This window comes from Pinus tabuliformis, chromosome 9 (genome assembly GCF_031772625.1).
Source record: "Pinus tabuliformis cultivar Carrire ecotype Pingquan chromosome 9, CPIR1, whole genome shotgun sequence".
Taxonomy (NCBI): Eukaryota; Viridiplantae; Streptophyta; class Pinopsida; order Pinales; family Pinaceae; genus Pinus; species Pinus tabuliformis.
In genome coordinates this window covers 1,505,726,738-1,505,870,916 of record NC_142307.1, presented here as the reverse complement: position 1 = coordinate 1,505,870,916, position 144,179 = coordinate 1,505,726,738, and the positions used below count along the sequence as shown (strand labels likewise).

Sequence of the window (144,179 nt, the reverse complement as noted above, 5' to 3'; positions counted from 1 at the left end):
GACATTTTTTAGTGTAACAGAAGGGCTTGATGTTGTATGGAAGGTGACATTGCTAGCTCACGCAAAGATCCCATCCTTGGTGAAGCCACCCGATGGTGTACAGGTGTGGATGTGCTGTGGTCAGTAAGCCCAGCTACTTCACGACCACTACTGAGATGAGGTTCTTTTGGCTCCTACCGTTGACAATGAACTGTAGCAGGGATCCCTTTATCCACATCTAGGAGTGGAAGATACACTCCTCCTCCTTTGGATATTTGGGTTCCTCCTTCTGGATCTTCGTGGTGGCAACGATGGCATTGGGCTCCGCATTGAAAATCTGCTTCCCTTTGTCATTCGCCTTGTCAGGTTCTGACTCAGAGTCAGAACATGCATCTGATTCTAAAACCTTTACCTCAGCCACCAGTGACTGCTTATCCCAACACTCACATGTGATGTGAGTGGAGCTCTTATGGAACTCACACCATTTTCCCGTCTCCTTTTTTGGCTTCGCAGCACTGTTCTTTTCTTGAAGCTTTAGCAGGTTGCCTTGGGCCACCCCACCTTAGCTTTGTCCTTTGTTTTGTGGTTTGGGGGCACCTTTCTCTTGCTTCAGATTCACAGATCCAAAGTCTCGCTTCTTCTATTTAAACTTTTGCTCGACCTTGACGGCATATTGGTATGCCCTGCCTAGCGAGGAGATGTTCAGGAATTCTATTTCTTCCTGGATGTACTTGTGCAGGCAGCCACGGTATTTGAGTATCAAATGTTGCTCTTAATCCTTGATACCCAACTTTGTGCAAAGGGTATGGAAAATATTGCTAAACTCTAGCACGTCTTGGTCCCTTCCTTGCCGCAGCGTGGTCCACTTTATGTATTGATCCTCATAGCTTCCTACAAGGTAGTACTGCTCCTTGATGGAATTCTGAAATGAATTCCAAGTGGGTGCAACTAAAAGTAGTGAGCCGATACTTTCATCCTTCTGCTCATAGTAGGTTTCCCAGCAGTCCTTGACATGGGGGGCTGCTTTGAGAAGAGCGAAAACAATCTTTTCCTGACTCGAAAATTCATGAATAGAAAGATAACCCTCTAGCAGATTTAACCATTTATCTACGACATCTGCGTCTATATAACCTTCGAATATGGGGATTTCAAAATTAACTTGTACCTGAAAGGGTGTCGCGTTTCGAGAGTAGCTGTGGAGGCCGATGCGTCACCTCTGGGTAGCCACTGAAGGATCTAGTCAAAGCTGTCCATCATCGCGTTCCTTTGTCGCTCGAGGGCTTCTTCGAGCAAGATTTTGATAGGATCCCCTGCCCCCTCGTCTTTCTTCTCATCCACCATGGGAGGCCATCAGGATTTGCGAGGCTAGTATTGCAAAGGTTCGACTAGTTTAAGCCCTACCTCCTTATATCCCAACCTCATTGGGGACATGCAGAGAAAAATAGAGAAAAAGCAGACCGCTCTGATACCACTGCTCCGAATTTAAACAGGAATGCAACAAATTACAGAGATAACCATAAACGCATAGATGTAGCAGAAATAATACCTCAATTCATTAATATAAAATACTGAAATATGCTTACAAACAAGAATAGAAATAAACTAGCTAAGGTGATGGTAGCTTATCTCTGAGAAGAGATGTGGCGCCTACCTGCCTCTGAACTATGTTACAATGAGGCTCAAACACCTATTTATTCCTGAGAAAAAATGGAAAACCCAAAACATCCAAAAACCTAACCCTAGAAGATGAAACGCCAAACTGTGGGCCTCGTTTGGATAAATTGGTACATCAACTTCCCAGGGTCGTAACTTTGGTATACGATCCTCATTTAATGCTTACAGTATCTCGTTAGAAAGATATATCCGAGAAATACAACCTTGGGAAGAGAAACATCGATCCATGGACCCATGTTGCTCACAAGTTTCCAAAAAAACGTTGTTTAGGGCCTCAAAATGGCTCCGAAAGTTCAGGACCCGAAAAACTGCTAAAAATAGTAAATTGTGCTACAATTAAGGAAACTGAAAAGCTAAAAGAAACAATGGTGGGGGTCCAAGTGGACTTGGTTGGTGGCCACCGATATCCACCTCGATCACAAAACCCCTTCACTTGGGCTCTTTTCCCACAAAGGCTTTTGTGACCGAACTCACACAAACCGAACTCACTAGGCTTGTGGAGTACCACCCTAGATTCACAATTCAACAACATAGTCTAGTTGTAGTGATCGTAATTTGTTCAAGCTCTTGTAGTCAAGCGAAGACTTGGTTGGGTTCCCAAGTTGAAAATTAAGTAAGGGTAGTTGTGAGCGCATGATAGCTAGGGAGGGTCAGGGCATGACAAGGAATGAAAAGGTGCGCTAACACATGTCGGACAATATCAATACATGTTGAGGAGTGTGAAGAAGTGTCAAGGCGTCACAAGGGAGAACTAAGTGAAAATGTAGGGAAATGAAAAAATAAATATGTGTGCTAGGGAGTGTCAGTGAATTCAAGTGTGCCAAGGATGATATGTGTTAGGAGAAGTTCATAATAGGATTTTCAAGAGGTAAGCCTACGGTTGTGATAAGGGGTTCTACGGATCAGTTTTAGACAAAGGGAGACTTTGTTCTAGGTACAACACTGTTTTTCCTTTAGCTATTATTTTTATATGATATGTGGCACATTTTGGCCAAATGCTCATGTTTTAAACTATTTTAGACAATTTCATATTGTACATTGTTTTTTATAATTTTTGGGGCACTCCACATGTGTCAGATTATATCATGTGTGTCTTGTGCATCTTATGGTTATTGCAAACTCTTATTTAATGCTCTATTATTTATATGAACTAGATATACATGTGAAATATTGTCTATGCAAGCTATGTTGGTTAGTTGCTTTAGGGCCATGGCTAGATGTGATCCTTGTCTTGGTAAGTTCTTAAGTGGGACACGTTGAGCCTGGACATGAGTGGCCTAAGACAAGTTATAGAAAGTTCTTGTGTGAATAAGGCACAATCTACTTGTAATAGGTGAAATTGGTCAAGTTATTGTGGTTGAAGCAGGTCAATGTCACATGAACTATAGTAGTTAAGGACTTGATTGGGTTCCCAAGTCGTGAAAAAATGTAAGGCTAGTTCTATGGGTGTGATTACTAAGGCATGCTAAGGAATGCTAACATGTTCCAGATAGTGCGAAGGCATGTCAAATATGCTAAGATGTGCCAAGTGCTAAGGCACGCCAAGATGTTCAAGGGTGTCAAAATACATGCCAAGGATTGTCAAGGCAACAAAGAGGAGAAACAAGTTAAACTACAAGGAAATGAACACATAAGAGCGTTAATAAGTCATAAATTTACCTTTTCCAAGAGGGGCATGCTAGGTACACCAACACTAGGTACCAATATGTGCCAAGTGCCAAGTGTTAGTGCATTATAAGTGCTAAATACTCCTCTTTTACTTCTCATCTACTTTCCAATAGTTGATATCAAATAAATTTAATATTAAACCATGCCAAAGCATACGAAGGCATCTCAATGAGAAATAAACATGATAAGACTTGTCAAGTGCCAATGTGTGTTAGAGAGTGATACACATGTTATGAAGTGGCAGGGAATGTCGAAGAGTGCTAAGGTGTGCCAGAGAGTGCTAATGCATGCTAAGGAGTGTTAGGGAGTACAAGGGAAACACAAGGGAGCACTAGGTCAAAATACATGGAAGTGAATGAATATGAGGGTGTTGTGGGGAGTGTCAATGAGTGTTACCTGGCATGCCAAGGAGGGAGTGACAAGGTATGCTAAGTGATGGTAAGCCATCCTACGGAATATCAGGGCATGTTAAGAAGTTCCAAAGTGTGCTAGGGAGTTCTAGTGTGTGTTAACATGTGCCAAAGTGTGCCAATGCATGCCAAGAAATGACAAATGCTCCATAAACCCACTTCCACAAGTCCTATTGGTGGATGCACCATAAAAAAATAAAGTATGACCATAGCTCCATGAGTCGAAAATGTCTTCTACGTTATTCCTCCTTCATTAGCCATACCTCCAACCAATTTGCAAAGATCTTTAAATAGGCATCTCTAGTATTTGGTTCTGTTTGTTCAAAGATCTTCTCATTCTTGCTTCACCATATGCCCCACAAAATATAGAAAGGAAAGGAACGATATGTCTTAAAACATTCAAACCATTGAGTGAGACATCTCTAAATGGTAACCATATTCTAGATTACATGTATTTTAAGTGTTTGAAGAACCCCACTCCATACCGAGATCGCAAAAGGACATGTTAGAAATAGATGTTCCACATCTTCTAAAACTTCTTTGCATAAAGAGCATCTTCCAAGACCCTGAAAGCCCCTTTTATGGATATTATCCCAAGTTAAAATATTATCGTGGATCGCCAACCATTTAAAACATTTTAATTTTAGAGATATATCCGATCTCCACGTGTTATGAAAAAAAAATCATTATCATTCAAGCCACCTCCATGAGAAATATGTTTATAAATCTCCTTAACCGAGATCTGTTCATTATAAATAACACCTTCCCATTTTAGCTTTTCTTTCTTCTAAGTGAGTTTTAAACCTGTTAGACTTAATTGTGTTGTAAAACGTGCCCATTACACAAATAGATGTTGTGGAAATCCAAGTTCAAATGCATTATCCAATAACTTGTAATAGAAGAAGATCCTCAGTCACAAGAGATTTAGTTCATAAAGTAAAGCCTTGTCTTATGTAAATGCTCAAGGATGCGAATAGAAAGAGTATGTATTACCTCCACTCATTTGATATCATCTAGTCCTATTTCTATCCTATTCCCCTTTCCAACCTCCCATCTCAGATTCGATAGTAGCCAATATTTGTTTCTCATCATGCCTCTCCATATATAAGATGCCACTTTCTTCTTTGGAGCCGCCTCTTTAATCCATTCCTTAAGCTGTCTATTTTAGATATTTCTCTTTAATAACCTATTACTAAATACCTTTTCCCTAGAAAGTTTTCCATAATTTATTGAGTACAATTAAAGCCTTACTAAAACATTATGTTTCATTTATACCCCGCCCTCAATCCTTCTCATGTCTCACAAGAACCTATAAATAGACCAAAAGTATCTTATTTGTGGATGTAGGCCTAGCCCAAAGGCACATAGCTATAATAGCATCAATTCTTCTGGTCTAAAGATATTGAGGGGGGGAGATACTGAGATGTGAGCCCTCTAATTGAAATGAAATAACCTCCTCCCATTTGTCATGAAATTCTTTGAAGATGTCAATTGATTAGGGTTTTGTCAAAGAGTCCAGGAAGTAGGTTACCATGAGAATCTCATAGGTATATTTTCCCTCACCTTGAAGGAAGACAAGATGACCATTGCAGGGACTGATTTCATGTTTTCAGTGGATGCCATCTCTGAAGCTATAGGAATACCAAGCCATGGTGAAAATGTGTTCAAAGGAATGAACCTAGACCTAGAAGATTACAAACCCTACTTGAAATCACAATACAAAGGAGCTCACTCACATGTTTTCCCATTCAGATACTTGTTGGAGATATATGCACCATTGATGAAGGTTGTCATGAAGTTCTTCACATGTGAGGACAGTTTTTCTAGGCTATATCAATACTACATAATACTACTCATGCACTTTACAACTTCCAATTCTCTAAATTTGTTCAACTACTTGTATAGGAGCCTAACCAAAATGTCTGAAAGGGTGTAATTGAAAGGAAAAGTGCATTATCCCAACCTCTTTCACCATATCCTAATAAAGGTTACAGTACTCCATTAGTTGAAAGAGCATAACATGACATGGGACACCTTCATTGAGGCAGCCTTGAAAATGAATATAACTAGTTCACCAAGCCAACACCAAACCATATTAGCACAACCCATGGAGGTGGGGTCATCAAGCAAACATGATGAGAATAAATTTTCCAAAACCCACATGAGCCTAGATATCTAGCCTAAAATCCTTTACATTCCAGTCATCTCTTGGTTGTGATTTCATAGAGAGAGCCCTCTTTAGTTTGGTAGGGCTAGCTACCAAACTAAAATCTTGGTCTGTGGTTACCTCCGTCGATCTCCTCATCAGCCTGGGACATTGTGGAGGATAACAAAGGACATGACAACTAGGGAGTGCTAAGGTGTTCTAGTGAATGTAAGGTTCCCAAGTCATGGAAAAATGTAATGCTAGTTGTGAGGTCATGAATGCCAAGGTGTGTTAGGGGATGCTAGGGCATGCTAACATGTACCACATAGTACGAATATGTGTCAAACAAGCTAATATGTGCTAAGTGCTAAGGCATGCCAAGATGTACAATGGTGTGACAGTGCATTCTACGGGTTGTCAAGGCAACAAAATGGAGGAACAAGTTAAGCTACAAGGAAATGAGCACATAATAGGGTTAATAAGTTATCAATTTACCTTTTACATGAGGGGCATGCTAGGCACACCAACACTAGGTGCCAATAGGTGCCAAGTGCCAAGTGTCAATGCATTCTAAGTGCTAAATCTTCCTCCGTTTCTTCTCATCTAGTTTCCAGTAATTGATCTCAAATAACTTTTATATTAAACCATGCCTAAGCATACCAAGTCATCTCGACGCATGCCAAACATGTTAAGACTTGCCAAGTGCCAACACGTGCCAAGTGCCAATGTGCATCAGGGAGTGTGATGCATGCTATGAAGTGGCACAACATATCGAAGATTGCTAAGGTGTGCTAGAGAGTGACAATGCATCCTTATCAGTGTTAAGGAGTACTAGGACAACACAAGGGAGCACTAGGTCAAAATGCATGGAAGTGAATGAATATGAGGGTCTATCAGGGAGTGTCAATGAGTGCTAGTTGTCATGCCAAGGAGGGAGTGACAAGGTATGCTAAGAACGGGTAAGGTATGACAGGGAATGTCATTGAATGTCAAGAAGTGCTAGAGTGTGCTAGGTAGTTCTGGGGTGTGCTAACATGTGCCAAGGCATGCCAAGTGCTAAGACATGATGGGATGTGCAGACTGCCAGAGTATATCAATATGCGTCAAGGATTTTCAAGGCAACAAAAGGAATAACAAAGCTAAAATGAAAGGAAATGAACACATAAGAGGTTTGATAAGTCGAGAGTTTATCTTTATCAAAAGGGGCATGCTAGGCACACTAATAATATGTTCGAATACATGCCAAATGCCAATGTGTGCCAAGTGCTAATGTTTGTCAATGCAATATAATTCCAAGGTGGTCCAGGGCATGCTAGGGACTACATGGCATGCCAACACATGATAGGGGAGTGCTATGCTATGCTAGGGCATGCCAACATGTGCTTGGCCATCCTACTCATGGCAAGATGTTGTAGGTACAAATATGTTCCAGGTACAAAGATGTTCTAGGTACAAAGATGTTCCAAGACATGCGAGGTGCCAAGGAATGTTAGTGTATTGTTCCAAAGCATGTTAACATGTGTTATGAGTGTTGAGGGGAGCTAGGTATCTCTCATTAATAATTGACAGGGCTTGATTATGTATTAGATAATATAGTTCCTACACACACTAGTGGAACTTTATTTAAAGGAAATTTTCTAGATAATAAACCTAATAGAGATGAACCATGTGTTGACTCATAGGAAAACTATATTCTTATGACTTGAGGGAAATGATACACACTAATTACTTCTTAAAAAATTGACTGAGTATTATAACTACTATGACCTTGGACACATAATGAAAAAGACTCCACAAAAATGGTCTTAAATCGTTATCTTTTGAAAAAAAATATAGTAACAGGTACATAGCATCATCAAAAACTCATTGGAATGATCAATGATGATGAAAAAATTTTGACCTCACCAAAAATAACCAAAAAGAGCATTGGTGAAGGTCCATAAAAGATCATCACTAGAAGTGTTACCAAAGAGAGAATTAATGATGGGCCTTTAATGACCCTCACCAAAAGTGTCACCAAAGAGAGAATTAGTGACGGGCCTTTAACGACCATCACCAAAAGTGTCATTGAAAATGGCTTTGGTGACAAACCTTAAAGGACCATCAGTATATACACTAACAACAATGATTTTTTAAACACCGTCACCATATGTGATATTGGTGACAGACCTTAAAGGTTCGTCACAGACATGAAGCGTCATCAAAAACTCATTGGAATGATCAATGATGACGAACATTTATTGAGCATCACAAAAAGTAATCAAAAGGATCATTGGTGATGGTCAATAAAAGATCGTCATTGGAAGTGTCACCAAAGGGAGAATTAGTGATGGGCCTTTAATGAGTGTCACCAAAGACAAAATTAGTGATGGGCCTTTAACGACCCTCACCAAAAGTGTCATTGAAAATGGCTTTGGTGACAAACCCTAAAGGACCATCACTATATACACTTACAACAACACTTTTTTAAAGACTGTCTCCATATGTGACATTGGTGACGGACCTTAAAGGTCTGTCACAGACCCTCACCAATGAGATTTTTTCTTGTAGTGATAGAATCATTATAGTATTTACAATCCATTTTCTCTATTTTAGTGTCTTCTTCAATAGTGATGTGCAATTGAATTATTTTTGAAAATATCTTCTAATTCAATCTCGATGAAATTTACATTGGAAATAGATAACGATATTTTTTGTATCTTGCAAAAAAATTAAGATCCCGTTAGATGGAAAGAGTGAGGAGCAATCAAAACATGTGAAAGACTTAATTCTAAAAGATATGAAATACTTAGTTTTTTTGGGTTTTGTAGAGTGTTGCTATTTGTGACTTTAGTAAAATTATTTAAAACAATTATGATGAATAAATTAATTGAAAATTGTATACAATATAGGGAAGGATTTCCTAAAAGTGTCAAATCTTGATTCCAAGGAAAGAGTGAGAATCAATAAGAATACTAGAGAACTCTCTTTTTTCTATTTTTCTTAAAATTCTTTTGTTGTGCTTTATAATAAAATTTTTAGAACCAGTTTAACTATATAATTTTTCATTAAAGTTTTATGGAGGATAGATAAATATGTTATATAACTTTGTAAAAAATTCAAATTCTTATTCAAAATATTCAATGAGTACTGATCAAAAGATGAGACTATTGTCATTAAAGAAAAAATTCAAAGAATGTAAACAATTGGAGCATTGAATTTTTCTTCTATATTAAGAAAAACTTTAACCAAATATTCTTGATGTGAAAAATTCATTAACACAAAGGTCTTTATGTAGCTTTATTATCAATCACCAGGTCGATTAAACATGTTGGTGGATTGGAAACTTGAACCTAGATTTAAGGGTTGATGACTATGGAATATGACATGCAAATATGATCTATACATATCTGACTTAAATTACGATTATTGCGACATTCTTTTCTTTTCTTGCAATTTTCATTTGTTTTTTTGCATGCTACGAATTGTTCATGCATGTTAGCTATAGCCCATGTTTCCATAGTTTTACATTTCTAGTGATTTTTTTTCTTGTGGGAGACCCTTGTTGATGCTTCATGTGGAGCTCTTTGAGCCACACTAGCTTTTGTTATGACATTCCATCCTCTGCTATTGAAGTTTTCAAGTTGATTCTTTTGTTTTATATGCAAGTACATATTGCTTGCTAGTATTCATTTTAAATGTCCTAAACCCACCTTGAGACTTGGAAACTTTGTCGATTTCATGTGTGGCGAGAGAGGAACCATTTTTTTTGTATCATTGACGTCTCATCCTACTGTTTTATTTTTATACTTACAATCAAGGCTCATGTATAAATATACAACACTCTATAGAAACCCTAGAAAAAATATTTTATTTTTGTTGTATGTGAATGGTAAATAATGATACCTTATTCAAAATTGACAGGTCTAGAAATGGATATATCTATGACATGTAGTATTTCAGTTTTCCTACAAGTTCTTATAAAAATACATGAATCCTACACAGAACCCTATAGGTGGATACTTCGATCCATGTTAAAATGGTTATGGATACCTCACATAATATTTTTATTGATTTGTTCAAAATATGAAGATAAATTACGGATATCATGTTAATGGGCTCTTAAGTTGTCCCATGGTCCATACTCATAACATGCAAACCAATGGGGGCCAACATATTATGTACTAATATCATTCAAACCTGCTTTAGCTGATTAGCAAGATATGAGTAACTGAAGTATTGAAATATCTTCACATGTTTCTCAACAAATTACCAAGCAAGATAAGTATTTGAAAAAATGGATAGGATTGATACCAACATTTAGAAAAACTAACAACATACATGCATCGATGGGATAATATTTAAAAGGTGAAGAGAGGCACCCTAGTACACTCTTTCTATTTAAAGATAGTAATCACACAACCTTTCAAGATCACAATTCATGGCATTAGTTTCTAAAATTTAATGTGAACCAATTTTATAGTTCTTCTAAATTTTTATAGTTTTGATGAAATGGAATCCTATTTCTCTCTCCATTTATTATCAATGAACCATTGAAGCTCAAATTAGGGATATTATATTTGGATTTAAAATATTAGAAATGGTGGAAACCTCACAAGAAATTTTATGGAGGTTACGTTTATTCCACTGAGTATGTCAAGTCAACTTATGTCATTTTAAATGTTACACCCATTGTCTAGGACGACTAAATTTTTTATGTCAAGTGATGTGGTTTCATAAATGGAGCACAAAGTTTGATGAATATTAGATGAGAGCTTGCCAATGTGATGGGATGGTAGCATGTTGATGTTGGGAGAGATTTTAAATGTTTTGTAGATATTTGCATTAGGATGTGATTTTTGTTTTTATAATAAGTTGGAGGAAATATTTCCTAATGTAAATGTAATTTCATTTTCCCCTATTTTGTGAGAAGTGGAAATGAACCATAACTTCTGCCTCTTGGTTACCCATGTCCGTTTGCTTTATATAGAAATGATTTTTTGAGAAGAAGATCAGAGTGTGTAGGGGAGGAGAAGCGCAGTGGAAGGAGAGAGGAAGAGTTCCAGTGTTAGGAGAAGAGGCAAAGCATGAGAGCTATGGTTTGCACAGGCCCACTTTGTATATTTTATATAGTTTAATGTATGCCTGAATTTGATTAATGAGTAGTTTGGTTATGTGCCTTTCTACATGATTATTTCTCTCTCTGTATAATGTTAACTTGATTTGTGAGGGCTGCACTTGTTGAGTCAATTTGTAGTAATAATTTGAAAGTGTCAAGAGTGTGGTGATTGTATGCTTTTGGAACAATTTGATTTCTTATTCAAGTAAAAGTTGGGGCTAAATATATTTACCTGTTTGTATGGGTCAGAGATTGTATGATGAAGAATTGTTTCCATCATTGTATTCTTATGGGTTGTGTGTAATTTTGGGTTGAATCTTGTGTATTTCTTACCTTTGAAAGTGTATTCTTATTCCATAGAGTTATATTAAGAATTTTCACTTTGAAGCCTCCACCATTGTGTTGAGTCCCTTTGTGCCTTGACTCTTGTTGTGTCAGCTAAATGTTGAGAAAGAAAGTGTTTATGCATTCTGGATATTAGTCAGTGTCTTGGTTGTGTGTTGTGAAACCCATCAGCAAAACAAAGCACCATTGTTTAGATTCAATCACTCCCTATTGATTAGAATACAATGTGTTTGTTTTGTTATGTATTCCCTTGAGGTTAGAAATAATGGGCTTCAGAATGGAGAAAACCTACAAGTAGATTATAGTTGTGCCATAATTTTTTGTTGAGTCATTGTAGTTGTATAATTTCTGCATACGGAGAAAACCTGAGCACCCTTTAGTGTGAACGATGCCAAACCCCTTTTTTGTGACTAATTTTGACGGGAAAATATGTTCGCTTTGCAATCCCAGTGAAAAAGGGCATAATAATTTGATGGTTGAGATAAGAAATAAGTTAAGGTCATGCAGATTTGATTGGGAAGCCGACTAGAATGAGGGTAACTCATTTTGGATTCTTGGAATACCAAAATATAGAGTTTTGAGGTGATATGAAAATATTTGCAGCACCTACAACAAATAGTTTTGTGGTTTACCTGTGCATTGTCGAAAGCCTGTTTTGGCTAGCATGTTATGCCATATGATGGTTTCAAGCCTATGGAGTTTCATGGTGTTTGAATAAGGATTTCAAGATGGGAGAAATCCCACTCATGGGATTAGGAAATGGAAATATCCATTCTTATTTAGACTGCATATTTTAATTAATTTGTTGAAATTATATAATGTGTTTTTAAATACATAGTTGTCGGTGCTTGTGTTGGAGTATCGTAGGTTATGGGTAGCCAGGGAAAATCAGTCTATCCCCATCAAGTGGTATCAGAGCTCAACTATGTTTTAGAGAATGTAAAATATTTCATATTTAAAACTCTAGGATAAAGATACATGAAACTCTTTGAGGAAGCATAGTTTACAACATATTGAGGTAAATCTTGGTTGAATTGAGGTTTACTGATTGGGAGGTGTTGTAAAGACATAGTGGATAGTGTTTACCTTGAGGTAGAATGGATTTCTCTTTGGCCATGTGTTCAACATGGCTGAACATGGTCCAAGTTTTGGGTAAAAGACCTCATCAAAGAAGGAGTGGACCGCGCAAAGCTGGCAGAGATATATTCATTGTACACATTTTTAGGGATTTGGTGATGGGAGAAGGCCCTTATTTTGTAACAGGTATCGGGTAGTATTCCTTGTTTTATGGATGCATGGTATGTGGACCATGGGTTTTGTATAGATGAATTGTATAAAAGGCTATGTAATACTTTGTAAAGGATAATCTAATCTCAGTAATAGAAGCATAAGTGAATCTATGTTTTCCCATTTGTAGTCTGTAGTTTTGGAGAAGGCTCTGTAGCTAAGTGCGTAGAGCCTTGAAGAGTCTGCTACTAAGGGCATAGATCACCTATGACTGGCTATGTACGTTAGAGAAGTGAATGTAATTAAATATCTGTGTAATAAGGAAGAAGTTTTGGCGAAGTTTTGTATCTTTGTACAGGTTATTTGTCTACTATTATGTATCTGATTATGTATGCTTTTCACTGAATTATTGCGAAGAACTGTAAGATATACTATTATTTGTAGAGTTTATGTGTTTCCATTAAATTAATCATATGCATGAAGTTCTTATGCATGCTAGGTTATAGTCTTGATATACAGTAGAAATAAATACACGACGCCACATCACAAATATCCCTTCTGTTACAGAATCCTGGTTTTGCAACCTCCCATAACTGCTCCAAGTGTGACTATAACCTGCTTGTTGTTCGTTGTTGAAAGGGCCAGTAGTTGAGGGTTTTACTAGTGAGTAGCAAACTCTGAACCTCGGTCAAGCCTCATCAAACTAACAAATGGTTCTGTATGGTAGCATGGGGTGAAATTTCATCAGACGAAGCGGTGCATGGGTTCATCCATACCCTAGAAACAATCTCGCAGAACTAGTATTTGGAAACTAAACTTTGACATGGCACTGCTAGCGGGCAGACATGGTGGATGGATTTGTCATAAAATTCAGATTTGAAGGCGATTGTCCACATATAGATGCAGCTCGGAAAATAGTTAAGAAAAAGACTTTTGAAAACAAAGTTCCAATTATTTGGCAACTTGATCGGGCTGCGAAGATTTGAAATGTGATAGAATGTTATAATCTCACCACAGAAGAAGACGAATATCCTCGCAACATTGGTAAGAAAGAGTCAAAAGATCACCGCAAAGTAAATGGACCTGCGATAGAGATGCCTGATATAATGAATCCATTGAATACTTTGAAGGTGAATATTGTTTCAGAAGATGAATCAAAGTATGTGACCATAGGGTATTATTGGGATGAAGACGCTATTAGCAACATAATAGATTTGTTGCATGAATACCAAGATATTTTCCCCACTTAATTTTCAGACATGAAACACATCATAGGGGATTTGGGAGTTATTAGTATTCCTCTGAAGCCTAATGTGAATGCTATTAAGTAGAGGCCTTATAGAATGAACCCAAATTATAAGGAAAAGCTAAAAGAAGAATTGGACAAGATGTTAACGACCGTGATAATTAAACCTATTGAAGAGTGTGAATGGGCAAGTCCCATGGTAGTTCAAGAGAAGAATGTGAAAGGGGAAATTACAATCTGTGTGGAATTGAGGAAGTTGAATGATGCATGCATGCATGACCCTTTCCCTACACCATTTATAGATGAAGTGTTGGATAATGTAGGAGGACAAGAGGCTTACTCTTTTATACATGGCTTCTCAAGGTATCATCAAATAAGAATTGCACCAGAAGACAAACATAAGACAAAGTTTGCCATAAAATGGGGCTCCTACAAGTATACAGTGATGCCTTTTGGGTTCAAGCTTGCACCTGCTATTTTTTCTAGAGTTGTAATTGCAGCTTTCAAGGAATATATACACAAATTTCGGCAAGTTTACTTCAATGATTGGACATTATTTGGTCTATTAAAGAAGCATGTGGTGAAATTAAGATTGATGCTAGATACATGTTGGTAGTATCTGATATCGTTAAACCTAAAGAAGTGCATTTTTTTGCACCATTTCGAATAATTTTGGGACATGTGGTTTCTAAACAAGGATTGATGGTAGATTTGGTGAAGATCACAGTCATTGTGAACCTACCAATACCAAAAATAGTAAGACAACTACATACTACACTAGGACACATTGTTTACTGCAAGAATTTTATAAAAGGATATGTGTAGACAACTACGCCAATGGATAAGTTGTTGAAGAAGGATGTGACCTTCCAGTGGGATGAGGAATGTCAGAAGAGCTTGGACGTGTTGAAAGAAAAGATGGTAACTCCGCCGATTCTAGCTTTCCCCGACTGGAGTAAAGAATTTCATGTGCATGTTGATGCATCCTTCATAGAATTGGGAGTAGTAGTACTGTAGCCGGGAGTAGGGATATTGATCATCCCATAGCATTTGCAAGTAGAAATTTGTCTAAGGAAAAAAAGAATTACATCATGACAAAAAGGGAGGGGTCATCCATAGTGTATGCGTTGCAGAAGTTCACATAGTACTTGTTGGGAACACATTTTAAAATGTTCAAAGATCATTCCATGCTGAAGTACTTGGTGAATAAGCTTATTTTAGGAGGGAATATTTGTCGATGGTTGTTCTTATTCCAAGAATTTGACTTCAAAGTTATATTGAATATTGGTAGATTGAATGGTGGACCTGATCACCTATCCAGGATAGAGACATGAGAAGAACCTATAAACATTGAATATAATTTACCCGATGCACAAATCTTTGCAATTAAAGTCATAGATGATCACTTCAGGGATATTATTTATTTTTTTTCCATAAGAATGGAGCCCATGGAGTACACTACAAAGAAAAATAAGGAATTGGTGGTTCAAGCAATTGCTTTTTTGCTGATTGTGGGACACTTGTATAAAATGGGACCAGATGAAGTATTCTGCAGATACGTCCTTGAACATGAAAGGAAAAACATTGTGATGATTGGTCTTGGAGGAGTTGTAAATTGGAATTATGTAACAAATGCCACTACGCATGATATTTTGAGAGCCGAGTTATGGTGGCCTATAGTGCATATGGAAGCAAAATAATTTTTTCAAGCATGTGATGTATCTCAATGCATAGGAAAGCCATCTAGAAGAGATGAAATGGCACTGGTACCACAGGTGACTTTGCAGGCTTTTGATAAATGGGAAATTGGCTTAGTTGGACCTATCAGTCACCTCGGGAAAGGAATGGTTAAAGATACATCATCGCCACGACTGATTATTTGACAAGGTGGACCAAGGCAAAATCGGTAAATGATTGCAACGTAAAAACTGTTACGAAGTTAATTTTCGAGTATATATTGTCTCGATTTGGTTGTCTGAAAATCTTGATGAGCGACCAAGGGACACATTTTTTGAATAAGACGATTGAAGCACTTACTGGCGAATCGCAAGTTTACCATTAGAAGAGCACTCCCTACCATCCTCAAGCAAATGGGATAGTGGAAGATTTCAATAAGATTATGGAGAATGCATTGACCAAGGTGTGAAAAATCAACAAAGATGACTGGGACTTGAGGATTCTAGTGGTGTTGTGGGCATAAAAAATGGCATGCACAAAATTCACTAGGGAACACCTTTCAGGTTGGTATATTGGAAAGAAGCAGTTATTCCAATGGAATAGATTATGCCAAGTTTAATAATTGCAGTTGTTACATATATCGAAGACCTAAATATGATGAATGAAATAATGTCCTAGATACCATCATTAGAAAAAGATAGATTTGTAGAAGGATTCCATCAACAATTGCAAAAAGAAAGGGAGAAGGCTTGGTATGACAGGCACATCAAGGAGAAGATATTTTGCAAAGGGGACCTTAAATTATTATATGACAGTAAGTTGGGGAAGTTCCCGGCAAAATTCAAAATGAATTGGTTGGGGCCATATATTTTCAAGAACATTTCAGATGGTGGTGATGTTCATCTTGCGAAGTTGAATGGTTAGATGATTTCAAGATGAGTGAATGGTAGTAGATTGAATGATAGTAGATTGTATGATTCATGATTTCACGATTGTTAATTTTTTCTATAGTTGGTAGAGTAGATTAAACTCTATTGTTTTAGTGAATTAAAATTAGTAGTTTGAATCTACAAGGAATTTCTACATGGTATTAGAGTTCAAATCACACTAGAAGAAAATAATATGAGTTTATCTTTTCCAGTGAAATCAAATTTGCAAAATCATTCTTCAGAGCGAGTAGGATACCATTCAATGGATTAGGACGCGAGTATGCCCTTGAGGGTAGCTCAAATTATATTGCTTGGAAGGACATGATGGAGGTTTTGTTAGAAGAAAACTGGTTGAAGGAATTCATAGACAATGATAGTCCTAAGCCTCCAACAACTGATGCCCAAGATCTGGTGAAGTGGAAGAAATGCATGTCAAAGGTGAGGAGGATCTTACTAGAAGGATTTCAAGATCATATTGTCTTGAATATACATGGGAATGATGCACCATATGCAATGTGGAAAGCCTTGATAGACTCGTTTCAAAACAATAGTGACCACAGCAAGTTGCGAATGAAGGACAAGATTTGAAAGATCAAGATGGAGAAGGGTGACACAATACCAAAGTACTTGAGCAGGTTCACCCAATGTCAAGATGAGCTTGGGAGAATTGGTATTATAGCTAATAAAGATGATTTGGTCAGCCTAACACTTCTAGACCTTTCCAGTAGCTGGCACAACTAACAAGGTTCAGTAAATGGAAGGGAGAATCTACCAAAGTGGGAGCATTTGTGGTCCAGTATGGTGTAAGAAGAGATAAGACGGAACACAAAATATGGAACCTCATCCAAGGGTGATGGTGATGATAAATTTTCCTTGGTTGGAAAAGAAAAGAAAGGGAAAGCGAAAAAATCTCAATCCAAAGGAGATTATAGTTCGGTAGGAAAGAACAAGGACTTGCCGAATATTAAATGTTTTCACTATCATGAATTGGGACACTATGCCATGAAGTTTCCACTCAATAAGGATGATAGATAGCCCTCATGAGGAGTAATAGGTGAATCTCTACCTTTACAATTTGATTTGGATTTATCCCTCATTGCAGGTATAGTGACATCAGTGATGGGTAGTGTGTGGTATCTGGACTGTGGAGCCTCATTCCATATGATCGACAACAAATAATTTTTCAATGACTTGGAGGAGAAAGACCTCCAGATATCAATATTGTTACGTTTCAGAGGGAGTCTTATGGAAGGTATAGCACAACCAATATCGATATTGTTACTTTTCAGAGGGATTCTGGTTCTCCTCTCACATTAAAAGATGTCATGTATGTTCTGGGTCTTAAGAAGAATTTAGTTTCAATTGCTATGTTGGAACAACATGGCTACAATGTGATATTTAGAAAAGGATAGGCTTTCATTCGTCACATAGCCACAAGAAAAGTGGAGTAGATCAGGGTTCAGGTGAAGAAATTTTACAAATTGGATGTAGAAGATTGCGTTGCTTTGAGCATGAAAGTAGAGAAGGTGCAGAGCCAAGATATTAGTGAATTATGGCATAGAATATTGTGCCATTTGCACCATGGATATTTGAAGATCATGCAACATATTTCTATATTGCTTCCCAAGGGTGCACTAGAGGAGCGAGATACATGAAAATGGTATACACTGGGGAAGTACACCAAAGCCACCTTTCATGGTAAGGATAGTCGAGCACAAGTGATCCTTGAAAGAGTTCACTCAGATTTGTGTGCACCATTCTTGATAGCCTCCATTACCAAGCACGTGTATTATGTGATATTTTTAGACTATTTATCACATAAGTGCTGAATATTATTCATGTAAAAGAAATACTAGATATTCTCAAAATGTTGTGAATTTAAAGCGCTTTTTGAGAAAGACAGAGGCAAGAAAGTGAAGGCTCTCAGGAGTGATAATGATGGTCAATATGTGTTGAATGAGTTCAATAAATTTTATTCATTAGAAGGAATTCGACAAGAGTTAATAGCACCCCATCAGCCACATCAGAATGGGGTTGCTGAAATAAAGAACAAAAGTATTGTGGGATATGTGGTGATGTTGCATGATCAGGGCCTACCATTGCACTTGCAGGAAAAAGCATGTAAAACAATTGTATATGTGCAGAACAATAGTCCTCATCAGATTCTGAAGATGAGTACACCAGAAGAAGACTTTTCAGGGAAGAAACCAGATGTGTTACACTTTAGGATCTTCGGTTCATCAGTTTAGTTTCATGTTACCAAGGATGCAAGGAAAAATCTAGAGTGGATAGGTGAGTTGGGAATATTTTTGGGGTAAACTGATACACCCCACAACTATCGAATGTAGCTTCCATATCACAGGATGATAGTTTTTCATAGAGATGTGAAGTTCGATGAAGAGAAGGCCATGAGATGTTCCCTTGAGAGGGAGCTTCAATTACATGCAGATAAGGAGCTTTTAGCTCCAAAGGAAGAACCTCAGGATGATGTGGAGAACCCACAAGTAGAGTGTTTCCAAGAAAACTAGTGTCTTTTCGATCTGCTAGTCCCACTAGGATTGGCAACTATCCTAGAAACAAACAATCAAAGAAATTTGTGATTTCCTTTATGTATGCTAGATAAGAGAGGAACAAAGAGACCAACCTAGATCTTCCACTTGACTCCTTGCTTGATTCTTCTCTCCCTTGATAGAGCTTTCACCTCTTCTCCTACTTATCCCACTCAATGAATACCTGTAGAGAGAAAGTAACAAAACACCATCAAAGCATCTCAATCTATTATATCATAAACAATGCAGAATCAGAAGTACATTGATCATACAATGGAATTCATAAACAACAACATTCACAAATACACAATTGTATGGAGGAAAACTCAAAGAACTTTATTAATAGTAGAAGGGAGAATTACAACCCAGCTGTTTGATCTAACATCTTCCTCCCAACATCAAAGCCCTCTTCACCTCATGAAAAGATAGATCACCCAACAATACAATGCTCTTTCTCAAAGATAAACTATCAGCACTACCTTACAAATTACAAAATTCCAGCCTCTAAATCTCTCACATGAGGGATCCATTTATAGATGTCTGCAAGGGTGTGAGTCATCTCTAGGTTTTTGATTACTGTCATTCCACTTGTTGTTCTTCGTTTCACTTGGATATTTCTTGGATCTCTTAATCATCCCTGGGCAAATTCAGAGAGGCAAGCGTCATAGGAGAAGTTTCTGGAAGATTCCATGAGCATCCACTTAGCAAATTGTCTCGGGCATTTGTCCATCCTCACCGATCACACCCTACAGAAGGCCTCTTTAGTATGCATCATACATGGATAGTGTAGAAGTCAGTATGCATCACACCTTGACAATGGGGTAGTTAGTATGGTCCAGGTTTGGCCAGGTTTGAGTGGTTTTTTAGGTGGAACTTTTGTGGGGAATGATGTAATAAGTTGACCATGATCCTTTAGGGTATGAAACAAAACTTTTAGGGGTTAAAGATCCCTTGGTTTATTGACATATAATATTGGCGTTGTAGTGCCAAAATATGTCTATAACAGTTCCCCCCTAAAGCATGAAGTCGTAAATATTTTGATGATGGGTGAAATGCTTTATCATGAGGATCTGAGGTATTCGAACTGGAAGGTGACCTATATAAGATACAATACAATACATCATCATCATATTATTTTCATAATCCAGTTGAGGAGGGCATTCCCATGCTCAACTTTATAAATTCATTTTCATGTACATAGGACAGACAATCGTCTGTTGTTGCTGACTGGTGATTCTTCACATGAAGAGTCATCTTCCCTGGCTTAGATGACTATCTGTGCAGCTTCTATGTACATTTGATGTCTTTATGTTCCTGAATATATCCCAACCTAGATGGATGAAACTAGATCTGGGGTCTTCAAAACTCGTCCAATCTCAGCCTGATGTACAAGTCGATCCATGTGAAAATATGTTCTGAAGTCGAACATGGAAAGACATCGCCTGTTTACCATCCAATAATGTAAGCTGTTAACAGGCGCAAGAGGAATCACCAATAATGATAATGACCCTCAAGGTACTACAGTACAATTCACGTGGTGTGAATATATGATCTGATGTCGAACAACATGCAAAATATTCTGGTCGAAGGTCGTTGATGTAAACCTATCACCGGAGGTGAGAAACTTGCCATTGAGGCATGCAAGCTTCACAGTACTGAAAGGGTTGTTTCTAAGTCAACTTCTTGGATAATGAGCTGATGTCGACAAGAAGTGACCCATCGTAGGAGGGCCTTAATGTATCCCACATCTAACATGAAACGGAGTAAATGATTTTCTGGAGGTGAAAACGATCTAATGATACAAGGTTCAGGAATGACGGTCATGAAAAATAGGGGGTGAAGGTATTGCAGTGGATGAGGCATTGGCTGGATGGTGAATTCTCTGAGTGACTTCTCTTGAACATATCGGCAACACTAAGATGGATTGGTAGCATTAACCCCAAAAGATGGATGGTATGGAGGACCAATGGTGATATGAGCGGTGAACGGAATAACACAACCCGACTCAATCATGGTGATGAAGTGAAAATGTCATGTTCAAGAGCGACCTGCTACCATAAAACTCTTCAAGTTTTCTTCCCTTTTTCCCCAGTCATTGCTGACTAGTACCTATTTGTTTTTGTCAAGCTTGAGGAGGATAACATATGTGTGTTCTATAATTTTCCCTTCGGGCAAACCTGTCGCTATGTTTTAGCAAGCCTAGCGATAGTGGAACTCGTTCTTGTCTGAGTGGGCAAGTTTGTCGCTATTGTTTTAACGAGTTTAACGACAAAGACAACTCAACCCTTTTCATATTTAGAAAGTTTGAAAAGGGACGAAAAGAGAACTCCAGTAGTTCTTTTTTGTAACATAATCCCTTAAGTCCGAAAAATATTAAAATAATACAAAAGGGATGACTTTTCGATCACTTTAGCGAGCCGAAAAAGACAAGCACTCGAACACTTTCATGAGATAATCCCTCAGGTCTAAAAATTTTAAAACACACAGGAGGGATGGCACTTCCAATCAATTTAGTGAGCTGGAGAGGCCAACTGCTCGACAATCTTTTTATATTTAACAATTCTGAAAAGGGTTTAAAGTGGACTCATGTTTTTAGGAACAAGTGGTATTCGAGTAGCAACTGGTTCCAGGTAGTCTCGGAACTTCTCAAAACATGGTGATGTGAAGAGGGTGGATAACAAGACCACTCATCGCAGTTGTTCCTCAAAAAGGTAAACAATCAAGTGGAAGCGTAATGATCGGCCAAAAGAATGGAGGTGATGGCAGGAACACAACCAAGGCTCAAAAGGCTGATGTAGTGGCAATCACAAAGGTTATTTATCGAAGGTGGTGTTAGCTACCTATACCAATAGGTTTCATATTTCATGATTGGCTATGAAAGGTCCAAATATGCTCTGCTTTGATGATTCAAAGACCACATATTTCCAAGAGAATCCAATCTGTGCTTATAGCTTGGTATGGACTTAAAATTTTGGTGGATGTCCCAACAGTCTAATCTGGATGATTCCATGATTTAAATTTTCAGTTGTAGAATAGAGAAAGGAGTCTATCCAAACTGTTTAATCTTGGCAGACAAATAGTTCAGGTAGAGAAGGAAAGGCTCCCAACAGCTTAATCTGGGACCTTGGAAGAAATAAGGGTAGAAGTAGATAGAAAAACAAAAGAAAAAGCCAAAGAAAAGAAAAGGCAGGTAAGGGTCTGCAAGTCCAAGTGCACCCTTCAAGAAGAAATAAAAAATGCTAGGCAAGTAGCTGGGTAAGTAGTTGGGGTTGCAGAAAGGTTATCTTTACCATTGCAGGTGTGTTAACTTTTTTTACGAAAGCAAAGTTAATCAATTGAGAAGGTGTTCTTCCTCATCAGGTTGCAGCAAACAGAAAGCATGACTAACCTCCCTTCTTCCCCTTTCCATTTCATTACTAATACTCCCTCATCAGCTGAGATTCATGGAAAAAGATTATGGTTTCATGGTGGTTCTTGTTCCTTCAAAAGCCACATTTCTTGTGTAAAATATTTTCATTTTGATCTACACTTTAAGCTAAGTGTTTCACAAATAAGCTTAGTTTTTTCTCCCTTCATTCATCCCCCCCATCCATATTAACTCTAACTTTACTATATAAATCCCCTATATCACCTTTCCCCTACTAATATTAACACCATGGTGTATAAACCCCAAATTTTGTATAAATACCCCTCCCCTTGGCATTATAGCCATATGTTCTCTAAAAGAGGAATCAAAATGACATCTGGTCACTTGGATGAGCCTATACCTCATCTCTCCCCCTTGCTTCAAGTCATTCCACTCATTAAACCATCATTTGCAAAGAAAAACCCTATACAAGCCCCTTTCTACCCATAACCCCTTTGAAATCATGAAAAAATCCAAAAAACCCACTTCTGCCGCTTAACCAAAGTTTCAGCGCGTACATTTGATTTTTCGACATACATTAAAAAACCTTACTAAACACCATACCCCGATGATCCTCCGCCTAAGCGCGCATCCCGAAAATAAATATCAAATAATGCCGTGCCTTTGCCATATCCACCGAGCATGTCATCGACCCGACCGTCGTCCGATCAAGCATCATGGATCCAACAGTCCTTATCGATATCGGAAGGGCCCCGACGTCCGACAGATACCTTCTGATATCTGTCAGAAGGGTTACGTCATGCGGTCGCCACGCGTCTCCACCACAGCTCATCGGAGGTACGCCTGACAGATACCTTCGCCGTACCATAAGCGGTGCGATATGAAACCGCTGGCTGTTTCCGGTTTCAGTTATCCCGCCTGTACTACGTCACCACCACGTCATCCCACGTCAGTACCACCATGCCATCATGTCAACCGTTGCGCCCGGCCTTCTGCCGATCTGTCCTACCACTTCACCATCCCCGTGGACCAATCAGAGCCCGCCACCTCACCTATGACGTCAGCCGGCCCTGACCCCACCTATGACGTCATGCTGACGTCAGCAGAAAAACGCGCCAAAAGTCCAAAAAACCAATATAATAGCCAAATGTCGCGTTTTTCTCACTTTTCTACAAAAACACCTGTTGCTCCTGCATGCGATTTTTACGACCAAAAGTCTACCAACCTGCAGAACCTAACCAGGAGACTGGCAGGCGCACCATTTGCACAGTCACCCGCGACCATTTCTTACTCTTTACCAGGTATTCTCCACTGTAAATCCTTCACGTACCTGCTTTGTCTGAAAATTCCCTCAAAAGAACTTATAACGGAAAAACTCTTGAATTCACCGGCAGAAATCCTTTCACTTGGCCCTTTTACAGTTGTGAACTCGAAGAATACTAGCCGAGCCTTGTTTGCCCATACTTTCACTAAAAATCAAGCTTTGTTCGCGCAATCGCGACAGACTCATTTAAATTCGTTAATAGACTCATTTAAACTGAGTTTAACCACTGAGAAAGACAGAGTGAGGCCATGCATTGGTCTTATTTTAGCTTTAAACAGTATTTCAAGTGCTGTTTATTAGAACTACTCTCTGTTCCTTATAACTTCACCTTCCCTGGTAAAGAGACACTCCTCTATACTGTCCTGCTCAATTGAAACCACTTTACACCTAATTCAGAATCCTCTTTGGCAATGGAGACACCTGTAGTACTAAATGTTCAGCCTCTAAATGCCCCTCAAAGGAACTTGGAATGGCAAGCCTTGGCAGATATGGATTATCAGATTGTAGAAGAGATGTTGATGAGGACCAAGTTCCATATCCACCTGCTCAATGAACTTAAGGCCAAGCATGAAACTGGAGTAGATGTGTTGGGTATATGGGATTCTTTTCTTCCTATTTTTAAGTTGCCTCAAGTCAATCAATTCCCTGATTTGATCCATCTTTGTGCTAAATACTATGACCCTACCCAGAGGTCTGTGTTGGATCCTTCTGGTTCTGCTCTCTTCTACATCACTCCTGAAGCCATTAGGAACATGCTTTGCTTCAAAACTCAGAAAAAATTGGTCCCCTTGTCACTAGTAGACTTGATAAAACAAGGGAATAGATTGACAGATGCCCAAATCACTAAGTTAAATCAGTTATACATTGACTCTGATTCTGTGCAATATCCTCCTCTGAACCAAGTATACCTTAACCAGTTGGGCAGGGACTTGGTAGATATGATTAGTCCGATTTTGGGCTATAGCTCAATAGAATTGGTAGACCAAACTGTGCTGGTGATTATGCTGATGTTCGCTCCGGGCAGACTTCCAGTTTGCTATGATTATGCCACCTACATCTCTGACAAAATGCATGAGCAGCTAATGAATTTATCCAGAGAAAAGATGTTCAGATACACCTCCTACATTTACCGTTTGATCTTGTACCATCAATATGAGAGATTTCATTTTCCAATCAAAAGAATGGATGCCCAAGGCAATCCCAGATCAATGGTCTATTGGTCCTCTGTCTTCCACACTACACCTGAGTCTCCATACACTTACTGTGAATTCATAGATCTATTCATCCAACCAGCTATGGCAATCCTGATGAGCTCACCTCCTTCGAGACTCACTGATGACATGCAGAGAATTATTCGGCTATCCAAAGCTTACAGCATTGGGGATTGGTACTTCTACCAAAACCACACTGTCATCAGGATATATGGGTGTGATTTGCCTCCATTCAGATTACCTAAGTATGTGCCTATGAGGCTATTTGCCCTAGAGTACTTTAGGCAATTTGGCCGGGTTGATGTGCTTCACTTTTCAGGAAAAGGCAAAAAAGCACAGTTAAAGGTAAAAAACCAACTTGGCCATTTTATCTATAACGAGAGGGAGCAAGGATGGAAGGAAGCAGATAGAATGCTTGAGTCCCTTGGCCTGCAAACCAGTTTCCTATGGACACCCTATGACCCTAATCATTTTATAACTATGAGGAGGCTCAAATATAAGTTATCTGCCTATGATCACCATAGTATCCCTCACATTGAAAAATATGCAAACCAAGACAAATGGAGGAGAGGGACCTTAGAGGAGCCCATGTCACAAGAAGAGCTAAACCATAGGGAACTAAGGAATCTAAGGAAGATGGCTGACCTTGAACTTTGTTCACAGGTATTCACACTTCCGAGCACACAAGTGGGAGCAGCTGCATCCTCCTCAACTACCAAACAGCAAACTACCAAGGCCATTGAAAATATATCCAGCAAAGGCAAAGAAAAGGAAATGGAGACAGAACAATCACTCCATGGCAAGCAGCAGCCACCTCCAGTGACTCAGCAGCAGGTGGATAAAGAAGAGCAGTAGCAGGCAGAACAACAACAGCAACAGGGTACACAGCAAAGAGAAGGACAACAAGAAAAGGAGCAGCCTACACAGCAAGAAGGGGCAGTTGAGGCCCAAAACCTCACTGACCAATAACCTCAAAACATAGTGCCTCCTAGGCAAGAAGCTGCCAATGAAACATCAGTCCTCCAAACTCCACAAAGGGAGGATGTTAGTAGAAAAAGGGATAGAGAAACTCCCTTAACCACATCAGCAAGCCAAGGGGAGAAAAGACAGAGGATAAATCCATTCTCTGAGGAAGAGATGCCTACAGGGACAAGAGAGAACAATGGGAGGAGAAGTCAGCTCCTCGGGCCAGCAGAAAGAAGGTGGACTCAGTATCAAACAGCAGTTCATCGACATTAAGAGGAGAAATGAGCCCATCAAGAGACAGTTGTACAATCATCTGTTAAACATGGCTCCCACCAATCAACAAAGACTCATGTCTGCCTTTGATGTAAATGAAGGCAAAATGATCATGAGTCATTTTATGCCAACAGCAGTGCAGCCCCAATCTTCCTCTGACTACTTAAGGACTAACCTGGAAGTCCTTGCCAAGGATATCCACCCATTGGACAAGATAGAACTGCATAAGCAAACGGGTGAGATGGTCTATGCTTCCCTAGCAGACCAAACATTGGATAACTACAAGCTACATAATAGCCTTAACAATACAGTCTCTCAGCTAGAGTTGGAGAGAGCATCATCCCAGGCAAAGGACAACAGGATCAGGGCCCTAGAAGACATAATCATAGAGATTGGGCATAATCCCAAAGACATCAAGGGCATACAGGAGATATTGAAACTAAGGGATGCAGATATGGCAGCTCTAAAAAGAAAAATCAAGCTCCCAGCCACTATTCACCCTCAGACAGATGAAGTGGCCCAACAAAGAACTGAAAACGATGCCACTGATCTATTGATATCTCTATATAAGCAGCTCCTCCAGACACAAGAGCAACTGGGAGAATCAGAGGCTGCAAAGGCTGCATTACAGGCATCTCTGAAACAGAGAGAAGAAGGGCAGACTTCCCAGCCTCCTCCTCAAATCATAAATCTTGAGGAAGCTACCACAACTACTGTTCCTCCTCCTCAACAGACTGATCAAGCAGCACCTCCACCAACAGAGCAGGCCCCTAGCTTGGACATGCAAAAGCTAAAGAATGAAATTCAAATCCTGGAAGCTCAAATGTGTGATTTAAATGAGACCGGGGATAAATTGGCCAAGGTAAATGATAGGTATGATAAATCCAAACAAGCTGTGGTAGAGAAGGACAGGGAGGTGAAAGCCCTAAGAAACAGGATAAAAGAGCTAGAAAATGAGCTCAAATTAGACAAAGTCATAGCTAGGCTTAAGGCAATGCTATGGACCAACATTGGCCAGTCTATTACTGACCAATGGCATTATATAGAGACAATCCATGAGCAAGTAGAGCTCATCCCAAAAGCACAAGCTGAAATTCACAAGTCAAGGGCTGCTCTAGGCAACATGCCTGAAATTGCCACCAGAATGATCAATGTGCTAAATAATAGAACAAGTACTCAGCTGGAAAACATGGGAATTCCCAATAGGACTGAGGCCATTCAGTTAATCAAAAGGGTTCTCACATTAAGAAATTTGGTGCAGACACTGGAGAGAAGAACCCAAGACATGCAGACCAAGGTAAAAAGATTCATGGATAAATTCCTGGTGCCGCAAAACAGAGGACTCCCTAGCTTACTGAACAGCGCAGGAAGACTGCTCATTCATGAGCAGTATGCCAAAAGAGTAAATGCATTTGCCACGAATGAAATCAATGAGAAGCCCAACAGCTCAGAAGAAACAGGGCCAGCTACAGGACAGACTATCTACAACAAGGTAGAAAATCTGTTTTTTATAATGAATGAGATCAATCACCTGTTTGATGTGGCACCCAAATGTTTCAAGTATACAGAGGCAGAGGAGACTATGGATGCAATTCTCAGGCATCAACTCCCTACGCAAGACTGGTGGGCAAATACAATACAGAAAATTTTATAGACAGGGAAGCCACTCACCAAATTTTGTTTTTTAAAATATCAGTTGTCATGCAAAGCACAGTTTAAACAAAATCAGCATGCATCAAAGATTAAAGCTGAGCCAACTCAGCAAAGATTTGGCCAACACAGCAAGAATAGGAAGACACAGCTGGCAGAGCCGAGAAAATACAGCGCATCCAAAAGTAAAGACACATTATTTAGCGTTAAAGCAAAGCGGTTCAACCGACTCAATGACCTCCAAAGGTCAAATTATCCTCTGACAGACTTAAAAATCATTTGTGCGGCATTCAAAGTTGTAATAACTTCTTTTCTACTTTCTGAACGAATTTATGAAGATATTTTCTCTCTCAGATGACTCAATGCCTGAGATATTTTGTATAAACATTCCTATAAAGTCCCCTTCGCATGAGTTTGCAAGGGTTGTTGTTGATTTCTCCTGAAGAAGTTCTTATGCTGTAATCCTTTCAGAGGTTAATAAAGAAAGTGATGGAATTTCTCGGATTTCTGAAGTGTTGAATGCGTTCTGGTGTCTGTTGAAAACTGCTGGATTCCTGTGTATTTCACCATACAATAAGTCTCTGTAACTCTCTCTGTTATGTATCTTTTTTGTTAAAATCCATATGTTATCTAACTTTAAATATTTAGCAACAAGGAAAAAGAATAACTTTCAGGATTTATTCAATGAATACCCTGAGTTCAATCTGTGTTGTTAATGAATGTTTTCTTCAGATGTAATCTTGATAAGTGTAATTCTTAATTGCTGCACTTTCAGAATACATCTTTCACAGTGGCCTTTGTCACAGGAATTCAAGTTTGCTCCTGTGCAGCGTGTTTCACTTTCACCTCACCAGCTTAATAGAAAATTCTTAATTGCTTTCTGTTGGTTGACATACATCACCATTTAAGCTAAATTTGTTTGTCTGAAATACCAAATTGGCCCTGCAGTTTGAGCACCACCAATCCTTCATTTCAAAGCATTTCACAACTCCAAACTCCATTGCCCAATGATATTTTACTCTAAAAACACTACATCTTAAGAGCTGAAAGAAATCCTTCAACCAAAACATAAACCAAAACCTGAGCATAATAGCTAGCCTAAAGCACCATCATAACAGAGACAAATCATAAAGAGAGAGCCCTCTCTGATTGCAGTTTGGCTAGAAACTGTGATCCAAAGATTGGTTAGTGGTTACCCCGGCCGTATTCCATTGGGAGTCATAGGGAACAACCTGGGTGTTAACATAAATGGTGACTCCACTGGGGAACGCTTGAGGTTTTTCAATTACTATATTTCTTCCATAGCTACTATCAAGCCTGAAATAAGTCAAGAGGCCTTTAATCTGTTTCTGTATCACATTAACAGCTTTAGGGAGGAGCTTGTTTAGGTAATCTTCATCTTAGCTCTAAGAATATATAGCCATTCCAAAATCTTCATCCAGTCCTTTCAGATATAAAAATTTCCTACAAAATCCTAAAAAAATAGTTAGAAGCTGGCTCCTAAGAAAAATCCACGGCATACTAGGGAAAATCCTGACCTTAATCCACCTATCATTGTTAATAATCCAAATACCATTCCAAGAAACATTAGGAGGCAGCAAAAGCAGGAGCAGCCTACTGATTTAACCTCAGATTCAGATCATCCTAGCCTTATATCTACCCCATGCAAGGTCCTTTTCCGGTCTACCCCTAGTTCCCCTAGTTCTCCTTCCACATCTCAAAGTCCTCCTCTCACATCTTCATCCACTGCACATATCCCCTTGACCAACCTTCTAGGTTCACCCCTACTTGTTACCCCTGTGATACCCACTGTTCCTATTATCCCAGCTGCCCCTGTTAATCCCCTAAATCCTGTAAATATGGCCAATAGATATGCACCCTTGCAGATACCAGCTAATGCTGCAGCTCTACCCCAAGATTACCAAACCAAAATTTCGTATTTTGACTCCAATGGCCCTCTGACAGCTGCCCGGCATGCCAAGAGGATGCAAGACCATTTTGAGACCTATGAAATAGATGATGACAGTGTCAGAATGAGGATGTTTGTTCAAAACCTAATTGGGGATGTAAGAACTTGGTTTAGATCCCTGAATGCAAACTCCATTACAACTCCTGCTAAACTGTATCAAGCTTTTACTAGTAGATGGGAGAAGAAGAAAGATCCTCTGCACATACTTGGGGAATATGACACTATCAAAAGAGGTCCCCAGGAGACTGTTTTGGAGTATTGTGCAAGATTTAACAATGTATATAACTCAATTCCACAGAATTTAAGGCCTCCTCCTGATTTAGCCTTGTACAAATTCCCTGATGGTTTTGACCCTGACATGGCCTACCAGTTGAAGGAAAGAGACTGTCAATCCCTTGAAGAGGCCCAAAGGGTTGTTGTCACAGTGGAAGCCAACCTAATTGCCAAAAGAAACAGGGCAAGGTTGGAAAAGAGGACTGTTTTCAAAGAGGAACCCTCTGCCTTTGATCAAAAGCTTGATGCCATACTTAATGGAATGAAAAGATTAGGTGATAGAGTGGAATCGGTTGAAAGAAAATCATCATGGAGAGCACCACAAAACAACCCTCCTAGGAATCCAAATTTTAGGAGAACTCAAAACCCAGGTATTGGCAAAAGCAGTGCTGATCAAGACATAAGACCCCCTTTCCAAGAAAATTATGCAGAAACTTCCACTTCAGTAGAGCCCAATGAAGATCCGGAGATTAATTTAATAGGTCTAGATGGTGAAAGTCAAGTTTTCTTAACACAAGAAGATCATGAGGATGAGGAAGTCAAACTGTTCCAAACTAAATCAGGTGAATCCTTCGACTTTAAACAAGGCTATGATACTGTTGTTTATGAAGTTCATAAACAATACAAGTTGAGGAGCAGAACTGTGAATGTTAGCCAGCCTGAAAAGAAAAAGGATAATCAGCAGCCTGAAAGAGTTATAGTCACAGAACCTAATGACAAAATTAATTCATCTACAGAAGAAGTGATGGTTGAAGAGATCACTGAACCACTGTCCTTAAGACAGCAGCCTCTGGCCACTTCATCCTCGCATCCTAATTTGAATATTACTCCTCAAGAGATAAGTAAAAAGGGTAAGGCCCAGAGTCAAGATAAAAATCAAGAAGGAGATTTAATGAACAAGGGAAGGACTGTCACCTACAACCCCAAGGCCCAATCTGAAAAACCCTTTGACTTAGAAACTGAAATTGGCAAAATAAAGATAGTTATTCCTCTCTTGGAACTAGCCAAGCATGACATCTATAAACTACAAATCAAAAGGTCCCTTCAACTCACTAGCAACAAAGATGATGTTAATGTGCTGGATGACACCCCAGAACTCTTGTTTGGCCCAGAAGTGGATGGAAAAACAGTAGTCACAGGGGTACTACCTTTCTATGTCAGTTTGCATATTCATGATAAAATATTACATAATGCAGTGTTTGACTCAGGTGCCTCTCACAATCTCATGCCAAAAGCAGTCATGGAGAGATTGAATTTAGACATAACAAGACCATATAAGGATCTGTTTTCCTTTGACTCCAGCCAAGTCAAGTGTCTAGGTCTCATAAAAGATTTATGCGTGTCTTTGGTTCAATACCCAAACAAGACAATCCTAATGGATGTGGTAGTTGCTGATATCCCACCTAAGTATGGGATGCTGTTATCAAGATCATGGGGAGCCAAACTCCAAGGTTCCCTGCAATTAGACATGTCATATGCCACCATATCTGTTTTTGGGCAACCAAAAATACTGTACAAAGAAACACTAATGAAGTACATGGTCAGCAGTGAAGAAAAGCCTCAAAATTTTCCTATATATGTTGTCCATTCAGACATAGACTCATACATTCTCTTCAATGACACCACAACTCCCCCAAAGGGTAAGGAGGACTACAAGACACTCATACAAGAGGAAGACTCAAATGAAAGAATTATCACCCATGAAACAACAGTCAATCAAACACTAGATGTTGCTGCTGCCCTGGTTGTCAAGAACATCCCATCAAACGATGAGACTGCCCTAGAAGACAAGCTAGAGAAAAAACCACAACTGCTGCTCACATGGCCAGCCCATGAACAGATCATAAAATCTCCTTCCCAACAAGATATTCTATAGTTCCTTGAATTTGATGGCTCAGTCAACAAATTAGGGGCAGGAGATGGAGTTTGGGTACACAATAAAGAAAATAGTCATGCAGAAGGCAGAGCCTATAGATTGAATTTCAGATGTACTAATAACATGGCAGAATATGAAGCTCTTTTACTAGGACTCAAGTTGGTAAAATTCTTACAAGTTGCCAGGGTTTCAATCATGGGTGATTCAGATTTAGTTATCCAACAAGTGAAAGGAAACTTTGTGACCAATGACAAAAGACTAAGGACTTATAGGTCTGCTGTTGCTGAGGTACTAAACTTTTTCTCTGAATTCCAAATTACTAAAATTCCCAGAACCCACAATCTACATGCTCATAGTTTAGCCACCTTTGCAAGTACCTGCAAGTTGCCCTTTGAGCCCCATCATTGTTTTACAGCTGAGGTAAAACACAGACCCTCCATTCCAAACAATGTTAATGATTGGCAAGTATTTGAGGATGACAAGCAAATAAACCATTTTTTAACTCTGCAGCAAGAATTTGCAGGACTAAATATTGACAGTGAGACAGCAAGTCAATCACAAATACTTGAGACAGCAAGTCAATCACAAATATTTGATGGAGCATGTCCATCACAAATACAGTTTCAACAGACTACTCAGCCAATATCACCTAGAACTGCAAAACAAATGCTGAATCCAACTATTTTCAATATAGAAAACATCCAGCAAATTCAACAAATTAACTGTGAAGAGGAAGTGTCCAATGCTGTAACTGAAATCATTGAGCTGAAAGACAATTTTCTACCAATAGGCCTAACCCCACTAGAAGACATCTTTGACTCAAATGATATTCCCAGAAAACCAAAAATGCAGCCCTTAAATGCAACCATTGAAGAATGTAACATAGGTACAATTGACAAACCCAAGATAATTAAATTATGTGCTTCCTTACCTCCTGACCAAAAGGAAAAATACATTGACCTCTTTAAAGAGTTCCAGGATGTTTTTGCATGGAGCTATGAGGACCTAAAGTCCTATGACACCTCTGTAATCCAGCACACTATCCCTCTCAAACCTGATCAAAAGCCCTTTAAACAAAAACTGAGGAGAATCAATCCTATGCTTCTCCCAGCAATGGAACAAGAGGTACAAAAAATGTTCAAGGCAGGCATCATAGCACCAATCAGATTCTCTGAATGGATCTCCAACTTAGTCCCTACAAGAAAGAAGACTGGTGAAATTAGGCTGTCTGTGGACTTAAGGAATCTGAACCAAGTATCTTTAAAAGACAACTACCCCTTACCCAAGATGGATCACATTCTTCAAAGGGTGGTAGGGGCCTCAAGGATCTCATTACTGGATGGATTTTCAGGCTTCAATCAAATCCTAGTTCACCCTGATGATCAGGACAAAACATCATTTACAACCCCATGGGGAACTTTCAAATATGTAAAGATGCCTTTTGGATTGAAAAATGCAGGGGCAACATTTCAAAGAGAAATGGACATTGCTTTTGCAAAGGAGATTCATGACTTTTTAGTCATTTACCTAGATGACCTTACACCTTTCTCAAAATCAGACCAAGAACATATAAAACATCTGAGACAGATCTTCCTAAAATGCAGAAAATATGGAATCTCCTTGAATCCTAAGAAGTCCCTCTTTGGTTTAGAAGAAGGCAAGCTATTGGGCCACATCATTTCTAAATATGGCATTAGAATTGACCCAGATAGGATACAGGCTATCCTACAAATGCCTCACCCAAGAAATGTCAAAGAGTTGCAAGGATTCTTGGGAAAAATCAATTTCTTGAGAAGGTTTATCCCAAACTTAGCAGAACTAATCAGATTATTAAATAACATGCTAAAGAAAGATTCAAAAGTAAAATGGACTGTTGAAGCCAATCAAGCATTTGAAAGTATAAAATTGGCCCTTACCCAAACCCCAGTGTTGACCAACCCTCAGTTTGACAGAGAATTTATCATTTTCTCTTTTGCCTCCCAACATACTATTGTTGCTGTTCTATTACAAAAAGATGACCAAGGAAATGAGAAGCCAATTGCTTTCTTTAGCAAAGCTCTCAGAGATGCACCTTTAAAATATCAAATCATGGAAAAGCAAGCTTATGCTTTAGTCAAAGCCATTAATGACTTTAGGATTTATATCCTTTATTCCCATGTTATAGCATATGTGCCAAGTCCTATTGTCAAAGACATTCTCACCCAAGAAAATTTAGAGGGCAGAAGAGGAAAATGGATTGCCAGCATTTTGGAATTTGACATTGAGATAAAACCTACAAAACTAATAAAAGGGCAAGGCTTGGCCAAATCAATGACAGAAACAAATTTTCAAGCCTTAGACATTAACCAGCTGGACAGTGAACCGGAGCTGGCGACTCCAAAGATCAATGTAGCCTTTGAACAATCCCCCTGGTACTCGGATATCTGTTATGTGTTACAAAACTTGTGTGCTCCCCCAGGACTGTCCAGAACTAAGTGTAGATTCTTAAAAATGAAAACCTCAAGATTTTGTGTGATGGATGGCAATCTGCTTTGGAAAAACCATGAAGGTACATTGCTGCACTGTTTAATTGAAAATGAAGCTGACAATATCATAAAAGAATTTCATGCAGGTGACTGTGGTGGGTACTTGTATTGGAAGTCCACTGTGGATAAAATACTAAGGGCTGGATATTACTGGCCCACCATGTTCTCTGATGTCAAGAAGTTCACCACCTCATGTCATAAATGTCAAGTGTTTGAGGGAAAGAGACAGTTGCTGCCACTTCCCTTGAGGCCTATTGCAACAGAGAGACCTTTTCAACAATGGGGATTGGATTTCATTGGGGAAATTCAACCCTCATCTTCAGGCCAACATAGATGGATCTTGACAGCCAAAAACTACTTCACCAAGTGAATTGAAGCTGTCCCATGCAGACAATCAAATGATTCAATAATTATTCAGTTCTTGGAGAACAACATATTGCCTAGATTTGGCTGTCCTGACAAAATAATAACAGACAATGCTGCTGCTTTCAGATCCAAGAAAATGGTGAACTTCTGACATAAATTTCACATCACTCTGGGCCATTCCACTGCATACTATCCTCAAGGAAATGGCCTTGCTGAGTCATCAAATAAAAGTCTGGTAAATATCATAAAAAAAGTACTTGAAGAGAACAAAAAGAATTGGCATAAGAAGCTTGGGAATGCCTTATGGGCAGATAGACTAACAACCAAGAGATCAATAGGGACCAGCCCATATGAGTTGGTTTATGGATTAGAGGCCAAGTTCCCCTCATCACTAGGAGTGCCTGTTATGAAACTTCTTCAAGAAAGCCAAGCTGAACCAAATGATATGCAAAGAAGAATCAATCAAATCATATGTCTACAACAAACTAGAGATCAAGTTTTCAGCAGAGTTCAAGTTCTACAAGAAAAACTAAAGAAGGCCTTTGATAGAGGAACTAAGGTAGAAGATTTTAACATTGGTGACAAAGTCCTCAAGTGGGATGCAAGAAGAGAAGACAAAGGAAAACATGGAAAATTTGATTCCTTATCGAGAGGACCATTTGCTGTCCAAGCACTGCAAGGTAACAACACTTACTTCCTAAAAAGTCTCAATGAAACTGACTTGGATGAAGGTCTTGTGAATGGCAGGATGCTGAAGCACTATTTTGAATACCACCCATAAGTACAGCATGAGCTTCGATTGTACATACCCAAATGTATATATTACTTTCTGTTAAATTGTAAAATGCAATTTCTCAAGTGTAATTAATTATCAGCAAAAGGTGAAAAGAATCAGAGGCCTACCAAGAAGAGAAGCACACAATTGTGGCATTCCAAAGCAGCAAACTTCAAATTCATAAAAACAGTCAAGGGCCAAGGCATTCTGACCTGTTGTTCTTGGTCTTTCAAATGAAACACCATCCCCATGTGGAGCCACTGTTAGCTACCTATACCAATAGGTTTCATATTCCATGATTGGCTATGAAAGGTCCAAATATGCTCTGCTTTGATGATTCAAAGACCACATATTTCCAAGAGAATCCAATCTGTGCTTATAGCTTGGTATGGACTTCAAATTTTGGTGGATGTTCCAACAGTCTAATCTCGATCATTCCATGATTTAAATTTTCAGTTGTAGAATAGAGAAAGGAGTCTGTCCAAACTATTTAATCTTGGCAGACAAATAGTTCAGGTAGAGAAGGAAAGGCTCCCAACAGCTTAATCTGGGACCTTGGAAGAAATAAGGGTGGAAGTAGATAGAAAAACAAAAGAAAAAGCCAAAGAAAAGAAAAGGCAAGTAAGGGTCTGCAAGTCCAAGTGCACCCTTCAAGAAGAAATAAAAAATGCTAGGCAAGTAGCTGGGTAAGTAGTTGGGGTTGCAGAAAGGTTATCTTTACCATTGCAGGTGTGTTAACTTTGTTTACCAAAGCAAAGTTAATCAATTGAGAAGGTGTTCTTCGTAATCAAGTTGCAGCAAACAGAAAGCATGACTAACCTCCCTTCTTCCCCTTTCCATTTCATTACTAATACTCCCTCATCAGCTGAGATTCATGGAAAAAGATTATGGTTTCATGGTGGTTCTTGTTCCTTCAAAAGCCACATTTCTTCTGTAAAATCTTTTCATTTTGATCTACTCATTAAGCTAAGTGTTTCACAAATAAGCTTAGTTTTTTCTCCCTTCATTCATCCCCCCCATCCATATTAACTCTAACTTTACTATATAAATCCCCTATATCACCTTTCCCCTACTAATATTAACACCATGGTGTATAAACCCCAAATTTTGTATAAATACCCCTCCCCTTGGCATTATAGCCATATGTTCTCTAAAAAAGGAATCAAAATGACATCTGGTCACTTGGATGAGCCTATACCTCATCTCTCCCCCTTGCTTCAAGTCATTCCACTCATTAAACCATCATTTGCAAAGAAAAACCCTATACAAGCCCCTTTCTACCCATAACCCCTTTGAAATCATGAAAAAAATCCAAAAAACCCACTTCTGCCGCTTAACCAAAGTTTCGGCGCGTACATTTGATTTTTCGACATACATTAAAAAACCTTACTAAACACCATACCCCGATGATCCTCCGCCTAAGCGCGCATCCCGAAAATAAATATTAAATAATGTCGCGCCTTTGCCGTATCCACCGAGCATGTCATCGACCCGACCGCCGTCCGATCAAGCATCATGGATCCAACGGTCCTTATCAATATCGGAAGGGCCCCGACGTCCGACAGATACCTTTCGATATCTGTCAGAAGGGTTACGTCATGCGGTCGCCACGCGTCTCCACCACAGCTCATCGGAGGTACGCCTGACAGATGCCTTCCCCGTACCATAAGCGGTGCGATATGAAACCGCTGGCTGTTTCCGGTTTCAGTTATCCTGCCTGTACTACGTCAGTACCACCATGCCATCACGTCAACCGTTGCGCCCGGCCTTCTGCCGATCTGTCCTGCCACTTCACCATCCCCGTGGACCAATCAGAGCCCGCCACCTCACCTATGACGTCAGCCGGCCCTGACCCCACCTATGCCAAAAGTCCATAAAACCAATAGAATAGCCAAATGTCGTGTTTTTCTCACTTTTCTACAAAAACACTCGTTGCTCCTGCATGCGATTTTTACGACCAAAAGTCTACCAACCTGCAGTACCTGACCAGGAGACCGTCGGCGCACCATTTCCATAGTCACCCGCGACCATTGCTTACTCTTTACTAGGTATTCTCCACTGTAAATCCTTCACGTACCTGCTTTGTCTGAAAATTCCCTCAAAAGAACTTATAACGGAAAAACTCTTGAATTCACCGGCAGAAATCCTTGCACTTGGCCCTTTTACAGTTGTGAACTCGAAGAATACTAGCCGAGCCTTGTTTGCCCATACTTTCACTAAAAATCAAGCTCTGTTCGCGCAATCGCGACAGACTCATTTAAACTGAGTTTAACCACTGAGAAAGACAGAGTGAGGCCAGGCATTGGTCTTATTTTAGCTTTAAACAGTATTTCAATTGCTGTTTATTAGAACTACTCTCTGGTCCTTATAACTTCACCTTCCCTGGTAAAGAGACACTCCTCTATACTGTCCTGCTCAATTGAAACCACTTTACACCTAATTCAGAATCCTCTTTGGCAATGGAGACACCTGTAGTACTAAATGTTCAGCCTCTAAATGCCCCTCAAAGGAACTTGGAATGGCAAGCCTTGGCAGATATGGATTATCAGATTGCAGAAGAGATGTTGATGAGGACCAAGTTCCATATCCACCTGCCCAATGAACTTAAGGCCAAGCATGAAACTGGAGCAGATGTGTTGGGTATATGGGATTCTTTTCTTCCTATTTTTAAGTTGCCTCAAGTCAATCAATTCCCTGATTTGATCCATCTTTGTGCTAAATACTATGACCCTACCCAGAGGTCTGTGTTGGATCCTTCTGGTTCTGCTCTCTTCTACATCACTCCTGAAGCCATCAGGAACATGCTCTGCTTCAAAACTCAGAAAAAATTGGTCCCCTTGTCACTAGTAGACTTGATAAAACAAGGGAATAGATTGACAGATGCCCAAATCACTAAGTTAAATCAGTTATACATTGACTCTGATTCTGTGCAATATCCTCCTCTGAACCAAGTATACCTTAACCAGTTGGGCAGGGACTTGGTAGATATGATTAGTCCGATTTTGGGCTATAGCTCAATAGAATTGGTAGACCAAACTGTGCTGGTGATGATGCTGATGTTCGCTCCGGGCAGACTTCCAGTTTGCTATGATTATGCCACCTACATCTCTGACAAAATGCATGAGCAGCTAATGAATTTATCCAGAGAAAAGATGTTCAGATACACCTCCTACATTTACCATTTGATCTTGTACCATCAATATGAGAGATTTCATTTTCCAATCAAAAGAATGGATGCCCAAGGCAATCCCATATCAGTGGTTTATTGGTCCTCTGTCTTCCACACTACACCTGAGTCTCCATACACTTACTGTGAATTCATAGATCTGTTCATCCATCCAGCTATGGCAATGCTGATGAGCTCACCTCCTCCGAGACTCACTGATGACATGCAGAGAATTCTTCAACTATCCAAAGCTTACAGCATTGGGGATTGGTACTTCTACCAAAACCACATTGTCATTAGGATATATGGGTGTGATTTGCCTCCATTCAGATTACCTAAGTATGTGCCTATGAGGCTATTTGCCCTAGAGTACTTTAGGAAATTTGGCCGGGTTGATGTGCTTCACTTTTCAGGAAAAGGCAAAAAAGCACAGTTAAAGGTAAAAAACCAACTTGTCCATTTTATCTATAACGAGAGGGAGCAAGGATGGAAGGAAGCAGATAGAATGCTTGAGTCCCTTGGCCTGCAAACCAGTTTCCTATGGACACCCTATGACCCTAATCATTTTATAACTATGAGGAGGCTCAAATATAAGTTATCTGCCTATGATCACCATAGTATCCCTCACATTGAAAAATATGCAAACCAAGACAAATGGAGGAGAGGGACCTTAGAGGAGCCCATGTCACAAGAAGAGCTAAACCAGAGGGAACTAAGGAATCTAAGGAAGATGGCTGACCTTGAACTTTGTTCACAGGTATTCACACTTCCGAGCACACAAGTGGGAGCAGCTGCATCCTCCTCAACTGCCAAACAGCAAACTACCAAGGCCACTGAAAATATATCTAGCAAAGGCAAAGAAAAGGAAATGGAGACAGAACAATCACTCCATGGCAAGGAGAAGCCACCTCCAGTGACTCAGCAGCAGGTGGATAAAGAAGAGCAGCAGCAGGCAGAACAACAACAGCAACAGGGTACACAGCAAAGAGAAGGACAGCAGGAAAAGGAGCAGCCTACACAGCAAGAAGGGGCAGTTGAGGCCCAAAACCTCACTGACCAACAACCTCAAAACATAGTGCCTCCTAGGCAAGAAGCTGCCAATGAAACATCAGTCCTCCAAACTCCACAAAGGGAGGATGTTAGTAGAAAAAGGGATAGAGAAACTCCCTTAACCACATCAGCAAGCCAGGGGGAGAAAAGACAGAGGATAAATCCATTCTCTGAGGAAGAGATGCCTACAGGGCAATCTTTGGGTATGGGCATGCCTAGTATGGAGGCATCTGCAAGTTCCTTCCAGCAGGAACAAGAGAGAACAATGGGAGGAGAAGTCAGCTCCTCCGGCCAGCAGAAAGAAGGTGGACTCAGTATCAAACAACAGTTCATCGACATTAAGAGGAGAAATGAGCCCATCAAGAGACAACTGTACAATCATCTGTTAAACATGGCTCCCACCAATCAGCAAAGACTCATGTCTGCCTTTGATGTAAATGAAGGCAAAATGATCATGAGTCATTTTATGCCAACAACAGTGCAGCCCCAATCTTCCTCTGACTACTTAAGGACTAACCTGGAAGTCCTTGCCAAGGATATCCACCCATTGGACAAGATAGAACTGCATAAGCAAACGGGTGAGATGGTCTATGCTTCCCTAGCAGACCAAACATTGGATAACTACAGGCTACATAATAGCCTTAACAATACAGCCTCTCAGCTAGAGTTGGAGAGAGCATCATCCCAGGCAAAGGACAACAGGATCAGGGCCCTAGAAGACATAATCATAAAGATTGGGCATAATCCCAAAGACATCAAGGGCATACAGGAGATATTGAAACTGAGGGATGCAAATATGGCAGCTCTAAAGAGAAAAATCAAGCTCCCAGCCACTATTCACCCTCAGACAGATGAAGTGGCCCAACAAAGAACTGAAAAAGATGCCACTGATCTGTTGATATCTCTATATAAGCAGCTCCTCCAGACACAAGAGCGGCTGGGAGAATCAGAGGCTGCAAAGGCAACATTACAGGCATCTCTGAAACAGAGAGAAGAAGGGCAGACTTCCCAGCCTCCTCCTCAAATCATAAATCTTGAGGAAGCTGCCACAACTACTGTTCCTCCTCCTCAACAGACTGATCAAGCAGCACCTCCACCAACAGAGCAGGCCCCTAGCTTGGACATGCAAAAGGTAAAGAATGAAATTCAAATCCTGGAAGCTCAAATGTCTGAGTTAAATGAGACCAGGGATAAATTGGCCAAGGTAAATGATAGGTATGATAAATCCAAACAAGTTGTGGCAGAGAAGGACAGGGAGGTGAAAGCCCTAAGAAACAGGATAAAAGAGCTAGAAAATTAGCTCAAATTAGACAAAGTCATAGCTGGGCTTAAGGCAATGCTATGGACCAACATTGGCCAGTCTATTACTGACCAATGGCAATATATGGAGACAATCCATGAGCAAGTAGAGCTCATCCCAAAAGCACAAGCTGAAATTCACATGTCAAGGGCTGCTCTAGGCAACATGCCTGAAATTGCCACTAGAATGATCAATGTGCTAAATAATAGAACAAGTACTCAGCTGGAAAACATGGGAATTCCCAATAGGACTGAGGCCATTCAGTTAATCAAAAGGGTTCTCACATTAAGAAATTTGGTGCAGACACTGGAGAGAAGAACCCAAGACATGCAGACCGAGGTAAAAAGATTCATGGATAAATTCCTGGTGCTGCAAAACAGAGGACTCCCTAGCTTACTGAACAGCGCAGGGAGACTGCTCATTCATGAGAAGTATGCCAAAAGAGTAAATGCATTTGCCACGAATGAAATCAATGAGAAGCCCAGCAGCTCAGAAGAAACAGGGCCAGCTACAGGACAGACTATCTACAACAAGGTAGAAAATCTATTTTTTATAATGAATGGGATCAATCACCTGTTTGATGTGGCACCCAATTTTTTCAAGTATACAGAGGCAGAGGAGACTATGGATGCAATTCTCAGGCATCAACTCCCTACGCAAGACTGGTGGGCAAATACAATACAGAAAATTTTATAGACAGGGAAGCCACTCACCAAATTTTGTTTTTTAAAATATCAGTTGTCATGCAAAGCACAGTTTAAACAAAATCAGCAAGCATCAAAGATTAAAGCTCAGCCAACTCAGCAAAGATTTTGGCCAACACAGCAAGAATAGGAAGACACAGCTGGCAGAGCCGAGAAAATACAACGCAGCCAAAAGTAAAGACACGTTATTCAGCGTTAAAGCAAAGCGGTTCAACTGACTCAATGACCTCCAAAGGTCAAATTATCCTCTGACAGAATTAAAAAGCATTTATGCGGCATTCAAAGTTGTAATAACTTCTTTTCTACTTTCTGAACGAATTTATGAAGATATTTTCTCTCTCAGATGACTCAATGCCTGAGATATTTTGTATAAACATTCCTATAAAGTCCCCTTCGCATGAGTTTGCAAGGGTTGTTGTTGATTTCTCCTGAAGAAGTTCTTATGCTGTAATCCTTTCAGAGGTTAATAAAGAAAGTGATGGAATTTCTCGGATTTCTAAAGTGTTGAATGCGTTCTGGTGTCTGTTGAAAACTGCTGGATTCCTGTGTATTTCACCATACAATAAGTCTCTGTAACTCTCTCTGTTATGTATTTTGTTTGTTAAAATCCATATGTTATCTAACTTTAAATATTTAGCAACAAGGAAAAATAATAACTTTCAGGATTTATTCAATGAATACCCTGAGTTCAATCTGTGTTGTTAATGAATGTTTTCTTCAGATGCAATCTTGATAAGTGTAATTCTTAATTGCTGCACTTTCAGAATACATCTTTCACAGTGGCCTTTGTCACAGGAATTCAAGTTTGCTCCTGTGCAGCGTGTTTCACTTTCACCTCACTAGCTTAATAGAAAATTCTTAATTGCTTTCTGTTGGTTGACATACATCACCATTTAAGCTAAATTTGTTTGTCTGAAATACCAAATTGGCCCTGCAGTTTGAGCACCACCAATCCTTCATTTCAAAGCATTTCACAACTCCAGACTCCATTGCCCAATGATATTTTACTCTAAAAACACTACATCTTAAGACCTGAAAGAAATCCTTCAACCAAAACATAAACCAAAACCTGAGCATAATAGCTAGCCTAAAGCACCATCATAACAGAGACAAATCATAAAGAGAGAGCCCTCTCTGATTACAGTTTGGCTAGAAACTGTGATCCAAAGATTGGTTAGTGGTTACCCCGGCCGTATTCCCTTGGGAGTCATAGGGAACAACCTGGGTGTTAACAGGTGGGTTCATTTTTTAATGAGCTTGAACTGTGGGGGAACATATGCTCATTGGTAGGTTTATTTTTTAACGAGCTTGAACCATACGATAACATTTCTCATTGGTACGTTTATTTTTTGACAAGCTTGAACCATATGATAACATTGCCCATTGGTAGGTTTATTTCTTAAGAGCTTGAACCATACGATAACACTGCTCATTTGAGTGCGGGTTCATTTTTTAGTGACAAGCTCAAACCTTGTGGAAAGTATGCTCGGGAGCCTTTTCATGTAGGCTGGCAATGACCAAACAACAAAGCTAGAAAAACTACTAAAGCTAAAGAACCACTGAGGTTAGGTAGGATGGTTTCATCAACTTGTTTAGACAAAACCCTTCCTTTGCTTCCTTTACATAATGAAAAAAGTTTTCGGTAACCATATGGAAACTTACTATGGTTAAGCAGGATGATTTTCTATCAATACTTAGACAAAACACTTCCTGCACTTTGTCCACCAAATAGACAAAGGTGAAAGGTCACCTAGACCGATGACATAACCTACAGGGAAACTTAGCTCTATAGCTAGGTTCGTCCGCCAAATAGACAAGGGTGCATGCCCCCTAACCTTAGTTACATTCACTATCTACTCACGGTAATTAGGTGGATGGAATGAAGGTTAAAGAGTCATACTTGACTCAAAGAGAACATTTAGGGATGATGCTTGGTTTGGTACTATGTTTGAACCGGGAAATGAAAGTTGGTCAATAAGCTAGATAATTTTTACTTCATGCGGGAAACACATCACTCGAAAGAGTGTGGAAACGATAGCTTCCATGATATAAACATAGTCACGTCCAAGGAGTAGATTGTAATCTAACGGTCCTTGGACCACCATCACGTTCAAGTGAATGGTTTTCCTTCTCAAAGTTATCGGCAACTTAGGAAGGATCCCTAACGGTTGACTATTTCGTTTGTTAAAGCCTGATAAATTTTGTTTACCAGGCATAAGTGATGGCGAACCAAGAACTTTCCATGGACTTGAGGAAAGGATACTCACTAAAGCCCCTTCATCTATGATAGTTCCAGACACGTTCATTTTGTAAACTTGTACTATGATTCAGAATGGTACATTATAAGGAAGGCGATATCTTGCTAGTTGATTCCAATAAAAGGAAGTGATTAGATTTCTTGGATGTGGTATCACATAAATGGGTGAAATAACCCCTTGAGCAACGAGAACTGGGGGATTCTCTTCCTGTTTTGAAGGAACGGGTAGATTGCCCCCAAGTTCATCAGGCTCTAAATTGACAAAAATAATTTGAACAGTATCGTTCTCACTCTCTTTGGGAATGATATCATCTGAAGGTGGATCTTTTGAAGTCAAGATTGGGTCGACTGCCATCTGTACCTGTTGACTTTGGTCCAGTGTGGACTCAGAAGATTTACTTTCAGCGATAGGTTTTTCGACCAACGGTTCAGTTAAGTTAGTCGAATTTTCAACTAGTAAAGGACTGGGAGAAAGTTTCTTGTATCCAGGTGGAAGTCACTGCGGTGAAGCAGGATGGTTATGCAATACTCTTTTGGCCTCATCCAAAAAAGGAAAATGGGGAAGACGACGATCCCCTTCACATAATTCACATGGAGTTTTGACCTTTCCTTTCTGCCCAGGAATTTCATTTTCACTAGTTGATGGTGTGTTGTCAACATGATCACTAGAGGTTGATGACATCGGACGATGTGAACAAGGAGACAATTCTCTCAAGATCCATGGAATGCAAGGAAAATCTCGATGAAAATGGTTTTCTCCACAAATTAGACAAGGATATTTTGGAGATTTAGTGTGTGGATTTTCACTAGATTATTCATGGTTGCCCCCTTGTTTAAATGCCTTCTTCTTTTTCTTCTCCTTTCCTTTCTTCTTCTTCTCAGGCGCTTGGTTACTAGCATCACTGTTTTCACCAAGAGAAGATGAAGAAGGGGAGGGAGAAACAAATGAAGAGGAAGGTGAAGGGTCAACTTCAGTATCAACTGGATGCTGATTCGATTGCTGAGGAATCACATTATTTTAAACCACAGAGGTTGAGAACAACCACACTGGTAGGCCAATAGTCAAACCTGGCAGAGATAATGTGGCCATATGAGGTGCGCCAATATTTCCCCAAGATGTAGAAGGGATATGAATCCCCTCAAGAGGGATTCCATGATTGGTAGACTCCATTAACTCTACCTAAGATCAACGAAGGAATAGGGATGTTATTTTGAATTTAATAAAGTTTAATGATGCTTTGACACAACTTTGCTTTTTCAATTTTGAAGAGTCGAGAAAAAGCTAAAGATGACTCTAGTCCCCTTCGATTTTTAATGAGCCTGAAGTGACAAGTGCTCAGATGGACCTTTTCTTTTAAGGAGTCAAAATGGAACAAAAGTGGTTACTCTGGAGATCTAGACAGAGGGATTACCAAACCAATCACGAAACTACAAAATACTCCTTCGTGATAAATTGAAGAGAAATTACCAAGGACTTATGTACGACAGTCATTCTTCCTGAATGATGTGTTCAGTGCATTGCAATCGATAGGGCAGTAGACACGGCTTCCTATGGATAAAGGATATAAGCCTATTGTGGTCTCCCAATATATATGCGATGGTATGGGGAGCACAAGTCTGTGCTAGCACTTGTCGTATCAAAGAGGAGGAATCACCCAACCTATGATGAAAGTGATAGTTACTAGGTTTTACGACACCAGAACACGTCTCTAGCCTAAACCTCTAGATGTGTTGCGTTAGGTTCCAAAGCGTTGTTAAGTTCATTGAAATTTATTTTAGAGTTGATCTTGCTTAGAAGTTTTCCTTTCAAGGTTCACCGCGTGATGTATATGTAAAATTCCTAAATATGCAATCTAAAATGATAAACAATTGTTGTTTATTTTTAGCAATGAAAATCCTAGCTACTAAGGAAAGAAGATTACGATTCTTTCAAACAGAGAGCAAAGAGCACACACTAAATGCACTTTTCCTAAATCACTTTTCGCACACAGTCTAACTGCAAATGCAAATGCATGTATTTGTTTTTCATTCCCTTTAATGTGAAGAATGCCGAAAAAGGAAAACTAAGTATAGACCTGAAATATCTTCTTCAAAGTGACATTTTGACAAATTATTTTCAAAATGAAAGGAAGACTAAAGGACACTTTTCAATTTCAAATGGAAAATTTCTTTCGACACTTCAAATATTAACAATTCAAATCAAATACAATGACAAAAGTACAATCGACTATCTAGAGGAGGAAGAGTATACAACACTCTTCTTTTTGACTCAAAATTACAGTTACGACATTTTTTTGCATCAAAACAATAGTTCGATTAAGATACTTTTGACAGAGGGATTGCAAATGATGGACAAATACATAAAAACATTCACTAATCCTAATCAATGGAGGCTGAATTATGTAAAGGAAGGAGGATTCAACAATGAGATACTGATCATAAGCAGCAAAAAAACTGAAGAGAGCTGAAAACAAGGAGAAAAACCCAAATTTCAAGGCAAGAAATAAGATTACTCAGTCATCACACCTATGCTTCATAGAAATAGGGATGCATCTCACCTGCTACACACGGGAGGTGCGATGCATATTGGCTTCCGGTGATAGATAGTGCGATGGGCTAGGGAATGAAACTGAGGTGGGCTTTCACTCAAATTTGCAGCTGAGTTCAATGATTTAGGCTGAGCTATCATGAAAAATAAAGAACAAAGTACAGGGGTCTGATCTTGGGAGGTTATTGAGCTGCCAATACGACATCTAGGATGCTTGTAAGTTAGATGTTCAAATCATAAACTAAACCGGAGATTGACTATAGCAGTATTCATCTACTTCGCAGTTGCAGAGAAAAAGTTGTTCGAAGGCTATCTGGCTAACTTTAGGCTCCATCTATAGTTTATAAAGCAAGCAATCAATAGCAAACAAATAAACTATTTGATCCCCAGTGGAGTTGCCATTTCGTTTTTGGGAAAACTAGTGTCTTTTCGATCTGCTAGTCCCACTAGGATTGGCAGCTATCCTAGAAACAAACAATCAAAACAATTTGCGATTTCCTTTATGTATGATAGATAAGAGAGGAACAAAGAGACCAACCTGGATCTTCCGCTCGACTCCTTTCTTGATTCCTCTCTCCCTTGATAGAGCTTGCACCTCTTCTTCTACTTATCCTGCTCAATGAATACCTGTAGAGACAAAGTAACAAAACACCATCATAGCATCTCAATCTATTAGATCATAAACAATGCAGAATTAGAAGTACATTGATCATACAATGGCATTCATAAACAACAACATTCACAAATACACGATTGTATGGAGGAAAAATCAAAGAACTTTATTAGTAGTAGAAGGGAGAATTACAACCTAGTTGTCTAAACCAGCATCATCCTCCTAGCATCAAATCCCTCTTCACCTCATGTAAAGAAAGATCACCCAACAATAGAATGCTCTTTCTCAAAGGTAAACTATCAGCACTTCCTTAGAAATTACAAAATTCCAGCCTCTAGATCTCTCAGATGAGGGATCCATTTATAGATGTCTGCAAGGGTGTGACTCATCTCTAGTTTTTTGATTAGTGTCATTCCACTTGTTGTTCTTGGTTCCACTTGGAGATTTCTTGGATCTCTTACTCATCACTGGGCGAATTCAGAGAGGCAAGTGTCATAGGAGAAGTTTCTGGAAGATTCCATGAGCATCCACTTAGCAAACTGTCTCGGACATTTTTCCATCCTTGCCCATCACACCCTACAGAAGGCCTCTTCAGTATGCATCGCACCTTGACAGTGGGGAAACCAGTATGGTCCCGTTTTGGCCAGTTCTGAGTGGTTTTTTAGGTGGAACTTTTGGGGAATGATGTAATCAGTTGACCATGATCCTTTAGGGTATGAAACAACACTTTTAGGGGTTAAAGAACCCTTGGTTTACTGACATATAAGATTGGGGTTGCAGTGCCCAAATATGTCTATAGCAAGAGGAGTAGAGAGTGGAAGTAACCACTCATTCAAAGAAATTGAGAGATGGAAGGAAGCAAACAAGAGAAGCTGACATATTGTTGCATGATTCTAGAGAGAATGTGGGAACACCCACATCATAGTGCAAGTAGAGGAGGTCACAGATCAGCACACTGGCTACATGGCTCTGATAAGCGAGAGTGTAGAGAAGAAGCCATCCTCATTCGAGGAAGAAGTGAAAAAATTAGTGTGGGTTGAAGACATGGTAGAGGAGTATTACTCTGTTATGAGGAACACTGATTAGGAAGCTATCCCAAGTCCAAAGGGATATTCAGTGGTAGGTTCCACGTGGATCTATAAGGTGAAAAAAGAAACATATGGGAGTGTTGAGAAACACAAGGCCAGATTTGTGGCCAAGGGGTGCTCTCAGGTTGAGGGAATTGATTACAAGGAGGCCTTTTCTCTAGTAGCAAGGTACTCTTCAATCAAATGTATTTTCGTACTTTCAATGCATATGTGATGGAAGATACATCAGATGGATGTCAAGACAACCTTCCTCAATGGAGTGATTGAGGAAGAGGTGTACATTGAGTAGACAAAAGGATTTGAGACCTTCAACAGAGAGTCGCATGTGTGTACACTCAACTGAGCGTTGTATCGATTGAAACAAGCACCCCATGCTTGTTACACCAGAATCGACAGTTATTTCACCAACTTGGGCTTCACCAAATGTAAAGAAGATGTGAGCCTTTACCATATTGTGGGTGAAGGTAAATTATTTATTATAGTATATTTGTCTTTGATTTAATTCTAACAAGTGATGAGAAGTTAGTCAAATCTTGCAAAGAGGATCTTATGAGAGAATTTGAGATGAAGGACCCGTGGCTCATAAATTATTTCCTTTGTATGGAAGTATGGCAAGGAGATGAGGAACTGTTTGTCTCATAGGGAAAGTATGCCAAAGAGGTACTGAAAAATTTCCACATGGAGATCAACAAACCCATCTAATAGGAAATTGGAGGAAGTAAGATGCTGCTTCAAGTGAAGTAATGGAGGCTACTATTTATAGGAATCTTGTGGGTTCACTTATGTATTTGGTGAACACATGATAGGACATGTGTTTTGTAGTTAAGGAGCTCAGTGAAGCAATGGTTAAGCCAACCAAACTATTTTTGAAGGCAGTTAAGCATGTGTTGAGATCCCTCAGAGGCACCACTCAGTTTGATCTCTGGTACAAACGAAAAGAGGGAGTGAAGATTCAAGGACTTAGAGATGCATATTGGGTAGGGAGTCCATCAAAGAAGAATAGTACCTTAGGGGGAATATTTAGTGTTGGGCTAACCAGATTTTTGTGGTATAGCAGGAAGCATAAATTTGTTGAACTCAATTCAATAGAAGCAGAGTACATGGATACTAGTTAAGCAACTTCTTAGGCTATCTGGGTGAGGAAGATCCTTGTTGGGTTATTTGGTTACCAGATGGATCCTATAATGACTTACTATGAAAATAATAGTTGTATAAATTGCTCTGAGAATAAAATTTTTCATGATTAGTCCAATCATATCAACATCTGTTATCACCATCTACGAGATTGTGTGTAGAGGAGAATGATGTTGTTGGAATACATTCCTACAGAGGAACATGTTGCAGACATGTTGACTAAAGCACTGTGAAGAGGCAAATTCAATTTCAATAGAGGTAGGATTGGGGTATGTGATAATCCCTTTCTTAGTGAGAGGGAGTGTTGAAAACGCAACTAGAAAATCTTGATTTAATTTTCCCTTGAGTTAAATAAGGAGAAAAACTGGTATTCCACATCACAAGAAAACTTGTACGAGTTAACTAAGTGAATTTGACTTAGGTGGTTCATCTAATTCAAGTTAAGGGTCTAACTTGAGTCATGTAGAGTGGATCCTACTTTATAGGAGTCCTGCTTGAGTTTACTTTTAGTTGTAATTAATTATTTCAGTTTAATTGAGTTAAAGTCAGTTAAACTAGTTCCAACTGTTGGAGGACCTAGTAGGAGGTCTAGGAGTGGGGTGCAACTTTAGTGTTCAACCAATTAACTAATAATTCAACCATAAATAACTCATGCATGCGTGATCTGAGAGTTACCTAGTTGAGATTGGAGTTCAAGCACGATGTACTATCAGTTTTATAATCATCGAAATTGTACAGGCGATGCATGCATTTAGAGGAAGGCCTATGATGGATTGCACAATTGCAATTGGGGAATTTTCCTAATTAATAGGGGTTAATTCCAAAGGAAACAACGCAAGGAATTAATGACTTGGGTAAGCATAAAATTGGCTAAGTATTGGCCAAAGCTTGTCTAAGAATCTGTGAGACAAAGAGAGATAGTGTAGAGGTTGCTCGGCCTTGAGAAAAACAATGTGATATTCTAATATTTTCTAAGTAAACATAGTTGCTGATCAAATGAGAAAATGACCTCGTACCTATTTTTTTGAGGTAGCAGAAATTCACTCGATTTTGAAAAATGGTGATTCAGAATACACCTTTTTTTCCGGAGCATACTTTTGCTACTTCAAATTTTTTTGTGTATCAAGTATGAACAATTTTTTTAAATGCTAGTGACTTTCATGCTAATTTTGAAAAGTGTTGATGCAACACCAGCACAATTTTCTAGAGGGTTTATTTTTTTATGTATCAAGTACGAACATTTTTTTTAATGATTTTCATCTTGATTTTGAAAAGTGTTGATGAGAATCAACCCTTTTTGTTTAAAGTGCTTAGTTTCTACATGTTAAATTTTTTAATGAATTAAAGGTGGATATTTTTTTTAAATGTTGGTGGCTATCATGTGAGTAATAAAACACAAAAGTAAAAATAAAAAACATGGCAAAAAAAAATTGAAATAAAAAAATATATAAAAAAAAAACAAAAAGCTTATAAAACGTAAAAAAAAAAAAACAAAATTAACAAGTAAAAATAAAAAAATTAACAAAAAAACAAAAAATAAATTAAAAAATGAAATTTAATATATATATATATATATATATATATATATATATATATATATATATATATATATATAATTTAAAGAAAAACAAATTAAATAAAAAATGTAAAAACATTTTTTTCAAGTTTAAAAACACATAAGAAATAAAAACCTCATTAGAAAAAAAAAACTTTAAAAAATTACACACACAAACACACACACATCTCTCTCTCTCTCTCTCTCTCTCTCTCTCTCTCTCTATATATATATATATATATATATATATATATATATATAATTTAAATAAACAAAATATAAAATATAATAAAATAAAAATTTAAGAATTATTATTTTTAATTAAAATTATAAAAATAAAGAAATAATATAAAAGAAAATTATCTGTCTGTTTTAACTAGCTCAAAAAAGAAAATTAATATAGCGAAGATTAGAACAAACTCTCATGAGATCCATAGCAAAACAGGTCGTTACGCAGTTCCTAAAACACCATGGAAGCTCCATAGCGAAACCGATCGTTGGGCAATTCCTAAAACACCATGGATGGAAAGGATCTGCCATCTCTATTAGAATAGGAACATCGAGGATGAAAACCACTTCCTCTTCGAGTGCCCCGCGTACAACCACTTTAGATGTCAGTTTCATAATCTTTGTCGCAATACTGATCTTCCTAGCCTTTTACGATGTCAAAATTATAGTGAGCTTGGGAGGCTTCTAGCCAAGCTTTTTGAAAATTAGAACAAATTAAAAAAAATAGTTTAAATTATAATTAAAAGAATTTAAATTTGAAAAAAATGAGGGAAACAATTAAACAAAACAATTAAACAAAAACAACTAAACAATATATATATATATATATATATATATATATATATATATATATATATATATATATATATATATATACATATATATATATATATATATATATATATTAAAAAACAAAATTAAAAAAAAAAAAAATTCAAAACAATAAAAAAATATTGAATTGTAAAAATTATAAAACAAAATTTAAAAACAAAATTATAAAAATTTAAAAACAAAATTAAAAAAAAAATAAAAATAAAAATTCAAAACATATTAAAACAAAATCAAAACAAATTAGAAAAAAAGTAATTAAAAAAATTGACTTTAAAAATTAAAAAAAAAATAATAAAAAAAACAATTAACCATGAAAAGATATATATGTTAAAAAACAATTATAAAATTATAAAAAAAATGAGAAAAACCAACCCCACCCACTCCTTTTCCTCCCTCAAGCCCCGCTCCCCCCCCACACCTCCCTCACCCCCCTCCACTCCCCACCATTGCCCACCCCCACTCCCCCTCCCTCCCCTGCCCCTCCCGTCTCTCACCCATCCCCCCCCCCCCCGCCCTCTCCTCCCCCTCCGTCCCCGTTTCACCGTCCCTCTCCCCCTACCCCTCCCTCACCCTGCTCCCCTCTGAAAACTTTAAATTTCCAATGATTTTGCATTAATGTTAGTGATCCCTGAACCTCGCCCCATCCCTCTCGCTGACCCGCCTCCCCTACCCAATCGGGCCCCCAACCATATGATCCACATATAAACCAATATAATACTCAGAGAAATACAAGGATAAATAACTGCATATTGGTGATGCAAAATCTAAACCCAGGATAGGACTCCCACGTTTCACCCGACCATAGAATGACTGATTCAAATTTGATACCTTTTCTCTGCAATGATGTGATAGGATAATAAATCTATGAGAAGTTCCTGATGAACCTCCTGTATTAACATAAAAACCCCATGAAATATCTCACCTCATCTACATTTCTAGGAGCTACCCACTCCATCATGGCCCTTTTCTTTTCTGGATCTACTACAATGCCCTCCTTAGAGACAAGATGTCCCAAGTAATGTACCTCACTCTATAAGAAACTACGCTTGTTGAGCTTAGCATACAATTGATTCTCTCTCAACAATCTCCAAACTGTTTCTAAATGATTGGCACGCTCTTCCACATTTTTTAGAATATATGAATATGTCATCAATGAACATAATAAGAAACTTATCCAAATATCGACGCAACACATTATTCATCAAGCACATAAAAGTAGTTGGAGCATTATTCAAATCAAATGGAACTACAACAAACTAATAATGCCCATAACTGGTCCAGAAAAATATCTTGTAAATGTCCTCCTATTTGATGCGTCCCTGATGGTATCCAGATCTCAAGTCGATCTTAGAGAACAATGTTTCTCCCTTCAACTGATCGAACAAGTTATCAATCCTCGATAATGGGTACATGTTCTTGATGGTCACTTTTTTCAACTGCCTCTAGTCAATGCATAGTAAATGATTGGCATCTTTCTTCTTTACAAACAATACCAGTGTGCTCCAAAGTGATACACTTGGTCTAATGTATCCTTTTTCCAACATTTCCTTCAACTGAAACTTCAACTCTACCAACTCAGGTGTGCCCATCCTATAAGTTTCTTTTGATAATGGGGTTGTCCCTAGAACTAACTCAATAGAAAATTCTACGTCTCTGTGAGGTGGAAACTTTGAAATGTCCTCAGGAAACACATCCTGGAATTGTTGTAGAACTAGCTACCTGCTCAAAACATTTTTATCCTCTGCTTCCTTACCTTTGTCACTAGAAATATGCAGGGAAAATAACACACACCCTTTCCTACAACTACGCTTTTCCTGCATCGTTGTCACCATCCTAGCTGATGTGGCTTTCTTCTTCCCTTCTAAGACTCTCAGTTCCCTATTGTCATCTACACACTCAATGGCTTTGTGATAACAATCCACCATGGTCCTATGAAGTTACAACCGATCCATGCCCAACGACATAATGTATGATCCCAATGGTAATACATTCAAATGTGTTGTAGTAGGCATACCATTCAAATAAAAGGCACAAGCTCTTACCCAATGATGAACTAGCTTCTTTGTACCTGTAGCAAACTACAGTAACCAAAATTTTGCATTCAATTCCTTACTCAAACCACACTTATCTGCCAAGTCAGGACTAACATAACTATAATTAGATTCAGGGTCAATCAAAATAGAAATAACTTGATCACAAACCTTACTGTACATCTTAATGATAGATGTCTGATGGTCTGCATGTTTTTTATCCAATGTCCCATCAATACGAGGAATTCTTTGACCAACATCCCCAACAGTTTGTGGCTCCCACACACTATATATCTAGGGCCTACCACCCTGATTCTGTGGAAAATATCTCTTAATCTAATCCTTTCTGCATGCCCAACAATCCAACTGACTAGTACCCTCACTTCTATGTTGCTATTATTGTGACGCATGTCCCTGTCAAGATACATTGAACCTATTCTGTGGTGCCACATTTTCTTTCTCTTCTGCCTTTTGAGGCCTTGCTCTCTTAGGTTGCCATTTACATTTACCTTTTTCTTTCCCTTTCCAACCTTGCCGAGATTGATTCTTATGCTTTGACTATTCATAAAAATGCTTCAATTTCCCCATGACCTCCTCAAGTGACCAAGGCTCATCATACTCAATCCGATCTATAAATTCTAATGGAAATCCACTGAAAAATCCTTGAAATTTAGTCTTCTCATATCTAAGATATGGTACATACCTCAATAGCTCCAGGAACTTAGTCATGTTCTCTTCATCTACCATTGATCCCATATTTATTTCATAGAATTATTTGACCTTATTGTCGTAGTACCTTTCTGACAAGTACTTCTTCTTGGAAAGCCTCTTGAACTCCTCCCAACTCAAGTCATTGGTCCTGATGTCTTTAACCCAATAGAAATATTCCCACTAGATGTCTGCTTTACCACTCAGGCTAAAAATAGCTACTCTGGCCTTCATATTATCTGTTAAATTATGCAACACAAAGCACTTCTTCATCCCAAGTATCCAAGCCTCTGCATCTTCCAACTAATTCAAATCTCCATCATAATTAGTTGGCTTTTCTTTCTTAAAATCATTTGGAAAGTATACCCTATCACTCCTCATGTAAGGATGATAGCGATGACGATCATGATGCCTGTGAGAACCAAAACTATAATAATACATGTATCCATCACCTCTTCTATCCAAGGTATCCAACAACTGCCATCTCTAACAGTGTCATCTATATCCGACCTATAACGACCATGAGACCTACTTCCATATGCCCCATTAATTTTTTCCGCCTGTACATGTCTGATCCGAAGTGGCCCTTCTCACTAGAAATTCTGACAAACTTTAAAGAAGTATAGAATTAACCTCAACTTGTTTCTCTTGTGCATGTATGATCCTTTCAATGTGTGCGTTACAACTCCTTATTTCTTCCTTCAAGCTTCTCAATGTGTGTGCAAAATCAGAATTGTGTCCCACACCACACTACTCATCTGATTCATCGGGAGATTCTTTGTAGTCTACCATCTTTCTAGTTATTTTGATCTTTCTCCTACAAGGCACACTATGTTAGTTAAACCAAATTACAATAAACCAATGTATATTAGCAAAACTTTGGGGAGGATATCTCATTTTCAATATCATCAAATCAATGTGATACATGTATAAACATAATCATAACAACATATAAACATGATACATAATCATATAACCATGTAACCATCAATGTAGCTAGAGTCCAGTCATCAATGCATGACCATATCAACTACACATACCATGACATCGTGCATGAAAACAATAACCATAATGACGTACATTGATAACATGCAAGCATAACAACATGTAACCAATCATGTACTCATGACGACATACCTCATAACAACAACATCCTCTTCAACATGGCAGCATCGCTACAATGATGACTGACACCATGCATATGTAAAAGGCACATAGACCACACGAATGACCAATCACACATGAAAATGATATGAATGCATGACCAACACACCACCCATCCAATTTGAGGGGTGGACCATGCTCTTTTATCACTTTGTAATGCCCTCCTCCAACATCTACCCAAGTAACCATCCAACTGGGGTAAATATGTTATGGGAGGCTACTATTATTAGATTCAACCTCCTATGTGAAATTAAGGAAGTTTAATCAATGGAAACAAGACATACAAACATCCCACATCAGCTATGACACTCCTAGGAACCACCCCAACAATTCAGATAGCTAGCACTTGGGTCCCACTAATATTTTTGACCACTTAACCTCTGAATGCTCTCATGATATAGGTCTTCTAGTGTCCAAGAGGCTCTAGACTCTCTCATGACAAGGCATGCCAATGTCTAGGGACTATTTTTCTCATTGTTATACCAATGTCCTCGAGATTTGAACCACTTTATAAGGCCCAGAACCCAGGTCACTGCCTAGAATTGAATGACACCTTCATATCAATAAGATAGCAGAGAAAGAATGATGCAAAAGTAAATACTTGAAAAAGCCCTTAACTTGACCCCTACTAGCCATGACAGACATTTCGTCAAACATATCAAAATTATGTAGTCTACAAGTGTAAACAACAGATTTAAGCATAGGGATCTCATACATATCTGAGAATATCTAAGAACCATTATTCCCTCTTATCATTTGTTGCATTATCGTCTATAGGGTCATAGATACATTGTCCATTCTTTTACAAGTAAAAAAATGATGAGAGCCATACATAGCCACCGTCATAAAAAACATACATAACCAACATGATAGAAACATAAATACCAATGAAAACACAACCATATAATCCACATATAAACCAATATAATACTCATACAAATAGAAGGAGAAATAACCTCATATTGATAATGCAAAATCCAAACCCGGGATAGGAATACCACGTTCCACCCAACCATAGAATGACTGATCCAAATCTCTCTTCGGCCATTCACGGCATGAATGTGGGACTCAAACCAAAAGAACCAACGAGAGCATCCCGAGGCTAAAACACCTACTCTCATCAATAGAAACCAAGCTTTACCGTAATCCATCCTGAATCACTAGGCCAATGTAATGAACATGTAATAACAGGCTTTACCATAACCTCCACCAAATCACTAGGCCAAACAAGAATTGATGCCACCAGATTTCTATAACTACACCCTGAGTAATTTTCATGTCTCCTAGTCTCTCAGGCTTTACCGCAATCCACCCCAAATCACTAGGTCCTAAACTGAGACCCACTCTCTAGTCTTTACTGCATATCGCAACCCGATATTACTAGGACCAATAAAGATAAATACACCTCTTGGCTTTACAGTATATCCTACCATTCACCAACAAGGATTCTTAGGCCCACTGAGGTAACACAATCCTAACATTACCAAAACCCTTAGTATGGCTCAGGTATCATGACTCACTAGGCCAGTGGATTTACTGTGATCCACTATCCGGTTCAAGGACCACTAGGCCATGTGTTCTATCATTCGGAGATCCACCTCCCTCAGCTTCGAAACCATCTGGCAATCCAGCTCAACCAAAACATGAGAATCCCATCATGCCATGGTTATCTAGAAATGACAATTCTAGACTAAAAATATTGTCACACCTGGCAAAACCCATGCCATAACAACGAAAAAGGCACATGAAATACCATGCATGCCAAATCTAGCGAGGAAAATACACATGCAAATCAATACCTGCAAAGAATACTGTTGTAGTTGCTTGATCCTACACTTCCTTGCTTAATCCTTTCTTCGTCTTGCCTTCTTCTCCTTTCTTGATCCACTGCCAAAGTCCTCCAAGAAAACTCTACATGTCCAAGAGTGAGAGAGAGAGCGAGAGAATAATGAGAGAGATTCAAAACTGAACTGGCAAAAGGTTACAAACTGATCCTCAAAAGCCTTTTTATAAATTATGCATCTATTTTCTTCATTTTCCATTATTTTCCTCATTTTATTCCTCACATGCAACCTGTGACCTTTCATGTTCCTTTTTCCTAATTTCCATTATTTTGGTAAATAAATGTGCCAAAAATGACATTTTGCCTTTCCAAAGCCTTATCCAATGCCTTTGCGAATTTCGTTAGCCATAACAAACCAAATTACCTACCACACTAGGATGTCTTGCCCAATGTTCAACTTGGAATAAATGCCCCATCAACCGTGGCTATTATTTTGCCTTTATTAACTTTTGTTACATGGAATTTTCACTAGGGTTGTTACAATAGATATAACATGTGTTCCCTTAAAATATTACATCATAACATGGTACATCAATCGACCTACATTAAGGAGGTTCTGCTTTAGATGTGGAATATAATAAACATTAGGTATGTATTTATGTTGATTTTGTTTAGTAAGAGTAGGGACAGTACCTTTCCCTTAAGCTTTAATACAACAACGGTCTCCAAGAGTGATTTCCGATGTCATGGAAGCATCAAGATAAGAAAGCGGATTCTTTTTACCTCTGATATGATTGTTGTAGCCATTGTCCAACAACCAAAGTTCCTTGTAGTGAGGGTCTTCAGAAAGATGGCACAAAAGAAACATGGTCTCAGGGGATTCTCCTTCATTGTTGGAGAGATGGACATTGCATCTTTGTTGATCTCACTATTTCTTCAGCATTTATTTTCATACTGCCCAAATTTCTTGCATCAATAGCATTGAACATTAGATTTTCTCCATGTTTTGCTTCTCTAATTTTGGTTTTGTGGAGGTCTTCATTGGTTGGCTACACAATGATGTTCTAATTTTCCTTTGCCTCAGCCTATGTCTCACCTTTTTCTGCCTCGATATCCTCTACCTCTGCCTCTACCAAAAGAGAGTTGTGCTTTGAAATCTTGTTCCATGGAATCTTTTGTGAAATTGAGTCCTGTTTCGTGTGCAAGAAGTGATCCTGTCAACTGTTCAACTGAGAAATTTGTAAAATCTTTGGACTCCAAAATGGTTGTTACAGTCACGTCATATTTTCTCGGTAGGCTTCGAAGGACTTTTTCAACAATCTTTTGATCTGTAATGGTTTCACGAATTAGTTTGATGAGATTGACTATTCCCATGACTCTAGTCATGAACTCGTCCACATTCTTTCTGTTAGTCACCTTCAGTGTTTCAAACAAAGCTCTCAATTTTTGCAATTTAATGCTCTTCAATGTATCATTGCCATGACACATAACTTTCAAGATTTCCCAAGCTTCTTTTGTTGTGGATGCACGAGTTATCTTGTCGAGATAGAGTCATCGACTGAGTTTTGTATCCAACATTTGGCTTTGTGGTCTTTCTTTCTTGGATCGGCTCTACACAGTCTTCTGAAGTGTACCCAACACTCTTGGGCTTGCAAAAATGTCTTCATTTTTAAAAGCAAAAACTTGTTATTTTTTCCAAAAAAAAATCAAAGTCCAGAACAATGAGATAAAGAAAAATTCCAAAACTAAAAAATATCTCCTTAAAAACAACCCAACCCTTTCCTTTCTTAAATCAAACAATACTTTTTAAAAAAACCCTTTTTATTTTGTAACAAATTTGAATAAAACTCTTTAACAATGACACCACATTATATAAGTTCTTTTTTTAATTTTGAATTAATCATTTGAAAAAGGGGGAAATTCAAATAGGATTTTCAAATTTTATAATGTACTTTCTAAATTGTAAATCGAATAAAATGAGATATCACGTGCACCTTTGACTGGGCTCGGCTTGTGCTCCTCAACCTTCGACAAACGAATATTTTCAAATCGGATCTTCAAAGATTATCAGCTACTTTCTAAATTGTAAATTGAATAAAATGAGATCTCACGCGCAACTTTGACTCGGTTCAACTCGTGAGTCGATCTCCTTGAGCTTGGACAAACGAAACCTCCGCTTAGTGGAGGAATAACGTTCAAAGCTTTAAACTGTGTGGAAGCTCGTTTGAATTGGTTTGACTGTCGAAAAAAAATTAACCTATGAAAAGTCATGGAGCCTTTTGCCGTGAGTTTGCGTGACCTTTTCTAACCCGGACAGCGCACTTCACAATTCAGATGGGCAGTGTTGCATTGCAAAAAAGGGAAATTCAGATGGGCAGTGTTGCATTGCAAAAAAGGGAAACTTATTTGGTCACTGTGGAGGGTCGGGTTCACTCAATTAGCTTTTTTAAGAAGGATTTTGGCATAAATCACATGTAGAAAACATTTGTCGACGCGTTTTGAACCAGCTAGTGTGGATCGTCGGGACAAGTTGAAGAGTCAGATCATGGCTGCATATTAAATAGGGAGAGCAGATCTTCCAAACGGGCTAGTGTGGATCATCGTCAGGACAAGTTGAAGAGTCAGATCATGGCTGCATATTAAATAGGGAGAGCAGATCTTCCAAACGGCTAGATGTGACCATCAACAGCTATATGAAAACAGCTAGATTTGTAATATTATATTAAAATATTCTTATAATGTTAATCATGGGTTAATAAGTCAAAAGTTAATAACTAATAGTAATAATAAATAATATAATATTATCATCGTTGTAAATAATTTTTTCTTAATAATTAATTTGATAATTCATATATTTTAATATATTATATATTGGTATTTTATTCTATTTTATTTTATTTATATATTTCTATTTAGTTATGAAATTAATTAATTTAATTCTTTTTAATTTATTTATTCATTTAATATCCAATAGGGATAAAATATACTTAATCTGGGTAAATAAGTCTAGAAATCTTAATTCCTATTCATATTATCAGTACTAGGTTATATAGGTAACACACGTAAAAGGGGTGTGTTATAATAATATTGATTTAATATAACTAATAATTGAATGGAATTAATAAATTATTATTGAATATTAGTTTAAAAAAATTGGAATTATTAAGGTAAGGGTAAAAGCTTAATATCAAAATTATTAGTAAAGTCATCTAATGGATCTAGGGATGTTGGTACAAGCCAGGATTGATAATATTAAGATATTAATGTTATGGCATTAGTAATAAAAATATTAGAATGAGAGACAAATTCTAAATTCAAGAAGGTAAAGAACAGGACAATTAATAAAATAAATTAACCACAGGAGAAACCCTAGGAGGATAGAAAAGTCATGGCTCAAAGGAGAAGGATCCGGGATAATACGAGGAAATACAGGGAAACCTAGAAAGCTATAATAGGTCAAAAAAGGGGATGGGGTGGAAGGGGAAGGCATGACTAGGAAGAAAGAGTAGGGATCTAGCAACTACTCATCTTCTAGTTGTCATCTCTATTGAGATTGTTTGGCCTTCTTTCAATTTCAATAACTTCCCTGAATTTACGGTGATGGAACTGCGCAACCTTGGCAATAACCTTGGCCTCTTCAATACACACATGATGCTTGGTCTTTTCTGCATGCTCTGCTAATGCTAAAGAATTGGTTCTCCGAACTAGCTTTTTCAAAACAACGGAAGCTTATTTTCTTTCTCAATTTTTTTTCCCGTAGTTTAAGGAGGCAGAGGAGTTGCCCGAAAAGATATGGAAATTCCTATCATATTTAGAGAAAATCTGGTGAGGATTTTTGTAAATCCAAGCTATAGTTGTTAAACTTCAAAATTTTGGGTGTCCTAGATGTTTTGATGGTGCTGAATCCATTTCCACCATCAAAAACACGATTCAAACACTACCTCTTTAAAAGAATTTGAAATTTTTTTGCCCAGTTTCCGGCCACTTTTGGCCATTCAGGGAATTCCTCCGCCTCATTAGACGACTCCGAATTTTTTGGTCTCTATTTCTCTTTCGGGAGTCTCATGTGAATTGAAGGTCTGATACTATGATTAAAATTGAAAACAAAAAATTGAAGCTTTAATCTATTGATGTTTGTATTTTTCTTCATACTATTTTCCTATTTAAACTTCAATTATGAAGACCCTTCGCAAAACCGTTGATCTAGGAATGGATCATCGATCGCTTCACTACTTGTTATTTTCAGGACTATAAAGAACAGTACCAGATGCAAGCATTTTAGTTTTTAATCTAAAATTAATATATAACATTTAAAATATATTCTGAATAAATAAAAATTTAATGTAGGTCATAATGAAATATTTTAACATTTAGAGTTAATTAATATTGATGTATATTTAATAATATAATAATAATAACAAATTAGCCCCAAAGGAAAATTTAATTGGTCCAGTTTAAATACCTTGCCAATTGGGAGGTCATGGGGTCAAATGTCTTCGATGCCCTTGGGGATAGGCCCGACTAGAAAAGTCAGAGGGTAGATCCCTTCGGGTGGATCTGCTTAGATTATTACTAGTGGATGCCAAGATTATTACTACCGTTGGAGGTAGCGAGCACTCCGTGAAACACTGTTGAAAAATAATAATAATAAGAGAAACATTTTAATGTAAACTTTATCTTACATAAATAAAATGTGAGTGACTGTATCGAGTAAAATATTTTAATGTTATGCATCCACTTGGCTTTAAAAACTGTTTAGATATTATATAAAAACTTGAAAATAGAAATTCTACTGTTAAAATATTTGAATTAGTGAATTTTACATTTTGGTCTAAAATTCGAATAAAAATTGTTAAAATCAAAGTTTAAGCTATGTAGCCTACATAATCCATGTGCTCAAGGGTATTTTCAAGGTGTTGAATCTATTTAGGTGCTAAAAAAACTTTCTTAAGCAATAATATATATATATATATAGAGCTTGAGTGGGCGTAATGGTTAAGAGCATGTGTTTCAGATGATGCACTATATGTGCTGACAATAGATAAGTTATGTTACCTATTGTGTATAGTCTAGATAGTGAGTACTTCAAATTAACACTTCATTCTACAAACTTTAATTCATTCATCACATAATTAATGAGAAGACACACAATGCTCAAACACTATAAATTGAATATTTTAAATCAGGTAATGAGTTCCTCCATTTATAGGCTCACGAAATAACAAGATGGACTTAACTCCATTTCGTGCAACTATTAATCTTAACCAACTCAATTCATTACATTTTATTATTAAACAAGGAAATCAAAACTAGTGTCTGTAAACTAAATATTTTAAATCAGGTAATGACTTCCTCCATTTATAGGCTCATGCAATAACAAGATGGACTTAACTCCATTTCCTGCAACTATTAATCTTAACCAACTCAATTCAATGCATTTAATTATTAAACAAGGCAATGAATACCATTGTCTATAAAATGAATATTTTAAATCAGGGAACGAGTTCCTCTATTTATAGGCTCATGAAATAACAAGATGGACTTAACTCCATTTCTTGCAACTATTAATCTTAACCAACTCAATTCAATGCATATAATTATTAATCAAGGAAATCAAAACCAGTGTAGGAAATAGTTGATAAGAGTCTTCATTAGTGGCGCATGTAGGTGAATGGTGAGATCTCAAATCTTATCCTTCTTGTGCTTCAAACAATCAATCATTAAATTTGTAACTCATATACAATTTAAACTAAGAAACTATCATTCATAAAGAAAAACTAGAAACACTAAACTATTTCATAACTTAAAAAAAAAAAAATTAACTTGCCTTCATGTCTTCATTGGGCCCTTTCCAAGCTAGTAAGGTAATCTTAAAAACTTATACAGCTAAGAAGGAAATTAACGCACTGATCTTAACAATTGTTTCTCATATTTTTAATAATAAAAAAAGGATTACAACTTAACATTTCATCAACATTAAAAATCTCATAGAGTTGGAGCAATGTTTCTAATTCTTTGATTCTTCAACCTAATCTCGAGCTCTGAAGACTAAAATATTAAAATACTAAGAGATAAAAATATTATCTTAATTATTTGACAAACCTTTATTTTATAAAAAAGAGGGGAGTTACAATCAAAGTTACAGGAGATAATCATCAAATTTGTATAGTTAAACTGAATTTACATTTGTCAGTTCTTCCTCGTGACACGAAGTGAATGAGGAGGAAGTGAATCTCGAATCACTAAGTAAGGGAGATGTCTTCAACAACTTTCTTAGTTCCATCGTAGACTCTTTGTTGATGGACTAAGTTTGGAGATGATTTTTGGAACTAGAATCACACAATAGAACACTGGTACCGAAATAGAATAAATGAACAGTCGGTACCAGAATCAAACAAAGGAACTTTGGTACCGGAAAAAAACAATATAACATGGGTACGAGAGTTAAATGGTAGAAAAATTGGTACCAGAATTCAATAATGGAGCAACTAGTACCAGAATCGAACAGTGGAACGTCTAGTACCAAAATAGAACAATATGATGAGAGCAATAGCCAAGAGCTCGAGCCACTGGTCAAGTGTCGATTGGGTGCACGCGTGTGGTGAGTGTAATCACTCAGAACATGACTATTGGCAGATTATTGGATGGGTGGACAGGTATTTGATGAAGACTTGAGTGCCCTATTGCTGAAGGAGCTAGCCAATAAGAACAACGTACCAAATCATTGAACTACCTGAGTACTAGAATGTTGAGCTACCTGAGTGCCATAATGTTGAACGAGTATTGGATGACTAGGAGTGGAAATCTAAATATCTATGTGACCTAATAAGAGAAATTAGAAAGTAAAAGATCAAATAATGTTATTTTTACTACAAGAAAACATAGAAATTACATTTTGAAATATAGATTACCTCATATAGACATCATAAGGCTAAAAGGGTGTATACTTCAAGAAAATAGGAGAATAGTATATATAGTTGAGGCAAAGTAGGTCAAAAATGGAGGTCAATTAGTGAATTATAAGTATCAAAAGGGAGACCCAACATTCCCCCATGCTCAAGCTGTTGCACGCCTTCATGCAAAAAAAGGGTTGAATCAATCTTCAAAATCTCCGAAGATGAAGCCTTCCTTGTCTGGGTATCAGTTACTTGGCTCCAAGAACTTCACACCAGAGGCCTCTTCCTTAAGTTCCCTCCTAATGACCCTGGTAAAATGAACAAGATGAAGAACGTCCTTGTTATGTGGAATTTTGCATCTACAGATAAACACAATTTCCCTAGGTGGGTAGCTACACCTAGACCAATAGATTTAAAGTGCTTAACATTTTTCTATAGAAGACAAATAAGACAAGGGAACTACTTGTTATCTTTCGCTTTCCCTCTGTCTCCTTTGTATGGATCCCATCGCTCCTTCTCGAACTTAATCTGCTCGACAAGTACCTGCAATCATAAACAAAGGACAAAAACCAATCAAATCAAGAGATTCATCTACTATAAGCAAATGGAATAATAATCATTTACACATATAATCATCATACATAAATACGAGAATATGGGAAAATGTGTAAACAACTTTATTATGTAGAAGGAAGAATTACAACCATGAATTTTGATCCATTGTCACTCTTCTAGCTTGGGTTCCAACCAACATCACATGAAAAGCACAACACTCTGGCAGCATAACAATACTTGCTTACAATCTCAAACCTCACACCAACAATATCACCAGATAAATTTGCAAAGTCCAGCCCCTGATCACTTAGATGAGTTCTTAATTTATAGGAAAATGGAGGAGGTTGGTCATAAATGAGGGTATTAAATGGCCTTCCAAACTTATAGTTCGTTTCCATCGAGGAAAGGATGAGAGTACAGGAGGTTAATTAACCCATTCCCTATCCAATTTTGAGCTCATAGGAGATGATAAGTGTGGGAATCTTCTTGATGGCTCCAGAAGATAAGAATATTCTCAGAACCCTATGATGATTTTGCTTAATCTCGCCCAGCACAGGTCAAAGTGGGCCTAAGTGCTCTGGAAAGCACCTTGACATTGGCCTACCTGCACTGAAGTGCACTTACCCCTAACCAAGGTTACGCTGGTCCCTCAAGGAGGAATTTCTCGACGGCTTCGGGTCAAGAAACTCTCAGGGAAGGAGGAATTTAAGGTGATGAATTGTCTAGGGCATGTAGCAACTGAATTAGGGTTTGATGAGCCCTAATAGTACTGATCTGAGTGATGGCATTGATGTGCCCAAATGGATCTGTAATAGCTTCCACCTAAAGCATGAAGTTGAAAATGATAATGTCAAGTGACATTTTTTACGATGTGATGAGGAGGTTCCGAAGCGGATGGTGACCGACATCGATTACAATACATAATATCAGGATATTTTGATTTTTTTCTCATGAATTGCTAAGGGAAGGCATACCCATGATCAACATATAAACTTTCATTATAGCTACATAGATAGTTGTCTATAGATATAGACTCATGATAGGATGACCATTAGTGTAAATCCTTTGTATGGATGATTTGGTACTTTCCTGAAATCGCAGCCCAGATGGATGAAACAAGATCTATGGTTTTATATCTCGTTCAATCATTCGCTCAAGTACTAGCCTAACCATGTGAATATGTGATCTGAAGTCGAACATGGGAAGACACTATCTGATTACCAGCCAATGATGTAAGCTGTTAACAAACGCAAGAGAAATCACCGATAATGATAATGATCCTCAAGGTACTACAATACATTCTGTGTGGTGTGAATGGATGTTTTGATGTCAAACACCATACAAAGTCTTTCGGTTGAAGGTTAGTGATGTTAACCTACCACCGGAAGCGAGAATCTTGCCATTGATGTATGCAAGCTTCAAGGTACTGGAAGGGTGTTTCTAAGTCAACTTCCTTGATAATGTGCTGATGTCAACAAGAAGTGACTCATCGCAGGAGGGCCTTGATGTATCCCACATCAACGACACGAAACGAGTGTAATGATTTTTGCAGACAAAATGTGACTAACAACACAAGGTCAAGGAATGGAGGTCATGGAAATGAAGGTTTATGAGTATTGCAAAGGATGAATTTTTAACTGAGTGACTTCTCTTGAACATATCAGCGACACTAAATGAATTGGCAGCATCGACCCAAAACCAAAGTAATGGCTGGTATGATAGACCATAGTATGATGACCATAAAGCAGATAACCCAACCCATGTAGTCACAGTGATGAAGTGAAAGTGTCATGTTCAAGAGCAACCTGCTGCCATAAAGTGGTTTACCCCTTTTCCCATTTTCCCTAGTCATTTATGACCAATACCTCTTTATTTTTTATCAAGGTTGAGGAGGATAACATATGCTTGTTGTATAGTTCCACCCTTTGGGTGAATCCATTGCTATGTGATGTTTTAATGATTCTAGCGAAAGTGAAACTCAGTCTTGTCATGATGGGCAGGTTTGTCGCTATTTGATGTTTTAACGAATTTAACGACAATGATAACTCGGTCCTTTTCATGTTTAGAGAGTTTGAAAAAGGACAAAAAGAAAACTCCACAAGTTCTTTTTCGTAGATTTGTCTCTCAAGTCTGAAAAAGTGAAAAATAATACCAGAGAGAACCTATTGACCATGTTCGATCAACATATTCATTTTTTGTAAATAATCTATCTCAGTTCTGAAAATGGTTAAAATTATACTGAGTAGATGTCATTTCCAATCCGTTTACGAGCTGAAAACGACAAGAGCTCGACAATCTTTTCATGTTTCAAGAGTCTGAAAAGAGCTTAAAGAGGACTCTACCTAGAGGAACGAGTGGTGTCTAGGAGAGAAACTGGTTCTGGTGATGCCAGAACTTCTCAAAACATGTTGATTTATGTGAAGAGGTTGGCTAATAAGACCACTCATTGCAAGTGTTCCTCAAAAAGGGTAAAATAACCAAGTGAAAGAGTATGATCGGCCAAGAAGATAGTGACGATGGAAGGAGAAAAACAAAGGCCCGTCTGATGGAAGAGGCTAATATAATGGAAATCATGAGGATTAAAATGGAAATGGGTTCATTTCTACACAAGCTTGAACCATAGTTAACTATGCTTGGATTCAGTTTCATGATTACACAAGCTTGAAAAGAAAAACTATGCTTGGATTTAGTTTCATGTCTACACAAGCTTGAAATGAAAAACTATGCTTGGATTCAGCTTCATGTTTACACAAGATGGGTTCATTTTTACACAATCTTGAACCATGAAAAAATTATGCTTGAGATTGGTTTACATACCCCCAACATGAGGACTCGATTCTGAGTGCATGCCCCCCAAGCTTCATTACATTCACCCAAGTAGACTACTTGTGGCTATCAAGTGGATGGAATGAAGGTTCATTTATGAGATCAAGTGAAAGACCCAACTGGGATTTTATGAGATCTAATCAAAGACTCGAATTGAAACTTTGCTCTAGGGGACCTTGTTTCATTTCTTAATGAGCTTGACACAAGACAAGGAACCCTACTCAGATTCCTTGTTTCATTTTTAAGGAGATTGACACAAGACAAGGAACTATTCTCTGGAACATGTTTCTTTTTTTAATGAGGTTGAAATAGTAAAACAACATCCTCATATGAACCTTGTTTCATTTTTTAACGAGCTTGACACAAGACAAGGAACTATGCTCATATTCTTTGTTTCATTTTTTAATGAGCTTGACACAAGACAAGAAACTATGCTCATATTCCTTGATGACGACCCATAAGAGGTCATGACTTCTAAGAGGTTCTCATGAGAGTAGCAAGGAATCAATTAGAGAGCTCTGGTTCCAATGCTGCCAGTACATGATGCACAACATCACAAAATTGATCGTTAGTTAATGTAGGCATGGAACAGGTTGCCACATAATTGACCCATGGAGGGGAAGATACCATTGGGACAAAAGGACCATTTAGGGAATATGGTTGACTGGAAGCCATATTTGGACCGAGAAATTAAAGTTGGTCAACGGTGACAATTATGCCTTCATGCGAGAAACACATCACTCGAAAGAGTGTTGAAACAATAGCTCCCATGTCATAAACATAGTCACACCCAAGAAGTAAATAATTATCTAAAGGGCCTGGGACTACCATCACATTGAGACAAACAAATTTTCCTCCCAAAGTAATAGGAAACTGAGGAAGGATCCTTAATGCTTGAAAGGTTCCTATGTTAAAATCCAACAGATTCTAGGTAACAGGTACAAGTGGCAGAGAACGGGCTGCTTCCCAAGCAGTGGACGAAAGGATACTCACAGATACACCTTCATCTAAAATAGTGCCAGATACAATCATATCATAAACCGGTACTATGATCTGCAAAGCCACATGAGAACGAAGACGACATCCTGTGAGTCAATTCTAATCAAAGGAAGTGACCAGACTACATGGAGGGTTACCTTTAGAATGGGAGAATTACCCGCTTGAGTTACGAGAACGGGGGAATTTTCCTCTTGTCTTGATGGAATGGGAGGGTTTCCTCCAAGCTCATTGGAATATGAAGAAATGAAAATAACCTCAGTGGTATCATACTCACTCTCTAGGGGAAAGGTACGATTAACTAAAGGTGAAATCGGGTAAAATGTTTGCTCGACTTGTGATTGGTCAGGTATAGACTCATGGGACTCACATTCAGAGATAGTGGGTTTGACCGAGGGTTGATTTGGGTCAGTAACTTCATAAAGTAGTGAAGGATTAAGGGAGTCTCCTATAACCATGTGGAAGTCGTTGCGGTGAAGCAGAATGGTTATCCAACACTTTTTGGGCTTCATCCAGATAGGGACAAAGGTGAATGGCGTGATTTCCTTCACATAACCTACAGGGAAACTTAACTTTATCCTTCTTTCCATGAACTTTATTACCACTAGTTGATGGTGTGTCACCAGCATGACCTCCAGAAGTTAATCAAACAGGATGATGTGAATGAGAAGACTATTCCTCTAAGATCTAAGGAATACTAGAAAAATTTCGAAAAAGATGGTCTCTCGTACAAAGTTTGCATGGATATCAAACTTTGTGAGGTTTATCGAACGGTTTCTCATCAGAAGTTGCATTCGAAGCAATGGTTTCTTGGTTTCTCCATGCTGAATTTTCTTTTTCTTCTTCTTCTTCCCTTTCTTCCTCTTCTTAGCCACCTGGTTACTAGTGTCAATACTTTCACCGGGTGAAGAGGAAGAAGGGGAGGAAGAAACAATAGATGAAGAAGGAAAAAGGTCAACTTTAGGATCAACTGGATGTTGATTTTGTCCAGTTGAAGGAATATTTTGTTGCGGGACCAAGGAGGTTGACAAAAACCATACTGGCAAGCCAATGGTAGATCTCATAAGGGACAATGTAGGCATATAAGGAGCACCAATATTTCCTAAAGGAGGAAAAGGACTAGGATTCCCATCAAAAGGAATTCCTTGATCGGTAGACTCCAGAGTTTTTGCAATATGTCTCAACCTAAGATCAACTAAGGAGAGACATGGAGGATGTTATCCATGGTCAATTAATTTTATTTTAATCAAAATAACATAACAAAACAAAAGAGGGATAATCTAGGCAAAAGGATTACCAAGTAACTATGAACTGTAATATACTGCCTCAGTAAACCAAGGACTTAACATACATGTAAGAAATCTACCTGAATGTTGTGTTTAGTGTATCACAGTGTACAAGGTGGCCAACTCGGTTACCTAAGAAGGGAAAACAACCTAATGTAGTCCTCCCATATATATTCGAATGTACATGGAGGCACAATCCATGTTAGCGTTATATAATGTGAAACCGCACAGTGAGAGCATTCCTTTATACTTTACATATTGTAACACTGCCCTATATACCCGAAGGTACGTGGAAGAGCTACGATATAATTACATATGTGGAATGAGGTATCACACTTGGAATGTATCGCAGGCATGTTAGTGACAACTGCTATGTTTAATGACACTGGAACACGTCTCTAGCCTAGACCTCTAAATTTTATGCATTAAGTTACAATGCTCCATTAGGTTAATTGAGATAACTTTTAAGTTGATCTTCTTAAGAATTTTCCTTTGAAGGTTCACCACGTGATGTATGTTTGCAATTCCTAGAATGCAACTAACATGAGAAACATTCTTTCATTCAATTTTAACATGAAAACCTTAGCTAGTAGGGATAAAACAACTAGATTCTTTTAATCAAAGAACAAGGAACACATCTAATGCAATTCCCATAAACTATTCCTATTATCACACAAAAACTATTTCAATGCACAATGCAAATTTTTATTTTCAATTTCCTTAATGTTGAAATGAACAAAAGGAAACTAATGCACATATAATCAATCGATCTTTTGAAAGAATGAAGACTTTACGATAGTTCTGTTTCGAAAGAAATGAACAGTTTTACGACACTTTCTTTTGAACAAAGATTAATCGACTATAAATTAACTTTGACAATCTATTGATAGTGATAAAGAAATCATTTAAGAAACACTAAACAATCAAGGCCAAAGTAGGGCTAGCAAAGGAAACATAAATTGATTTCAGAGACGCAAGCATCACTGATCTTTCAGCAAGCAGAAACAGAAGGAAATTTGGGAAAATCAAGTCGAAGGAGGGATTTTTTGACCCAAGGAGGATCAGCACAACCTTGAATGGGAGACAATGCACTTTAGAGCATTGTCCTCAAGCCAGGGGTGCTTTGTCTCTTGGCCAGACTCGCGTTAGTGCTAGAGAGGCCATCCTAGGGGCTTGCAAGCACAATTTTTACCAAGAAACACTTCAAAAAGGGTTGAAACAAGATCAATGGAAGCAACTAAAGTATACTACGGTGTACTAGGATGAAGGTAGACTACCCAGAATGATGATCATTCCCTAGTAGACTCGCCAATTTGTTATCTGCAATTATGTATCTATGGATAAACATAATTTCCCTAGGTGGGTAGCTACAACTAGAACAACAAATTTAAAGCGCTTAACCCTTTTCTATAGAAGATAAATGAGACAATGGACCTACTTGTTATCTTTCACTTTCCCTTTCTCTCCCTTGTATGGTTGTCGTTGCTCCTTCTTGAACTTAATCCACTCGATAAGTACCTACAATCATAAACAGAGGACAAAAATCAATCAATGCAAATTATCTATCTACTATAAGCAAATGGAATCGAAAGAATTTACACATATAATCATCATACATAAAGACAAGAATATGGGAAAATGTGTAAACAAATTTATTAAGTAGAAGGAAGAATTACAACCATGAAGCCTGATCCATTGTTACTCTTCCATCTTGGGTTCCAACCAACGTCACAACAAAAGCACAACACTCTAGTAGCATAACAATACTTGCTTACAATCTCAAACATCACACCAATAGTATCTCCTTACAAATTCTCAAAGTCCAACCCCTGATCACTTAGACGACTTCTCAAGTTATAGGAAAATAAAGGAGGTTTGCTCATAAATGAGGGTATTGAATGGCCTTCCAAACTTAGATTTAGTTTCCATGGAGGAAGGGATGAGAGGATAAGAGGTTACTTAACTCATTCCATATCCAATTTAAAGCTCATAGGAGAAGATAAGTGCGGGAATATTCTAGATGTCTACATAAGATAAGAATATTCCCAGAACCCTATGATTATTTTGCTCAATCTCGCTGAGCGTAGGTCAAAGTGGGCCTAACTTCTCTAGAAGGCATGCTTAGATGTGCCTACCTACACCGAAGTGCACTTACCCTTGACAAAGGCTATTATTGTCCCTCAAGGAGGCATTTCCGGAGGGCTTCAGGCCAAGAAAATATTAGGGAAGGAGGCATTCAAAGTGATGACTTGTCTAGGGCATGTAGCAACTTAATTAGGGTTTGATGAGCCCTAATAGCACTGATCTGGATGATGGGAGTGATCTGCCCAAATGGATCTGTAGCACTTCTTCAACTTAGTGGAGGCCTCATCACACTCCTCTTGCAGCTTTTGGCTATTCTTCTTAAGCTACTTATTTTCCTTGTTTTTCTTTTGAAGTTTTTCAATCTTGGCCATCATCTGTTTCTTAGCTAAAGAAATATCTGGTTAAGGTGTTTTCTATTTGGCCAATCTCCTCTTAGGATTTGTTTTTGTTCTGAATTCTGGTAAATGTTTTGTGACAAGATCTTATGTTTCATTGATTGTTTCCTCTTGTACATGTTCTCCTTCAGGAGAGGCAGAGATGCCAATCAAATGTGCTAGAATAGGAGTAGTGGGACTAGTTATTACCACTTTTTCCATACTTCTAGTGGTTCAGCATAGTGTTGTGGATGGATCATTATCCTCAAAAAACATTCTCTTCTTTCCTTTTGATGATCGTAGGGTCCTTGTGGCTTCCCTTTCCTGTGCATGTATATTCTTATCTTTAGAAATTTGAGCCTTTTCACTGCCTTCACTAATTGTAGGCTTCTTTTCTTTCTTAGCATTTGGTGCAGGAGTTTCTTCTTGTGGTAATTCGACAACTGCCTCTTAAATGGTGCCTATGAATTCTTCTTTGTCATTGCTAGCTAACTTTTTCTTCTTCTTCTCACTGGTTGAAATTTTGTTGAGAGTGGGTGAATAGATAGAAGCCCTCTTACTCTTTGAAGACTTGATTGTTGATACAGGAGTTTATATCTTGCCTTCAACTTCAAACTTATCTAACTTGTTTATAGAGCTCGATGGAGTGGGGCTATCAATCACCTCCTTGGACTTTGATTTTTTCTTATGATTCTTACTACTTTCTTATTTTTTGTCAAGGTCCTTAGTGCTCTCTTCTAGTAGGCTTTCCTCCATGTGTTGGGAACCTTCGGCATGAGAAAAATGTTGTGTTAGAAATGTCTTCCATTCACTTCCCTATTTCTTGATTTCATGGACAACTAACAATTTGATTAACCCATTGTGGTAAACACTGGTTTCCATATTTTCAGAGAATGACTTAGTTCATCTTGCCATCTTATTTAGGATTATCCATAGAAAGTATGGAAAATTCATTTGAGGACCTCCCTTGAAATGCAACAAAAGTCTCAAATGATAAAGGATGGTAACAAACTAATTTCCCTCACTAGTCATAAACCTTTGTAGACAATTGAGAATTACTTTATACTCTTATTCAACCCAAATTATCTAAATTAATTTAGTCTAGTCTGGGTTCTACTCTTCTAGAGTCAAGAATTTGTGAAAAAGCTCCTTGTTGATAGCTGCAACTTTAAAATACTTCTCTCTTGTGGTTGGTAAACCCATGGCCCCTGTTATGGTGGTCTCGGTAAATTTAAATGGTGGCCTTGGTAACTTTAAACTGTACACCTCCAAATTGAATGTTCTCACCATCAAAATTCTGACTAAAAGTGAGAGAGACACCTTCGTGATACCCTTTAAATTTTCTAAGGAATGAATTCCACCTGGCCCGCTTGAACTTCTCACTACACAACTGATACTCCTCGGTGTCTCTGTAAGAATGAAATTCTAGTTCATGCCTATCCACCCCCATGCTAGCTATGAAAATGAGTCTTGAACTTGATAGGGGTTTTGTACAAGAAATGGTAAACGAGTACTGGAAATGCTTAATCGAGGGTACCAAAAGCAATTTTACGGAGTACCAGATGTAATTGGAACACACATTACTGGAAATGGTTGACACACAATTTTAAAATGGGGATATAGGGGTACTAAATAACTGGTCACACAACATACTGAAAGGAAATCAAGAAAGGAAATAATGCTCATCTAGATGGAAAAGCCATCGAGAGGGGAATTTATAATTCAAATGGAAATGATAACGACTACAATGTTTACCTAATTGATAAGTGACTGGTGTGTATGAAAATGATACATTGAAAACAGAGATCATTCAAAACTTATTTCCATCTCTGACATCCTATTTATGAGAATGAGTGTTAGAAATTATACGTAGGATGTCACTGGTTAGGTACATAGGTATGAAATAGTTCACATTAGAGTACCCTTAGTCCTTATTGCAAAAATTCATGTTTACCACTATGAAATAGTGGGATCATCATTACTTAAATGACCCATGGAGGTGGAATAACAGATAATCATAGAGTATACTTGCTTAGATTAGGATCAGTATTCAGCTAATATTACCCATAGCCATCCCACTCAATCACAAGAAAGGATTTTCCTTTCTAATGCAGGTAAGTGGTTTAGGATTAGGATAGGCCTAGAAATTAAAGGTAATAAAAATGATGATAATCATATGTCATCACACAATTAATATGAATCCTTAATAGAAAAACGTTAAAATATTAATCTCATGCCTCCATTACAAGATTATACATAAAACATTTCCTTCAGTACCGGATGAACGCAAAGAACTTCTTCACTAGTGGATGAACGCAAAGAGCTTCTTTAGTACTGGATGAGCACGAAGAGCTTCGTCAGTACCGGATGAACAAAAATGTCTTCTTCAGTATCGTATGAACACAAATGTCTTTTTTAGTATAGGATGAACACATATGTCTTAGTAAAATCTCCAAATTGAGATTTTGCGGGATTCCTCTTGAAGCTTAACATATTTTGAAGGTCCAACTAGAGTAGATAATGATAATTGTTCATGCTGTATATGAATTCATTTATTGGAATAAACGAGAAAATGAACAATACACACTGGTGCAAGAATTCAAAAATTGCAATGGAAGTGGTGGATACTGAAGAAAAAGAAGTCATTGATCAGGTTCCAAGGTTCTATAATCGAAAGGAATTTTTTGGTTGGATACCTTCCTCTTCTTTGGATTAAGCTGACCTTTGTTTCCTATTTCCATTTCCATTCTATTGGAAAATCATATAACCGCTACTTTTTTGTGGATTTTTCTCGAGCCCGTATCAATTAGTGATTGTCGGTAATATCAATTTTGAGGAGTCTAAAAAACTTAAAGAAAGCTCCATTCACTCTCCTGTGTATTTTTCTCAAGCCCGGTCTAGTTCATGCTTTACAGTATTTTCAATTTTTAGGAGTTTGAAAAACTTAAAGAAAACTCCATTCACTCTCTCGTGGATTTTTCTTGAGCCTAGGATAGTTCATGCTCACCGGTGTTTTCAATTTTTAGGAGCCTAAAAAGCTTAAAGAAAACTCCATAAGCCCCCTTTTCCATAGATAATGTACCAAGGTTGGATAAAGGAATAAACCTACACCTGGTAGATGTTCTCCTTATTCCATATTTACATGAGAAGACATTCAACTTTTTTTTTTTTTGTTAGTAACACAAAATTCATCATATACATTAGCACACCTATATACATATATGTAGAAAATGAAACTAATTATGCAACGAAACTTACAGAGTTGGATCAGTGAGAGGACGGTTCCTCTTTCTGATCAATTAAATTTTAGAATTCTGAATAACATGATTGGAAAAATTCTCTTTTGATATTGGCTTCTGATTAAATTTAAATACATGTCCATCAATGACAAAAGAGGTCTTCTCTTCAAGCCATCTGGTTGATAGCTTCCCCTTGAAGTTTTTAAACCTCCTGGTATATAACAAAGCCTAGTCATGAGGTTGAAAAAAATTATCTTTAAGCAACTTATCATGCCATTTGGTTCCCTCATCTTGGACAAGCATTGTTCTTTGAACTGCGTCTTGTCTCATTTCATCTAATTCATTCAACTCCATCAATCTTTGTTTTTGTGCCTCACCCAGATTCGTTCCTAGCTGCATGGCTATTCTGAAGGTTTTAATTTGGAACTCTATAGAAAGGAGTACATATTTTCCATAAACCAACTTGTAAGGTGAGTGTCTCGTTTTGTGTCTCTAGGTTGTCCTATAGGCTGAAAAAGCTTCGGGTAACCTATCGGCTCAATCTTTGTGATGTAGTTGTACTATCTTGGTGAGAATGGCTTAAATAAATTTATTAGTGGATTCCACTTGGATGTTTTCCTGTGGATGATAAGGTTTGGATTTTTGGTGTCTGATTTGGTATTCCTCAGTAATGGTTTTGACCAATTTAGAGGTAAATTGGGTTTCCTGATTAGTTACTATTTCTCTCGGTACACCAAATTGAGTAAATATTCCCTCAAATAAGAAAACAACAACTGATTTCTCATTAGCATAAGATAATGCTTTCGATTCTACCCACCTAGTTACATAATCCGTACATACCAAAATATACTTTTTATTTTTAGACATAGGAGAAATTTGACCAACAAAATCTAATGAGAATTTGTCGAAGAGTTGAATAACTACATGTGCTTGAAGAGGCATTCCATTTGATGGGGTTGGTTTCCCCATCCTTTGACAATCATCAAAGCTAGCCACATACTTCTTTGCATCTTTAAAAATAGTGGGCCAATAATAACCAGACTGTAACACTTTCTATCTGATCCCTTTGTCAGTGAAATGTCCACCACATGGATCATTATGGAAATCTTTTAGGATGTCCTCCATTTCATCATCTTATACACATATTATAATTACAATATCTAGACCAATAAGGTACAAACAATCATCTTGAGGATAAATTCTGTGCAAGTTTTCCTGTAATCAGGTAGTTGCATACATATGGATACTAAGGAGTATAAGAGGAAATAGAAAATAAATTTTTATCGGGAAAATCATTAGCAACAGGTACACTATCACATATATGAAGAAGTCAAGATGATAAATCAACAACAACATTATCTTTTCCTGGCCTATTAACAATAGTAATATTAAATTCCTGCAGTAGTAGAAACCATCAAGTATCTCGGGCATTAGTGATTGATTTATTAATAAAAAATCTAATAGTTGAATGATCTGTATCTAGAAACACTTCATATCCAATTATATAATGTCTAAACATATTGATGGCATGAACTACTGATAATAATTCCTTTTCTGTGACTATATAGTTATGCTCGGTAGGGGAGATATTTTCGTTGACAAAGTAAATGGAATAGGGGTTTTGATTTTCCCTTTAGCGTAGAATAGCCCCAAACTTTATGTCTGAGGCATCAATACAAATGTGAAAATGGAAGGTCCAATTTGGTCCTCTTAGAACTAGAGTAGTTGACAATTTTTGTTTAAGAGTTTCAAAGGAAATTTGACACTGAGAATTGCACTGAAAATTTGAATCTTTAGTTATAAGTTTAAACATAGGAGTGACTATTGAGGTAAAATTTTGAATAAATATTCTATAGTATCCAGCATGCCCTAGAAACATTCTAACTTCTCTTTGAGTGCTGGGATTTTTTATTTGAGCAATTATTTCAATTTTAGCAGGATCCACTCTTATCCCAGTTTTAGAAATATGATGACCTAGCACAATACCCTCAGTAATCATCATTCTATATTTTTCATTGATAAAGGCAAGGTTAGTCTCGTCACATCTGATTAAGACTCTCTCCACGTTGTCCAAATCTTGTTGAAAATGTTTATCATATATTGTGAAGTCATGTATATAGACTTCGACACAGTCTTGGGTTAGATATGAGAAAATAACAAGGACAACCATTTGAAAGGTGATAGGGGCATTACATAACCCAAAAGGAAGAACCCTATAGGCATAAGTACCCCATGGAAAATTAAAGGTTGTCTTTTCTTGATCTTTAGGTGCAATTTAGATTTGGTTATAGGAACTAAATCCATCAAGGAAGGAAAAATATTTCTTCCTAGTCAAGGTATCCAATACCTTATCAATGAAAGGCAATGGGAAATACTCTCTAAAGGTGGCCTCATTCAGTTTCCTAAAATCCACACTAATCCTCCATTTACCATTTTTCTTGGGTACGATGACTAGTGGTGACACCCATTTGCTATGAGAAATAGGGTAAATGAAGTTAGCATTTAAGAGTTTTTGAAGCTCTTCTTTTACTACATCTTTTAGGGTTGGGTTCATTCTCCTTTAATGGTGCCTTACTGGTCTAATTTCATTGTTTGTATAGATATGGTCCACGTAGGTATCTCAGTGAATTCATTTCATGTCAGAGTAGTCCCATGAAAAATCACTACGTTTCCTCCTAATCATTTGGACCTGTTGTTCTTGTTGTTCTAACCCTAGACTAGAATTAATGTATAGAGAATTCCAAGGATAAATTTCAACATCATGGATAGATGAATCCTTTATTTCATATGTTGTTGTTATTGCAAGCAAGTAGAGGTAGAAGGATGGCATGTTTCCTGAAATTCAAAAAATGGAAATATGCTCATATTCTTGGAAGGATTGTAGGAAATCGAAACATCTCATTGTGGCTAAGAACAAGTTCAAAACTGCATCTTCAGTCTATTCTTGAAGACCTTTAGACTCTTCAATTGTTAACAATGTTTTAGCACATTCCTCCTCCCCATATGGGCTTTCTAACCACAAAGTAACTTCTGTAGCAGGTTGGGTAGGAGGAAATAAAACAATCGTTTGACTTTGACACCAATTAGAAATTGTCATCTCTCGAGACCTGCATCTAATGAAGGCATCAACCGTAGCAAGCCAAGGTCGACCCAGTACTACTGGATGTCGAGGTTGGGAGGATTTTGGATGGATCACAAAGAAATCTACAGGATGTTCCCAAGAATCTAGTACAATTGTTACGTCATCCAACATTCATGTAGGTTTAGAATATATTTTTTTGTTAATTCCAATAAGGTTTGAGTGGGCCTCAAGCCTTCTAGATACAACGTTTGTGTGATATCCATAGTCATGACATTTATTGCTGCACCTATATCAACAAGGGAATTTTTTAAATATGTACAATTGATATGTATGGTCACTACCGGGTTTCGAGGATCAGTGTATTTACAAGGCATCCCTAACATGGTTTTCGATAATTAGCCAACTAGATTGATAACAGAGGGATCCTTCCTCTTTCTTCCTGCCTTTTTAATGCCAAGGTCCATTACAATCTCGACATAAATGGGAATATATTTGATGTCATCTAACAAGGGTATCCTCAAACAGACATTTAGTAGTTTGACATCTAAGTCATATTCTGATGGGACATCAGAATTTTTAACAAGCATCCACTTGGGTAAGTGTTAGCTGAGTAATTTATTGAGATGGTTTAGGTTGTGTAGTAAAATTTATTACTACTTTAGGAGGGTTTTCTTCCTCACCAAGAGAAAAATATTCCTCTTCATTTTCAAGAGGTGAATTTGTTGGTTGTTCTTCTTGAATAATGACGGCAAGTCCTATTTTATTTAATATCTTCCCCGATATTAACCTCATCCCATTGATTGGAGCTGAAATGATGGTATAATTAGGGAAGGTCTGTAGCTCCACATTCTGCATAAGTTGAGCTAGATTATTATTAGGGTTTGGAATAGGTTGTGTAGGTAATTGGGTAGGTCGAGGAGGATTTGGATACATTGGAACCTGTTGTTGACTCATATTCATCGGTAGAGAAAATTGTTGTGGGTCTGTGTTGATAGGCAACTGTTGTGAATTTGGATTCATGGGCAGTTGTTGTTCTTGGAATGAAGGTAAGAGTGGTGGGTTAAACCCTAGAAATAACTATGAAATATTTGAAGGATATTGTGTGTAGTTTGGATAAGATGGTGGTTGATAAGGTTGCGGAGGTATGTGTCCATACATAGTTCCCCTCTAGCCTTGTTGCCAAGAATTTCCTTGTAATGATTGGGGTCCCCATTGAGAATTAGGCATATAAGGGGCCCATTGTTGTTGAGTGAACTGCATGTAAGGATCTTGTGACATCGAGGGGTTTTGTTGCCTCTATGGCCTCCTGAAGGGATAGGATGAATATCGCAGTTCTATCCCCCCTTTGTATACAGCTTGCAGTCCTCCTAATGAAGGAAATTATTTGCTTCAGTTCTTATCGATGCAAATTCAACAAACCTCTAGGGTATTAAGGGGACATTATTTTTCAGGATGTTTCTTCCTACAATGAGGAAAAAAGATAGCTAAAGCAACATTTTTCTTTTCTTTCTTCCTTTTTCAATTAAGGGAATCTAGATGGTTACTAATGGTACTAAGGATATCACTTTTAAACTTGTCCAATAGATTCCCCAATTTTATTCTAGTTACCCACTTTTGGTTGGTTGGATAACTCTACTTGTAAGTTCTCTAAGATGTTTTCCATCTTTGGCCTGACTATGGGAGTACTTTTTACAATATTCAACAATCTCGACAAATAATTTTTGATAAACATCACCTGAAGTCATAAGGTTAAGTACTTCTATGCAGTCATCGACTACTCCTTTTAGAAAAATGGTCTTAACTATGGCTAGGTCAAGAGAAACTTGTTTGGATTTTTGGTAGTTGGTAAAGAACCTTTCTAAATAGTCTTCTAGGCTTTCATATTCATCTTACTACATTCTAAAGATATCATTCCAGGCATCCATAGGTCTATAGTAGTCTTCGTATTTTTGTACAAAGGTTGATTACATATCATCCCAAGATGTAATATTATGTTCCCCTAGACTCATGGACCATCTTAATGTAGTGCTTTTTATGGTGGCTGGGAAAAGTTTCAGTTTCTGAGCATTATATGTATAATTATAAATTCTACACAATATATAAAATTCAAATAAAAATGAATCCGGATCTTCGGATGTCATACCATCGAAATGAGGTAATGCTAACAAGGGAGTGTTCCTCATATTGACATTCCTAGTAATGTCAAGGATTGGAAATCCAAATGTTTCCGGTTCAATGTTTTTTGGGTTGTTGAATCTTCCTCCTTCTCCTTCCATTATTCCTTCCAACACTCTAGTATTTGTGGCAGTTGGAGATGTATCACTTGGAGAAGATGATGGTTTAGTCACTGGATTATCTGTAATGTTCTAAGGTATTGTCCCCACTACAGTCTGAACTACCTCTACCACTTCTTGATTTCTGTTGACGTCTCCTCTCCTACTATCACCAAAATTTCCTCCTTTAGTGTTTTCCTTGCATAATGATTAACATATTTAGTCAGGGTTACAATTTTAGGATCGTATATATTTTCTGCGGTTTTAGATGAAATGATTCTACCTTTCCTATCTCTAATTCTTTTCATAAAAACAAAATCATCAAACTGTAACTACATACCAAAAGAGAGAACAAATTAACTTTGGAGCGACCCCAACAAAGTGGATGCGTAGGTTCTTACCTCTTGTCTTACCGTCTTATCTCCACCCTTAGGTCATCCTCAATATTACTCACAAACCATCAACAAATCTATCACCGTTTATAGCTCCCCGACAATGCAGCCAAAAATAATGGGGCAATTATATGAGTACACACACACACACACAGATATATATATATATATATATATATATATATATATATATATATATATATATATATATATATATATATATATATATGTATGTATGTATGTATATGTATGTATGTATGTATAAGTTTTTTACTCAATACTTAATTATCGACAAGGGAATTGTAATTAGTAGAGATGATGCACTATATGTGTTGACAATAGATAAGTTGCGTTGTTTACTGCATATACTGTAGATAGTGAGTACTTCAAATGAACACTTCATTCTACAAACTTTAATTCATTCCATCGCACAATTAATGAAAAGCCACACAATTCTCAAGCACTGTAAATTGAATATTTTAAATCAGGTTACGAGTTCCTCCATTTATAGGCTCATGAACTAATAAGATGGACTTAACTTTGTTTCCTGCAAGTATTAATTTGAACCAAATCAATTCAATGCATTCAATTATTAAACAAGGAAATCAAAACTAGTACATGACACAGTTGATAAGAATATTCAGTATTGGTGCATGTAGGCGAGTGGTGAGATCTCAAGTATTATCCTTCTTGTTCTTCAAACAATCAATCATTAAGTTTGTAACTAAAATAAAATTTAAAATAAGAAACTATCACTCATAAAGAAAAACTAGAAACACTAAACTATTCAATAACTTTAAAAAAAATAAAACTTGCCTTGATGGCTTCAGTGGGCCCTTTTTGAGCTACCATGGTAGGCTTTAAAACTTATAGAGCGAATAAGTAAGTTAACGCACTGATCTTAACAACTGCTACTCATATTATTAACCGAGAAGAAGGATTACAACTTAACAGTTCATCAACATTACAAATTGCAGAGTATTGGTGCTCTGTTTCTAATTCTTTGATTCCCTAACCTAATCTCTCTCTGAACAATAAAATATTTAAAGAATAAGAGATTAAAATATTAACATAATCATATGACGACCCTTTTTTTTATAAAGAATATGGTTGTTACAATCAAAGTTACAAGAGATAATCATCAAATCTGTATAGTTAAATTGAATTTATATTTGTAACTTCGTGCTCATGACACGAAGTGTATGAGGAGGAAGTGAATCTCAATTGAATAAGTAAGGGATATGTCTTCAACAACTTTCTTGGTTCCATCATAGATTATTTGATGAAGTACGAAGTCTAGTACCAGAATCAGATAGTAGAACATTAGTACTAAAATAGAACAAAGGAATAGCTAGTACTGGAATCGAATAAAGGAACACTGGTACTGGAACAAAAAAATATAACATGTTTACCAAAGTTAAACGGTAGAAGAGATGGTACTAGAATCGAACTAGAACAATATGATGAGCGCAATAGCCAAGATATTGTTCCACTGGTCAAGTGCCAGATGGGTGCACGCATGTGGTGATCAAGGTCATTGAGAACACGACTATTGGCCGAGTACTGGATGGGTGCACATAAATTTATGAAAACCTAACTACCAGATTGTTGAAGAGGCCGGACAAATAAGAACATAGGTACCAGATCATTGAGCTACTCGAGTACCGACATGATGAACTACCCAAGTGTTGGAATGTTGAATGTGTACTAGATGAACAAGAGTGGAGATCCAAAGATCTAAGGGAACCAATGAGAGAAATTAGAGAGTAAAAGATCACATAATGTTATTTTTACTACAACAAAACATAGAAATTGAATTTTGAAAAATATATTACCTCATATAGGCATCATAATGCTAAAAGCGCATATACTTGAAGAAAATAGCTGAATAGTAGATATATTCGAGGCAAAATAGGTCAAAAATAGAGGTCAATTAGGGCATTATAAGTATCAAAAGGGAGACCTGACATGGATGTTGATAGTAATGAGAGTATACGTATAAGTTGCAATTGTCATATATATATATATATATATATATATATATATATATATATATATATATATATATATATATCATATAATCTCCCAAGATGCATACCTTGTTTCATTTTAGTTTTCATTCTAAAGTTAGCATGTCAAGAGAGTTGGTCCGTCTTGGCTCTTTCTAAATCCATGGCTATAATGAATCATACTAGTTTATTATTTTGAAAATATAATTTGTCAACTAGATAATAATACGTTCATTATTTTCCTAAATATCTTTCTTTATAAAAGGGAAAATTTATATCTAGAAAATAACATATTCTTAAAAATAATTTTCCAATAGTAATTTCTAAAACATTTATCCATATATTTTGGTTTAAGGGATCTTTATTATAAATATTAATATAAGTATTTTCCTACATTCACATTTCCCTACTATTTAGGAGGAGTCTTATTTAGAGCATTTATATTTTTAACAAGTAGTCAATTTATATTGGGTAATCTATTTATAAAATATCATTTTAAAACATGTCTATTTTTAATGGGTGTTCTATCTATAATAGGTCCATTTTTAGCAAATCAAGTCATTAATGCATGAGTTGCACACCAGTTCAGTTCTATATACATGAATTATGACTTATGCATGGCTAACTCCACTTATTGCTAACTTTAATTATGACTAGTTACGTCGTAAGGCATTTCGTCTTTAAAACAACTCCCTTAGCTTCCAACATGTACTGATCTGATGTGTAGGATCGAATTTTAGAATATTAAATAATCCTTTGTTATTGGATTGAAATGATTATAGAAAAATTCCTTAGTTGGAGAAAATGATTAAAGATTAAAGCATCCTCTCCCATCGAATTGAAATGGTTATAGAGACCATCCCCAGTTGGAGAGAATGTTTAGTGAGAGATATGCATCACACAAGAACCCGCGTGAGCCATACTGACAATGATAAATCATTATTCCTGGTCTGACACAATAGGCATTGAACTTGAACACTGAAGGGATCTTACGAAAGTGCGATGAGTCACAGAGCTACTCCATCCCTATTCGATTCGTAGCTTCACCATTTTCCTCTTCCTCGATTATTCGTTGGCCTTCCTCTTTTTTGGTTTCTCTTTTTTATTTCTAACCAAATAGAATAATATGTATTCATTTATTCATGTGGTTATTATTGTAAGAATTATTCCTGATGCGCCAATATAGGTAGGTATGTTCCAATAACCAACATGGGTTATTTCCCAAGTTGACCTCTCAATTTTACCGATGTTTAAAGGATCAAATATGGATGGAAGGTGATAGGGGTAGCCCCTCATTATAACTAAAAGGATGGAACTATCTCTAAGGCATACACCTATCTTTTCCATTCATCTATACAAATGATGATATACATTAACACCTTGTAAAAAAGTTCCCTCTTTTTGAAAATTTGACATTTCAAAACTATACAGGGCTAAGCAATGTGAAAATTTGTGTGGCCAATCTCTAGTGTATGGATTTCAATGGAGTTGAGAGTGAAAGCTCAAAGAGAAATAACTACCCAAAGCTGGTAAATGTCATAGTGCATAATTCTCTTTGGATGTCAAAGTTTGAGCTCAAGCCTTATCTGTATCTGCATCTGTCCAAGATGAAGCTTGCTGTATTTAAAGGATTTATTGTTACAAACTCGCTGAAGAAAGTTTCCCTTCATGGGCTTGGTAGAAAAGTGCCATTTCTTGCAGTTCTCGAATGTTTGGTCACTCTCGAATGACTCTCAATAGAATGTAAATATTTTAAGGTTAGTAATTCTCTTACTTATAGAATCATATTAATAGTGTTTTGAACACAACAATTTTATTATATAGGGACATTTATCATACCAATCTTGGATTGTAGAACCACATAGTAAGCCTCGAGGCATTAAGTTCAACCCTTTCACTCAATAGTTTGAAATTTTTTTGCATGAAAGTTTCCAAAATTGATAAGAAGAAAATTTCTCTAATAGGTTTCATGTTCAGAAGTTTTCCTTTGTTGCAAACAATGACACTTACCCTCCCAAGATGATCCCTATTTAGTCATGAGAAGAGCTTCTTAAAACAATTTTTCAGTTTGAAAAAAAGTAGTGAAGCATGTGTGTATATATCAAAACAACATGGAGACTGCTGCCACACATGTATTGGAGATGATTTACAAATGATTCATGATTGACTTTGTAATTGATTGAAATATGTCATACAAAGAATGAATTGATTTTTGAGGTGAAGATATTTTCTCCTCTTTTGTTAAAATTTTAGGGAAAATTAATTCTCCCATTTTGTCCTTCACCTACATATACCATACCGACATTATATGGCAAGTGTTGTTAGTTATTAAGAATCATAGGTGATGTCCTTTTGGGGCTAGTTTATTTTGTCATGGCTTCATCATTGTAAGTTTTGATCACTTTAAATCGTATTTTCCTTCTCATCTTGTTCATGTGAAAGCCCACTTCATTCATGTAAGGAATCTAATTTGTTCTAAAATATTAATTTATTTCAAATGTAAAAACTCACTTGGCTCCAGATAGCAAGTTTGATTTTCAGGAATATATCAAGAGATATTTGGATTCTGACTTTAATAGTGTCGTTGGAATCAGGTTAGTAATGTTTTCTGTGATCACAAAAACTTTTGGTCTTTGAAAGAATTATGTATACAAAATTTCCCTTATCTCACCTTGCTTTGTCATCCTCCAGTTTCTTTTTGAAATCCTATTCTTGAATTTTAACTAACACAGACCCTTGACGCACTATTTGTAGTCCTCCTATGTGGGATTTTTCTATAATCTTTATGCTTTTTAATGTGAATGGTAAAACTTCAGCACTCTACCCTTCTTGTAAAGTCTTCATTCTACATATGTACAATTATTTAAATTATCATTCTCCTTATGATTGGATGGACTACTTTGAGAAGGGTGGTATACATTCTTTTGGTCCTATGTAATGCTAGAGTAGTGACTCCCCATAAATTGAAATAAGAAGCAATGTTTTTATTTAGAGTTGAAGTGCCATTTCATAAGGTTAGGCCCTAAATTAGAAATAAATTATTTGTCTTTACTATACAACTATAGGTATCGAAATAAATGAGCATAACTAATAAATTCATTACTTCAAATGAGGGACAAGAGGAATTAGTACAACTCAGCTCGTGAGTTGTCCTATACAACTACAAGTGTGGAAATCAGTGAATATATATGTGAGTTGTCCTATACAACTACAAGTGTGGAAATCAGTGAATATATATGGAAATTAGTGAATGCAAATAATCAATTATTTCTAATAGAACTCACCATGGGCAAGACAAAATAGTTTCCACAATATTCTCATTTCAGTAAAGGTTTGAAACAATCTGGCCCTATCAAAACATTGACAAAGATTACTGCAACATGAAATAGGTATTTGTCTGTAGGCGGTAGGTTGACTTTTGTAAAATATTCTCCAGAGGCATTTCCTGTTTATCTTTGATCTATGTCCTATATCCTTGTTGGAATGTTGGAAGAGAATATTTTTTATTTTTATTTTCATGGAAATTAAGGAGAGAAAAATATGGAATTGCTCGTCAATTGGGAGAAATAACCAAGATCAACATTGTTGGTGGGTGGGGTTTAAAAATATACATCATTTTGGCAAATCATTAACTACTAAGATCTTTGGCATAATGTTATATTGAAAAAATATCTTGACCCACTCACTTTTGATTGAATTTGGATCCCAAACACTCATTAAATCTGTTGCTTTGATTATCTGGAAATCCCTGGTCCTATCCTTCTCTCTTGGGAAAATGCTTGCATGGAGAATGTAGGATGAAGAGATGGTAATATTAGGGATAGATCCTCGGATGGGATGTGTGGGGAAACACCATCTCTTGTAGCACATGTTAAATAAATTGAATGAACAAGGCATACTAGTACTAGTTGATGTTGTAAATCCAACTATTACTGATATTTGGCCAATGGAAAGAAGGATTGGTGGATTCTTAGTCTTTAGGATTGGAAGGTTTAGATGCAGACCCATAAGGATTACACTCAAAGGTTGGATGAAAGTTCTATCAAATTGAAGGTCGAGGGTGATACCTTCGTATGCTCCAACAATCCTACCATATGACTGTTGATAGATAGCTTGCGGTACAAGGATATCTTTGATGATGAAGCAGTAGTAGTAACTTGGTGGTGGGGAAGATTTGGAAAGTTAAATCCTCAATAAAATCCAAGATTTTTATGTGTTTGACCCTAACTAATAGTTTTTTGACATAAGAGGTTATACAAAATACGGCAAGGTAGGGTCCTAGAATTTTCACTCTATATAAATGTGAAGGGGAAAGAATATACCATGTGTTGGTTCATTTGTATTTTTTCTCAGGAGTTATGTGGTGCTATTACTCCTTACGATCTTTGGGTTTTTTTATTTTTCTTTTCAAATGTCTAGTGCTTCGATTTCATTAAAATTTTGGATATTGATATGCATGCGAGCCTAAATTGAAGAATTTGGATCCTTTCCTTCTTTTGGACAAATTTGAAATTAAATTGAACCTAATTCACTTAGCAATCAGATCATGAGATTCAAACTCTTTCCATTCTCATGTAAGAAAATCCTTTGATCTTGCTTGGGCTACAGTTGGGTTATGATAAACATGATCGGTCTTGATCAGACTGGAACATAAGTTTTCAATTTTGAGTTGAATGTTTGTCATTTTGCTAAACTGGTTTGTCAAGGGAACTATTTGTTTAATGCTAAATTTAATTTGGCTTGCAATTTCTCCTCTTCCTAGCTTTCCGAACCATCCTCACAGAGGTACAATCTTTTTCCTTTTTAAAAACTCAATAACACTTTGATTTTTCCATTGTGTCTATGGTATCTGCTATGGAAGCCTAGGTACTTTTCTTTTTCTTTTATGAAAAACTAATTGTATTTTCATTCCTTTTGTTGTTCAGGTTTTGAGACTATCACATACATGCTCAAGGTAAACCCATCCTAGAGAAGCTTCATCTACCAATACTTGGGCCTTTCATGGATTCATCTATTTATTTACCAGACGTCGATATATTTTCTTCTGTATATTTTAGAAGAGGAAATGGTTACCTTCTGCGTTGAGAAGATGGGGTAAGCACCAATACATTTTGTTGGTGATTGGATTATTTCAATAATCATGCTTACTATCATGCTTTGCTTAAATTTCCTAATGGGAAGGGAATTTATAGCATCACAGCTGACTAAAAGAAGTTCCATTTATATTGTTTGATGGTTTGTGTGGGACCTTGAGCCCGTTAGTTGTTTATTTGAGAGCCAATTTTGTCAAATAACTTAGAGGACATGGCTTGTCTGCATGGAGCTTTTACACATGAAGATTTTTCAGGACATAAGGGTACCGTCAAAGCTAGTGACCTACAAGTTGGATAATTTTCATTCTCTTGTGGTTTTGATGAACATTCTTTTAAGGTCAACAATTATTGATCTAAGCTTTGAGTATTAGACATAGGTCATTGGAATTTGTGATAACGTTCTAAGTAAACTTTTATTATGGGTTTTAGTGCATGAAAACTGGAAGAGGTATAGTCCACTGTGAAATTCCAGCAAGAAAAGGGGTCCATATTGCCTCCCAACTTTTGGTAAATATTTCATCAAAAGACAAAATGTATGTACCTTTGTTTCTAACAAGATAATTTATTTAAGATTCTCTATTTCTAATTCAGTTACTGACTTACAAGACATTGGTTTTTTGTATATGATTGAACCTACATATAAAGAATTGGAAGGTAAAGACATACCAAAGGTTGAGAAATATGGTGTTGGAGCAGTTGTTATAATTCGAGAAGCTTTGGGCATTAAGTCCCTTGCATACACCCAAACTCCAACAATGTTCTTGGATTTCACAATGAAGCCAGGAGTTGCTCTTCATTAACCTGTTCGAGAGTGTTTGAATGCATTTGTCTATGTTTGAGAAGGTGAGGCATTTTTTGGAGATCTTAGTTCATTAACTATTGGTGCTCACCAAATTGTTCAATAAAGCTATGGCAATGGATTGAGTGTTTGGAACAAGTCAAATATTCCCTGTAGATTCTTCTTAATTGCGGGGAAGCCACTGAATGAACCAACCATTCAATATGGTCCCCTTTTGATGAATAATAAAAAAGAAATAATTCAGGCTCTTGAAGATTATCAATGTTCTAGAAATGGATTGGAGAGAGCTATTGTCCTGACATTGTTGGATGGCATCAAATAGACAACATATTGAATTCAAAACTATGATACCAAAATTACTTTTGCTAACATGCCTCCGAGATCATAATAGATAATGCTTTAGAAGTACATTCACAAAGTTGTTTCCCTATATTTTTTTATCTGAGTTCATTGAGTTATGTTCTATTACTCCTTCCCTACAGTGCCAATATAGTGGAAACTTTAAAAATATCCCTTTCGAAGGTAAACCTTGGATTCTCGAATGGATCTATTCAACGCTTCAAACTCTATGACCAACCACTTTGGAATGAATTTGCTCAACCAGTCAAAATCAATAGCCACCAACTTTGGCTTTGATAGCAACCTTAGCATATATAAAGAAAGTAGTTATAATTGGTAATCAAGACAACTATGCTTTCCTTGAAACCCTCATCAAAGATTTTGTGTAATAGAACAACTTTTAAGGCATTATTTACTACAACAATAAATCAATCCAAAGTGTATTTTGCAACTACTTGATCTTGCGTAGCTCTAGTATATTTACGTTTTTAGAGTAAATCACATATGACACAAATTAGTATATTTACATTTTAGAGTAAATCAGATATGACACAAATGAGTTTCTAAAGGATACAAATATCTACATATTTCTCAATTAGATTCCATTATTAATCTTCTCTTTTCTTATTATCTAGCCAGAGAATACATCATACATATTATTGATTTTCCACACCTTAATTGCCATGAGGCACACATATGCCAATTTAAAAGTCAACTAGATAGGATACTAAGTTCAACTAAACTATAACATGGTGATGACAAATAAAATAAAGTTGCACAGACTTGTCAAGTGCTTCAACTAAAAAGAGTTTGATTTATTTTAGAAGTGTCCTACCTAGTCATCCGTGGTAGATCCATATTCAAATTAAATAATACATTTTGACAAATGCATACGACGAGGTATTTGGTTATGAATAAGAAGACATAATTTGATCCAATGGACTAAAAGAACCCTGTAACTAATTTACTCTAGAAACCAAGAGGTCTATATGAGACAGATGGTTTCTAAAGCCTTGACCTACGAACATGAAATTTTTAATACTCAAATTTATTCCATATGTCTATGAAATCCAAGCTCCTCTTGAACAGGAACTTGAAGAAAGAATTAATCACTGAGATAGCTGAAGCGAGAGTCGTAAAGGAAAATTCTCAATTATGATATGTCAAGGTTATTAGAGCATTAGCAATGCTGGAAATAGTATAAGTAATATTAATGATGGTTGGAAGTTTTTGGAGTGCCTTAGTTGATTAAGATATGAAGAAATTATTGTTAGAAGATTTAGTTTGTTATTTTGATGAGTTGGAGGCTATTTTTAAAAATATATTGGACATAAATTACGTTTTAAGAAGTAAAATTAAATTGGGCATGGAAAATTAATAGCATAATAGTTTCTATTGAAAGAGGAAAAAATAATGATCAAACTAGAGAATAGGGCAAGGAAATTACTTTCTATGAACACTAATTTCAACAAGCAAATATAAAATAGGACCATGCAATCTAACAACACAGTAAAAATTCATGATTCAAGTCTGATTTTTTTTTAATTAAGATTTACTCTGCATCTGATTTGTTCTAAAATATTAATTTCTTTTAAATATACAGGCTCACTTGGCTCCAAATAGCCAGTTTGATTTCAGAAATATATCAAGAGATCTTTGGCTGATGACTTGAGCAACGTGGTTAGAATCCGATTCGTAACATTTTCTATGTGCACAACAACTTTGGTCTTAAAAAGAATTATGTATGCAATATTTCCCTTGGTCTGACGTTGCTTTGTCATCCTCTTTTTTTAAAACCTATTCTTATAACTGATGCACACCCTTGATGCATTATCTGCTATCCTCTTTTGTGGTATTTTGCTAAAGGCTTTATGATTCTTAATGTGAATGGTAAATCTTTAATACTCTACCCTTCTTCCAAAGTCATCATTCCACATATCCATTGTTGTTTAAAATAACATTCTCTTTCTGATTTGATGTATTCCTCTGAGCATGGTGGTATACATAAGAAGGACATGGAGACTGTTTCGAGAGATGTATTAGAGATGCTTTACAATTGATTGATGTTTCACTTTGTAATTGATTGAAATATTTCATATGAAGAATGAATTGATTTTTGAGGTTAAGATACATTCTCTTATATCTTTACTGTGTTCCAGAGATACACTATACAAATTATAATCTAGTACTGTGTTGTGTGAAAATCTATTGTTCAAGGGATAGAATCTCCCAATACCTAATTTTTTGAGGAATATTAGATAAGAGCAAGGAGAGGAAAACCTTAGGATGAGCATATTTTGAAAAATAGAACAAGTGCTCCAAGGTTTTATTTTTGCTACATGATGGGCATTTAAGGTATAATTAGTAGGTGTTCAAACTCAAGTTATTCTTCTTGAATTCAGGCCTTACTGCCTTCTATTTGCCACATCTGTTACAATTGATAGTTAACTCATAGTAAGGGGCTAATTATTTTTAGTTTTACATGTAAATAAATAATAAACTACCACATAATGTGTAATTGCTCTCTCCTATAGGGTATAATAATATGTACTAAGGACTTTAATTCCTTATTGACATAGCGTTATCCTCAAACTAAGCAATAGCGAATCATTTTTATTTAGGTCTACAGTGGCTCCCGTAACTGCAGTGGATCTGTGTCGTCTAAAACGAGCGAGCAGTATTCACTCTCTTCAATTGACGGGATGTAATAATTGCGCTCCCAGACTTCATGGTATCCACAGATGATGTTTAAGAGATTTGCATTTTGCTGAGAAATCCTGGCTCCGTCTGCTTGCGTTCTTTATTTCTGTTTAATTGTAATATTTTTTTTTTTTATATTTAAGTTCACTAAATTCTTTATTTGTTTTTTGTTTCTTAAGTTCATCTTTTTTAGAAGTGCACTAAATTTTATGTTTTCTTTAAAAGCTACATTTTCATTTTTTATTTTTCTCCGTGTTTTTACCTTTTAAACTTTCCGTTTATTTTTCTCCCCAACACTGGATGGAAAACGTAACATCATCTATGTTATTCTCTCTATATATGAATGAATATTAATATCTCAAAGTTGTGTTTTTATGAGGATTCGATATTAGCCTGGATTAAAGTACATATTATACAGACAAACGTATGTTGAAAGCGGAAAGGTAGCTGTTTTATCGTTTCTTGATGTCGTTCAAAGCCATAGGAGGACCACGATACATACTCTCGATGATTCCGATGGTGGGATGTGGGATCATCGAGAATATCCAGACATGATCGACCACACTTCGCTTGGAAGGTAACCCAACACAATGCACTGCTAGAAAATGTGTTCAATCCTACCTTCATTTACACAATCGAAGCAACAAATAATTAAAACTGGCATTTGCATATATTTAAAACTATGGAAGAAATTCTGGCTAAATAAGTTCTGCGACAGAAACTCAGATCGAATCACAATGTTCACAATCTGGAGCTTTAGCTGGTAGCAACCCAAATAAAGACAACAACGAAGTTCAGAGTTCGAAGCATAATCATATTTTTCCATCAGTGAGGAGATTAGTCTCAACGGAAGAGGGTAGACAAGGAAATATCACTAGGAATCAATTTTATGTATGTCTACAGTGGCTCCCATAACTGCAGTGGATATATGTCGTCTAAAACGACCGAGCAGTATTCACTCTCTTCAAGTGACGGGATGTAATAATTGCGCTCCCAGACTTCATGGTATCCAGAGATGATGTTTAAGAGATTTTGCATTTTCATGAGAAATCCTTGCTCTCTCTGCTTGCTCGGAAGCCAATTGTGATTGCAGCTCTGAAACTTTATTCTGGAGATCATTGATTACCCCTGCGCAGCCAAAGACAGGATCGCGAGCTCTCTAGCTGGCCTCGTACACCATGCTTCTTACACCATCATTTCTCTTGTCGGCCGGAAGATCCTGTAACACCGTGAAAACTTAATAAATATAAATTTAAAAACTTAATAAAGATAAATTTAATTATAAAGAGATAGAAATTAATATTTACAATAAATAATTTCATCAAAATTATATACCTGTGCGTTTTTTTTTAATGCATATCACATTAAACAAATAAAATAAAAAAGGTTAAAAATTATGTTAAACAAAAATGTCACATGTATATAAATATGTATTATAAAAAAATAAAAAATAAATAAAAGATAAATAAAAATAAGAATATTTTTATATATGAAAGATTAAAATTCCAATAAATATAAATAATATTATTATGAATTAGTATAGAGGAATCAAATTTTTACATGTGTAAATCTCTCTTTTAAAGTTTTGCATTAAAAAAGAAATGTGTGTATTGACAGATTTGATCCCTCTAAGTACTTTATAGATAAAGAGTTAACATGGATCTATATTGGTCTCTCAATGGCTAATGATCATCCAAGCTCTTATGTGATGATACATCCTATATTGCCAATATGAAAACATATCATAGCAATTAACTTTTATAAGTTTATTTTAAATCATTATTAATTATAAAAGGTATTAATGTATGAGTTAAATATATATAAATTTAAAAAATATATAACAAAGAACATGTAATGAAAAAACTATAGTAAAAATATAATAAGAAATAAGAGATATTTTTCTTTCTTTTCAATTGAATTGTAAGTAAAAGGCTTATAACTACATTTGATAAATCTGAACATTTTATCTTAATTATTACAAAAGAATATGGTGTTTCATATATATTACATGGAGTCTTAATCCTTACCATCCACTTATTTATTTTTTATAGCTTAATTATTATTGTAAAAACATATTCTAAAATAGACGTGCTATATAAAACTTATAATTATTTTCTTTATAAATAATCACAGTAATAATAATAGTTTATTATAACTTATAATTATGTTATTTATAATTAATCATAATTATAATAATAATTTATTATAAAATTATAATTGTTATAATTTTTTAAATATTAACTAAATAAGATGCATCACAAAGTAAGTTTATCAATGTTTATTTTCTTTTACTAACCACTTAATTGATATAATAAGAGAAAATATTAAATATAATAATCACATAGGTAAAATAGATAAATAAGTGATATAATAAGAGAAAATATTAAATATAATAATCACATAGGTAAAATAGATAAAAGATAAAGGATTGTGATTCCTAAAAAGAAAGTATTGCAATGTGAGGAATAATATGTACATTTTGACCTTTATATTCTCTTAATATAAAGCTATGTTGTTTTTTTCTCTGAAAAAAAAATGTGAGGAACAATATTGTACGAAAGAATAACTATGTACGGTTTAGAGTGGTGGATGCCTTTAAAAAGATCTTGGAAAGAAAATTATTAAAGAACTTAATTAGAATAAGATTTATGTGATGATTACAATATTTTAATGGAAAAAATATAATTAAAAAAAATTATATAAATAATTAATTTTCAAATAATTTTTAGCAAACTAAAAAAATTATAAAAAAAATGAAAAATGAATGTGACAAAATGAGATTTTATCTATGGTAAACATCATTATTTCAGTGTACTCTATATTTTAAAAATTGAAGATAAAACGAGTATGATGGGACACTCTGATATATTAACAAGCAAAAAAAAGTAGTAAGTTACATTATTCATCCATTTTAATAATAAAATAAAAAATACGGCTACTAAAGAATACTTTAAAACGTCACCATCATTTTAGGACATTTAAGGAGATTTTATGTTAGTGAAAAAGTGAGTCCACAAATTCATAATTGTTTGTATATTTCATAATGTTTAAAATAAAATAAAAAATAATTAAAATTAAGATGTTAAATTTAAAAGAGAAGTTTAATTATATGTTTATATGTTTAATTGGATTAAAAGTTTAATAAAAGCTTATGTATTATTTTTTTAAGAAAATTTATATGTGGACATTGTGCTTAATATGGAGTTGATAAGTGATATTAAAAATAAATCTATATTTATTATAAATAGAATATTTTAATTACCATTTTGAGAAAATGTTTCTCATTTTTAATAGGCTTATTAAAAAGAATATGATAACACAAACACTTGATTTTTGATAAAAATAAACTTAGTATTTTTTAAAGAATTTAAATAATGAATAAACTATCTCATGTCAAACCATTAATATATTTGTGTTATAACTAAGATTGAAATCCCATTAGAAGTCCAAGAGACTTTTGAGTATGAATCCCATAGTCATAAATAAAATATTTTTATATGTGTATTATTTGAATAATATGAATTGTAATCTTATATTTATTTTTATGTACACTATACAAATAGTATCAAAGCGATGGACTTACGCTTCTACACATGGGCGCTCTCTAGAGCATATTAGACATGTATCGTTTCATGTCTAGCATTCCATAATTTTTTTCTCTATCTACACCTATTCCCTCAAGATGTGTACATTCCATTTGTAAGAAGTTTCTCCCCAAGTGGCTTTTCTTCTGTATCTTCGCACTTGGGGATTTTAATATTTCTTTTCTCAAACAATGTACTACTTGTCCAATGGACTATTTCAATTCACTAGGTGAGATAAAAATAGATTGTTCTAAGAAGCATCACAATACATACTTCTCCCTCCTCCCTAATTTGTGCTTACATTTCGTGAGCAATCATCTATCTCTTCATTTCCATTGGCTATGACATTTAGAGAATGAGCATGCTCAGTTGTTGTGATAGATCCTATAAGGATTGAAGGGACTTTTTGTTTGTAGATTGTTGAAGTATGGACATCCTTACTGATTTATAAGCAAGAAAGGATGGATCAAATGACGCTTTGTACATGTAGATGTATGCCCAAACAAATTTAGCTTCATTAATTCTCCACTTAATGACTATGTGTCCTAGCACCTGCATTTGCTTGATAATAAAGCATACCAATAATCTCACTAGATATCAATAAGATTCTCCAAATATCCTTTTATTTGGCTCCCTCCCAATACATATTTTGAATAAAAATAAGCCTATTTTTAATAGATATCCTATATTTTTAACAAATACCACTTTTCATACTCTGAAATATATATCATTCCTCCTTACCATACATCCCCACCCAAACACTCATATATATTGACTTTATTCTTCAGAATTCAAAGACCCCATTATGAATGGAAGTTTTATGGTATTGCTCAACGATGTGAACACCGTATGCTTAGCTTATACCTGATATGTGTTTACTATACACATATATATTGAAATATAGTTCATTTCCCAAAGGGTTGCAATGGTAATTGAAGTTGTATTTCATAGTTTACTGAGTTTCAAAGTTAGTTGCATTATTATTTACTTTCTACAAACATATTAAAAATTGGAGTGATGAGGATATTTGAAGAAAGAAAAGGAATAGTCATTTTATATTTTATGTAAATTTGTTAATTTGAAATTTCATAGTAAAACAAGATGCCTCATAATATTGACATATAACCATGATTTCAGTGCCTTGTGTGGCTGTAGATCCATTTACCTTAGTCTTTTAACAAAGCATGCTATTTAGCAAATTTCTTTAACTAAAATGTTTGTGGAAGTATCAATTATTTGTTGCATAATCTAATTTTTTAACACCTTTTACCTTGATATGGATTATTTTTGGGGCGGATTTCATAGCATCAAAAAGATAGGTTAACTACTATAGGGATGATATGTAGATTTGGAGCTTTCCAATAGACTCGATATTTGCAGAGTCAATTTCTTTGTTTAGGAATTGCTATTACAATGAAGGAACAATTGAGGTTCTATAATTGTAGATCTATGTCTCAAAAACTTTATGTTTATGAAGTCTCTATTTAGTGATCATGTTCCATAACACATTTATTTGTTGGATATTGAATAATACCACTAGTCTCGTTAGATATTGATATGAATCTCGCAAAATTCTTTCTTAAGCACCCTCCCAATACATATTTCCAATAAAAAAAACCCGTATTCTCAGTAGATATCCTTCTTTTTTCTAAATACCCCTTTTTATACCACATGCTTCTCCCTTCTTCCTACTTCGTGCTTACATTTCACAGCAAACCATCTCTCTCTTAATCTTCGCCTCCCATGAAATCTAGGGAATATGATTGTTCTCTTGTTTTTATAGATTCTACAAAGGTTCTAGGGAATTTTTGCTTTAATACAGTGGAGGTATGGATATCCTTGGAGGAATAATTAAGGTTTTATACATGTATATATAGGTCCCAATAATTATAGTTTCATGAAGTCTCCACTTAGTCATCATGTGTCATAGCATTAATCTTAATCGATATTGATAAGAATCTCCTTAAATATTTTTGTTTATCCCGCTCCAAATACATATTTCCAATAAAAATAATCCCTGATTTTAATAAATATCCCCTTTCTTTAAATAACACCTTTTTTTATACCACAAAATTCCTATAATTTATCCCTACCCACATCCCCACCCATGTTCCTACAATATATTGACTTTATTTTGCCCAATTTAGAAACTGTTTTTATTAATAAATATGGTACGATATTGCTCAATAATGTGAAGTACCTATGTTTATCTAAATTCCAAATTAATCCATCACTTTTATCTCAATTTTCTACAAACATATAAAAAATATTGATCGATGAATATTAAGTGTAAAGAATATTGAATGATGGGGTTATTTAATTAAAGAGAAGAAGAAGGGGATTACTCATTTTAAAGTTTGTGTAAATGTGGGTTGATTTGAATCTCCCCTCTTTTTCATGTCTAATAAGCCAGGATGCCTCTAAATATCGACATGTAATGATGATTTTAGTTCCATGTGTGGCTCTAAAGTGAATTTGTTTAACTAAAATGTTCGCGGAGGTTGTCATGGTATTCCATGATCTATCTTTTCTGACACATGAAAACCAAATATGGCTCAGTTTTGAGGTGGACTTCATTTTACCAAAAAAATAGGGTAGCTAATGTAGGGATCACACGTAAATTTGGAGCTTTTCAGCTATATGTTAAACTGGATATTTGTAAAGTCAATTTTGTTGTTTAGAATGCGCTTTGACAATGAGATTATATTAAATTTAAAATCACTTACGAGAGAATATTTCGATCATGTCTCTTCTTAAGTTGGAGATATTGAGTTCCCGTTGAGAAGTCTTTGTTGCTTATTAAATGTAAGTTCGTTAGATTTTCAATCCGTAACACCGTTAACTTTTATATATTTTTCCTCTACGATTTTGTATATGTTCATTTTTGATAGACATGTTTATATAGTTTTCCGTTGGCCACATGAAGTATCATATTTTTTTGGTCTTTATCTTCGTAAGTATTGTGCAAAGAATTCCATTTTCTCACTTTCTACTTAATATGGGGAAGTAATTTAAGTGATTGATACAGCTAGAATTTCTAGTTTGAAATTCTATCACCAAAAAAGAAATAATTAAATTAGAGCTACACTAAAAGTCTACATCATGAGTTATCTAGATCAAATAGCTGTATTTAAAGTGAGAGTCAAGAGCGTTTGGTTTACGGTCTTCTTCAAACAACCATTTAGTATAAAAATCATAACTTTTGCTCTAGGTTAGGTTACAATCATCTTTAAGTCAACATTTGTGAGCACATCTATTTAGCAGAAGACATCAACTTCGATATAAATGATGAAATCATCCAACAACCATTGAACCTTAGATCGAAGTTCCATTATTTGTTGTCAATCTTAAAACCACCATAAATTTGTCTGATAACTGATAAAATACATTGCCATAACAATGCACATGGAACGAAGAAAAAAAATTCTAATGTCGATACAAGAGTCTAATTTAATGTAAAAGTATAGTTTGGCATAGAGATCCAATGAAATCAATTAAAAAATAAAGACATGAAAATAAGTTTTTAAGATAAGTAACTAGCACAACCACATTAATGAATGTGGTTGATATACGCTCATAGGCGTTAATGATATACTTTTAATATTAATATTAATCAATATGTAATAATAATAATAATTATTGTAACAATTTTAATGACAAATTATAATAATAAGAATTATATTATAATAATATAACCATAATATTAATATTATAAAAAATATAATAAATCCAAAAGTTTATTGATATTATTAACCAAACCGATTATAAATATTTTAAACCGAAGGCATTATAAACTTCGAGGAATAATATTAAGCCCAAAAGATTAAAATAAAACTAAGGTATTTATATTAAACCATTCGATTAATATTATAAATTATATGAATAATATTATACCCTCGAAATATGAACCCGTAGATTAATAAACCCAATAGATTGATATTATAAAACCAAGGGATTAATAGTAAAACCCTGAGACATTATAAGAATAATATTAAACCGAAGATATTAATATTATAAAAGAGAGGGATATAAATCCATAATACATTATAATATGATCAACCATGGTTGACCATGGTTAGCCATGGTTCATCATGGTTCACTGTGATTGACCATGCTTGAGCATCAATGACCATCGTTGATTTTCATATTGAGACAATATTTGTCACAATATCATGCTGAACCATGATTGACCATAATTGACTATGGTTTACGATGATTGACCATGGCTGACCATGGTTGATTTTCATACTGATATAATATTTGTCACAAACCTAAGGGATTTATACTATAAACCAAAGGGACATAAACCCTAAGATAAATATTATAAACCCTAAAATTAACATTGAACCCTAATTATTGACCATGATTAACCATAGTTTATTTTCATATTGAGCCAATATTTGTCACAATGTGACATTGAACCATGGTTGACGATGATTGACCATTCATGGCCATGGTAGACCATGATTAATTTTCATATTGAGACAACCTTTGTCACTCTGTGGCATTGGACCATGATTGACTATAATTGACTTTCATATTGAGATAGTATTTGTCACAAAACCAAGCAATGAATATTATCAAACAAAGGGATATAAACCCTAAGATAAATATTATAAAAGCTAAAATAAATATTAAACCCTAACATAATATTATAAACCTTAGGATTAATGTTATAAATGGAAGGGACTAATAAACCCGAGGGATTGATATTGTAAACCCGAGGAATTAATATTAAAAACCAAAGGGATTAAACCCTAAGAATAATCTTATAAACTCAAAGTACTAATAAGCCTAAGGAACTTATAAGCTCTAGGATTAATATTATAAACCTTATGAATAATATTATACCCTAGGATCATGAGCCTTTAGTTTAATATTATAAACCCTAAGATTAATATTATAAGACCAAAAGATTAATAAACCCTAAGAATAATACTATAAACTATATGAATAATAATATATAACTTAAGAATATAAATCCTTCGATTCAATGTATAAATTGACATAGAGATCCAACGAAATAAATTAAAAAATAAGAATTTGAAAGGAATCTTTTGTGATAACTAATTAACTTTCGAACATGTACGATAAAATAGAAAGACACTACAAAGTGTAATAATGCAAAAGTGGAGTTCTTGGTGAAATGAATTAAAAATAAAAGTATTGAAAAAAAAATCCTTCTAGGATAAGTAATCAAGTTTTAAAGACTTCTTATAAAATAAATAGACAATATAGAAATTCAAGTAAGAATGTTGATGAAAACATTTGATTCTATCCATATTTACTTTTATTTGGTTTATATTTATTATGTATATAAAGAAAAATAATGAGTCCACAAAAATTGTGGATAGAAAATTTGTTAAAGAATGACAACAATTAATGTTAATAATGTAATTATTTTAGTAAATATGGTTTTACTAGTGAGGCAATTGTGTAACCATAGGTAGTTATGTAACAAAGTCTTTGTATTAAAGTTATGATTTCCCGAGAGGCTTAATGTAACTTTGGAGAATCATTTTTTCACCTGGATCAATAAAAATTCCAATCCCTTGCCCCATTGAGGTTTCCATTATACACTGTCAGGGTTTTACCATGTAAATTCATGTGTTCGTTTTTGTGATACATTTTCTAGTTTTTGTGCATTTCTTTCATATTTAAATGTTAATGGGCTCAAAATATGAACAAGTGGTATCAGAGCAAGGAGTGTGAGGACCATGGTCTGCTAGAAAAAGAAATTTGAAGAAAGTTTCAAAACAAGCCATTATTCAATGAAAACCAATCTTGGAGCAAATGGGATAGTTACATTCTTGGAGGCCACATTCCTCGAGTAAGAGAAAGTAGTAGCAAAAACATAAAAGAAAGTGCAGAGCCGAATTCTACTGATATAATAATAGTTGACGGTAGAAGAATTCAAGCAAGTAGTTGGAAGTTGAGAAGAGAAGTGTTGTAGGGAGCCAACCCTGTCTTGAGCCTGGTAAATGAAACGATTGTTGTTGACTGAAACAATTCCTAGAGTAGTCGAGGTATGTCATTGTTTAATCTTGAAGTGCATAAGAGGACCAGACAACCAGCTCAGGGGTAGATTCTTTGTACTGTTGTTTGTTTTGAGGGTTGATTTAAAGCTTTGTATGAGATCCACATAACCACCTTATATTTTTTATTGCATTGCCGCTAACTATAAAAGTAAGCCCCACAAAAGGAGTAAGGCAAGCTTGAAAATAGATTGCTGATTCGAAGGTGCCATCTACTTTGTCCTAGTAATTTTTTTTTGGCAGTAGAAAAATTTATTTGTTCAAGAATTCATTTATGAAAGTAAATAAAATTTTGAAGAGTTAAACGTTATTGTTGGGCTTCTTTACAAAGAACAATAAAGTTCTGAAAAATTCTCTTAATGTTTTTTTTGGTTTCTTCAAAGAAAATTGGAGCAGGGGTTTGAAGTTTTTTCTAGTTGAATATGTTATTAAAAAGAGGAATCCTAGTGAAAGAAACCAAAAATAAATAAATTCATAAAAAATCCTAGTTGAAGGAAAAATTAAAAAGGGAAAACCCTAGTTGGAAGTGGAGAAGTTCACCGGTAAGAACAATTTTGCATTATGTAAACTGAAGGCACGAGATTTGTTGGCGTAACAAGGGTTTCAAAGAGCATTAGATGAGGCTAGAAAGAAAGCTATTAGCATGACAAACTTGGATTGGAAAAACATGGATGCTCGAGCTCTCATTACCATCAGGTTGTGCCTAGCGGATGAAGCTCTCTTCAACATTACTGAAGAAACCTCAGTAGAAGGTTTGTGGGGAAAATTGGAAACATTGAAAATGACTAAGTATTTAACGAACATAATCTATTTGAAGAGCTAGTTGTATAGTCTCCGGATGAAAGAGGGTACTAAACTTGTAGAACACTTAAAATGTGTTTAATACACTTATTTATGAGTTTTCAGATATGAATGTTAAATTTCAAGAAGAAGATAAAGCTATCACTTTCTTATGTTCCTTTCCCAATTCTTAGGATCACTTTATGACTTCTATTAGTTTGAGCACAATCAAATCTTTAGAATCTGATTCTCTTGTGGGAGCTCTATTATCTAAAGAAGTACGTAGGAATCCTAGCATTGAAACTTCCATGCGACAAGCCATGGTAGCTAGAGGCCAGTGGAAGGAAAGAGGGGAGAAAGAAAGAATTTTTTCCAGATCAAAATAAAAAGGCAAGAAGTGTAAAGTCAAATGTTGGTATTTCAACAAAAATGGGGATATCAAAAAAGATTTTTGGAAATGAAAGGAATCCATTGAAAACCCAAGAAAGGAAGAAAATCAAGTTGACTCAGGTATGATTGATGAATTTTTATCTATTGAATTAGGTATGGTAGATGAAGTTATGTATGTTTGCAATGTTTCTCAGCATTATGACAATTGTTTGTTAGATTCTGGTGCTTCTCATTACATGAGTCTGCACAGAAGTTGGTTTACTTCATATCAACCTATGAACGGTAGTTTTATGTTTATGAGTAATAATGTATCTTATCAAATGATTGGGATGAAAAATGCAAGAATTAAAATGTATGATGATACAATTAGAACATTGACTAATGTTAGAAATCTGCCTAAGTTTAGAAAGAATTTGATTTCTTTTAGAGTATTGGACTCGAAAGGTTACAAATTTACAAGTCATAATGGAGTGTTAAAAGTTTCAAAGGGAGCTCTAGTTGTTATGAAAGAAAAGAAGATCGAAAACCATTACGAAATGAAAGGAACTACTCAACTGAGTCAGGCAGTGATTGTATCTAAGAAGGAAAGGTAAGATATTCCCCCTTGGCATCAGTGGCTCGACCACATGAGTGAAAAGGTGCTTCAGGTACTAATGAATCATAAATTACTTCCTAACTTGAAATCATTGAGATTGGATTTTTGTAAACTTTGTGTATATGGAAAACAATGTAAAAGAAAATTAAAACCAAAAGTCTTAATAGTAAATAATTTTTTGACTATATTCATTCTGATCTTTGGGGACCATTTACTACAATATCTTATGGAGGTGCATATTACTGTGAAACATTTACTCATGATTACTCGAGGAATGTATGTGTCTATATAATAAAAAGAAAAAATCATGTATTTAATGTCTTTAAATAGTTAAAGATATGGGTGGAGAGAAAATAGACAAATTAATTAAATGTTTAAGAACTGACAATGGCTGTGAATTTACTTCCTTAGAATTTGAACAATATTGCAAGGATGAAGAGATTGTTAGACATTAAAAAAATTTCTATACTCCTCAACAAAATGGCATTATTGGACGTATGAATTAGACTCTTATGGAGAGAGGAATAAGCATGATCAACAGTGTTAACTTGTAAAAGGAGTTGTGGGAAGAAGTAATATCTATTGCTTCTTATTTGGTAAAAAAATAACTTTCAATTGAAACTAATTGTAAAATTCCTAAAGAAGTTTGTTTGGGCCAGTCTTGCGATTATTCATATTTAAAAATTTTTGATTCTGATGCCTACGCTCTTATTCCAAAGAATCATTTTTCTAAGTTAGAACCAAAAGAAAAATGTTATGTCTTTTTTGTGTATGACTATGCGGTGAAATGATAATGGTTGTGGGATCCTTCTTCACGTAATATAGTCATTAGTAGAGTTGTAAGAATTCATGAATATTCTCTTCTAAGATCCAATGTTGGAAAAGTAGAATAGGAACAAGTGTCACCAAATCAGTAAATCTAGTTGGAGACTCAACCTTTTTTCGGAAAGTCAGAAGGAAGAAGATACTTCTGAAGAAAAAGGAGAAGAAGATGTAAATGAAATTGTAGAAGTTTAGGAACCAGTTCAACAATGAGTCACGCTCAGGAGGTCTGTAAGGGAATGAATAACATCCCAAATGTATGAAGATTTTGCTTCATCTATTGCATTGATTACTGAAGATGGGGAGCCTTCTTATTATTAAGAAGAAATCTATGATGTGGATAGTAAAAAATGGAATAAGGCTATGGATGAGGGAATGGATTCCTTAGCCAAAAAAAAACCTGGGATCTTGTAGAAATTCCTAAAGGGAGAAGTGTTGTCGGAGAGAAACCATAAAATGTTTAAACATATTGTCGTCCACTTGATTTCGATTCAATGATGATTATTTTTCCGTTTTCCATTCATTGGGTGACGGTGAAGGCCCTCAATTTCGCCTTCCATTTTCATACCAATTTACTATTTTGTTATCGGTAAGATAAGTTGCCGTCAGATGACGCAACCAACCATGATGTAATTGATATGATATATAGTGATTTCAGGTAATAGTCAAATAATTCAATTCGCCCACTCCACTTCAAGTAATAGGAAATGACCACAGAGAAAATATGAACCCACCCACATCACATCGTTTCATTCTCCGTCTACTAGTGTTCACGTTTTATGCCCATGCATAGAAAGATAGACCTATTTCAACATGCTGAAGGGGAAGAGGGATTACGAAAAGGAGTTGTTTTGTCATCACACCAAAAAGGAATATTTCCATAGTTAATTATTTATTAACTAGTGCTATTCATATAATTATTAGAAGAAACTCTCCCATTCATAATAGCATAACACATTATCATATATGTTATCACACTACATTTATTTCAGAAATGCTACATGATTAAATATATTATCACACGATACATTTATTTCAAAAAAACCACACTTTATTTAGGTTTAGTATTTACAAATACATTGTTGTAACAATATTATACACTTAGGTAATATATCAGTTTGTCTTGGCCAATTTAATCCCTTAACAACCAATTACTAACCAACCCTTTACATTATGCATACTCTCTTGGGTACCACAATATCATTAAAGAAAAAATTCAAAGAACTTGAACACTTCTCAAACATATGAAATACTTAGATTTTTTGGGTTTTGTAGAGTATTCTAAAATTATTTAAACCACATCTTATGAATAAAGTAATTGAAAATTTTATAGAATATAGGGAAGGATTTTCGTCAAGTCTTGATTCCAAGGAAAGAGTGAGAATCAATAAGAATACTACAGAACTTTATTTTTTCTATTTTTATTACAGTTCTTTTGTTGTGGTTTATATTTAAATTCTTAGAACCACTTTAACTAAATAATTTTTCAAGTTTTATGCAGGATAGATAAATATGCTATATAACTTCTCCAAAAAAATTCAAATTCTTATTTAGAATATTCAATGAGTACCGATGAAAAATTGAGACTCTTGTCATTAAAGAGAAAATTCAAAGAACGTGAACAATTGGAGAGTTGAATTTTTCTTCTTTATTAAGAAAGCCTTTAACCAAATATTCTTGATGTGAAAATTTCATTAACACAAAGGTGTTTGTGTAGCTTTATTATCAATCATGATGTGGATGAAACATATTGGTGGATTGGAAACTTAACCTAGGTTTAAGCGTTGATGACTATGGGACATGACATGCAAATATGATCTATAAATAACTAACTTAAAATAGGATTATTGCAACATGCATTCTTTTCTTGTGATTTTCATTTCTTTTTGCATGTTACGAATTATTCATGCATGTTAGCTATAGCCCATGTTTCCATAGTTTTACATTTCTAGCGATTTGTTTCTTGTGGGAGACCCTTGTTGATGCTCCATGTGGAGCTCTTTGAGTCACACTATTGAATTTTTCAAGTTGATTATTTTGTTTTATATGCAAGTACATATTGCTTGCTACTATTCGTTTTAAATGTCATAAACCCACCTTGAGACTTGGAAATTTTGTTGATTTCATGTGTGGTGAGATAGGAATAGTTTTTTTTGTATCATTAATGTATCATCGTACTGTTTTATTTTTATATTTACAATCAAGGATCATGTAGAAATACATGACACTCTATAGAAACCCTAGAGAAATATTTTATTTTTGTTGTGTGTGAATGGTATAATAAGGATTCCTTATTCAAAATAGAGAGGTCTAGAAATGGATATATGTATGACGTGTAGTATTTTAGGTTTCCTACAAGTTCTTACAAAAATACACGAATTCTACATGGAACCCTATAGGTGGATACTTAGATCCATAATATTTTTATTGATTTGTTCAAAATATGAAGATAAATTAGGGATATCATGTTAAGGGGCTCTTAAGTTGTCCCATGGTCCATAGTCATAACATGGAAACCAACGGGGGCCAACATATTATGTACTAATATCATTCAAACCCACTTTAGATGATTAGGAAGATATGAGTAACTGAAGTATTGAGATACCTTCACATTTCTCTCAAAAAATTACCAAGCAAGATGAGTATTTTAAATAATGGATAGGATTGATACAAACATCTAGAGAAACTAACAACATACATGCATCGATGGGATACCATTTAAGAGGTGAAGAGAGGCGCCCTAGTACACTCTTTCAATTTAAACATAGTAATCACACAACCTTTCAAGGTGACAATTCATGGTATTAGTTTCTAAAATTTAATGTGAACGAATTTTATAGTTCTTATGAATTTTCATAGTTTTGATGAAATGGAATGTTATTTCTCTCTCCATTTATTATCGATGAACCATTGAAGCTCAAATTAGGGATATTTTGTTTGGGTTTAAAAGATTAGAAATGGTGGAAACCTTACAAGAAATTTTATGGAGGTTACGTTTGTTCCACTTAGTATGTCAAGTCCACTTATGTCATTTTGAATGTTACACTCACTATCTAGGATGACTAAAAAATTTATGTCAAGTGATGCAGGTGCAAAATTGGAGCACAAATTTCGATGAATATTAGACCAGAGCTAGCCCATGTGATCGGATGGTAACATGTTGATGTTGGGAGAGATTTTAAATATTTTGTGGATATTTGCAATAGGATGTGATTTTTGTTTTTATAATATGTTGGAGGAAATATTTCCTAATGTAAATGTAATTTCAATTTCCCCTATTTTGTGAGAAGGGGAAATGAATGATAACTTGTGACTCTTGGTTATCCATGTCAGTTTGTTTTATAAAGAAATGATTGTTTGAGTAGAAGAGTAGAAGCGCAGTGGTAGAAGAGAGGAAGAGTTCCAGCATTAGGAGAATAGGCAAGGCATGAGAGAAATGGTATGCATAGACCCACATTGTATATTATATATACTTTAATGTATGTATGAATTGGATTAATAAGTAGTTTAGTTATATGCCTTTCTACATGTTTATTTCTCTTTCTGTATAATTTTAACTTGATTTGTTAAGGGTTGCACTTGTTCAGTCAATTTGTAGTAATATTTGAATGTGTCAAGAGTGTGGTGATTGTATGCTTTAGTAAAAATTTGATTTCTTATTCAAGTAAAAATTGGGGCTAAATATATTTATCTATTTGTATGGGTCAGAGATTGTATGATGAAGAATTGTTTCTATTGTTGTATTCTTATGGGTTGTGTGTAATTTTGGGTTGAATTTTGTGTACTTCTTACCTTTGAAAGCGTATTACTATTCCATAGAGTAATATTAAGAATTTTGCGCTTTGAAGCCTCTACCATTGTGTTGAGTCCCTTTGTGCCTTCACTCTTGTTGTGTCAGCTAAAAGCTGAGAAAGAAAGTGTTTATGCATTATGGATATCAGTGGGTGTTTGGGTTTTGTGTTGTGAAACCCATCAACAAAACAAAGCACTATTGTTCAGGTTCAATCAGTCCCTACTGATTGGAATACAATGTGTTTGTTTGGTTATGTATTCCCCTGAGGTTAGAAATAATGGGCTTGGGAATGGAGAAAACCTACAAGTAGCTTATAGTTGTGCCATCATCTTTTGTTAATTTATTGTAGTTGTATAATTTCTACGTATGGAGAAAAACCCGAGCACGCTGTTGTGCGAATGATGCCAAACCACTTTTTTGTCACTGATTTTCATGGAAAATATGTTCACTTCGCAATCCCGCTGAACAAGGGCACAATAATTCCACGGTTGAGATAAGAAACAAGTTAAGGTCATGTAGATTTGTTTCGAAAGTCGACTAGAATGAGGATAAGCCATTTTGGATTCTTGGAATACGAAAAGACAGAGTTTTGAAATGCTATGGAAATATTTGTAGTGCCTACAAAAAATAGTTTTCAGGGCTACCTGTGCATTGTTGAAAGCCTGTTTGGATAGCATGTTGTGCCATATGATGGTTTGAAGCCTATGGAGTTTCATGGGGTTTGAAAAAGGATTGCAAGATGGGAGAAATTTGTAGAATTTCCCACTGTAGATCAACAAATTATGCAATATACTGAACTAAAATACAAGATCTACTTCTACAACAAACTTTATGGAAGATTAATCGAATATGAGCAAGATCAATAAGAACACATATAACTGAGAATGAGAAATAAATCACACATGAACATGGAAGAATACTCTGGGGAAAGCCTCAGCCTAAAACCCCGATCTCTGTAATATCATACAAGTGGAAAATAGTCTAGATTACACAAAGCATTAGCTCACAAACTATCCTGCCCTCAGTACAATCCCTCTACTGCTCATAGACAGTCAAAGGCTCTCAAAAACCTTCTCCTCTTCCCTCCAAGCCTCCCATTCCCTTATGCATTTTTTCCTAGGGTTCAGGGCTTCCACTTGTGTGAATTCCCACCTCACACTGCTCACTTGGCTCAGTAGTAACTACGCAATCCTGAAGGAGATAATTCCTTATCCATGGACGAGTTTCATTTATAGGAAAATTCCTCCAACTGATAGTACATTGTCCCTTCCTCTGATCTCAACTTGGTCTCTAACTGAACTAAAATGCATGAGTTATTTATGAGAGAATATTCAGTTATCTGGAGAGCAACGGTTACATGCATGCAAGCATTAACTACCTGAACTCATAATTAATTCTACAAACTGTTAGAACTAATCTAACTGGACTTGACTCAGTTAACTGAGCCAACTAATTAGGTTGGCTTTTCGGGGCCTGACCCATGTTCAGAAGTGTTTTAACCAAACAAATCCCACACTACCGACCCTTTTGTGAACACTCCGCAGAGCGCGGACTGAAGTCTCACTCGAGGTAGCAAGGGAGGGTGTTGGAACCAGCTTTCCGCACCCTAGGGATGTCTAGATGGGGACTAGATGAACCGCGAACCAATCGGCACACTTGCGCTACTTTTCACAGCGATCTGGTCTTCACGAAGCTCGATGACGAGGTACTTCTTAGATTCTTATTATTATACATGTTTATTATCGTTCAGATCTACTTCTTAAGGTATTTAAGAAAACGTTTAACAGTAATAACCAGTGCGCACAATCATAAATGTGCATAAATTCAGAAGATAAGAGAACAGATAGATTCGTGATAAAGCACACAATGATTAAAAAATTCTTACCTTTATTTATCTTCCATTTAGTACAACCAGATCTGCCCTGCGCACTCAGCTGCAGGGGTCCACGCACACAGCTGTGGACTCTACTCAGCCTTTGTGCACACAGTTGCAGAGCCTCTATCTATCTGACAACACCCTTGACTCGGACTTACAGATGCAAAGAGAATATATCCTTCATAAACCCATAGCATTCAAGATCCAAACTAAAAACTTCCTTTTAGTCGTAGAGCCTTGCTCTATTTATACATTCCCATGGTCTGCAGATCATGGGCAGGCCGGCTCATTTTCTATTTTCTTACATTATTTTCGGGCGGACAACCCTTTGACTCGACCTATTACATTTCGTGTTTCGCGCACTTTGCAGAACTTTTACAATATCTTTACCGTAACTTATTTTCTCTATGCCCCAAAAACCCTTACTTGGGGCCTCTGCTACCCAACAAGCCCCCAACACAACCATCGTGACTTGTCCTGAGTCACTCGGCTCGTGCGACAATCTTCACGCGGAGGTCATCCAGCAACTTCTGCGCTTTGCTTATACTCGTAACAAAGTCTTCCACCATCTGTTGTACCCATTGTACGCGAGCTACCAATGCATCAATATCAATTTCAGTTGTTTGTCCTGGTTCATATGTTGCGTGCATGTGTGGTAACTTTCCCTCGATGTTGGTGGAGACTGCAAATGCCTCATCAAGCCAAGGTTGAATGTAGCGTTGCTTCCTTTTGCCGCGCAACGTCAACTTGTGCCTTCAGAACTTAGGCCTCCCTCATCTTGGCCAATCGCTACGTGATGGTGACCGCTTACGCCGTCCCTCAGACTTGGGCATAAGCCTGCTGCAACTCCTGTGCTTCTGTCTCTACCTGTTGTAGCGTTGGGTCTTCCTGAAGGGATGTGAGCATATGGAGTGACTGATCCAACAATCTCAAGAAATCTTGGACAACGCTATCACTTCCCATCCTGCTTGGACTGTGCAGCGGCAATGCTCTTTAACTTCCGGGGGTGTAGGAGACTGCGCCTTCGTCCTTAGTTCTGCAATTTGTAAGTTTAATTCCCACTGATTTTTCGCAGCCTCCTCTTGGGCCGTACGGAATCCTGCGGCCAGGTGATGAATCTTGGAAGCTATTGGGAGTTCCGCCGGCACAGCCAACTCTAATACATTGCTACAGATGTCTGCCATGGCCTGTTCTAATTCCTTCTTCTGTACGATCAAGTCATCGCGTCGTAGACTGACCTGCTCCAGATTTTCCTTCTGCTCCACTAAGACTTGGAGGGTGTGGCCTTTCCTGGCATGGAGCTCAGCGGTGACCACATCCTGTAGCTAGTATACGATTTCTCTGGGAAGGGCACCGAAGTTCATCCCCCAACTTCACATGTCACCTTCAGCTTCTGCTAGGACAACGCCTGCTGGCAATACTATGGTGTTCATTGTGTGGGCTCGCACCATCTACTTAGTTGCGGATGTGTCGTGTACGAGGTTTGGTATCATCCCTCCCAGGGGTCGCACCTGTAGTGCCTACAGCTGCGCTCTGAGCTCCCCCAACATAGTTGTCTGCTCTGTCATTAGCTCTTCCAAAGCTCCTTTAGTGACATTACTCATCATTTCACTGCTGTCAAGAAACTCTTTCTCCAATGTCTTTGAAGTCTTTGTCTTTTTGCGTATATGCGACGAGTCCTTGATGCGCGACCTCTTGACTTGGGTTGATTTTGTGGTAAGGTCTGTGCGTTCCTGTGTCTCCATTTCCCTCCACATGTCCTACTCCAAGGAAATTTCCTAATCTTCCCTGATCTCTTTGGTGATTTCTTCCTTGGTCGCCTCGTACAGTGAAGCTACGTTTTCTCCCTGACGTGTCCTTTCTACCATTTTAATGAGTCGCGGCTAGATTTCCTTCTTTCAGTGTTGTGCTGACATCCTTTCTAATGCGGCCAAGTCTAGGCCATGCCACTTTGGAGGCCATGCTGCCATTAACTCATAAATTGAATCGTCCGTTGTGATGAATGAAAGCTTTACCCATGTTTGATTTGGATCCTTCCGCGCCTGGATATATAGATTATGCATGTCTGCTTTGAATTCGGCTATGCTTTTCAAACTGTTGTATACTGTCGGGGATAACTGGAGTTTGTGAGCAATCCATGTCCGGATACTTGCCTCCATGAATATCTAAAACACCTTGATCTCACGAATCCTCATGGTCTCTTTCGTATCTCGGAGTGAGTTATACCACACGGCTTCAGGGAGGTTGTCCTTAATGTTGAGAAATTGGTTGCCCTACGGCAGCTCTCCTACAACCAGTAGGATTGTTAGGAGCAACCATGCATAATGGAAAGTCTTACCATGCTCCTGAGCTTCCCGACAATTCATCAAAAATTCTTCGCAGAGAAACTGTGCCTAATTGAACTGAACCCCTTCTGCACACTGCTCCGCGAGCACAATGACAGTGGCTGGCACTTCATTTGTGTGGAATTTTCTCATGAGCTTAACACCCAGTAACTGGGTGGCAATGCACACCCCTCGGTCTTTGATGCTTGCTACTACATACCCTCACTTCCATTTCTACAGCTTATATTTAATCTTCATGACTTCTTTGAGCCCCACGTCGCTACTCATTCTGGCTATGTCTACATGATTGTTCCCTTTAGTAGGAAGCTAGGAAATTCGGTGTACTAAATCTGTCGTGATGGGAATTGGTTCCTCCAACCAGAGATACCCATCATGTACCAGACATAGTAACTGTCAGATAACAAAAATGGTGATCGCCACGCGGTGATAGTGGGGTATCCACCTCAGATTGAGTAATCCCGCCTTCTCCACACCCCGTAACCACTTCCACTGAAGTAATTTCTCTTAGGCCAATTGAGGGAACTTCTCGCTATCCGCAAGATTCCAATCTTCGAAATTGATTCTCGGTACTCGGCCCAATGGCAGACCGCCAAACCTTATCTCATCTGGAAGAAACGGGGTTTGGAGCGTACTCTTCATGGCCTCCAGGTCCCTTAGTATCTTGGCCGCCACTTTCCATGAAGACATATATGGTGGTAGCAAAGGTATTTGGACAGCATCCTCCTTTTCCTCATCCTGTGCTTCATATGAGTGATCAAGCCTTGCAAATCTTCTGCATCCACGTCGATTTTCATGGTCATTGCTTTGCCCTTTTCTGCCACTGATAATTTACCAAATCTCAATGATGCTCGAACTAATCCCATAGTCTTCTTATCTTTCCAGGGTCGCGGCGTGCTTGCGAACTTTGGAACTTTTGGGGCAGCGGCCACTGCTCCTGGCTCCTCCTTTGTCAGATAGGGCACTTCCTCAAACCTTACCCTGGTTCTCATGGTTTTTATCTTGAATTCTCTCGGGGACGTGCTCTCAAGGCGCTGGGTAGGCGGGTGCTCATTGTTTTGTACTGGCTTGAGTTTCACATAGGCAAAGGTTGTTGTACGGCTATCCCTACAGTTTTTATAAGAACATGTGAATTTGAATTTAACCCTTCCCTCCACTTCGGATTCATTAATATCCTCTTGGCGGCAAGTCTTTTCTAATCTAGCTTGAAACTCCTGTCTTAATTTCCCACCACCCAGTCCTCTTTGTCGTAACTCTAACTTCTTGTCTTGTATAGTGACGTCAACAGTCACCTCCTAGTCTTCCCATGCGGCAGCGCAGCCCCTTTGGCACAACCACGATCTTGCTAACCGACTAGCCCTGCACAGACCCTTCTTTCTGTGCAGGTCTTCTACAAACTTGTTTATAGTCCCGCGCCTCATTTTAACTACCTGGAACACTGAGACTGTGCCTTCCATAGCTAGTCAGGTGGTCACACTCTAGGCGCGAGATTCCAACTTACCTACTAGCCCAGGCTGCGGGCACCTTTCGAGTACCTTCATATCCGTTATCCCATCATGCTCTGTTGTATATGCTATACTGCTCCATTGGTGCAGTCGCAACCATGATAGTAGGGTCTCAACTTGTTCTAGTCCCAAGGTAGAACTGACCAGGCCTGGTTCCCTTATTTGTAGATTCGCGCGGCCCGCTTATATGGCGTCGATTTTCATTTTGCTGATTTTTTCATCCAACATCGCACTTATCCTCCGTAGCCATGCCCATTCTTCATTGATTTCACGAAGCCGTCAGCTACCATGCCGAATAGCTTCTTGCAACTGCTGAATGACCTCGTGTGTTGCGTTTTGGGGAGCTTCTTATGTCCTCTTAGTTCCCTCTTGTTTCACCATTGATAAGATCACCTTCACCCCCCTCCTTTTACTGATGGTATTATAGGCCCATCGAACCCCCGGTACCCGCAGATTCCCATTGGGTCATCTTATCAGGCGAACGCTGTTCATGCTCCAACCTGTTTTCCTTATGGTTTTGTCCTGAACAATTGGCGGAATGCATCACTGTGGTGAACTCTAATTTTTTATTCTTATTCGGTTATGTGGCTGCACAACGTACATCTGCATCCTACGCCGCTAATGTGCCTTCCTTCTACATTCATGCCAGTTCATCCTAGTCTTTTGTTGTTTATTCCACCCTTGTGCAGTTGTTGTGCACAACGCCCCTATTTGTGCACCCTGCCATTTTTGTTGTAGAATAACCTTTTGATAGCAGTCTAGAGGTTCCTCCACGTTTGTTGCACCCGCATTGGTTGGCAGTTCCTTTTCTTCTATCGTCACGCGGTGTAGCGATCTAACCATCATATTACAATTTAGTGTTATTACCTCATGCAATCAGTTCTGCCATTGCTCAATCTCTTCATCTAAGTCCGACATGCAGGAACTGTCACATTCCCATGAGATTCTCCCGTCCACTGTCAAATTCACCTGATCCTGATCCTGCGTTGTGATCTGGTAGATGAAGTCCAGTTCATCGTCATTGACCTCATCATGCACATGCTCAGTGTAGCGCGCTCCTTCGCCTTGGTCCAGTGGAACCACTACGCGTTGAGCCCTTTTCTCGAATATCATTTTCCATCTCTTTAGGTTGATGACTCCATTCATATCCGTGGCCCAGTCTATCCCGAATACTGCAAGGTATGGGTTACTGTCATCCACAATTTCTATTACATCAAAATCTGTTCGTGTGCTCGCGCCTTCGATGTCTACTATAACTCCTTGCAATCTCCCTGTGAGCAAGATCTTCTATTGGTTTGCCATCGATAATTGAATAGGAGACCATTGTAGGGTGGGCCTGTCCATGTGTTACCAGGTCTATTTAGGTAGCACATTTGCATCTGATCCCAAGTCGAGAACAACCTGATCCATCTCATAGTCACCAATCTGTGCAGTCAACCGCATTTCCCGCCCAGTGTGCAAAGCATGCTTGCCTAGTTTCTAGACCATGCGTGGTTCACCTAACCCTGCGCACCTAGTTATCAGCTCTTGCAATCCCTTAACTACTTTATTGTCCCATAGTAGCTTCATGCATGTCTCTAAAAAGGTAGTTAGCATAGAAGTATACATTTCTGGTTTAGTGTATCCTTGCTACCTGAAGTAGAGCCTTCCACGAAGCTCTTCTTAGCTTCCATAAATGTCTCCTTCGTACATTCCAAATCAAACTCAGGTTGCTTCATAGGGGTCTTGTGAACCCATGTATCCTCCTTAGGTTGTTTCCCCTTATCCTCCCTTGCAGTTGCACCGCCTCTGAGCACCATATTCACATTACGGTCCTCTTCACGTGGTTCAGCCTTCATCATTTGGATATTCTGCGTGGGAGTAGACTAAAACACCCATTTTTCAAGCATCTGTGCAATCAGCATGGGGCAATCTACCGCTTCATGATCAAGCTAGTAACAGTAAGGGCGACATGTTCTGGTCAGGTTCATGTAGTCATGCGCATAGTGCTCGGGTCCTCCACAATTGTAGCAAATTAATTTTCCATGCCCTCGTCTAGGTCCCATTCCTCGTCATCCCCATCTGCATCCCTGGAATGCACCACGCGCTATTGCTATGGTAGGATCCTGACCTCGCACCTCCATCTTGTTAGGAAGATGTTCGTTCCATTAGCAATTCCTAGCTCTGACAGTCTCGTTCATTGTGGCCCACCGATCTACAAAAATTGCAAAATAGCTGCTCGGGGGTCTATGTAAACTTCTGCAATAGATGACAATTGTCTATTGCATGCTTTCCTCACAGCTGACAGATCACACACCAGAGTGTGGGTGCTGCACTTGACCCCACATGTACCTCTGGTCTCAATGGCATCGTTCCTGCCAAATAGTTCACGAATATCAGACAATGATCCTTATCGTGGCCTTGGCCTTTACATTTAATGCACCATACCTCTTCGCATGCTACTCCCTGCTGTGCCTTATCTTGTTTTAAACTTTGCATCTCCAAGCATAGGTTTTGCAGTTGCGCGTGGATTTTTTGAACTCCCAACCCAGTATCCTGTATTGGAGTTTCATGCAACCTCATTGCTATGTCTAATGCTTTAGCCTAGGTCGAGATATTTTGCTATGATAGTGTCATCAACAAATGTTCTTTCAAAGATGCCACAAACCATGTGTGGTGCTGCGCATCCGTAACCGTCATCTTAGCCTCACAGATCGTACTTTTCAATCTCTGATACAGATCCCAAGGGGTTTCACCGGGTAGCACCACAATTTCCTTGAACCCGATGATCGACTGTGTTTCTAATTTTGGCTAGCTAAATTATTTGTTAAATACATCCTGGATCGCTGTTATTCCCGCATTTGGGTGATCACCAGAGTACTTTATATACCATGTCAATGTGCAATCCTCTAGTGCGCTTACCAAAGTAGCCTTTTTGATGTTATCATCTGTAATTCCTTGGGCTTCCCATACTGCCTTTACCATGAACTAGAACTATTCTGGCTTCTCATTTCCTATGCCTCTAAATACAGGCAACTTGATCGCATTTTCCATCCCATCCTTCGGTGGTGGAGGTGCAGTAGGTGAAGATGGGGTTGATATAGGTGAATTGGGTGATGGCGTAGATGGCAGTGATATCAGTGGAATGCGATGCCTTATCAATCAGACTGCACTTCTCAGAGAGAACCCCACGAGCTCCTCCTCGCTTTCTCGCAAAAGTGAAATCAAGGGACTGTTCTATAATCCTTCGGTCCCTATGTAGCCTCTTCCACTTCGCATTACCCTAGACATCAATGGATGTGCATAACTTGTTTTTCACATAACAACATTTTAATCCAGGTATTCAACGATTTGATGTACTTACCACGTGGTCCCTTGAGAAAACACCGCTCTGCTTCGCTGTAGCTCACAGTCATGTTTATCATGAACAGTGATAAACCCTCGTATTATCTGATCCAACCAGTGATCTACTACCCACGCGATTTTATCTTCAGATGCCTCTAGTTGGCACACCAACATTGGAGTCCACATGATGGGTTGTTCCAGCGTGCACCTTCCTTGACTATCAGCTAGCGTCACGATCCACTCATACAATTCTGTCAAGAAGGACACGAAGAAGATCTCGTGGATTTTTGTTTATATGTAGTGATCTAGCCATCTCTCCTCAGATATCTGCAGATTTTTTTCTCCTGTATCATGAGCTCGTGAAGCTTCTGATCCAACCAATCTTCAAGTTCTTTCTTCATACGATTCCAATGTTCTGACATCATACATCCCTTAGGTAGATCCCGGTCCTGGCAACGGAACCATTTGTTGGCTTATTGGGGCCTGACCTAGGTTCAGAAGTGTTTTAGCTAAACAAATCCTGCACTACTGGCCCTTTCGGCAATATTCCGCGGAGCGCGGATTGAAGTCCCACCCGAGGTAGTAGGGTAGGGTGCTGCAACTAGGTTTCCACACCTAGGGATGTCTAGATGGGGATTGGACGAACCGCGAACCGATCGATGCACTTGCACTACTCTGCACAGTGATTTGGTCTTTGTGAAGCTCGATGATGAGGCACTTCTTAGATTCTTATTATTATATAGGTTTATTATCATTCATATATACTTCTTAAGGTCTTTAAGCAAACATTTAACAGTAATAACCAGTGCGCGCAATCATAAATGAGCATAAATTCATAACATAAGCAAACAGATAGATTCATGATAAAGTGCACAATGATTTAGAAACTCTTATCTTTCTTTATCTTACATTTAGTACAACTAGATCTGACCTGCGCACTCAGCTGCAGGGGTCCATGCACACAACTGTGGACTCTACCCAGCCTCTGCGCACACAGCTGCAAAGCCTCTATTTATCTACCAACACTGTTGACTCAGACTTACAGACGCAGAGAGAATATTTCCTTCATAAACCCATAACATTCAAGATCCAAACTAAGAACAACCTTCTAACCGTAGAGCCTTGCTCTATTTATACACTCGACTCATTTTCTATTTTATTACATTATTTTCTGGTGGACAACCCTTTGACTTGACCTATTACATTTCGCACTCCACGCACTTCGCGGAACCTTTACAATATCCTTACCCTAACTTATGGGCTTTACACCCCAAAAACCATTACGCGGGGCCTCCGCTACCCAACAAATTACAACTCAATATTACAACTCATCCTTATCTCTTTAACTGATGGATAAATTCCTCAATGGATGGAGAAACTGTTGCATGTCCTCACATAGATTTCATGTTTGATTTTCCACAACCAATTAACTCAAGATGAATGAATTAATTATTTTACAAACAGTTGTTAAGATCAAATTCAAATTTTACTTCTCAATTTTACTCCAGGGGCTAACTAAAATTGGAATCCATCCCGAAATGCTATTTATAGCAATGCTATTTTTAGCACTTCCATTTTTCATTCCTTGTTGCCATGTCCAACACTGGTAACCGAACTGCTATATATAATAGTGCTATTTTTAGCATTTCATGTTGCTATTTTCAACACTCCCTCTCATCAAGAAAGGCATTCAACTCGAACCTGATACTAAACCTTTGGAATGTTCTGCATGCAACACTTCTCCCAAGTGTTCTTGCTCCAACAACTCTAGAAACAAAAAAACTCTCAACTGACCTTCCTATTGGGCTAGAAACATCCACTAATGTTGAAGCTCCATCTGCCGATGACAAGTGCTTCCTCTCTAACCTCTAAGCTGCTACAACACTCCATGCATCTCGCACCGTTGCACAGCTCTCTGTGCCATCCTGCACTGGTGCAACACTCCTATGCCTCTCGCATTGTTGAAGCTTGCTAGCTCTGCACAGTCTTAGGACTCCTGCACTGCAGCTCTCTCTGATGCTCCATCCGCATTTGTCTCTACCCAGTCAGCCAGTCCTGCTAATCCTCGCCAGGGCTCCTGTAGCAAGGTCTAATCAAAGAGGTTGGGTACCTCAATGATCTTGCCCCCATTCCAGCGTTCTTGGGACTGTCACTCCACATCGTCCCACCTCCTACCGAGAGGTATGGACGCATGTGATCCCTCTGCCCACCTGGATTGAAATTTCCCCCTATTAGAGGTCTCTGCATGAGTGGATGCCTCCACTCTATCTCCTCTCAGCTTCCCCAATTGTGCTACTCCACAACCTCCTAAAGCTCCTTCACCAATCGTGGCTCCTCCACAATTGTTTGATACTCTGTCTGGCATTGAATTTTGAGAGGTACTGTACTCTTCCTCTCAACCACCAAGTCTCCATCAGTTGCCTTGCTCCTCAAGGCTTTGCCTGCATCTCGAACCTCAAGAGCATATAAGTTCTTGACCCGTGAACCAATTTGCTTCACCTGTCTAGTGGTGATGTGTCGAAGGAAAACCTTTCCCTTACTAAAGACTACATCATAGCCTTTGTCTTCTAGCATTGCGATCGACACAAAATTTCTCTTCAGTCCTGGTACATATTTGACATCGGTAAAGGTAATGTGATCTCCATGCTCCCTCTGAAAAACGACCATGCATACACCTGAGACACTATACTTTTCATCATTACCCATCACTATGAGTATCTGGAGATATTTCTCCTCCAAGGTACTGAACAAACTCTTGTTGTCGGTCTTGTGGAAAGGAGCTCCACTATCAAGAAACCAACCACATCCCACCATGGATGAATCCATGCATACGAGGAGAGTGAAATCCAACTCGAACTGTGAGGCTAATGTCTCACCTTCATATCCTTCCTAGGATCCCTTCTTGGATTTCTTCAGTGGACAATTTGTAGCAAAATGGCCCACCTCATGAAAACGAAAGCATCGTACTTTTGATTCGTCAAACTTCTTCCCACCATGGGAAGAACTGGATTTGGAATGAGAATCCTTCTCCTTCCCCTTCTTCACCTTACTCGCCTCTTATTATCTCCTCCTGCATCCAATCTGACCAAAGTCATTCCCAATATGGTAGTTTTTCTCTTCCATTTACCGAGTCTTGGTAGCTATGCCAGCTCTTAGGAAGACCAACGAGTGCTAGACTCAACATGTCATCATCGACTGTCGTGATCCCTATGCTTCCAAGCTCAACCTTTCCAGTGATGAGCTTGTTCATATACGTAGAGATCGTGTTGCCCTTTTCATACTTGATTTTCCAAAGCTTGTCTTTTAGTGCCACCTTCCTATGATCACTGCTATTTTGATATAGATCTTTCAATGTTTTCCACATCGAAAACGGTTTCTCCTTCCCATGGAGACTCAAGACTATGTGGTATCGAACTCCCTCCAGAAGGATTCACCTTGCTCTAGCCACACATTTCTTCCATTCCGCCAATTAAGTAGCATCAATTGGCTTGGGGACTTCTTGATCAATGAAGTCCTTTAGACCGTTATCCTCTAATACTGCTTCCATGTGGTCCTTCCAGGCTATATAATTTGAACTGCCATCAAGAGCATATTCGAGTCTTAAACCGTCGAATGCCATTGATGAAACTGAGATGTGATAAGAACTCGATTTTTATATTCAGGAACCACAAACCTAAAACTTCTCCCTTCTTCTATATTGTTCTCTCCTTTGATCACCTTTTCTCTAATAACATGTAGAATTTCCCACTGTATATCAACAGATTATGCAATATACTAAAGCAAAATAGAAGATCTACTTCTACAACAAACTTTGCGGAAGCCTAATAAAATATGAGCAAGATCAATAAGAACACATATAACTAAGAATGAGAAAGCAGTCACACATGAACACGGAAGAATAATCTGGGGAAATCTTCAGCCTAAAACCCTGATCTCTGTAATATCATACAAGTGGAAAATAGTCTAGATTACACAAAGCATTAGCTCAAAAGCTATCCTGCTCTCAGTACAGTCCCTCTGCTGCTCATAGGCAGTCAAAGGCTTCTCACAAACATTCTCCTCTACCCTCCAAGCCTCCTATTTCCTTGCGCAAATTTTCCTGGGGTCCAGTGCTTCCACTTGTGTGAATTCCCACCTCACACTGCTCACTTGGCTCAGTAGTAACTATGCAATCCTGAAGGAGATAATTCCTTTTGCATGGATGAGTTTCCTTTATAGGAAAATTCCTCTTACTGATAGTACATTGTCCCTTCCTCTGATCCCAATTCGGTCTCTGACTAAATTGACATGCATGAGTTATTTATGGGAGAATACTTAGTTATCCGGAGAGCAGTAGTTACATGCATGCAAGCATTAACCAACTGAACTCACAATTAATTCTACAAACTATTAGAACTAATCTAACTGGACTTAACTCAGTTAACTGAGCCAACTAATTGCAACTCATCCTTATCTCTTTAATTGATGGATAAATTCCTCAATAAATGGAGAAACTGTTGCATGTCCTCACATAGACTTCATGTTTAATTTTCCGCAACTAATTAACTCAAGATGAATTAATTAATTATTTTACAAATAGCTGCTAAGATCAAATTCGAATTTTACTTCTCAATTTTATTCTAGGGACTGACTAAAATTGGAATCAGTCCTAAAAATGCTATTTATAGCAATGCTATTTTTAGCACTTCCATTTTTCATTCCTTGTTTCCATGTCTAACACTGGTACCCGAACTACTATTTATAGTAGTGCTATTTTTAGCACTTCTATCATGGAATTAGGAAATGGAAATATCCATTGTTATTTAGATTGCATATTTTAATTAATTTGTTGAAATTATATAATGTGTTTTTAAATACATAGTTGTGGGTGCCTGTGTTGGTGTACCCTAGGGTATGGGTAGTGAGGGAAAATCAATCTGTCCCCATAAACTGGTATTAGAGCTCAACTATGTTTTAGAGAATGCCAAAGCCATGAAAATATTTCATCCTTACAACTCTTGGATAAAGATACATAAAACTCTTGGAAGAAGCATAGTTTACAACAGATTGAGGTAAATCTTTGTTGAGTTGAGGTTTACTGATTATGAGGTTGTTACAGGTAAAAGTGTCTACAAAGAACTGCTTATCCTACTAAGGTGTGGTAGCTACCTTAGAAACAAACAAAGTAAAGCTACTTTCATTTTTCCTTTATGAAATATAGATGAGAGAAGAACAAAGAAGACCAACCTCTGTCTTGCGCTAATCTCCTAGTTCGATTCCTCTCCCTCTTGATAGTCTTTCGCTACTTGTTCCCTTGCACGCCCAGCTTCACAGACCACCTATAAGATCACAGTAGCATAGCACTATACAAGGACATGGATCTATAATCATAAACAATATAGGATCATATGTAAATTGACCATACAAATGCAGAAAACATAAATGACACAAGAGTATGGAGGAAAACTTGAATAGCTTTTATTGATAAACATGAAAGAGCCAAGGGAGTTACAACCAGTTGTTCTGACTGAGCATCATCCTCTCAGCAAGGAAGCCCCTCTTCACCTCATACAAAGCTTAGATAACCCGACAATCTGATGTTGTCTCAAGAAACCAACAACAATTCCTTATAATATGCAAAATTCCAGCCTTTGGATCTCTGGGATGAGGGATCCATATATAGATATCTTTAAGGGAGATGAGTCAGCTTGTGATTTGATTAATTTCTTCCCTCTGATAGTTCTTGCTTCCACTTGGAGATTGATGATCTCTTACTCATCCTTGGTCGAATTAAGAGAGGCAAGTGTCACAGGAGAAGTTTCTGGAAGATTCCATGCCTCTCCACCTCGCGGAATGACACTGCCATTTGTCACTTCTCACCCATCGCACCCCATAGAAGGGTTTTTTGAAATGCAACGCACCCACACAGTGTATCTAGGTGAGATGCAATGCACTTTTCCTACGGAGTAGCTGAAATGATCTTGTTTTGACAAGTTCTGAGCAGTTTTTCATGGAGAACTTCTGGGAGAAGCTGTAATCAGTTAACCTTGTTCCTTTAGGGGTTAGAACAACACTTTTAGGGACTTAGGAGCCCTTGGTTTATGGAAATTTCATGCTTGGGGTTTTAGTGCCCAAAAATGTCTATAACAGTTGCCCCTTAAAGCATGAGTTCGTTAAGCTTTTGATGTCGGGTGAAATGCTTTATTATGAGGATCTGAAGTTCTTTCAGCTAGGAGGAGACTTGTAATAAGATACAATACAATACATTATCTTCATAATATTTTCATGATCTAGCTGAGGCAGGCATTCCTATGCTCAGCTTTATAAATTCATTTTAATGTACATAGGATAGATAGTCATCTGAGTGTAGACTGGTGATTCTTATAGAGTCATCATCCCTTTGATTGGATGATTATCTGTGCAGCAATGATGTGCATTTGATGTCTTTATTTCCTTGAATATATATTGCAGCCCGGATGGATGAAACTAGATCCGGGGTCTTCAATCTCGTTCTATCTTCACTCGAAGTACAAGTCTATCCATGTGAAAGATGTTCTGGAGTTGAACATGGAAAGTCATCGCTTGATTACCAGCCAATGATGTAAGTTGTTAACAGGCACAAGAGGAATCACTGATAATGATAATGATCCTCAAGGTACTGCAGTACAATTCACGTGGTGTGAATAAAGGACTTGGCGTCGAACACCACGCAAAATCTTTTGCTTGAAGGTCATTGATGTAAACATGTCGCCGGAAGTGAGAAACTTTCCATTGAGGCATGCAAGCTTCAAAGTACTGAATGGGGTATTCCTAGACCAACTTCTTGGATAATGAGCTGATGTCGACAAGAAATGATCTGTCACAGGAGGGCCTTAATGAATCCCACATCAATGACATGGAATGGAGAAAATGATTTTAATGGAGGTGAAAACAATCTGATGACATACGGTTCAGGTGGCGGTCATGAAAGAATGGAGTGTAAATGTATTGTAGCGGATGAGACACAGGTGAATTCTCTGAATGACTTCTCTTGAACATATCGGCGACACTCACATGATGGATTGGTAGCATTACCCCAAATGTGGATGGTGTGATGGGACCATGGTGATGCGACCGGTGAATGAAACAACCCAACCCGACTTGGATGCGGAGTGAAAGTGTCATGTTCAAGAGCGACTTGCTACCAACAAAGTTTCTTCAAGTTTTCTTCCCAATTTTTCTCCAGTCATTGCTAACCAGTACCTCTTTATTTTTTTCAAGCTTGAGGAGGATAACATATGCTTGTTCTATAATTTTCCTTTCGGGCAAACCCATCGCTATGTTTCAACAAGCTTAGCGATAGTGAAACTCTTTCTTGTCTACTATGGACAAGTTTGTCGGTATTAAGTTTTAACGAGTTTAACGACAAAGATAACTCGGTCCTTTTCAATTTTAGAGAGTCTAAAAAGAAATGTAAAGGAAACTCCAAAATTCCTCTTTTGTCATCTAATCCCTTAAGTCCGAAAAAAGTATAAAACAATACATAAGGGATGAGTTTTCGATACTTTTAACGAGCTGAACAAAACAAGCGCTCGATCTTTTTGTGTAATAATCCCTGTGGTCCAAAAAGATTAAAATCTAAAGGAGGGATAGCACTTCCGATCCCTTTAACGAGCTGGAGAGGCCAATGGCTCGGCAATCTTTTCATACTTTACAAGTCAGTTGAAAAGAGCTTAAAGGAGACTCGTCTTTTGAGGAACGAGTGATAAAATTGGGTAGCAGCTGATTCCAGGTAAGGTTTGGAATTTTCCAATCACGGTAGTGTTACAAGGATGGCTAGTGAGATCATTCTTCACAGCTGTTCCTCAAAAGGGGTAAACAATCAGATGGAGGTGAATGATCAGCTAATACAGAGTGGAGGTGATGATGAGAACACGACCAAGGCTTTTAAAGGTTGAAGTACTACATTCACGATGGTTATTTACCAGGAAATAGTTCACTTTTTAATGAGCTTAAACGCAGGGGGAAACATTTTCTCATGGCTTATGTTTATTTCTTAACGAGCTTGAACTATGTGCTAAAACTGCTCAATTAATCCAGTCGTATGATAAGAATGTCCCATTTAAAAATGGAAATTTTTAGAGTTTTTCCCCACATCCTTTCTTTATGCAAGTTAGGAAACGAACAATCCTACAAGTTTTAAGGGGTAGAGGACCTACAAATTTAAAAAATAAATAGTCGCTCTTCACTTGCATGCCAAAAGGCTTGCATGCCCCCAGGTATAAAACAGAGTTTCAAGGTCACCTTTCAAATCTCTGACAAAACATTTGTTTTATCAGGAAAGGTCTACCTCTTTCAGGTTACGAGAGATTGTTCTATTCACAGCGCAAACAAAATACTTCCTCGACGATGTCTACCGAAATAGACAAAGGTGAGACAGTCCACTCACATAACTTTGACAAGAGAATCTTATTCCAGAATAACTCCCTCTTCCAATCACGGACGGGAGTACAGACTAGTCATATATCTCTCGCGGAAACCTACCCTATACCCGAAGTTTTCCTGCCGAAGCAGACCAGGGTGCATGCCCCCTGGGTTTCAACCATGTTCCTAGAATCACTCGCGCTCATCGGGTGGACGGACTGGAGATTGATGAGACATTCCTTGTGTGAAAAGACCATTTAGGGATGGCATATGACTATTTTCTCTGTGTGATCCAGGAAATGAAAGCTGGTCTACGAGCTTGACCACTCTTCCTTCATGCGGAAAACACATTACTCTAAAGAGTGAGGAGACAATCGCTCCCATGCAATAAATATAGTCTCGCCCAAGGAGTAGATTATAATCTAGGGGTCCTTGAACTACCATTACGTTCATGTGAACGGTTTTCCCTCTCAATGTTATGGGCACATTGGGAAGGATCCCTAACGGTCGACTGGTTCCTTTGTCAAAGCCTGTTAGATTTCTCATCTTAGGCAAAAGCGATGGCGAACCAAGCGCTTTCCAAGTAGTCGAGGAAAGGATACTCACAAAATGCCCTTCATCTATGATGGTACTAGCCATAACCATTCTATATACTTGAGCAATAATTCGGAATGGTACACTAGCCGGTAAACGAGGTCTGCCTACTTGATTCCAGTCGAAGGAGACAACTAGGTTGCTTGGAGGTGGGACCGAATAGATGGTCGGGTACGACTTTGACGAACTTCCTTCCTGCGGTAAAGGAATGGGTAAATTACCCCCATGTTCATCGAAGTCTATGGTTACGAAAAGAATTTGGACGGTGTCATCCTTCTTCTCTTTTGTGACTGTATCATCTGAAGATGGAACCTCTGAAGGCAAGACCGGGTCAACTGCCACCTCGACCTTTTGACTTTCGTCTGGCATGGGTTCAGATGGTTTGTCTTCAATGATAGATGCTTCGGCCGACCACTTGAGCGGGTCAGCCGGCTTTTCAACTAGTGACAAACTCGGCAAGAGTTTTTTATATCTAGGAGGAAGTCGTAACGGTGAGACTGGACGATCGTCCAAAACTATTTTAGCCTCATCTAAGAAGGGACAACAGTGGACGGCATGGTCCCCTTTGCACAGTTTACAAGGAAATCTATATTTTCCATTTTTTCCTCGGGCTTCACTTTCACTAGTCGACAGTGTGTTTTCAACATGATCATCAGAGGTTGACGACACCGGGTTCTGCAAACGAGGAGACCAGTCCCTTAAGATCCGAGGGATGCAAGGAAAATCTCTATGATAGTGGTCTCCTTTGCAAATTACATGTGGCGATTAGGCCTGGTCGGTGCAGTGTGTGGATTTTCGCTAGACGACGCTTGGTTTGCCCCTTTCGCTTTTCACTCCTTTTTCTTCTCTCTTTCTTCTTCTTTTCCTTCTTCTCAGGTACTTGATTTTTGGCTTTACCAGCCCCATCAAGCGAAGAAGAAGGAGGAGAGGAAGAATTGAAGGAAGTAGAAGGTTGGTGGGTAACACTGGATTTGTCTAGTTTCTCACTCGATTGTTTAGGAATTGCAGTGTTCTGAACGATAAAGGTTGAGAAGAGCCATACGGGCAAGCCAATTGTCAATCCTGGAAGCGAAAATGTGGCCATATGGGGTGCACCAACATCTCCTCAAGCAGAGAAGGCACTAGGATTTCCTCCAAGGGGAATTCCTTGGTTGGTGGATTCCATTTTCTCAACCTATGATCAACGTAGGAAAGGGTGATGATTATTCCATTTAAAATAAATTTTAGACGCTTTGACACAACTTGTTTTTTCAATTTTTAAGAGTCGAGAAAAAAAAAAGATGACTCTAGTCGCCTTCGATTTTTAATGAGCCTGAAGTGACAAGTGTTCAGATGGACCTTTTCCATTAAGGAGTCTGAAAAGGAACGAAAGGGACTGCTCTGGAAATCTAGGTAGAGGGATTTCCAAACCAATCGTAAAACTGCAGAATACCTTTTACGGTACGGCAGTCAATCTTCCCGAATGTTGTGTTCAGTGCATTGCGATCGATAGGGCAGCATACACAACTTCCTATGGATAAAGGATTAAGCCTATTGTGGTCTCCCAAAATATACTCGACGGTACATGGGAGCACAAGTCCGTACTGGCACTTATTGTCTCAAAGTGGAGGAATCACCCAACCATCAGTGAGAACAACAGTTACCAGGCATAACTGCGCCGGAATATGTCTCTAGCCTAGACTTCTAAATGTTGTGTGTTAGGTTCCAAAGCGTTGTTAGATTCATTGAATTTATTTTCTAGTTGATATTGTTTACAAATTTTCCTTCCAGGTTCACCACGAGATGTACATGTATAATTCCTAAAATGAAATCTAAGATGATAAATAGTCTTTTATCTTCTTTGTGCAATGAAAATCCTAGGTAGTAAGGAAAGAGAGACAATATTCTTTCACAAAGAGCAAAGAGCACACTCTAAATGCACTGTCCTAAATCAAACCAATCAAACAGTCTCAATGAAAATGCACATGCATGTATTTGTTTTCGGCTTTCTTAGTATGTGAATGGTAAAAGAAAGCTAATGCACAAATCTGAATTACTTTTCAAGCGACAATTACCAACAAGTTTCTTTTCGAAATAAAAAATGGAGACAATCACAACACTTTACGATTTGGAAATGAATACTTGCTTTCGACACTAGAAAAATTACAAATCCAGACCATATACAATAGTAACAGGATAATCGATTATCTACAGCAACCAATCTCTTTCCTATGACTGAAAATGACACTTGTGACACTTTCAAATCAAAGGATCACAGTATGATTATGTTACTTTTTGCAAAGGAGAACTGAAAATGACTCGACAAATACACAAAAACATTTACAGTTCTTTTGTACAAAGGAGGCGGAATAACAACAAGGAAAAGGGGTTTCAAACAGAGATATACTGATCATAGGCAGCAAAATTCATGACTAGAACTGGAAAGAATGAATCACAGAAACCAAAACTGAACAATGCCTAGTCTGATCAGCGCACCTGTAACACAGGGAATTTGAAATGCAGCACACCTACTACACTCGGGAAGTGCGCTGAGTTTCAGATTCGCAGAACAGTACCTACGTTGGGCCAGAGGAGACTTTGCTTGGGTTTCGGGTCATAGTTTGCAGTTCAGTTCATGGGTTTTGGCCGAGAAAATGGTAATCAGTAATGCAACAATCAGGGGTAGATCTAAGGAGGAACTAAGAGCTACCACAAGGGGAAATCAGAGAGTTTGTAAATCAGTTGTTTTATTTATAAACAAATCCTGGAGATTGACTGAAGCGGCATTTATCTACTTTTCATTTGCATAGCAAATGCAGTTCGAAAGCTACTTGGATCGACTTCAGGCTCCATCTATAAGTTTATAAAATAGACAACAAGGAAGATAAACAAACAAACTAATTCGTCCCCAGTGGAGTCGCCATTTTGTTACAGGGAAAAGTGTCTACACAGAACTGCTTATCCCACTAAGGTGTTGTAGCTACCTTAGAAACAAACAAAGTAAAGCAACTTTCATTTTTCCTTTATGAAATATAGATGAGAGAAGAACAAAGAAGACCAAACTCTGTCTTGTGCTAATCTCCTAGTTCGATTCCTCTCTCTCTTGATAGTCTTTCGCTACTTGTTCCCTTGCATGCCTAGCTTCACAGAGTACCTGTAAGATCATAGTAGCATAGCACTATACAAGGACATGGATCTATAATCATAAACAATCTAGGATCATATGTAAATTGACCATACAAATGCAGAAAACATAAATGACACAAGAGTATGGAGGAAAACTTGAATAGCTTTTATTGATAAACAAGAAAGAGCCAAGGGAGTTACAACGAGTTGTTCTGACCCAACATCATCCCCTCGGAAAGGAAGCCCCTCTTCACCTCATAGAAAGCTTAGATCACCCAACAATCTGATGTTGTCTCAAGAAACCAACAACAATTCCTTACAATATGCAAAATTCCAGCCTCTGGATCTCTGGGATGAGGGATCCATATATAGATATTTGTAAGGGAGATGAGTCAGCTTATGATTTGATTAGTGTCTTCCCTCTGATAGTTCTTGCTTCCACTTGGAGATTGATGATCTCTTACGCATCCTTGGTCGAATTAAGAGAGGCAAGTGTCACGGGAGAAGTTTCTGGAAGTTTCCATGCCTCTCCACCTCGCGGAATGACAATGCCGTTTATCACTTCTCGCCCATCGCACCCCATAGAAGGGATTTTGAAATGCAATGCACCCACACAGTGTATTTAGGTGAGATGCAACACACTTTTCCTATGGAGCTGCTGAAATGATCCTGTTTTGACTAGTTCTGAGCAATTTTTCATGGAGAACTTCTGGGAGAAACTGTAATCAGTTAACCTTGTTCCTTTAGGGGTTAGAACAACACTTTTAGGGACTTAGGAGCCCTTGGTTTATGGACATTTCATGCTTGGGGTTGTAGTGCCCAAAAATGTCTATAACATAGGTGTTGTACAGAAATAATGGATAGTGTTTACCTTGAGGTAGAATGGATTTCTCTTTGGCCATGTGTTGGGCATGGTCGAACTTGGTCAAAATTTTGGGTAAAAGACCTTATGAAAGAAGGAGTGGACCGCTCAGAGCTAGTAGAGATATATTCATCGTGCAGACTTTTAGGTATTTGGGGATGAGAGAAAGCCCTTATTTTTTAACAGGTATTGGGTAGTATTCCTTGTTTTATGGATGCATGGTATATGGACCATGCGTTTTTTATAGGTGAATTGTATAAATGGATATGTAATACTTTGTCAAGGATAATCTAATCTCAATAATAGAAGAATAAGTGAATCTATGTTTTCCCATTTGTAGTGTGTGTTTTTGGAGAAGGCTTCGCAGCTAAGTTTGCAGAGACCTTGAAGAGTCTGTTACTAAGTGTGTAGATCACCTACAACTAGGTGTTTGGGTTAGAGAAGTGAATGTAAATGAATATTTGTGTAATAAAGAATAAGTTTTGGAGAAGTGTTATACCTCTGTACATGTTATTTGTCTACTGTTATGTATATGATTATGTATGCTTTTCACTGAATTATTGCAAAGAACTATAAGAGATACTGTTATTTCTAGTGTTTATGTGTTGCCATTAAATTAATCATCTGCACGAAGTTATTATGCATGCAAGGTGATAAGCTTGATATACAATAGAAATAAATACACGGCGCCACATCGCAGATATCCCTTGAGTGACAGAAACCTGGTTTTGCAAACTCCCATAACGGCTTTCGGTGAGACTAAAACCTGATCACTGGTCGTTGTCGGAAGGGCAGTGGTTGAAGGTTTTGTTGGTGCGTATCAAACTCTGAACCACGGTCAAGCCTCATCAAACTAACAAATGGTTTTGTATGGAAACATGGGGAGAAAATCCATGAGAATAATGGGTGCATGGGTTCATCCATACCCTCGAAACAATCCCTCAGAACTAGTATTTTGAAACTAAACTTTGACATGGCACCACTAGTTGGGCAGAGATGGTGGATGGATTTGTCATAACATTCAGATTTGAAGGTGATTGTCCACATATAGATGCAACTCTTAACATAGTGAAGAAAAAGACATTTGAAAACAAAGTCCCAGTTATCTGGCAACCTGATTCGGCTGTGAAGATCTGAAATTTGATAGAATGTTATAATCTCATTGCAGAAGAATATGAATATCCTCGCAACATTTGTATTAAAGAGACAAAAGGAAACCGCGAAGTAAATGGACCTGCGATAGAGATTCCTAATATAATGAATCCATTAAATACTTGGAAGGTGAATATTGGTTCTGAAGATGAACCAAAGTATGTGACCATAGGGTATTTTTGGAAAAATACACTATTATCAAGATAATAGATTTGTTGCATGAATACCAAGATCTTTTCCCCACTAAATTTTTAGACATGAAAGGCATCATACGGGATTTGGGAGTTATGAGCACTCCTTTGAAGCCTGATGTGAAGCCTATTAAGTAGAGGCATTAGAGACTGAGCCCAAATTATAAGGAAAAGGTAAAATAAGAATTGGATAAGATGTTAATGATAGTGATAATTGAACCTATTGAAGAGTGTGAATGGGTAAAGGTAGTGTAGGAGAAGAAGGTGAAAGGGGAAACTAGAATCTGCGTGGACTTGAGGAAGTTGAATGATGCACGCATGTATGCACCTTTCCCTACACCATTTACAAATGAAGTGTTGGATAATGTAGGAGGACAAGAGGCTTACTCTTTTATAGATGTCTTCTTAGGGTACCATCAGATAACAATTGCACCAGAAGACAAACATAAGACAATGATTTCCACATAATGGGGCTCCTATCAGTATACAGTGATGCCTTTTGGGTTGAAGAATGCACCTGCTATTTTTTCTAGAGTTGTAATTGCAACTTTCATGGAATATATACAAAATTTTTTGCAAGTTTACATCAATGATTGGACATTATTTGGGCTATTAAAGAAGCATGTGGTGAACTTAAGATTGATGCTCAATACATGTAGGTAGTATCAGATATTGTTAAACCTGAAGAACTATATATTTTATGTGCCATTTGGAATAACGTTGGGACATGTGGTTTCTAAACAAGGATTCATGGTAGATCCAATGAAGATAACAATCATTGTGAAGCTACTAGTACCAAAAACAGTAAGACAACTACATGTTATGCTAGGACACACTTTTTACTGCATGAATTTTATAAAAGGCTATGCGTAGACAATTGCACTGATGGAGAAGTCGTTGAAGAAGGATGTGACCTTCTAGTGGGATGAGGAATGTTAGAAGAGCTTGGATGTGTTGAAAGAAAAGATGGTAACACCGTTGATTTTAGTTTTCCCTGACTGGAAGAAAGAATTTCAAGTGCATGTTGATGCATATTGGATAGCTTTGGGAGTAGTACTAGCACAACCAGGAGTACAAGATATTGATAATCCCATAACATTTTCAAGTAGGAAGTTCTCTAAGGAAAAAATAATTACAGCGTGACAAAAAGGCAGGGGTTAGCCATGGTGTATGCACTGTAGAAGTTCATAGAGTACTTGTTGGGAGCACATTATAAATGTTCACAGAATTTGACTTCAAAGTTACATAGAAGATTGGTACATTGAATACTGGGCGTAATCACCTATCCAGGATAGGGAAAAAAGAAGAACTTACAAACGTTGAATATAATTTTCTTGATGCACATATCTTCGCAATTAAAGTCAAATATGATCACTTCGAGTATATTATTCAGTTTTTGTCCATAATAATGGAGCCCGTGGAGTACACTACAAAGAAAAAGAAGGAATTGGTGGTTCAAGCAATTGATTTTTTTCTGATTATGGGACACTTGTATAAAATGGGACTAGATGAAGTATTCTGCAGATACGTCCTTGAACATGAAAGGAAAAACATTGTGATGAAAGCTCTTGGAGGAGTTGTGAGTGGGAATTATGCAAGAAATGCCACTGTGCAGAATATTTTGAGAGCCAAATTATGGTGGCCTATAGTACATAAGTAAAAGACTTTTTTGAAGCATGTGATATATCTCAAAGCATAGGAAATCCATCTAGAAGAGATAAAATGGCACTAGTACAACAGGTGACTTTGCAAGCTTTTGATAAGTGGTCAATTGACTTAGTTGGACCTATTAGTCACCTAGAGAAAAACATTGGTTAAAGATACATCATCATTGCGACTGATTATTTGACAAGGTGGGCCAAGGAAAAATTGGTAAAGGATTGCAACACAAAAACAACTGTGAAGTTCATTTTTGAGTATATATTGTCTAGGTTTGGTTGTCCGAAGTTCTTGATGAGTGACCAAGGGAAACATTTTTTAAATAAGATGATTGAAGCACTAATTGACGAATTCCAAGTTTACCATTATAAGATCACTCCCTACCATCCTCAAGAAAAATTGGATAGTGGAAGATTTCAATAATATTTTGGAGAATGCATTGACCAAGGTGTGAAACTTCAACAGAGAAGACTAAGACTTGAGGATTCCAGCGATGTTTTTGGCATAAAAAATTACATGTAAAAAATTCACTAGGGAAACACCTTTCAGGTTTGTATATTGAAAAGAAGAAGTTATTCCAATGGAATACCTTGTTCCAAGTCTAAGAATTACAGTTGTTACATATATGGAAGACCTTTGTATGATGAATGAAAGAATGTTGCAAATACTAGCTTTAGAAGAAGACAAATTTGTAGCAGGATTCCATCAGTAGGTGCCAAAAGAAAGGGAGAAGTCTTGGTATTACATGCACATCAAGAAGAAGATATATTAGAAAGGCGATCTTGGATTATTATATGACAGAAAGTTGGGGAAGTTCTTGGAAGAATTCAAAACACAATGATTGGGGCCATATATCATCAAGAACATTTCCGATGCTGGTGATGTTCAACTCACGAATTTGAATGGTCATATGATTTGAAGGTGAGTTAATTGTAGTAGATTGAATATATATAGGAATGACTAAGTCCTTGGAGCTTCACACTAAAAAATGAAGGAAAGAAAGTCTTAGTGCCACCTATAGTTGAAAGTGGCCATAGGACTATATACTACTATGGAGGAATGGACTTTGTCGAAGGAACATTTTTGCGTGATACTTAGGAGCATGACGAAGTTCGAGGGTGCTACGAAGAAGAAGGGGTGATTGTGTCAAAGGGGAAATCTAATGAAGTTAGCCAGAAATATGATCATCGAAAGGAAAAGGGGTGTCGTTAAAAATAAGTTACCATTGAAAGGTGTGGGAGAAAATAATTTATGAATAGAAACTAGCTCTATCTAGCCCATACCTGCATTAAATGAGCCAAATATAAGCCAATCATGAGGCTGGGAATTCAAAATTGTTGTAAAACCCATATCCCACACAAAATTTTACACTTTGATGCCTCAAGGAATCAGAAATGGCTCCTAATTGAAGAAGAGTTATTGCATGTGTGAGAGAAGCTGGGAAGAGTTGGTCAAAATATTTAAGAATAAAGGGCTAGATGGTATCATGGAGTCACAAGTAGGAAAGACCACAAGAGAAAACGTACCTATGTCGCAGATGCGCTTAAGGTCACCAATGAAGGTGCCAAATGCACAGTCGTTGTCGCAAAAGGAGAAGAGATCAGCTAAGGTGTCCACAATAGAATTGAGAACGTCAGCACAGAAGAAGGTGAAAAAGGAAGTGCGATTGAAGAACATGAAGGATAAAGGGAAAAATCCCATGCAGAAAGGAAAGAGACCAATGAAGTAGGAGGGACCTCAACAGGTCTGCCACAGTGAGGAAGAAGTTAAATTTTAGTAGAAGGAGACAAAGGATGTGGAGATTCCCCCTGTCCTCCCAGTGTACATGCCACCAAGAAAGTCAGGCGCAAAGACAATTAGGGAGCCAAAAGAAGGGAAATTTTCTACCTACACGCCACTATTTCCAGAGGAGGTTATTTTGAAGGAGAATTGTTGGGGAGGATCCCCTAGCTAAAATTGGAAGACTGAGATTTTAACGACATAAGAAAATTCCCACAGTTTGAGCCCAGTAGGTACGTAAAGAAAGTTTATTAGCCATATAGCGAAGTTACAAGACTAGAAGCACAAGAATGGGTTAAGGGAGTCTAGGGAGCAGGGATTTTGAACATGTTGAATGTGCCACACGTCAGTCGAAGCCCATTCAGTACAATCTGTGTATGATATCTCCTCACATGGCTGCATGATAATTTCATTTTTCTACAGATGAGGATTCCGATTGATGATATTCTCATCATAAAAATAACAACACTGTCATATCAAGGAAAGGACGCCAAAAATGAATTCATGGGTAAAAGAAAAAGACAAGGAGATGGCCCAGATGATGAAGGAAAATTTCAAGCTACTAAAGTCATCTAGTGGGTATGAGATAAACTTCATCAGGGATCAGGGTGTGGGCTTTGGTGCACCTATCTTAGCGGGGAAGATCACGAGGACGTGTAGGGCCAATGAGGTGCCTCCGATAGTAGTGTCATTGGTAGAGCAGTGTAGTGCAGGGGTCGATTTGAAATTCTTTTCTTATTTATGAAAGGATTTTTTGATGGATTGCAGGGAAGCACTATGCCTAGTTACTAGTTCTTATTACACTTATTTCATGGAAGGAGCTGAAAGATTCTCAATTTCCAACTGTTGAGGTGTATGTATGTAAAGAAGCAAGGTATGCTTTGCTATGGTTTAAGAACGAGCCAACACGTGGATCAGAGAACAAGATGTTATTTGTAGCCATGGTGATGAATTTCCATATGATGGTGAATTAGTATCCTAGATTGTCAAGAGCTTGTACAAATAATACTGTCATATTGTGGAGTTGAAGGCAAAATTTCACAGGGCATATGTGAAAGAGAGGAGTGATCCAATGGAGACATGGTATATATTGCCATACTTAGTGATAGAATTTGATCTCCTCGTGGTAGTGCAGGATTGGCTAGAGGAATGGATGACTCCACCTAGAGGAAAAGTTGTAGGAGTTGGGACAAAGAAAGGTACTTTGTAGGGTGCTGGTATGAGTAGGAAGGATGTTGATAGAAAGATAGAAGAAGCAGTTCGAGGACAAGAAAATGAAGAACACCTCAACAATGTGGAGGTATCAGAAGATTCACCCTTTATGGTGAAAATATTGCAAATAAAGACAAGGACGATGGATAAGGTTCATGGAGCAATGCCACTTGTCCACACTGATGAGGCCATTGATGAGATAACATAAAATATCTAGGAGATCAACGCGGAAACCTGGGACAAGATTGATGATCGTTACAAGACCATCTTTCCTGAGGTACAACATGACATTGCGAAGCTGAAGACGTTGCCATAGGTAGTGATGCAACCAGAGTAGACAACCTAGATGGTGCAACTAGAATAGAGACTGGAAATAACCTACAGAATTAGGATGTTACGCGTGCCAATTGGGGCACTAAAATTTGAAGCAAAAATAGTCAGAGAGAAAGCCAAAGCATGGAACAATATAAAAATGAATTTAGTTGTGCTACCCCTCCTGAGGCTACATGAATTTGACGAGGGCATCACAACATAATCGGAGGAAGGAGAGTAGCGTATGTCACTTGTAAGAGAAATGGCAGAGTCAGAGAAATATACGATTTAGAAGGAACTGAAGAAATTGGCCAAGGATAGAGAGGAAGTGAGGCAACAACGAGAACAACTAGAGAAGGCAATTGCTGAGATTTGCAGCACCGATCTAGACGTGCATATCTGTGAGGATGAAGAATCAAGAAAAAAGATCGGGAAACTCACCGTCATGATCAAGGAATCAAAGAATGATATAGATAAGCTTAAGCTTGATTACGAAGTGAATATATTAGAGTTGCAAATAAGGTTGAAGGGAAGTATGCCACCAAAGGTTCTAGAGTAGAGACAAAGGAACCTCAATGCAACATTGAAAGCAATATGTGATACAGTGGCAGATTATGGGTAGTTTCTCAATGACATAATGTACATTTGGACCTCACTACAACAGGATACAAATGTCATGAAGATTGCAGAGGAACTACAGGCTAAGCATATGGATGATTTCTGAAGGGAAGAACCTCAAGGTGCAAATGGATGATATATGGAGGAAAGCGCAGATCCCCCAGGAGAGGACTCAAGTGTGACAAGAGGGAGCACTACAACTTTCGCGGGTAGTAGATGAACGGCTGAAGGAATTGAGGAAAAGGGACGTGGAACTACTATAGAAGATTGTTGGCCCTACTAGAGAACCTTTCCTGAAGGATGTGAAATAGGAAGAAAAGTTGATGGAAGAAAGACTACAACACTACAATGCAGTATGCAACGACATAGAAGCAAAAATTAAGGGCTTCGAAGTTGGGTGACTCGGGAGGAGTCACAAGTGAGTGTTTGGGGCCTATTGGGCATGGCCCAACTTGGTCCATGTTTTGGGTAAAAGTGTTGGGTCCCTATAATACTAGTGATTACCCCATTACTATTGTAGTTATACCCCCTATTTATATTGTTGTGCCCCTATTACCCCCATATTGTTATTTCTGTGCCCCATAGAACCCCTCTATTGTTATTTTTGTGGCTTTATATTATTATTGTTAGGTCAGCTAGATTATATTGTGACTCCTTAGACTCCTATATATAGAAAGGAGGTTTTGTCATTTGTACCATCCAAGAATTGTTCATTTATGTAACGTAAAGGAGGTTGCCCCCTCGAAGAGGCTGAATTCTAAGGCGTGGATCTCTCTTTTCTATCCTTTTGTGAGCTGGTTTCATAACATTTGGTATCAGAGCTTTGGATTCTAGGGTTTCGCTGCTCCAAACAGATCATCATGGAATTTTCGCTATAACTTTTTTTCTGTGACGTTTCAGAAGTCCCAAAAGAAACCCATTTGAGAAGAATTGGCGCTGAACCTTGGGTCCAAATTTCAGAGCTTTTCGCGCGATATTTTCGGAGATATGATCTGAGGAAGTTGGCCTTTGTGCAGACTCCTGAATTACATTCAAAACAGGTGACCTGGGAGAATCGTCATAACTCTCTCTCTAAGGATCGGATTGAAATTTCGTAAAAAGGTACAGAAAGAGGACGGACTGTAGTTTCTTGTGTGTTTGTTTCAGATTCAAAGGTTGAAACAGGGACTCGTGGCACGTCGTACAAGTTCGCTCTACTGAACCAGTCTAAAAGCAAGTCACTGTGGGAGATTTCACATAACTCTTCCTTGGAGAATCCAATTTGGCTCAGACTTGCGGCATTGGAAAGAGAGCACAGAAGGCTACTATAGGTAGAAATTTCAGAATTGGATGATCCGAGATTACAGAGATACATCAGGTTCAATATCAGGCTTCTATAAAGTGAAAAAAAGGTGTGTAGTTTTTTTTTAATTTTTGTGTAAGCTTGGTTTAACGGAATTCAAAGGGAATAGTAAAGCATTATTATCGGTAACTTATGCCCCGAGGAAAGAAAATGCAAACACCTAGTAAGGAACCTGAAAGCTCTAGCATGATTCATGAAGAAGAGGAAGAAATGCTACATGATATATCAAAATTACAAGAACAAGTGCAACAAATGTCACGCTCACAAAAGCTAACAGAAGTTAAGGTAAATGGCGTGGAATCTAAGATAAAGGGTATGGAAGCTGAGATGGAGGATTTGATGGCAAATTTGAAGATAGATTTGAAGACAGACATGGAAGAATTGAAGAAGTTGCTACAAGAAAGGGTCACTAATGGTGAAAAGGTAGTAAAGGAAACTCATGATGAGAACAAAAGAAATGTTAATCATGATTCCATAGACTCTAATGTTGGATCGAAGACTCACCATGTTCCAAAAATCGATATGAGGAAGTTTGATGGCAAGGATCCCGCCACATGGATATTACAGATGGAGCAATTATTCGATCTCAATAATGTGCAAAACACACAAAAGGTACGTATGGCAACTTTATATTTGGAACCAAATCAGTTTGTATGGTATCAATGGCTTTGTTCTCGTAAACAATTTATCACTTGGGCAATTTTCATGGAATAATTGATAGCACATTATGAGGATACAAAAAGCAACACTTTTTTTAGCCAATTGATAAGTCTCAAACAAAAGGGTTCAATAATGGAGCACATTGAGGAGTTCCAAAAATTGAACATAAGGGTAAAAGATATTCCAGAGGAGCATAGGATTGATGTGTTCATAGGGTCTTTAAAGGATAATTTCCAACATGATGTGCGCCTTTGGGAACCTAATTCATTAGAGAAGGCATTCAGGTTAGCAAGAAAAATGGAAAGCAAAATTATGGCAACTAGGAAGCATACCATTCACAACTATAAAGACGGAAGTGTTGTTGCCCATAGTCTTCCACAACCTACAAGGTTGACACCACAACAATTGGAAGAAAAAAGAGCAAATGGGATTTGTTACAATTGTGATAGCAAATACACAAAAGGTCATAAGTGTGCTGAGAAGAAATTATTCTACATAGATTGTGAAGAGGAAGAAGAAAAGGAGCAAGAAAGGTCAAAAGAAGAGGATATATTCCAGGAACAAAGCCTAGATGAAGACCAAATAAATCCGACCATATCTTGTAATGCATTGGCGGTAATTACCACTCCTCAAACCATCAAGATAGAAGGACAAATCAAGAAGAAAAAGGTAATAGTGTTGATTGATTCAGGAAGCACCCATAATTTTATTCATTGTAAGGTAGCAAAAGAATTGAATTGCTTCCTATATCCAGCACCAGAGTGTCAAGTGATGATTGCAAATGGAGGAACAATAAATTGTTCTGGAAAGTGCCATAATATCAAGCTATCCATGGGAGAATATGTATTGACTATCCCAATGCTTTCAATTCCAATGGGAGGTGCTGATGTTGTACTAGGAGTCCAATGGCTACAATCCTTGGGTACAATAGCTTTTAATTTTCCAGAACTTTTCATGAAATTTTCTGTGGAAGGAAAGGAAGTTGAATTAAGGGGTATTGCAGGGAAACCAGGAAAGATAATCAGCTCTAATGGCATGACAAAGCTTCTAAAAAAGGAGCAAAGAGGTGTAATTGCACAATTATGTTCGCTAGATGTTTCCACATTGGAATCATCTATTTCTCTAGATCTCCAAAAAGTCCTGGACAATCATTCCAAGGTATTTGAGACTCCCAAAGGTCTCCCACCTATGCGTGATCATGATCATGCTATTCATCTGATTCCAGGAAGTGTTCCTCCAAACATCAGGTCGTACAGATATCCATATGTCCAAAAAAGTGAAATTGAACGTATGGTTGCAGAAATGCTAGAGGCTGGTATAATTCAACCAAGTCAAACTTCTTTCTCAGCTCCAGTAGTATTGGTGCAGAAGAAGGATGGATCATGGCGCATGTGTCCATATTATAGGGAGCTCAACAAGCTCACTATTAAAGATAATTTCCCCATTCCTGTTATTGATGAATTACTGGATGAATTGCATGGATCAATTTACTTCACCAAGTTGGATCTTCGTTCGGGATATCATCAAATTAGAATGAAGATTGAAGACATTCCGAAAATGGCATTTAGAACTCATGATGGTCATTATGAATTTTTGGTCATGCCTTTTGGCCTTACCAATGCACCTTCAACATTTCAAGGTTTGATGAATTCAATTTTCAAACCATTCCTTAGAAAATTTGTGTTAGTATTTTTTGATGGTATACTAATCTACAGCAAGTCTTGGAAGGATCATGTTGAACATGTTGACAGGGTGTTACAACTATTGGAGGAGAAACAATTATATGCAAAAAGATCCAAATGTTTCTTTGGAGTCCAGGAGGTGGAATATTTGGGTCATATTGTATCTCATGAAGGAGTTAAGGTAGACCCTAGCAAAATTAAAGCCATTAAGGAATGGAAAATCCCCACATCCATAAAGCATCTGCGAGGATTTCTTGGGTTGACAGGGTATTATCGCAAGTTTGTTAATAATTATGGGAGAATAGCAGCACCTCTAACAACATTATTGAAGAAAGATTCATTTTCATGGACTTCGGAAGCAACAAAGGCCTTTGAACATCTTAAAGAGGCAATGTGCCAAGCACCGGTCTTAGCTACGCCGGACTTCACAAAAACCTTTATTGTGGAATGTGATGCTTCAGGAAATGGAATTGGTGTTGTTCTAATGCAAGATGAAAGACCCATTTCTTTTGAAAGTCGTCCAATCAAGGGAAAGTTTTTAAGCAAATCTATTTATGAGAAGGAAATGTTGTCAATACTCCATGTACTTAAGAAATGGCGACCCTACGTAATGGGAAGACACTTCAAGGTAAAAACGGATCATGATAGCCTTAAATACTTTTTAGAACAAAGATTATCCTCTGAAGAGCAACAAAAGTGGGTCACAAAGATGTTGGGTTATGACTTTGAAATCATCTACAAAAGAGGGAAGCAAAATGTGGTGGCAGATGCACTCTCAAGAAAGGATGAGGATGTGGAAGCATTGTTGTGTGCCATTTCTATTATCCAACCAGATTGGATAAACGAAGCAAGGGAGGAATGGAAGAATGACGAAGAAGTGTGGGCACTTATTCAAAAGCTACAACAAGATTCCAGTACTTCGGATACATTTAGCTGGAAACATGATTCGTTATGGTACAAAGATCGCTTATACCTCTATAAGAATTCCCAGCTAAAACAAAAGATTCTTATGGAATTGCACACTTCTCCCTTAGGAGGGCACTCAGGATTTTTAAAAACTTACCACAGGGTTAAGAAGGAATTTTTTTGGGATGGCCTTAAATCAGATATTAAAAAGTTTGTGGCGGAATGTTTGGTTTGCCAGCAAAATAAAGTTGAAACAATTAAGACACCAGGTCTATTACCAACGTGGATCTCTCTTTTCTATCTTTTTGTGAGCTGGTTTCATAACAAAAAGACCTCGGGAAAGAAGGAGCGGACTGCACAGAGTCATATTGATCGTGCGTAATTTTAGAGCTTTAGGGATGGGACAAAGCCCTTATTTTGTAACGGGTATCGGGTAGTAATCCTTGTTTTATGGATCCATTGTATGTGCCATGGTTTTTTTATAGAGGAATTGTATAAAAGGATATGTAATACTTTGCAAATGATAATCTAATCTCAATAATAGAAGCATAAGTGAATATATGTCTTCACGTTTGTAGTATGCAATTTTGGAGAAGGTTCCACAACTGAGTGTGCGTAGACGTTGAAGAGTCTGCAGCTGTGTGCGCAGGTCAGGGAAGTGTATTTAATTGAATATTTGTTTAATAAATAAGAAGTTTTGGTGAAGTGTTGTATCTCTATACATGTTATTTGTCTACTATTATGTATGTGCTTAAGTATGTTTTTTAATTAATTATTGCGAAGAACTGTAAGATATATTGTTATTTGTAGATTTAATGCATTTCTATTAAATTAATCATCTGTGCGAAGTTCTGATGCATGCGAAGTTATAACATTGATATACAATAGAAGTAAATACATGATGCCACTTCGTGGATATCGCTTCGGTTGCGGAAACATGGTTCTGCAACCTCCCATAACTGCATTGGGTGAGACTATGACCTACGTGTAGGCTATTGCCGAAAGTTCCAGTAGTTGAGCGTTTCGTTCATGTGCAACACACTCTAAACCTGGGTGAATCCCCCTCATACCAACATGATGTAGTTAGAATAATAGAGAATTTATAGTATATATGCTTGCATGTTTGAAGAAAACTTTGCAGTGAAAAGAGGCTGAAGAGAAAAGGAACATTACAATAGTAAGTGAGGTGATTGTAGGGGAGTGAATAGTGGATATGTTGTTGAAAAAGATCAAGTGCATTGGTTGGAGAGGAATTTTTTGAACAAGTAGGGGAATATGAGATCGTGTTATAGATCTTATAAAATCTAATATTATAATACAGCTTGAGTGGGCCTAATGGTTAAGAGCATGTGTTTCCTCCTAAGAGGTCACAGGTTCAAAACCAGAGGGGGGTAGGGTATGTATGCCTTCATAGACTTTAGCAGTCAGATCACTGCACGGAGGTGGGTCCCTTGTCCCACAAGCAAGGGGGTCTCATACACCAATTTGGTGTCTGGCTTGGCTGTGACCTTAAAAATGGATATTATTATTATCATTATTATATTAATTTGGGTCATTAAAAGAATTTTGTTTGCAAGAATAAATTGGTAGCAACTACCATAGCAAGTAAGCTACGTCAAGGGAGAGTAAGCGATAAAATAACTTGCATGAATAAATGGTGATAAACTGATAGTAAAAATAAGAAAAGTGAGCAACTGAAGGTGCAACAACCAATAAATTTGAAAGTTGAGGAACAAGCATGCTTAAGAAGGGGTTCTACTATGAAATTAAAGAAGAGAAGATACCAAGAGGATGACTTGGAATGGGTGAAAAATAGAATTTGTTTTACCAATAAGGGCTAATTTTAGCTCAGTAATAGAGAACGATAATTCAACAAGACGAAGAGTTGAAGATGGTTGTTATTAGTCATAGCATGGGTTGAGAGGAAACTCACAAGCATAAGAAGAAAAGGACCAAGGCAGTTGGACTCAAAGGAATGACTGATGAAGGATGGAGAAGGAGATGGTTGAGTTAGAGGATAACTCAAGCATGTGTAACATTTGGTACAAGAATTTCAAGATGACTAGAGTTATGAGTAAGAAGAATGGTGCTAAATAGGAAGGTCTGCAACAAAAAAGGGATGACAACAGTAAATTTGTTTTTAAAACAACAATTACATGTTCAAGTGAATATTGAACAATAGTCGATGAATGTTTGTAGCTGAGGAAGATGGAAAGGAACCTTGTGGTAGAAAGTGAGGAGGAAGAACAAATTTCTCAGAGAAAGAGGGT

The 144,179-nt window shown here is 37.3% G+C and overlaps 1 pseudogene; it reads left to right on the top strand.

Moving 5' to 3' along the window:
- Nucleotides 1-39,557: 39,557 nt before the first annotated feature.
- LOC149154316 (pirin-like protein) lies at nucleotides 39,558-89,690 on the top strand (annotated as a pseudogene).
- The last annotated feature ends 54,489 nt before the right edge of the window (nucleotides 89,691-144,179 follow it).